This window comes from Oreochromis aureus, linkage group 16, assembly GCF_013358895.1.
Source record: "Oreochromis aureus strain Israel breed Guangdong linkage group 16, ZZ_aureus, whole genome shotgun sequence".
NCBI lineage: Eukaryota > Metazoa > Chordata > Actinopteri > Cichliformes > Cichlidae > Oreochromis > Oreochromis aureus.
The window spans coordinates 1,176,535-1,319,616 of NC_052957.1; the positions used below are offsets into that span (position 1 = coordinate 1,176,535).

General features: G+C 45.0%; 5 protein-coding genes and 1 long non-coding RNA gene across 14 annotated transcripts; 3 read left to right on the forward strand and 3 right to left on the reverse strand.

Annotated features, from left to right (window-relative positions):
- Positions 1-25,397: 25,397 nt before the first annotated feature.
- Positions 25,398-39,577, reverse strand: LOC116314951. The gene is made up of 9 exons (XM_039600319.1): positions 39,429-39,577; positions 38,578-38,699; positions 38,303-38,426; positions 35,644-35,834; positions 35,180-35,346; positions 27,392-27,551; positions 26,990-27,117; positions 26,247-26,411; positions 25,398-26,200 (listed from the first exon to the last, which is right to left on the reverse strand). Exons 2-9 carry the CDS (start codon positions 38,624-38,626, stop codon positions 25,688-25,690), a joined length of 1,497 nt encoding a protein of 498 aa, XP_039456253.1. The 5' UTR covers positions 38,627-38,699; positions 39,429-39,577; the 3' UTR covers positions 25,398-25,687.
- Positions 39,578-40,037: 460 nt separating this feature from the next.
- LOC120433660 lies at positions 40,038-41,721 on the forward strand. Its single transcript, XR_005608691.1, has 2 exons — positions 40,038-40,873; positions 41,133-41,721. It is a non-coding gene; the product is annotated as an uncharacterized LOC120433660 (long non-coding RNA).
- Positions 41,722-42,804: 1,083 nt separating this feature from the next.
- LOC120433646 (uncharacterized protein C21orf62 homolog) lies at positions 42,805-48,036 on the reverse strand. Of its 2 annotated transcripts, XR_005608687.1 has the most exons (2): positions 47,167-48,036; positions 42,805-43,754 (listed from the first exon to the last, which is right to left on the reverse strand). XR_005608687.1 is itself a non-coding variant. In XM_039600277.1 (1 exon), exon 1 carries the CDS (start codon positions 48,009-48,011, stop codon positions 47,268-47,270), a length of 744 nt encoding a protein of 247 aa, XP_039456211.1. In that variant the 5' UTR covers positions 48,012-48,036; the 3' UTR covers positions 42,805-47,267. The 2 variants fall into 2 exon arrangements, 1 of the variants encoding a protein (XP_039456211.1); XM_039600277.1 differs by having other exon boundaries at positions 42,805-48,036.
- Positions 47,966-76,796, forward strand: LOC116314952 (butyrophilin subfamily 2 member A2-like). 3 transcript variants are annotated; one of them, XM_031733103.2, is made up of 12 exons: positions 47,966-48,082; positions 60,607-60,771; positions 61,939-61,989; positions 62,202-62,244; positions 63,301-63,636; positions 63,801-64,094; positions 72,506-72,622; positions 74,073-74,114; positions 74,219-74,269; positions 74,628-74,684; positions 74,771-74,827; positions 75,132-76,796. In XM_031733103.2, exons 4-12 carry the CDS (start codon positions 62,208-62,210, stop codon positions 75,200-75,202), a joined length of 1,062 nt encoding a protein of 353 aa, XP_031588963.2. In that variant the 5' UTR covers positions 47,966-48,082; positions 60,607-60,771; positions 61,939-61,989; positions 62,202-62,207; the 3' UTR covers positions 75,203-76,796. The 3 variants fall into 3 exon arrangements, with proteins under 3 accessions (XP_031588963.2, XP_039456209.1, XP_039456210.1); XM_039600275.1 differs by lacking the exon at positions 47,966-48,082 and adding an exon at positions 60,212-60,344; XM_039600276.1 differs by lacking the exon at positions 47,966-48,082 and adding an exon at positions 60,244-60,344 and having other exon boundaries at positions 60,611-60,771.
- A 37,462-nt stretch (positions 76,797-114,258) lies between these two features.
- On the forward strand, positions 114,259-119,524 carry LOC116314943 (ICOS ligand-like). Of its 5 annotated transcripts, none has more exons than XM_039599562.1 (7): positions 114,259-114,397; positions 116,337-116,699; positions 116,780-117,070; positions 117,165-117,206; positions 117,691-117,783; positions 118,011-118,097; positions 118,240-119,524. In XM_039599562.1, exons 2-7 carry the CDS (start codon positions 116,480-116,482, stop codon positions 118,281-118,283), a joined length of 777 nt encoding a protein of 258 aa, XP_039455496.1. In that variant the 5' UTR covers positions 114,259-114,397; positions 116,337-116,479; the 3' UTR covers positions 118,284-119,524. The 5 variants fall into 5 exon arrangements, 3 of the variants coding, with proteins under 3 accessions (XP_039455496.1, XP_031588955.2, XP_039455495.1); XR_005608532.1 differs by lacking the exon at positions 114,259-114,397 and adding an exon at positions 114,937-115,069 and having other exon boundaries at positions 117,691-117,787; XM_031733095.2 differs by lacking the exon at positions 114,259-114,397 and adding an exon at positions 114,937-115,069.
- A 4,954-nt stretch (positions 119,525-124,478) lies between these two features.
- On the reverse strand, positions 124,479-140,888 carry LOC120433479 (CD276 antigen homolog). 2 transcript variants are annotated; one of them, XM_039599746.1, is made up of 6 exons: positions 140,385-140,888; positions 137,724-138,101; positions 136,861-137,157; positions 136,191-136,265; positions 124,715-124,911; positions 124,479-124,626 (listed from the first exon to the last, which is right to left on the reverse strand). In XM_039599746.1, the coding sequence occupies exons 1-5, from the start codon at positions 140,467-140,469 to the stop codon at positions 124,829-124,831; spliced, it is 918 nt and encodes a 305-aa protein (XP_039455680.1). In that variant the 5' UTR covers positions 140,470-140,888; the 3' UTR covers positions 124,479-124,626; positions 124,715-124,828. The 2 variants fall into 2 exon arrangements, with proteins under 2 accessions (XP_039455680.1, XP_039455681.1); XM_039599747.1 differs by lacking the exon at positions 124,715-124,911.
- Between the last annotated feature and the right edge of the window lie 2,194 nt (positions 140,889-143,082).

The following is a 143,082-nucleotide window of genomic DNA, read 5'->3' on the forward strand; positions in this document are numbered from 1 at the left end:
CGTGCAAAGTCCTGCCGTGTAATTAAGGATAGAGGCCAGCGTGTGCTGGGCGTGGACCTGAACTCTGACTCTCTGCTCTGAATCCTCACTGCACGGGTTTAACACACACACACACTCGCGCACACACACACCAGTGATGGGTCGGTCGCGAACGAAATGGCTCTTAGAACCGGATCTTTGAAGTGAACGACGCGAGCCGGATCCTTTTTTTACCCCCTTTCTCTCACCCTCTCTCTCGCACTTTTTTCCGCTTCACTTCACACGTGAGCCTTGTGCTTGTGCTGAACAGAGGGGCGGTAGTTACACTCTCAGTAACACAGGAACAGAGCGGGAGCGAAAGAGAGAGAAAGAGAGCCATCGTCACATTAGAAAGGTGTTGCGGGAACTGCTGGCTTGTGTGTGGCTGGGTGCTGTGTGAGGAGTGTATGCGATGTGTGTGTGAGCATGCGCGTGAGGAAATGCGGTGAGCGAAAAAGAATGTCATGGGTAGGGGCGGCGACCGGGAGCAGCGCTCTAACGGGCTACAGCCTATGCAGTGTGTTTGAAGTGTGCAGTACCGTTATTAAAGCCTCATCTCTTCAGTACTCCCGGGTGTCTCGGCTGATTTCTGCCTTCCTCACCACTCCACAAAAGTGAAGGGAGTTAACCCCGAAGGAGGACAAAACTTCGGCCCTGGAGGAAGCATCTCCCCTTGCGTCTCCCAACCATGGTCAGAGGACCGACGGCGAGGAATGGTTAACACTGGTGATCATGAAGGGACTCTCTCGCGTTGTTAAAGGAGTGGTGAGCACTAAGAAAAGCCGACAGGCTAAAGTGGCTAACGATAAAGCCGAGTGACGGTAATTACAAGTGTATTGGCTCATAGCTAAGCTAACTCCATTTAACGCAATGTTTTTTTTTTTTTAACCTGTCCCGTTTGGTTCTTTTGCCATCAGAATTATTGTCTAAAGGCGAAGAAAGATGTCCAGTGGATTTACTTTACCAAATTGACCATCCCAGCCTTGCCGTAATGGTCCATTTGATTCACCTTTTATTGTTTATTTTATTTTCACTTGCTGAATACGGGACAGACTTGACTGGGGAAAGAAAGGGAGAAAGAAAGAGGGAAAGAAAACAGCTGAGAAGAGGGACGGGGAAAAAGGGCAAAAAACAAAAACCAACAGAATAAGCAGACAAAAAATACATATATCGATCACCTGTTGAGAAAGGAAAAAGAAAGCAAGCAGAAGAAAACGAGAGTAATAAACAACATCACAATGATCTATGGGAATATGACAGTAAATACTAAATATTAAACATTATGGTGCAGCACGTAAGATCGACAGCGCACAGTGTGCTTTGCGGTAGGAGCCAAAAAGGGTGTAGTTTGTGTGTGTGAGCACCCGTGTGTACACCTGTGAGCATGGACGCGCTTGTTTTTTTTTTTTTTAAAGGTTCCTTCATGTAATGATCTGCTAGAGGGTGTGGGGGGCCACTGCCCCGTCCTCCAGGGCATGACGCAGGTATGGAGGAGATCAAAACTCCAGACATCCAGAGGCCCCCAGAACACAAGAGACCAAGGAAGACCAACAGAGGGGCAGCTGCGTCACTATCCCAGAAAGAGCTGAGGAGAGTCCCAGATGAGGGGTCACTCAGCAGCCGCGGAGCAGAAGCCAGGGGGGGTTGCAGTGACGTGCCCGTGAGCTCCGCCGGCAGCCAGCTGTGCCTGAGTGACCGAGCCCCGGGCCGAGAGGCCGAGGGCACCCCGCCTCCGAAGTGCGAGCCCCAGGCTCCAGGCCCCGACAAGCAGCCGCCAAGGAGTGAGCCGGTGTGTACCTGGGCGCCCATCCCCGGACACAGAGAACCACCAACGCACCGATGTCTGAGGGCGTCCGCCATGCATTTAACGCAATGTTAAATGCACCCATGCGATGTATGCCTTCCAGTAGCCTTAATGAAGCCATAAGCTATGGGCAAACCCCTGCACAGCGTCAGCCCCGCTCAAGACCAGGGAAGACCCGCTGTGTGCCCCGTCAGCCCCCATCTGACAGTGAAGAGGACGGTGATCCTAGAGAGGCAGTCCCCACCCTAAGTCCGGGCCAATATGACGGCACCGGACGTAGGGTGGCTGCCTCTTGGCTCTTGACGGAGGCGGTCGCACTTTTCTCCTTCTCCTTCTCCCTTACCTTTCCTGCTTGGCTTCTCATGTCTTTTGTATAGTCTCGCTTATTTTCTAACCCTCAAAGAGTTTCTCAGTCTTGTTCTCTAAAACCTAAAGAATTATGGATTTGATCAACTGGTTCTGTAATGGAATTGACACCTTCCTGGGCTTGGGAGAGCCCGATTGTCCTGCGGAGACGTTTACTGCTGGATACTTGATGGTCGGTTGCGTCATGTGTCTGGTGAAACTGTCGATGGAGGACACTGAATGACATCTACCAGTTCAGAACCATGATAACAGAGTTCTGGCTGATTGGAGCTGGCTCGGACCTGGCTTATCGAAGAACAAGAAGCGGCTACAGCTGTTCAAAATCCCACAAGGCTGGCCAACATGATAGACGATTGGCAGGGCTGTGAGTACTCAGACTGTGTTTTGAACGCAATATAGGTAAGATCTTGGAGAAGCTCATGGCTCTGCTATATGGATAACATCTTGGAGAAGAACAACGGGAATTGAGAGAATTGGTAACCAGTGATGGACATTAGACCAACTGTAAAAATTGGATGCCGTTGTTCGCACTAAACCCAAACATTCACCATCTTCAATCATGCGGCTATCCCACTGACGCCAGCTGAGGGACTGCCAAGGTCGAAGCTGAATGGAACAACAAAAATCTCCATGATAACAGGATTGTTGTCAGAACTCTTTGTTCCTCCTTCAAGGCCATTCACGTTGATCAAAGATTGTTGACTTTTGCTTAATCGGGCAAAGGGACACTTTCTCTCGGTTGAACACGGAACACATATACACACACGCATGTACACTGACACAGACCTACCCCCCACCCCCCACCCCCTCCAAACGCCTTCGAAGCTTATGTCTTTATGTAGTGAGATGTGATGATTCATGTGCTGAGGTGTTTTTTCTGTTCTCAAACTGATCTCCCTGTTGGATCTCAGTCTGGGGGAAGTTCTTTTTTCTCCTCGTCTTTCCTCATGTTGTGCTTTTTCCATTGTTATACCTCTCTGACCTGTCTTCCCCATGTGATGTTTGTGTAATGTATTTATGGTCGGAAGAATAAGATGGCGCTGGCACGGCTGGCATTCTTAACCCAATTTCCCTCGGGATGAATAAAGTATTATCAATCAATCAATCAATCAATCAATCAATCAATCAATCAATCAATCAATCAATCAATCAATCAATCAATCAATCAACCAACCACACCGTGGTAGGAATTTCTGCACAGGTTTGAGAGCTGCGCTGAAGCCAACTATTGGTCAGAAAAGACAATGACAACTCAGCTTAAGTTCTGCCTAGTTGGAGCAGCAGGGGCCATTATCCACAGAAATCCCCGCTCATCCAAATGGGATTACCGCCACCTGGCGGACGAACTGGAAACTGCATACGGCCCTTCTTCTGACCATGCAGCTGCTGTTGCTGTAGAACTGAGGCAGTGAGTGAGTAAACCTGGTGAGGCCCTGCATGTTTTCAGAGATGACATTTATGGGAAAGTGGCTGTTGCATATGGTGATAGAACAGCGATTGAACAAGACTCTATAGCTGTTGAAGTTTGCACAAATGGGCTGGGTGATGCAGAAATAGTACAGAAGTTGTTAGAGAGGCGCCCAGCCACACTTGCCTGTGCATACGAACCGCCACGAAACCACCAAAAAGGCTGCATCTTATATCACCAGTGCCATGCAGGCAGGAGCCCGTAACTCAGCTGAATGCCAGCCCCGAGCTGCTGTGGTCAGAGAAAAAGACAAAGATGAGACTGTTGCTGAGAATGCACCTGCAGCTAGCTTTGTCGCTTTGTCCCACACACACCCTCAACAACACCGAACAATCGCCGAAACTTTAAAAGGGGTGGGGTTCACTGCCATAACTGTCAAGGTTGGGGCCATGTCCAAAAGCAGTGCCCTTCCCCTCACAAAACCACCAAGGCTTTAACATTGAACAGTAGCCCTTGGGACAGCCCAAAACCCACCGTGCTCCACCTTATGTGCCAAAGCCAAGAAATGAGTATCCCCATGCGCCTCTACGAGGTGGAGGTATGTGCTGTTTTGGACAGTGGGGCCTGGAGGAGCGTGCTGCCGCTGCTCTACTACAACTCCATCCACCCAGACGTGAGGCCACCACTACAGCCCTCAGTTGTTGAGACCTTGCTTGGTGTGGGACCTGGGGACGTGCCGGTGCTAGGTGAAGCCCAGATACCTGTCAATATCAGGTATCTGGGCCAATATCAGGTGGATGTTGATTTCCTGGTGGCAGATATAGCAGGAAATGAGGTGATACTTGGGCATCCCTTCCTCATTCAAGCTGAAGCACATCTTGATTTCGGCAAACGCCACATCATCCTGTTCAGTGAAGAGGTGCCCTACTACCAAACTGAAGCCAGTGCAAAGTCACATGCAGTTAGAATAGCTAGAACTGTGGTGGTGGATACGGGGCAAGAGTGTATGGTGAAAGGCAATGTGCATCCAGGTGCAGCAGCTCGAGGTGACATGATGCTTAGTCCCACCAAAGGTTTTGTTGAGAAGCACAATGGTCTCCCCAGCTGCATTCACTGACCAGCCCTCCTTGTGGTTCATCTGCACCTGCAGGAGCTCTATGCCCAGAGCTCCACAGACCTCAATGTCTATGAACAGCTCCAACTGAAACGCTTGCTTTGCACTTATGGACATGTGTTTTCTACAGGGCCTGCCGACCTGGGCCGATGCAGCACGACATCATAACCCATCTTGGTGCCCCAGTCAAACAACATCCACGAAGAATGGTAAATGGCCTGCATTTGTATAGCGCTTTACTATTCCCTAAGGACCCCAAAGCGCTTTACACATCCAGTCATCCACCCATTCACGCACACATTCACACACTGGTGATGGCAAGCTACGTTGTGGCCACAGCCACCCTGGGGCGCACTGACAGAGGCGAGGCTGCCGGACACTGGCGCCACCGGGCCCTCTGACCACCACCAGTAGGCAACGGGTGAAGTCGGGTGAACCAAGGACACAACGACCGAGACTGTCCAAGCCGGGGCTCGAACCGGCAACCTTCCGATTACAAGGCGAGCTCCCAACTCTTGAGCCACGAAGAATGGCAGGGGAAAAGCAGCAACACCCTGATCAGCAGATCTACGACAACCTACAGAGCGGTTTCGCCCAACGCAGCCACTGCAGCTGGGCCTTGCCCATCGTTATGGTGTATAAGAAAGACGGGACATACCTTCTTTGCATTGACTACAGGGCTCTCAACGACCGCACCATAACAGACGCCTACCTGCTACCCCGCATCCAGAACACGTTGGACATACTCTCGACTGCCAGATGGTTCAGCACATTAGACCTCGCATCAGGGCACTGGCAGGTTGAGCTGACGCCTAGAGCACGCAGGGCTGCCGCTTTCTGCACTAGGACAGGCCTCTTTGAATGGAACGTCATGCCATTTGGACTATGCAATGCCCTGGCGACGTTCCAGCGGCTTATGGACCGCGTCCTGGCTGGCATGCGGTGGGAGACCTGCCTGGTCTACTTGGACGACATCATCGAGCTGGCTAAGGACGTGTCGGGGATGCTGCAACGGCTTGGCCAGGTATTTTATAGACTTCAACAAGCTAGCTTGAAAGTGAAACCTGCCAAATACTGCCTCTTTCGCCGCGAAGTTGCTTATCTTGGCCATGTGGTATCCGAGCATGGTGTGGCTACCGACCCCAGCAAAGTTCAAAAAGTTCAGATGTGGCCTACACCCACCTCCATCCAGGAGGTCAGACGCTTCATCGGCCTGGCCTCATACTGTCGCTGGTTCGTGAAAGACTTTGCCTCTATAGCCGAACCCCTGCACACCCTGACCAAGAAGAATGCACATTTTCAGTGGCACGCTGAGCACCAAGCAGCTTTCGACAAGCTAAAGTGTCGGCTCACCTCTGCCCCTGTTCTTGGCTATCCAATTGACCATGGTGAAATGATACTAGACAATGATGACAGCGACACGGGCATCGGTGCAGTGCTGTCACAGATGCAACAGGGCGTGGAACGTGTGTTAGCATATGGGAGTCGTAAGCTATCAAGAACTGAACAAAACTACTGCACCACACGACGTGAACTACTAGCCGTCGTGGATTTCACATCCCATTTTCGCCAGTACCTCCTCGGACGGCCTTTCAAAGCATGCACAGACCACAGCAGCCTGCAATGACTAACAAAATGAAAGAGCCAGAGGGACAGTTAGCTCGATGGCTCGAGAAGCTTGCCAAGATCATCCACTGTCCAGGTCGAGTGCACACCAATGCTGATCGCCTCTCCAGAACACCCAGTCGCCAGTCCTGTCCATGCAAAGTGCTGGACCCCTCCACGCATCTCGGGGGGACCAGTCATTGGGCAGTCCAATGCGAGTTGGACTCTGACACCAGCTCCCTGTTGCCGAGTCCCGTGAGGGTGGAGGGACAACCGGCTACTATAGCGGTGTGTCCAGTGGGGTAGGTCATAACACCCCTACACTAGACACAAAGACTTTAGACCAAACTGCTCTTACCATGTCAAAACACTCCTACCAACACAGACATCTCAGCACAGATAATTCACACTAACACAGACATATCACACCAGAACATTCCCACTAATACACACACTGTAAAGCTGACTGAGAAAATATATGTGGCTAAAACCCTTGATACTGCTTCTTTGTTTCATGGCTGGACCATGGGGGAGCTGAGCCAAGCCCAGGACGCTGATGCAGACATTGCACCCATACGCACCTGGATGGAGGCCAGCAGTGAGCGCCCCCAATGGACTACTGTTTCGCCATGCAGCCCGGCCACTAAGACATACTGGGCTCAATGGAAACGGCTCTACTTCAGAGATGGAGTTCTGGTCCGTCGCTTCTATTGCCTTGATGAGACCCACTTCTCCCAAATTGTACTGCCACGCAAGCTACAACCAGAAGTAATGAGCCAGATGCACAAAGGGCCAGTGGGCGGACATTTTGGTGTCGAGAGGACTGTGGCCAGACTACGAACCCGATTCTATTGGTATCACATGAGGGAAGACGTCGCTCTTTGGTGCTGTACTTGTACCAGCTGTGCATCCAGAGCCTGACCCCAGAAGACACCACAAGCTCAGATGGGAACTGTCGGGGTAGGAGCCTGAAGCGCGATCGATCAACTGCAGACCAGACAACAAACGACGGAGGCTTCAGAAAAGTGCAATCAAACGATGAGTTTATTAACACAGGAGAACAACCATCAGCATATGGCCTGTTTTGCTCTGACAGAAATACACTGGGTTCTGGTTTTATAGCATAGAGGATCACGCCCCCACGTACACGTCAAATACAGGTCAAAAATACATTGTTTACAGACAAGGGTACATCATGTACATCTTAATAACTATAAACAGACATCTAACTTCTCTTTTCTATATCACCTGCCTTTTACGGTAATAAACTTCAAGCTTCAGGGTCTCTAAGAGCTAATAATGGACACTTGTCATTAATCACTAAGTAGACTAAATTGCAGCAAGTCTCAAGAAGGAGCAGAAGACACTTGGGCCTTCGCTCAGGCCTGTTGCTAGATTTATGTGTATTGTAAGCATCCATGCAATTAACCTGCTATGTTCTCATCTTCCCTCAACATGTATCACCTGGACACTCTCACCAGTGAAGCTTAAAACCCTCTTGGATGGAACATCAACTCTAAACAAGCACAGATATGCAATGTGTATAAAATGAACTCTACCTGTGAATAGAATGAATGTGATGACAAACATATGCAATATGAACCCTGTAAGAAATATTACTGATAAAATAATACTGTAAAACATGTTATTAATGCATTTATCATAAGGCAGGTTATATGGTAGCAATAAAAGAATCTCTGAATCCCAACAAGCCCCAATGGAGCGCATTGTGCTGGACATTATGGGACCACTGAATGAGACGGAGCGCAGAAACCGATATGTGCTTGTGATACAAAACTACTTTACAAAGTGGACTGAAGCCTTTCCTATCCCAGATGAACGGGCTGCAACTGTCGCTGAGGTCATTGCATCTGAGTGGGTGTGCCGCTATGGGATACCTCAAGCAGTGCACAGTGACCAGGGATGCGATTTTGAATCTGAGGTGTTCCAGGGGGTGTGCAGTTTGTTTGGCATAGACAAGACTCACAAAACACCATTCCAACCCCAGTCAGATGGCCAGGTTGAACGTTTCAATGCCACTCTCCAAAAGATCCTGGCTTCCACAGCAGAACATTGCCATTGGGACTGGGACCTGATGATCCCGTACGCTGTTATGGCCTACAGGGCGACCAAGCACAGTGCTACAGGTTTCACCCCAAACTTCATGATGTTTGGCCGAGAACTGAGTGAGCCAGTGGACCTTGTCGCAGGTTTACCTCCTGATCCAGACAACCAACCCTCAGCTCCAGAGTATGTGCAGCAAATGCTTGAGCGGCTGGAGCTGGCCCACCTCATCACCAGGGAAGCCCTGCGTGAGTCAGTCATGCGCACAAAGAGACAATATGACAAGAACTGTTGCCACACACAGTACAAGACTGGAGATCCTGTGTGGTATCTCATCAAAGGAACACGTCACATCAAGAACAAGGTCAAAAAGTTCCTCCCATCGTATGAAGGACCATTCTTTGTCCTGGGGCAATTGGATGACCTAGTTTGTCGGATCCAGAAGAACCCAAGGTCTAAAGTGAAAGTTGTCCACCATGACCAGCTAAAGCATTATTGCTGCCGCGAGCCCCTGGACAATACCTGGGTTCTGGATAAAGCTCATCACTGGTCACCTACAGAGGTCCCACCACCAGCTTTAGAGAATGACCCAGCAGACTGTGATCTGGGTCTGCACAGTCTGTTCTCTACTGACACTGGCAATGGCCCCAGCTTCTCTCAGCCATCTGTTTCAGTTGCAGCTGATCCCACTCCGGTTGTGCTTGTCCCATCGTCTCCTTCCCATGTAGACCATGTGAATGGTGGGGGTGTGGTGGGTGAGCCAGACTATCTCGGCCAGCATTTTCAGCCACCAACTCGTCATCGCAGAGCACCAGACCGGTATGGGGTGTGGGTCACTTAGCTTGGTTTATCTACCATTAACAGTTCCAAGTAGGACTGAAGATTCAGTTCAAGTTTAAATCGTTTCAGCCTCCTCCACTGTTAGCTACAATGGTTTAAGAGAGCTATATTTTTCATCGTTCCAGTGTTTACATTAAAAAAAGGGGGAGTAAAGTATCTGAAGAACCTACGGGGTTATCTACATGCACTTATCCATTTGTATTTGTGCCTTCCTAGATGCTAGGATAAGTTAGTTATTACCGGTCGCCATGTAATAGCTACAATTGTGTAATTTCTTTTCTACTTTACAGCACTTGAAATGCTTTATTTTGCACATGTATGTACACCTTAATTGAGCCAACGTCTTTGTCACTGAGGTGCACTAGTGGATACTATACCTCACCTTATATGCAGTAAGTAACACTTTTATCTCTTCTTGATGGATTCTCAATCATCCAGGAAAGTAAATCTCCAAAAGTTGAATCTGTTCATCTGGACGTAGCGTTTTGTGGGAGAAACGTTTCGTCACTCATCCAAGTGACTTCTTCAGTCTCAGCTGACTGCAGGTTTCCCCAAACCTTATAAACAGTACATTTGCATAATGACTGAAACCAGCCCACTGAAGGAACAATGGGCTGTGAGGTCAGTTCCTTAATCATAATTATGCAAATTCTCATGACCATTGATCAACAATCACTGACCAAAACCCACTGATCAAAGAACACTGATCAATGGCCATGAGTCCCATTCACAGAGAGTTGGGGAATGGCTGCAATCACAGCATTGTAAGATGGTGACAGATGTACCCTTAGGCCCCCTCCTCCATTCAGAGATGGTCTTTCCCTTTTCACGTAAATGGCCTCTTTGACTCTGCGCTCAAACCAGCGTTCTTTCCTGTCCAGGATGTGTACATCCTCATCGTTGAAAGAGTGTCCACTGGCCTGTAGGTGTAAATAGACTGCAGAGTCCTGGCCTGACAAGGTGGCTCTTCTGTGTTGTGCCATCCTCTTCGCTAGAGGTTGTTTGGTTTCCCCGATGTATAAATCCTGGCAATCCTCCTGGCACTTAACAGCATACACTATGTTACTCTGTGTCGGGGGACCCGATCCTTGGGGTGGACCAATTTTTGCCGCAGCGTGTTTTGGGGTTTAAAAGCCACAGAGACGTGGTGTTTAGAAAAAATGCGTCTCAGCTGTTCCGATACTGTTTATAAGATTTGGGGAAACCTGCAGTCAGCTGAGACTGAAGAAGTCACTTGGATGAGTGACGAAATGTTTCTCCCACAAAACGCTACGTCCAGATGAACAGAATCAACTTTTGGAGACTTTTATCTCTTGTGGGCTCTAAGCGGTAAAGGGATTGTGTACCAGTTCTATGCATTACATTGCTGGAGTGGAGCTATTGTTTAATTGCCATCCAGAGTGGGGGGTAGTGTTGCAGGAACTGCCGGCTTGTGTGTGGCTGGGTGCTGTGTGAGGAGTGTATGCGATGTGCATGCGTGTGAGGAAATGCGGTGAGTGAAAAAGAATGTCACGGGTAGAGGCGGCGACCGAGAGCAGTGTTCTAACGGGCTACAGCCTATGCAGTGTGTTTTGAAATGTGCAGTACCGTTATTAAAGCCTCATCTCTTCAGTACTCCCGGGTGTCTCGGCTGATTTCTGCCTGCCTCACTACTCCACAAAAGTGAAGGGAGTTAACCCCGAAGGAGGACAAAACTTCGGCCCTGGTGGAAGCATCTCCCCTTGCGTCTCCCGACCATGGTCAGGGGACCGACGGCAAGGAATGGTTAACAAAGGTATAGTAATCATCCACAATTATTTTCAGCTGCGGATGATAAAGGATTCAGAAAGTTAATTCATGCAGGAAATCCTATGCATGCAATTCCAAGCAGGAAAACACTCTCCCGAAAAAATCATCCCAGGCCTATATGACAGAGAATGTGCATTTTCTTTTTGTTTTGCATATTTTAATTTAGATTTTATTGTTTTGTGGTTTGCAGTGTTTTGTGTTGTTTCACTTTAAATTTGTTGAAAAGAAAAAATAAATTAATTAATCGTTAAAATCTTCATTTCTGCAGATTTTGAAGGAAAAAGGAATAGAAGGGCAGAGACTGAAAAACAGCACATTAGACAAAAATGCAGTTTTTACAAATCCAACCAGCTCAGCTGTGAATATTCGCTATGACCGACTTTACTCTTCAGTCTGAAGCAGCATCTCCTGTCCTCCTCCAGACCTCCTCCTGAACTCCTCCACTCCTCCTCCTATCATCTTTCTTACCTCCTCATATCCTCCTCCTGTCCTCCTCCTGACCCAGACCTCCTCCTGAACTCCTCCTGACCTCCTCCTGTCTTCCTCCTGTCCTCCCCCTGTCCTCCCCCGTCCTCCTCCTGTCTCCCTTCAGTAAAAACGTCTTCCTGACCGTTGCTGATGAGGCTTCAGTCGACGATCAGCTGGTCACCGTCAGGTCTTTGCTCCCCGTTTCTTAAAGACGTGACTGTCAGATGCCTGATCTCAGTGTGGTGTGCAGTGTGTAAGTTTCCAGCTATCAGCGCCTTGTTGGTGCCACTATTTCAGGTCAAACTGTATTTTGTCATTTTTTTTTTGTGGATTTAACAAAAGAAGCAAATGACGTGTTTTTGTGAGAGAGCAAACACAACAAGCCTGAAGATGTGTTTTAAAATGAAAATTGAAATGTTGTGTGTTCATCTAGTTCATCCCTGGAGTTAGAGGCCTTTTAATTCATTGGTCAGAGTTAAATGTCAAATATATTTTAAAAACATTCCTTTAAACACGATCAGGTGCAAAGATCCGACTGTGCGAAGGAGACCCTCAGAAATATTCCCATAGGTCACTGCTGTGAAGGGTGGCTCAAGACTTTTGCACATTACTTTATTATGTAAAAGTATGAATAAATGAAATTGTGACATAACAAGTTTAGATTGTAGCTGAAATTATGAGCGAGGTGAAACGAGACGGTAGCTTTACGAGCAAACTGAGCTCGGTGTTACGGTCGAAGCGGTGAACAGACCTTTGTGGGCTGTGAGCGCGCTTCATCTGCTCACAGGTGGCCTTGGCGTGTTTCCTAGCAGTGGAAACGTAGCTGAATCACATTAAAAGAAGTGCGGTGTGACAGAGAGCTGGGCACGGCGCCGTGTTTTGGAAAGAAACTGTTGGTGAGCACCCAAACCCTCCAAATTTCATGTTTGGTTTGTTGGTCACACAGCAGGGGAAAGCCCCCTCTGCATCTTGGTTAACTAAAGGCAGTTAATAATGGAACATGAAACTGCATCTATTTCATGAAAAGCGTATTCTGATCCCCCCGTTCGCATGAGACACTACAAATATTAAAAAGGTTAACTGTAATGATATCTGCTCTGAATGAAGTAATCAGAATTTGTAGTTTGGAAAATGCCTCCAAGGTTTTAAGATGGTGTGCATATGATTCAGATTTTTCCCCGAATCAGTACGATAATAGATTCAAGAACTGGATTTCAAAAAGTATCACTAATTATTATTCATTTGTCCACAAGGGGGCATTTCAAAGCTTTGAATTCTTAACTTGAAAGTGAACCTAAACGAATTACAATTTATAGAAACATTTTTATCATTAACCAAATCTGGAGCACAAAGCAAAATTATTTCCAAACTATATAACAGCATCCTGCGGTGTAAAAACGACAGCACTGTGTATATTAAAGCAATGTGGGGAAAAGAAGGTAATCTGTTGATTACAGAGGAGTGTTGGGGCCACGCATGCATGACACAGTGGGCTACCACCGGGTCCAATGTTTGGCGTCAATTTTGCTGTAAAATCATTACGAGATTTTTCATCAGCCCTCCTCAACAAAGACTTCGGGGAACTGGTGACACTTGTTGGAGATGTGGGGGAGATGGAGCTAACCGTTTCCATATCTTTTGGGATTGCAAAGTTATTCGCCAGCACTGGTCTCTAATCCATGAACATCTGCAAAATGTTTTTTCACTTGTTTTTCCTTTAACCTTTGAGACCACATTTTTGTGTAACACACCAGTGGATAAATTGAATTCTAATGATAGAAGACTTTTGTATATCCTACTGGCCGCGAGTAAAAAGCCTCTTACGAGGAGATGGCTTAAGCCTGAACCACCAATGATGGAAGATTGGATACATTCTGTACAAGAGATCTATACCATGGAAAAATTGTCATATTCTCTTAAACTTCAGAGGGATACTTTCTACAGAATATGGTGTAAATGCGCAGAAAATGTTAAGCCTGTGAGGTGTGATTTTTTATGAACCATGCTTTCTTATTTTTTTTTTTACGTTGGAGCCCTGAGTTAAATTCCCATTAAAATCATATGATGCTAACTTGCCTGCCCTGCTACTCCCTTACCCATGTCATTTTTTTCTCTTTTTTATTTTCAATTACAATTACAAGTTTAAAAATGTGAAAACAAAGACAGTGTAAAAAGCCATACTACTAATTGCTTTCTCTCAATAAAAGAGACAATGTAAAAAAAAAAATAAGCCCGGGGTTAACTCATGCTCATAAACCACACGACCTTTAGATCCCAGCAAACAGGTGGTTATGAACGTTTTTACAGATAAATAATCACGTGAGAAGACGTGATTATTGTTCTTCTGATAAACTCAGAAGAACAATGAGCCGAGAACACTGCCCTGGGGTACACCGGAGTCCCGGATAGACGGCGAAGACGTTAAACTTTCAGATAAACAACACTCACTCACAAAACCACAGAAACGCTGCTCTGGTTTCACCTCAGAGGGCTGGCCAACGTTTGAGTGCAGGCTCGAAGTAAAAGCAGAAAATAAAAGCCAAACTTAAAAGCAGCTTTTGAACACTGCACGGAGAGCGGGCCGGGGTCGGGTTCTTCCTGCGTTCCAGCTCTGAGCTCTCAGCCCTGATATGAAAACATTACTTTTATCATGAAGCGTCTGAAATGTGACCAGAGGGACGTGAGACACTGTGAAACAGAATCACTGTGAGATCTCTGTGGACAAACATGACAGTTTAGTCTCGTGAGCGCTTTAAACATGGACGGCTTGTGCCCATCCAGGAATATTAAAAGTTGTTTGCTGCCATCTGCACAATAACACGGCACGTTATAAATGGAGTGATTAGCGGCTCGGTGAGCGAGCAGCCGAGGGGGTCTCAGCGCTGCTGTGACTGAAATGGGAGCAAATGGGATTTCACTGCAGTACGAGCTGTAAAAACATGGCTGTGTTTCACCGAACTCTCCAAGCAGATCCTGCCTGCACGCTCTGACTGTGAGCTCTTTAGCAACGCCCTGAGTCTGTGCAGCTGCCTCTCTTTGTTTGTACACCACCGTTAACCGCAGCTCTGGCAGAGTTTCCGCCTGCTGCTGTTTCTTCCTGTGTCTTTACTCAGAAAACGCTGAGCGCTCACCGCTCGACCACAAACAGCAAACAGCACGTTAACTGTTTGGCCTGCGACTCCAGCTGTAGCAGAGAGCCCGACCCTGGGTGATTCCACCACATTAGAGTCCAGTTAAAGCCTCTGATGGTGTAATCTGCACTCAGATTTCTGCTTCACACGTATCAAAGGATGTGAGATGACAGAGATGTGAAACCACAGAAAGAAAGAACACTTCACACGTTCCCACTCGTGTTCTCTGCAGATCAACGGGAATATTTCTTTTTTTTCTTTCTTTCTTTCTTTCTTTTTTTTGTCCGTCCCATTTGGTTCTTTAGCCGTCAGAATTGTTGTCTGAAGACCAACAAGGATACCAAATGGATTTATTTTGCCAAATGGATCATCATGGCATTGCCGTATTGGTCCATTTGATCAAACTTTGTTGTTATTATTTACTTTATTTTCAGTTGTTACAGATGGGACAGACATGACTGGGGGATAGGAAAGGGAGAAAGAAAGAGAGGAAGGAAAAGAAAAACAGAAGGGAAGAGGGACAGTGAGAAAGGGCACTTACAACGACAAAGAGAAAAAAAAATCTCCTGGATCACCTGTTGAGAGAAAAAGAAGAGAAAACAAGCAAAAAAACCAAAAAAACAAAGCAACATGCTAAACACAACACCATCACGTTAATCTAGCTAAGTGTGAACAGCAGTAAATACTAAATATTGAATGTTGTTGTGCAGCACGCAGGACAGACAGCGCACAATGTGCTTTGAAGTAGCAGCTAAGAAAGGTGTAGTTTATGTCTCACGAACAGTGAACACCCGTGTGCACACCTGTGTGGATCAGCGCTTGTATACAAAAGGTTTCCCATGTAACGGTCTGCTAGAGGGTGTGGAGGGCCATAGCCCCGTCCCCAGGGCATGAAGCAGGCATGGAGGAGATCCAGGCTCCAGACATCCAGAGGCCCCAGAGTGCGAGAGCCCAAGGAGTACCACCGAGGGGCATCCGTGCCACCCTCCTGGGAAGGGCTGAGGAGATCCCCAGACGAGGGGTCACCCAGTAGCCACGGAGCAGAAGCCAGAGGGGCTGCACCGGCGTGCCCGCCGGCTCTGCCGGCAGCCATCTGTGCCAGAGTGAACCGAGTTGCAGGCCCGAGGCCGGGCCCGAGGGCCCCTTTGCCCGGAAGAGGCCTGACCGAGCGACAGGCACCAGGCCCCGCCAAGTAGCCACCGGGAGTGAGCTGGTGCATACCTGAGCGCCCAGCCCGGACACCAAGAACCACCAATGCACCAACCCCTGAGGGCATCAGTTACCGGCAGGGAGTGTGGTGAGGGGAGATAGGCCTCCACACTTTGGAGGGCCTGGGAGTTCCCAGGGAGGTGGAGTCTAAGACCCGACCTGACATATAGACACAGACAAACAGGCACACACAGACACAAACATGCTTTCCCACCCTCATGCACACATATACAAACACTCAGCACTCACCCAACGTAGGGATAGACATACATGGGCATGTACACACAATCATACTCCCCAAACATACTCTATGCCCCGGGTCCAGGTACCCTCGCCCCAGAGGGGAAACGGCACCCAGACCCAAGAGATGTGACCCTTTCCCCGGGTGGAGGCAAGCAGACCGCCCCAGGCTCCGCAGCAGCAGGGAGGCCAATCGGACAGCCAACACCTCCTCCCAGCCCCCCGTCCCGATGGCTAGTAGAGAACGGGGGTGTGTGAAGACCCCATACCTCCCTCCTCCCACTCATGTGTAGTGTTGCTGCGTGTTGTTCTAAAGTGCATTTAAAACAAGGGAGGGCATGGTGCTGCTGCCAGAGAGCAGCAGGTGTTAGCACGGCCCCTCCCGAGAACCCTCAATGTCTACATGGATTTAAAATTGACAGGTGGGCACCGGCGCCAGAGGTAGGGTTGAAAACACAGACCGTCCACTGGACGCCGTTAACGTGGTCACCCTCAAGGCCCTATATGTATGTGTGTGTTATGAGAGTGTGAATAATGTGGATGTCTCAGTTGTGGAATAAAATTGAGGCACAGGTGGCCAGAAGGGGACAGAGGGGGGAATGCCTCCTGCACCCTGGTGACACACCCGCACCCCAAGGCCCTACCTGTGTGGGTGGGTGTGGTGGAGCGGGAAGAGGGAGGCAGCCGGGATGGGAGGAAAAAGGAGGCAAGATGCCCTCCCTTCTCACCCCGTCCTCTAGTACCCACCAAGGCAAGGGAGCCCAGGCCCATCCAGACCGGGCCACGGCAGCAGCACCGCCAGGCCCCACAGGACCTGGGGAAGCCCACCCTACCCCACCGCAGAGGAAACTGTACCCACCCCAACATTCAATCATCTCCAGACTACACAAGACAACAGACACCCAGGTTAGGTTTATTCTCCACCTCTCCTGTGTCTCTCCCCACCTGCAGAGTGGACTTCTGCAAGGATGGAACAACCTCCTGCCAGTTGAAGAGCCCCCCAGTTAGGCCGATGCACCAGAGGCCCCCTGCGCCAGGGCTGAGCCCCCGTGCACCCACCCGCCCACAACCTCGGCGACACACCGACGAGGACCGAAGCCCCCAAAGCCCAGCCAGAGCCCCATCACGGAGACGGCACCCCAACCCCAAGCCCCCCCACGCCTGCCCCGGATCCACTCAGGGCAGCCAGGCTACCAGGCCAGTAACCTACATCCGCCAGTACAGACCATCCCCCAGCCCCGCTGCACGCAGCCACGAGGAGAACACCCTCTAAGAGCGACCAGAGCCACTAACCAGGTTATGACCACAACCCCCCGGGTTGAGCCCTCCAGGGATAACGTCTCTAGGGGTTCTCCTGGCGCCCCTAAGCCCGTCCCAACCTCCACATCAACCACAATAGCGAAGGCAGGACCAAACCATGACCCCCACCCCACTAGGTGATGAAGCCGATCAAAGGAGCCCAAAGGGATTGATCAAATGTGGTGGCAGAGGCTGTATCAAGACTAATGTGATCTATTAGATGGTTTTTATATTGATTAGAATTAAGATTCTTTTTATTTTTCCAGTTAAGGAGGACCGTTTTCTTGGCAATGCATAGGGCTGTAAAAACAATGTGGGCTGTGTTTATTTCTGCAGTGACCTCATCCAAGTTGCTCAGCGGAAATATTTCTGATGAGATCGTTCTCGTGTTTTAGACACGCGGATCTGTTCGAGTGGAAAACACTTTGCTGTGATGAAGCAATGAGAAGTGACAGGAGTGAGACTAAAACCACGTGACTATCACAGCACGATCGTGTCACGTTTTAATAAACCAGCGTCCTCGAGTTCGCTTCAAAGACTCAAACTCAGGACCTCTGACCCGTTTGCTGCTGGATGGTGAAGTGAAAGGTCAGGTCCAGTTAGCGGTGCGGGTACAGGATGGAAACTTTATTTTATAACTGAAAACAGCTGAACTTTCAAAATAAGAGCCACTCGTCACACGGATCGAGATGGCGTTCTTTGAAACTGTGAAACAACAACAAAGGTCGAACATCAGCCAGACATATGAGCGCTGACGACTGAAACCTGAAGGAATCAGATGCTAGAATAAATCGTCTTCCTTTGGTGACGTGTTCAGTGTGTGATGCTCTGACTGCAGAACTTACCAGAACCGACGGCAGCAGCCTCCGTCTCAGACAGATGAACCCGGTCACGATCAGCAGGAAGATGCAGAACACGATGATGATCACGAACGAGCACAAGATGCCCGAGATCAGCGGGTCTGCACGCAGGAACACAGCGAGTTTAGAGATGAACATTAGTCTCATCAGCCTGAAAACAGCAACGTTTAAAAGTTCACATCATGTTACAGTCGTCAGCTCCAACAACGCCGCCGGAACTGAAGGCTGCACATCTCTCAGCCAATCACCTGCTGCATAAATGACCTCCACTCTCTCTGAGGCCACGAGGCTGGACCGTTAGCAAGTCAGGCTGACCTACCTAACCCTGGAAAACCATGTGACCTCTGACCTTCTGTCTGTGCAGGTCTGTGAGGAGCCACAGGTTAAAGGAATCAAACTTTTCCAGGTTATACACCTTGACACTGTTGGGTATGTTTGTTTTCCTCACCACACAAGTGTGATGACCCAGGTAGTACTAGTACATGTAGTACTACTACAGGTAGTACTAGCACTGCTGTTTCCAGCCGTGACTTGCTTATCAGTCAGATTCCCTGAGGTTAGCGTGGGAAGTGTGTTTCACGGGGAATTCCCTCCATTTACAATCACAACAGAAGCAGAAGCTCAGCATGAATGTTGTGGACTAAAAGCTTTTTATTATCACCTGCATGTGTCAACTTGATTTTTCCAGTGAGTAAAACTAAATAAGTGAACACACAAACGCTGTATCTCACAGTTCAACCCGAGGGGGCTGAAACTTGGCACAGCTTTGAAAAACGACGTAAAGGAAGCAGGTGGAGCTCCACAGAGTCCTGACGTAAAGTTATTAACACGCCCTGAATGACATTTTTCACTGCAGGCTAACAGCAGTGTTTATGATGCTGCTCCTTTAGCTTCACCCATCTTCCACCTGACAGCAAGATAACTGAAATCACTGTGTGTGTGTGTGTGTATGTGTGTGTGTGTGTGTGTCTGTATGTGTGTGTATGTATGTGTGTGTGTGTGTGTGTGTCTGTATGTGTGTGTGTGTGTATGTATGTATGTGTGTGTATGTGTATGTATGTGTGTACCTGTCTAGCTATCTTTGTGAGGACCGAAATCTGCATTCTACTATACTTGTGAAAACCAGCAGTCACTTGTGAGGACACACAACCCGGTCCTCACATTTTTGTGGCTCAAAATGTGGTTTTAGTGTCAGGGTTACAATTAGGTTATGGTTAGGTTTAGGGTCAGGGTTAGGCATTCATTTTTAATGGTTAGGGTTAGGGGCTAGGGAAACCATTATGTCAATGAGGGTCCTCACTAAGATAGCTGCTCGGGGGTTGTGTGTGTGTGTGTGTGTGTGTGTGTGTGTACCTGGAGAGAAGATGGCTGGTATTGTAGCACATTGAGGCAGGCTGAAGTTGGATTGCATATGCTCAAGGTCGTCGTAGAATCGCACGGTGACACAGTACCGCCTGCCGGGCTCCAAACGATCCCACTTATAGCTCTTCAGAGAGCGCATCTTGATGACCTGCACACACAGCACAGATTATCAGCACAGGAGGCGTCCTGCTCACACAGACTCCAACTGACACAGAAGCAGGTCTCTCATGTGACGCCTGCTCTCAGCCTACAGACTTTTTACATTTAGGAAAATATTTAAACATTTATAACAAATCAGAGTGGACTCATGACTGACTTCAAACTGTTGAAAGCCTTAGGCCACACTTTCTGTCCCAGAGGTTCAGGAGTACGTCACTGCCCATAAAGATCCACTCACAGCTAACAGATGAAAGCAGGAAGTAAACTTGTTTCTAACGCGCTTCGAGCCGACCCTCAGGACGCTCAGGTATCACCACGGTTACCGTGTGAGGTATGCCTTTATGCTCATTGGCAGCTGGTGAGGACGCACGGCGAGCCACATTTCAGAGAAATGTAATAACAGTGAGACAGAATTCCACAGCTGGATCACCATGGAAACATTAATGGAAGCAGCGGACACGGAGAGTGAGCGGAAAAATAACCACAGCGACGCAAAGTGGGCGGGTCCAAAGTGGAGTTAGTGTTGTGTGATTTGAAAGGTAACACGCCGTCCCGTGTCAGGCCTGTAGGCCAGGCTCCTCCCTCCTTATACTTTGCTTGAGGTGACATTTGACCCTCAACGTCTCTGCCGTTTATTTGTGGAGGTGAAACTCAGACCTGCCCATACACGCCCTACCAGCGCAAATTCGACAGCTCATCAAGACGGGAACACAGATAAGCCACTGTTTAGGACACACAGTTTCATAAGGTTTTCATGAAGAAGTCTATAAGTCAGACCAATGTCTTTGGTCTGAAAAGTGACACAAGAGTTGGAAACTAAAAGGGACTGTCTGTAGCTTGGCAGCCACGGTGTTTCACGTATATGAATGTGCATTTACGTAAGAGATGTAAATTCATGTTCAGCTGAATAATTATAGTTGGCTCTGAAAGGGCAGAAGTAAACTTTGTACATTTTGATAGAAATTCACAGTTTGTATTTATGGTTCAGTGTCTTTTACAAGTTCAGTGTGTGACAAGGTTATAATAAGAACTCTGTTAAGTGTACTTACTCTGTAATATTCTACATGTATGAGCTAATTTGAAGGAGAGTGACTTCATTTAGTTAAGCCCCCTTTATTCAGTATTGGCAAATGTCGTTGCTGCTTACTTTTGTATGCTGTCTGTGTACATATGTCTAAATAATCAAAATGTCACATACAAGTAAAGAAGCTCAGGGTGCAGCAGCTGCTCTGGAAGAAGAGACCGAGTTAGAGCAGACAGATGAATCAAATATTGGGCAAAATATAGCACCACCTGAAGAGCCTCGTAGAAGTGAAAGAACCTGGACATTAACAGAAAAAGGAAAGGAGTTTCAGAAAGAGCAAATCAAAGGGCTATTGCTTCACTTTGACAGCAAATATGAACGATGGAAAGCTCTGATTAAGGTAGCTAAAAGATCTGTGTTAAAACAGGATCCTAGTGACATCCTACAAGAACACATCACCAGTATTCAAAGGGAATTATCTGAGTTGAACATTGCTTATGATGATTACCAAAGAATTGATCAACCAGCCCATGACATGCGTCGCAAGATGGATAACTGCATCTCGATCACCAAGACTGTAGTGCAAAACGCTCAATCTGAAATGCAGGGAACAGCTGAGTTGATTTGGTCAGATCATAGTTCTGTATTCTCATCCTCAGCTTCCAGTGTTTCACTTCCTGCCTCTAATGGTTCTAAAGCTTCTTCTATTCACTCAAATGTATCTTCACTTAGAAGACAAGAAGCTGCTGCCGAGTATGCAGCTACACAGGCTGTACTGCAGATTATGGCTGAACAAGAGTGCCACCAAGAGAAACTGCAAAACCTTGAAGCTGAAGAGAGGTTGATCATTGCAGACCAAGAAGCAGCCGCATTAGCTCGTCGTCTTGAAGGAGAAAGAGAAGAAACTGAACGTAGGCTAGAAAGAGAGAAAGAAGAGGCTGCTCTCTTAAAGAAACAGCAAGAAGAGAATTCTGCAAGAAGAAGGTCTGTAGAAAACCTAAAGAGAGAACTTGAGCGTTTGGAGAATTTGAAAAGGCTGAATGCAGCCAAAGCAAGGCTTCAAGTGTATGATGAGAATGAGCTCAGTCCAGCCCAAGGGAATGCTCCACAGAGCCTGGATCTACATAAGGTTATGCAGCCACTCAATCAGGTGAAGCCTGAGGACCAGCACTCACAACCACCAAAGGATGCAGTGCCAACACATGTGCATCAAGATAGCACAGGAGAGCTTGTGAAGGTCTTAGCTGAGGCTATATCAGCAAATAGGCTACCCATTCCAGAGCCCACAGTTTTTAGTGGTGATCCACTCAAGTTTAATCATTGGAAGTCATCCTTCCAAACTCTTATTGAAAAGAAAAACATTCCAAGCTCAGAGAAAATATTCTTCCTCCAGAAATATGTTGGAGGAGCAGCTAGAGAGGCATTAGAAGATTATTTTCTGATTGGCTCAGATACTGCATATGTTGCTGCATGGGAACTCCTCAATGAGAGATACGGCCAGCCTTTTATGATTGCCAAAGCCTGCCGAGACAAATTACATGCTTGGCCAAAAATAGCGTCAAGAGAGAGTGCTGACTTAAGGAAATTTGTGGACTTTCTACGCAGTTGTGAATGTGCCATGGCTCACAATGAGAGTCTGCATATTCTTGATGATGGCATTGAAAATCAAAAACTGACAGCCAAGTTGCCTGATTGGTTAAGCAGCAGATCGAACTGAAAAGCCACACAGTATCAGCTAGAGCATGGAAGGTTCCCAGATTTCAAGTATTTTGTAACCTTCCTCACATTGGAGGCTAGTATTGCTTGCAACCCTGTTACATCTTACTATGCTTTGCGGCAAGGGGAGCCGGAAAACACAAGATCTAAACCTCAGAATGTAGTGACCTCTAAGAACCAAGCAGCAAGTGCAAGGATTTTTACAACTAACACCACTGAGAAGAACATAAGCACATGTATGTTTTGTAAGAAAACAGGACATGTCTTGCACAAGTGCCGTAGACTAACTGCAAGGCCAGTCGCTGACCGAGTGAAGTTCATTCAAGGTGAGAAACTGTGCTTCGGCTGTTTGAGTCCTGGCCATCAATCCAAGAATTGCGGCAACCGGATGGTCTGCAACACCTGCTCAAAGCGCCACCCCACATGCTTACATGAGGATCCCTCAAAACAACAAGAAAATGATGAGACAAGTTGCAGTAAGGAAAGAAAGCCACAATCACCGCAAGACACCACTCAAGAAACCACATCCAATAGAGTTGTGCATGATGGTAACAGTGCTCAGACTTCAGCAATAGTTCCTGTTTATGCATCAATGCCAAGTGATTCAAACAAAGAAGTCCTTGTCTATGCTCTGTTAGATTCACAAAGTGACTCTTCATTCATTCTTGAAGAAGTGGCAGATGCTCTTGATGTTAATGCAGAGCCAGTCAAGTTGAAGCTGTCCACAATGTCGTCCAAGGAGACAATTGTACCATGCAAAAGACTCAAAGGCCTACAAGTAAGAGGGTTATCTTCTTCTAAGAAGATCACAGTGCCAACGGTCTACACTCGTGAGTTCATACCTGCCAATCGTACACACATTCCAACGCCAGAGACTGCAAGGGCATGGCCTCATTTAGAGCATCTTGCAGAACACATTGCCCCGCCGAAGAAATGTGAAATCGGTCTTCTTATTGGGTATAACTGTGTATAGCAAGTGACCCCTGAACCCAAAGTAACAAGTAAGTTGAAGAGCAAAGTTCATTATGTTTGCAAAACAAGAACTAAGGAGATGACTGCTCCAGAAGACGTACTTAAGGTGCTGGAATCTGACTTCAGTGAAAGGCTTGGAGAAGAGGCAAATCTCTCGCAAGAAGATCTCCGGTTTTTGACAAAAATGAAAGAAGAAATTAAGCACAAAGGAGACGGAAATCTTGATATGCCTCTGCCTTTTAAACAGAGCAGGCCAGAGCTACCAAATAACAAGCCATGTGCTGTTCAACGCCTCATGTGCTTGGAAAAGAAGCTCAAGAGAGACCAGAAATATCGGACAGATTACATGAACTTCATGAAAGACATTATCAGTCGTGGCGAAGCAGAAAAGGTCCCAGAAGAAGAGGTTGATAAACAATCAACTTGGTATATTCCCCACCATGGCGTATACCACCCTCAAAAGCCAGAGAAACTGCGAGTGGTCTTTGATTGCTCGGCAAGATTTCAAGACATGTCATTGAATGACCACCTTCTTACAGGGCCAGAGCTCACAAACACCTTGGTGGGAGTTCTTTGTAGATTTAGGGCCCAGTCGCTATTATGTGTGATGTGGAACGAATGTTTCATCAATTCCATGTAAAGCCAGAAGACCAAGATTACTTGAGGTACTTATGGTGGGAGAATGGTAATCTCGAGTCTCCGCCATCAGTTTTTCAGATGAAAGTCCATTTGTTTGGAGCAGCTTCCTCATCTGGCTGTGCCAATTTTGGACTTAAACACCTAGCCACAGAAGGTCAGGATCGATTTAACCAAAGCACTGTCAAGTTCATCTGAAGAAATTTTTATGTTGATGATGGACTGGTGAGTGTAAGGTCTGATGCTGAGGCAATCGAGCTGATCAAGGAAGCGAGAGAGCTCTGCAGTGCAGGCAAGCTTATACTACACAAGTTCATTTCCAACAGCAAGAAGGTATTGGAGTCAATACCAAAGGAAGAGTGTGCTGACAGTGTCAAAGAGCTGGACAGAGATTTAGGGGAGCCACTCCTAGAAAGAGCACTGGGCGTGCAATGGTGCGTATCCTCTGATGACTTTCAGTTCAGAGTAACTGTCAAGACACACCCAATGACAAGAAGAGGAGTGCTATCCACAGTAGCTTCCATCTACGATCCTTTGGAAAGAATAAAGAAAGAGAAGGAAACGAAAAAAGAGAAGAAAAAACGGAAGGAGGAAATAGTTCTACTTGTTGAAGCAGAATAAGCATGTGTTAAACTGTTGTAAATGCTTATAACTCAAGTCTGTGAAGAAATCTCAAGGTGAGATTTGGTGGGAGTTTAACTGCCATAAATGTAAATTTTGTCAATTTGTTTAATTTATTGTGTTCCCTCACGGTTACATGCAGCCAGCGAGTGACAGTTTGACGGTGGATTTTATGGTGTTTTGGAGGAGAAGTGTGACGGAAGAATAAATCCATCAGTGAATGAAGAACCGTGGTGTCGTGTATCAACTGGAGGGAGTAATAGTCAAACTCGGACCTGCCCAGACTCGCCCTACCAGCGCAAATTCAACAGCTCATCAAGATGGGAACACAGATGAGCCACTGTTTAGGACACACAGTTTCTTAAGGTTTTCATGAAGAAGTCTATAAGTGTTTTTGGTCTGATTTATAGACTTGAGAGTGATAATATACATTCTTTTTAATTTTCTTTACAGTTTATAACGCCGTCTCTTCACGAGATCTCATTAGACCGGCGGTCATGAATGCAGCACCGCGGAAAGTTGGTGATAGGAAATCACGTGATGTTGTGGAAGCACGGACGCTTACCTGACAGGCTCCCAGTACGCTTTGAGAAGTCATGTGATATAGTTTGTGTTTTTCTTTGTCCTGAGACTCAGCGTGAGATGACCAAAACTTAATTTTGAAGTACAGAGAATGGAAACCAGGAGAAAAGCAAACATTAAAATCTATATTTAATGAAGAACATTACAAAGAGAAATGTCACAGTTTCATTTGATTTTCTTAAAATGCTTATGTTTAATTTTCAAACAACATTAAAAGTGTCTGGACCCCATTTGGCAGCATCAGTTTTATGTTCACAGTCAAACAAGTCAAAAAGTCGGACACAGAAAATCCGGCTGGTTCATTTGCAGATCTTCTGACCTGCAGCACCAAATAATAAGCTGGTCTCCAAACACGAGGAGAACCTGCGAGTCATCGACGCTCAGAGCAGCACACATCAGTATCATCTGTTTCTCAAATACGGCGAGAACTCCTCCTCTTCCTCTTCAGTTAGCGTGTCCGTGCTGTCGCCTTCACGTCTGCTCGCGGTGCGGTCTCTGTGTGTCGGGAATACTTGAGGTGTCAGGTGATCACCTGGTTCAGTTTGTGAGTCTGTGGCAGGTAAACCCTCCAGGCTGGACTCCTTCAAAAAGCCTGTGACGTCCTCCTCATCTTCATCGCGTGCAGCCATTGAGGCGAGGGTGACTGAGAACAGGTTGACATTGCCGGAGATGTCCCGCACCTCCTCGTCCTCTTTGGACTTCACCACCTCCTCGTCCTGACTTTGTCCCCAGACTCCACTTCGACTCCTCTCTTTCACCAAACAGAGCTGCGCCCCTCCACCTCCGTCTCCACCTGGCCTTCGTCCAGACTCTGCAGGCAGCGCCGTTACCTTCACCTTAGCAAATAACCTTGAACTTCCAGCGTCCAGTGCTGCCGTTGGCTCGCTGTTCGTTGACATGTTGCCAGAAAGCTCCTGACAGCAGCAGCTTTCCCCGAGAGAGATCCACTGCCCTGTTCACATAGTGCAAGTTGCCATCATCATCGTCATCGTCCCTCTGAGTTATCGTCAATGTTGGCAGAAGGTGATGTTGTGTGATTGTTATGCTCCCGGTCTCCGAGGTAACTGAGATGGGATCTGGGACGGTAGGCTGCGGGGTCAGGACGTAGCCTTTGGTTAGAGCCGTCTACAAAGAGAAGAGAAAGAAGCTCTGAGAAGGTGGAACAGAGGCAAACTCTGCTGAAGACGTCTGAGTATCATCGAGTCACAGCTGTGTCTAAGTATGCAGGACAAACACATCAGCGAAAGCTGTTTTCTGGGGACAGTCACTGTGATCTGTTAGCTGTCTGACAACTACTCTTTCAAGGACCTAGAGATGGTCTAGAGATGCTTTTGAAGTAAAGGTTTAACTACAGCCAGCTTGAAGGCCTGTGGTACATAGTCGATTATTAGATAGGTTGATCATATTTAAGATTGAAGCAAGATCTACATGGAGCAGCAGGGTAAAACAGAAGTAGTTTTCAGCTCAGCTGACTCATTTGCTTAACCTTTGAAGGAGTTTGGTCCTTCTGTGGAAATGCAAATCACAACATGCTGGAGGAGCTTTACGACTGTGGAGCTTCAAAGTATTTGAACTTTGCCCTCTGAGAGACGCTCATGGATGGAAATGAAGGCGATGTTCAACTTTACAGCAGAAATAAAGACATCATTATAAAATCTCTCAAACCACAGGTGTTAGAGTGTATATGAAACTGGATTTCTTACAATTAGAGCTCTGGGCACAGTTTCCTTCAGTTTACAAATGACTCCCGTGTAGAAGAGGAGGAGCAGGCAGCTCGTGACGATGAAGATGGCAACCATCGGGACGCCGATGACCAAACCTAAAGTGAGGCCTGCAGACACACAGACACATTATTCCATGCAGACGACCATCTGAACCAGCCGAAGTACAGCGGAGGGGTGTGGTTTGTGGCTCTGCTGTGGGAGGGATGGGTGGAGCGGGTGGCTAGGGGAGGAGTCCCACTGGCGAGAGTGGCAGACCTGGCATGTGTTAGTAATTATTCCCTCTGTATATTTACACAGATAAGGAGGCAGATGAATTGTGGCAGCTCATTATTGCTCTGACTCGGCAACAACGCCCGCCTTACCGGCTGCACATCAGCTCACCTCTCTGCTGGTCCACCGCCGTGGTGAAGGTGCACTTCCAGGCAGACGGCTCAGGTTCATGGTTGTTTCGGTTTCCGATGTTGAGCTTCACCTGTATGCAGTACTCCGCCCCTCTCTTTAAGTTTTCAAGGGTCAAACTTTTTTTTTCTGTTTCCAGCGTCTGCAGGTCAAAGAAGGAGGAAACGTGTCATTAAAATCACATCTGGCGTTTGTCCACGACCCACTGGTGTCATCCTCAGCATCGTTTTCTCCGCTGACCTCTACGCGGCCATGAAGACACCTTTGGAGGCCTGACCAGGTGTATAACACCTGCTCTGACAGGTGACTCTCAAAGTCAAAGTGTCCTCATGCCAATCAACCCTACACCTGCTTTTAGGCAGAAACCTGCTGTGATTGCAAGGGCGTAGATTTGGTTTTGGCATTGGTGGGGACGGATGATTCAACCACCGAACCCTGCCCTGTTTCTGTTTTTCCCCTTTTTGTCTTTGCTTCTTGATAAAAGGAGAAATATACTTGCCTACATGTGCTATTCTACATGCTTTTAAACTATTTAAAATTACAATTCATAGTTTTATATGTGAATTATATAATGTTAAATTACTATTAAACTAAGTATTTTAGACTTTAGTTTACTTCAGCCATATTCCATATAAATCAGGTATCATACAAAAATAAAAACAGCTTCAAATACAGTCATGACAATAAAAGAATATGACTTTAAGGACTTAACAACATTATTTCAGTTATAGTACACCAACATCTCTTACACATTAGCACTAAGGGAACACTGAATGACCTGCTGGTTTTTGTCTATAAAACTACTCATCTAAGATTAGCACAAAGTAAAAGATCTCTCAGCAACATTTTACGCACACGATTGCTCCGATCAAATCAGTGAGCTGGGATTTTTTATTCTAAACATGAACTACTGTTACCAGTTGGTGTTGGCACAAAACCTTCGGCCTTCTGTTAGAAAGCGGATGATAAATCTGAACTTCATCTTTCAGCACAACAATGACCCAAAGCACACATCCAGAACAACAACAGAATGGATTCACCGGAATAAGACTGAGGCTTTGGAAGAGACCAGACAGAGTCCAGACCTGAATTCCATCCAACCAGGGTTCACACGCCTTTTTCAGGTTCAAATTCAAGCACTTTTTAAGCACTTTCAAGGTCCCTTTTCAAGCTTTTCCAGCACATCAGCCCCCCGCCCAAAAAAGAAAAAAGAAAAAAAAGAATGCATGTTTCAGTGAGACCATGTGAAAATTAAAACAAATCATCCTAGGTGAACTTAAACACCTTTGTTCACCTTTTGTTAAGAAATAGAAAAACGCACCACACAAAAATACAGTGGAACCCCGACTTACGAATACCCCATTTCACGAAAAATGCCTTCCGAATCATGTGACAACCCCTTGGCTTCCGTACTTGCGCTTCGCTGTTCCACTTGAACGACGTATTGTTGTTCTAGTCAGCAATTAGCCTATAGCCTATTGTTCAGCATCGTCTCACTCAAAACGCGCAATGGGTGCTTCGACTTACGAAAATTTTTGACTTACGAAAGACCCTCAGGAACGAATTAACTTCGTAAGTCGGGGTTCCACTGTACTGCAAAAGGAAACGGTCGCCTTATATACATAGTGTATAAACTCAAAATGCAGATTTCAGTTAAAAATTAAGATGTGAAAATGTGAACAAATCAACTTGTTAGAGATGTTCTCCTCCTGTTGAACCCCCCCAAAAGAGAAATAAATAAGTCTTCTCATCAGATATTGATGCTTCTTTCCTGTGTGACAAGAAGTAGGAGACAGATGTTTGTTTGTTTTTTAAGTTAATTCCCAATAAAACTGTTTTATTGCTAACTACATTGCTGTCTGTATTATTGCTGGAGTCCTAAACGATCACCTTTAAAGTGTTTGTGCTAATAACATCATGTACAGTCAGACAGGCATGGAGAACAGCACTGACTGGGAGAGGCTTTGAACAGATGATATGCTCAGTTCAATTCAACATATAAGACTTTAAGAATGCACAAGCATCTACTTAAAATCTATTGAATTTATCATCCGTGATATTACTATGTGCAATTCCACTGTAATTTGTATCTCCCTTAAATAAACAGGCAGCCTTAAAGTATGAAACATTCATATACAAATACATATAAATGTGTGTAGTGTCTGAGTGGCTGATAGTGCCCCACAGGCCTCAGTGTGAGCTTGAAGACATTTATAATGTTTAAGTAGTTTAATGTGTCGGTGCTGACGATAAACACATTTTGAATGAAAGCCGGGGAACTTTGGTAGCACAGAAACAAGTGGCTATTCTTTGTGACCATATGGATCACTCATATCACCATTATTTCAAATACTCAAAAAGCTGGTCCAGGGTATAACTGGCCGTTTTTGACTACTTTTGATTTGGCCTCTATATTTCACCTTTAAAAACTGTTTATCTTGCCAATCTGTTATTTTCTCATTTTGACATAATGTGTCAGCACAATTTATCTAAATTCAGACAAAATTTAAAATACAAGTAGAAAGTGATATTTTTGACTGTAAAACCCACAAGCATGTTTAAGGAATCATTTTCATAACTTGAAATGCAAATAGAAATTGTACATTTTTAAAAAATATGAACAAGTTTTGCAAACTAAGTTATCTGGTACTATTCACCTAAAAATGGAGCCAAGGCTCAGACGTTTTTCATATAACCATTCAAAACTATTTACAGGTACCGGTGTCCGGTGCCATGATGGCACCGGTTCTGACATAAACGGTAGTAACCAGACCGAAAAGCAGCGCACATTTCGGTGCTTTATTTCGGTGCTTTTTTTTTCCTGAGCCAATTCTAGCCAATCATTTTACGTTTCCGAGGATAGTAGGCGGGGCCAGGTACGTACGTTCTTTTAGAGCAGAGCTACAGATTAAAAATGCCCAAGGCGAAGCGGTCAAAGTCTGGCTGTACTTCGCAGCAAAAGATGCAAACTCAGCAGCCTGCAACAAGTGCTTTAAGCTGATACTGTGATACTGTCAAAGGAGGTAACACCTCAAATCTGATGAAACACCTGGCGACGCATAGCGTTTTTTTAAAGCCGAAAAAAGCGCCGTGTTTGATAGCTTGCTGCGAGACCTCACACCGTGCACATCTACTGCGGGTGTGGTGCCTGTTATCGGACCCGGAGTTAGCAACATCCCCCAAAAACCCGAAGAGGAGAGTCCTGGCCCCTAGCCCTGTCAGCGTAGCAGAAATGATGATGATGATGATGGCAGCAGCAGCCGTTCTCCTCTGCGTGAGTAGCTTAATGTTGTTCGTGTGTAACGTTGAGTAGGCTAACCACATTATTACATTAATGCATGTAAGGTGAACTAGCAAACAGCGTCGTAGTTACATGCAGCTGTCTTCTTGTTTGATGGCAGATACTCCCTTCACCCTGGCCAAAAAGGCTAAAATGACCAAAGAAAAAGTGGAAAACAGCTAAACATGAGAGGTTTTTGGACAAAGTTTGTGTTTTTTCCATTGTTTAAGCACTGCTTCCAGCCAAGAGTGATGCCATATATGCCCTATAGCTGCAGAAAAGGCTAACATTGTTATCTTTTTACAAAAAAAACAGCTGAACATGAGAGGTTTTTGGACCAAGTTTGTGTTCTCCATTCTTTAAGCACCGGTTCCAGCACCGTTTAAGCACCGGCACCGTTTCAAAAGTACCGGTTTGGCACCGGTATCGGATAAAACCTAAACGATACCCATCCCTAGTCAAATGTGAATAATTCTAATATTATAATAGCTGGGGATATGAATCTGGTACTGGACACCTGTTTGGATAAAAGTGCATCGGCTCATACCCAACAGTCTAAATCCAGTCATGTTGTGAGGAGTGCGTTGAAAAATATGAACATGGTGGATACTTGGAGATTACTTTATCCCACAGGCAGGGCTTACTGCTTTTTCTCTTCCGTTCATGGGTCGTACTCCCGTATTGATTATAGCTTTCTGGACTCTAAACTTATTCCAATTATGAGGGATGTTACCTACCATCCTATTTTAATTTCTGACCATAGCCCTGTGTCCATTGATCTGGATTTTGCAGATTTAGCCAACTTACAGAGAAGAAACTGGCGCTTTGATCCAACTCTGCTTAAAGATGAGACCTTTCATAAGACATTGGAGAAGCACATCTTGGATTATATTAATGACAATGATAAAGGTGATGTTAAGGATGCAATACTCTGGGAGAGTATGAAGGCGGTAATTCGAGGCCACATTATTTCGTTCTCTGCAGCTAAACGTAAATCCCAGGAAATGACTTTGAAGGATCTGGAGTCAAATATACAGCAGCTAGAACAAACTTATCAGTCCTCTCCCAAAATAGAATTACTGGGCAAAATTACTAAAATTACTAAATTGAAGTGTGAGTATAATTCTCTGCTCAGCAAACAAGTTTGCCTTCAAATCACTAAGTGTAAGCAAACATTTTTTGAATTGGGTGATAAGCTTCGTAGGTTACTTGCAAGATTACTTAGAAAAACACAAGCATCACAAACGATACTATCGATCAATAACGAACATGGGCGGACCACTAGAAACCCCCAACAAATAAACAAGTGTTTTGAAGATTTTTATCGTAATCTTTATAGCTGTAAAAGTTCTGCGAGTCAGTCATTGATTGAGGACTTTCTGGAAGTGTAATCTCCCAAAATTAGATGATGACGCAGTTGCAGATTTGGAGGCGGACTTCACATTAGATGAGATTAGGACAGCTATTCAACAGATGTCAAATAATAAGGCCCCTGGGCCAGATGGTTTTGGAGCAGAGTTTTATAAAGCTTACACCTCATTGCTAGCCCCTCTGATTTTGCGTATGTTTAACTATTCAAAAGTGTCTGGCTCTTTGCCAAGTTCATTGTATCATGGTGTAATCTCATTGATTCTTAAAAAAGATCGCGATCCTATGTCTGTCTCGTCCTATCGGCCTATATCTCTCCTTTCTGTTGAGACCAAGATATTAACAAAAGTTTTATCAAATCGCCTTAAAGATCATATTGCTAAACTTATACATCCAGATCAAACCGCTACATTTATTTTAATTTGCGTAGATTATTTAATCTCATATATAGTCCTGCTAGGTGTTCAGATGACTCTGTGGTAATAGCTTTGGATGCTGAAAAAGCTTTTGATCAGGTCGAGTGGCCGTATATGTTTACTGTATTATCCAAATTTGGATTTGGTGATTCTTTTATCAATTGGATTAGAATTTTGTACAAAGGACCTATGGCCTCAGTAAGGACCAATAATGATGTATCAAACCCTTTTCGATTGCACAGGGGCACGTGACAGGGAGATCCCTGAACTTATGCCTCTGTCGGATGGGGTGGACATGGCTTATCTGCATAATACTCCATTTAGAATAGCGCTAGATAAGTTTGAATGTCTCGGTATCACAGTCACACGTAAGGTGTCACAACTTTTAAAGCAAAATTGGGATAGAAAAGTTAATCAGAGAATATTGAGTTTTGGATCACATTGCCAATTTCCATGGTGGGGTGGATTAATGCCATCAAAATGGTAGTTTTGCCCAGATTTTTGTACATCTTTCAGTCAATCCCAGTGTGCATTCCCCAGTCATATTTTAAAAAGCTGGATTCTATTGTATCCTCCTTTGTGTGGTTGGGTAAGGTTCCTAGAATTTCCAAAAAACATCTTGTTAAACATAAGACTTGTGGTGGCCTTGAACTCCCAAATTTTAGATTATATTATATGGCTGCACACTTAAATATTTTTTCATTTTGGCGAAGGTGTACTCCAGGTGCTGATTTGGAAGGACAGCCTTCATGGTTGATGATGGAACACCTGTCTTGTAGACAAACTTGTCTTCCAGCCCTGCTTAATAGCCCGATAAAAGTGAAGAATACACTATATGGCAGAAATCCTGTAATTCAAAATTCAATTAAGGTCTGGAACCAACTATTGGGCACAGTAAAGGCTCCTAAAATGTATCTGGATGCTCCCATTTGTAACAATCATGCCTTCAGACCTGGGCTGGAGGACATCACGTTTGTGACATGGCAAGGAAGAGGGATTTGTTCCCTCAAAGATATTTACATTGATGGACTTTTTCCATCTTTTCAGCAATTGAGGGTGAAATTTAATCTTCCTAATTCACATTTTTTCAGATTTTTACAGTTGAGACATTTCATCAAAGCATCTGTTCCACAATATGATTTGATTCCTCGAAACTCAGTGCTTGACAGCTTCGTGTCAGTTGAGCCCTACACTGGAGGTGCTGTGTCTCGCTTTTACAGGGCCTTACTAGATATATACAGTCCTTCATCTGATACTTTTAGGGAGCAGTGGCAGGAAGAACTGGGGGTGGATGTTACTGATGATGTTTGGCAAGAGTGCATTAAGAACATATATTGTAGTTCTATAAATGCTAGACATAATCTGATCCAATTTAAGGTTGTGTATAGGTTGCATTTTTCTCCCACTAAAGTGGAAAAAATATATAAGAACGTTTCAGCCCTCTGTGTTAAGTGTTCAAGTGATCGAGGAACTTTATCTCACCTTTTCTTTCAATGCCGAAAACTGCAGCTTTTTTGGAATCATCTGTTTGATTTTCTGACCAAAGCCATTGGCAGGGAGGTCCCATGTACCCCCTTTGCAGCATTGTTCGGGGTGTCTGAACCGGGATGGGCAAGGGACAAGACAGAGACGCAGGTTGTGTCATTGACTACACTTGTGGCTAGAAAGCTGATACTTCTCTGCTGGAAGTCTGATAAACCTTCTACCTTCGAAATGTGGTAGAGGGAATTTGGAAATGTACTCCATCTGGACAAAATCAGGTTTACCTTGTCTAACCGAGAGAGAGCGTGTTTTATAAGATTTGGCAACCAGTCATTAGCCTGATGGATAAACTTGAGTGAAGTGTACTCTGTTTTAACATTTATATATGCTGTATCACCACCTTGTTGACTTGCTGTCCACCTTCTATTGTGTTCTCTTGAAGGTGGTTGTTGTATACTGTCCAATTATAAAATCAATAAAAATATATTGTTTCAACGGGGTCACACGTTGAAACAGACAGCGGCGCAAGGCAGCCCAGGCGGGAAATTTTGCTTTTACATTTTGCGTCTCATTTTATTTTTCTATCTGATAAGAAAACTATTCAATCAGATAGTTATTTGTTCTGAATGAAATACAGTTACACTTTCAAGCACTTTTAAGCACCACACCTGAAATTCAAGCACTTTTCAAACCTTGAAAAGACAACATTAAAATTCAAGCATTTTCAAGGATTTCAAGCACCCGTACGAACCCTGTCCAACATCTGTCGGCTGATCTGAAGAGGGCTGTGCACAGGAGATGTCCTCGCAATCTGTCCGATTTGGAGGGTTTTTTGCAAAGAAGAGTGAGCAAATATTTCTACATCAAGATGTGCCATGCTGATAGGTTCCTACCCAAAAAGACTGATTAGAGTGATAAAAGGCAAAGGTGCTGCAACAAAGTATTAGTTTAAGGGTGTGCATATTTGTGCAACCAGGTTATTTTATGCCAAATCTGCGCCTTTGTGTGATTGGCTGCATTTCCATTTTTATATCGTATATGTACTGTATGTATTTTACAGCCGCGCCTGGACACCAGTCAGCGACCCCTGGCTCAGGGACAGGATGGTCTGTAGGCCCGTGTGACTGAAGCCTCAAACAGGTTTAAAGGAACTCTGGAACAAAGACTTTCACCAGCTGAGGTCTAAATCTGCACATTGATGTTGGGATGAAATGGATGTCTTACCCCGATTTCTCCATCGGTTCCGATCCGAAATGAGACTCTGAAACTGGCTCTGTATTCTTCCTGGATACCGGGAAAGTTAGGCACGTCATCAACCCGAGGCAGTGAAATGTTGATCTGGATGTAGTTTTCATATCCGACCAGTGAGAACTCTGGAGGACCTAATTTAGCTTGTAAACAGAAGAAAACACGCGGTCACCTTTTGGTAAAGATTCAACCTGTCCAGAGATTTTAGTTCAATCAAAGCCTGATGCATCTGGATTATTAGAGAGTAACTGAGTCTGTAAAGTTACTGTGTGTACCTGCAAAGTACCAGGTGAGTCACAGACACACTGAACCAAACACAGCTGACATCTTTGAATACAAATGATGAATTCTGACACTGCAGTAACCTCACTAACACTGTGGGACACACTTAAATCCAAATGCACCAGTGTGAAACCCAGAAGACGCTCATGCTGACGTACTTTGTGCGTAAGGGGCAAACTCAATTATTCCGGACCTTGGAGACCAGGTTTGGTTGAAGAACGCTTTGACGTGCAGGTAATAATGAAACCTCCACTGTGGTAGCATCAGCGGCATCGATGTTCCAGATGTTAGGTTGCATTGGGGCTGCGTTGGTATGTTGCATTGCTGTTTCCACTTCTTTCTATTATCACTGAACAAAGACAAACAGAACATTTTAGATCAGAAGGACAAAAACAGTCAAAGAAACATTTGCTTTGTGTTACGACTGTTTGCTCAAACAGCGACGATGAGCTGTTCATGTCTCGAATCCAGCTGGTCCTGGATTCAAAGGAAAGCTGATTTCTGATTGGACGTTTAGTGTCATGAATAAGAGAGGAGTTTAGATGTTAATTAAAAAGCTCAGAAGTCTGCTGCTTTGCTCAGACGCCGTGCTGTCGAGGCTGTGACCTTTAACCTGCTGAGGCCTGTAGACGTGTTTCCAGATAAAAGATGATGCATTCAGGCTGCTCAAGACGGGAATATGACGCAACGCCAATATTTCAGAGCTAAAACAGGACAAGTGAACGCACCACGTGTCTGTGGGTTAGCTTGTTTGCAGCAATGATAAAAACCCTGACACAGGTTTTATCCCCTCTGACAGCTCATTCAGATCCTGATGGAAACCCTCTGAGGCCTGAAGCTGGCTCACCTGAGGCCAGCATGCCTGAAAATCATTTCTAAAACATGCAGGAAGGCGGCCGGATGCTGCTGCGTTTTAGCTGTAAGACAATAAAGACTCGTTGGACCCACAGGCTGTGGTTTGGTGACGAGGACGCTGTATGAGGAAGAACACAGTTTCTGAACAAGCTGAAAAACACGAAGCCACGAGCAGTTTCAGTGTTTTCATGTTAAACCTTGCAAACGTAAAGCGAACCCTCACGATGAGTGCTGAAACTGAAACGGCGTCAGAGCCATCCCAGCTGCTCTCTGTGATCAGCCTGCGGTCGCAGCTGCTTCACCGATGGAAACAAACCACCCAGGAGAGAGAAAGCACCCCGCCCAGGCAGAAATTCCACCAACGAAGAAGAAGGAGCCAGTGAAGCTGCCCTGACTGAAAACGTGAGCAGATTAAAGGTCGCGGTTCACCAGCAGGAGATCATCACCACAGCAACGCGGCCCAAACAATCAAAGTCAAACATTGTACAAAAACGTGAAAAATGACTTAAAGAGATGGAAATGCAACAGATTTGGTGATCGGTACAAATGTTAGAAGATTCATTTAAATATGAAGTACGTGTACAAACGTGGGGCAGTCTCCATGGTTACATATCAGCTGATGATTTCCTACAAACATGTTCACAGAAATATCAGCTGTGAGAACTCCCACTGTCAGTGTGTGAGTCGTCCCTGCACACACACTAATATTTGTTATTGATAATATTAGAATATTGAAGGTGAGCTTTGTGTCCGACACGTCGCCCCTCGGATTACTCAGTACCCTTAAAGTAGCTCTCAGGGGCAAAAAGGTTGGTGACCTGAAGAGGTCCCCACAAACCTCAGCACGCCGCTCTGCTTTCACTTCCTGTTTCATCTCCACGCACTCCAAAATAACCACGATCTGTGTGCTTTGTGGGTGTGTGTGTGTGTGTGTGTGTGTGTGTGCGCGTAAATGGAAAACAGCTGTAAGCTGTGTTCAAGCTCACGAGGCTGTGTGCGTCTGTTATCAGGGGGTTTCCTCCATGCCTGACAGGAGCGCTCCTGAAGCCTGGACCTGCTGATCTCTGTGCAGCAGTTACTCAGAGACGGCGGCTCATCGTCCCACAGAGCACGCCGTGCACGCCATCACAGGCAGCAGGGAGGGCTGCTTCATGTTTACTGCACATCGCAAACCTGCATGAAGGTCACGCCCCCACTCACACACCTGATCCTCCATCGTCTCACAATTGCAGCACACTTTGTTTTTTTATTTATGTGTACGAACGAGCTGCTTATGTTTCCCATGTCACGACGAGTTTGGCTCTAAGGACCAGAACGTCTGTCTCCATGAAATCTGTTCTCCTGGATAAACTGCAAAAATGAAGCTGTTTTCTTTTCTTTTATAAAATATGAACAAAAAAACTTACAGCTTGTAACTAACTTACTTGTTATAACTGCATAATTACAATATAATTAAAAATGAAATAATTCTATTGTTTCATTTCTTTCTTTTATCTGAAGAAAAGTGCAGACAAACTTGTGTGAGTTACAAAATAAAACAGGAAATTTATTTTTGAATCGTTCTTTTGGTAAAAAAGTAGAAGCAACAGTGGAATTTCCCAGCAGGCAACGGGGGGACTTTTACCCTCTTTTAGAAAAAATATCGTGTTCTGAACTTCGACAGGAAGCATCTGACAAAAACACGCAGCTGATGCAACACTTTTATTTACAGGTGTTTAATTCTGTCCTTTATCTCAGGTGTGTGTGAGTGAGTGTGAGTGTGTGTGAGTGTGAGTGAGTGTGTGTGTGTGTGAGTGTGTGTGTGAGTGTGAGTGTGTTAATAAAAGCCTGGAGTCACAGCTGAGAGCTTTAACTTCAAGCTTCTGAACTTTGGGGTTTTTTGGGGTTTGATGTGAGCACCATCATCTTCGTGTTACCAGGCTGAGAGTGACAGGAAGTGAGGACAGACAGCGGACAAATTACCTCACAAAGACCCCGTACTCTGTCCCAGGGGGCGTGTTGTCGCCGGGCTTCCACCAGAGGACGTGGCGGAAGTTCAGAGAGTCGACACTAAGGTTAACAGGTGCGGGAGGCGGGTGAGCGAGCTCTGCGTGAGAAAGAAAAGGGAAAATATGTGAGGCAGTGTGATGAGTCACGAGGATCCAAAGTACACCTGACAGGTATCAGCCTGTGTGTGGGTGGGGCAGGATGGAGCTACGTGAGGTATTTGGACACCTGACTGCTTTTACATAACTCACCTGAGCGCAGCAGCAAGCTGAGGCAGAGCAGCAGAGGCAGACAGGCCATCGTCACAGGTGGGCAGGATTCATCGTCACGTCTGCAAACGGCGCTGAGAGCCAGGAAACACCACGCGGTCCAGCTGCAGCCAAACATCATCTACGTTTACATCTCATCGACTAGACGATTGTAATGTTTCAGATTGTTTCAGGTCGAGAAAAGATTTTCAGTGAAGTAAACATCACGATGAGGACGGTTCATGAGCGTGAAACACCACGACATCAAAGGTTTAAAGGTTTACTGTATGGTGTTTGAAAAACCACACGTGAAAAACACACAACACAGTCAACAACAACAACAATAATAATAATAATGATAACTGGACAGCCTCGTGCACTTACACTACGTCACATTACAGAAGTTTTAGTCAGCGTGGTGTTTGTCAGAGTGACAGATCGTGATATAATAATATCTGAGCCCACGGTGAAACCTGTCCACTTTCCCACGTTTAAAACCATAAAAGGCAAAATCAGATTAGTTTAATGAGCGCTTTGTTCAGAGGAACACAACACAGTCTCAGTGACCACGGACACCCACGTCCACTCTGACTGACTTTCTGATCAGTCAGTTATCCCTATTATTATTATTGTTATCATTATTATTATTATTTTATTATTACTTCACGCGGCTGGTCGGTGTCAGCTTCACACTCTGGCCCCTGCTGGTGTGTACTAGTCGGTAGTCAAACACCATAAACTGGCCCCGGAGTGCCCGCAGGTCACTGCTCCCTGCGGAACCGACACAGCCACACAGACAGCGGTGTCGTGGACATGCTCGGCCGGCCTCGGTGGCCCTCTGCCCGGTCACTCACCTCCTCTCTGCCCGGAGCGAAGCTTCCACAGCCTCGGAGAAAGAGGAGCAGCTCCCACAAACTCTCCTTACACTGTGACGCAGACGAGCTCCTCTCAGCTCTCCACATCAAACCTACCAGCGCTTCCTGCCACGCCCTTCAAAGTAAAAGCCTCCCGCACCAACACAGTTCTACACTGGTCTCGGTGGACTTTTTTTTTTCTTAAGCTGGATCTAGTTTTCTGTATCTTAATAATATGTTATTAAATTATTGTAATGTGATCCGGATGAACTGTGGACCTGTCACAGTAAGAATTGACTGGCTAACATCATGCGTGGGCGTGTCGGAGTGCCAGGGGAGAATTTTTCCCTTGCGTCGGGAGCGCGCACTGATGAGTGTTTGTGGGTTACAGGAGAAAACGATGCATTAAATGTTCTCACGCGGCGCATCATTTCCACACTGTGGCTCATATTTATTTGTATCCTGTAACTTTATTGTTTAAAGAGCTAACACCGCCAATATTTCAGGAGTAATAAGTCTTTAGAAGAAGTGTTTGTGAACTAAATCCAAGAATGACAAATAGTGTTCGTCCGTGATTTGGACAGCACAGTGCGCGCTCCCGACGCAGGGGAACAAATTCTCTGGGGCATACCGACCCTGGCACGACACCGGCGATCCAGCTGGATGGAAAGGGTGTTATGTTCGGGGGTGAGGAGGGGAGGATGGGTGCCGTGTTTAGGTCGGGAATAGGACTGCAGACCCCGCCGGCTCAGCTGCTGTCTCTGAGATCCCGTCGCTTATCAAGGACGCTTTTTCAGGGGAAGGGTGGGGGGCGTTCTGTTGCATTTTAATGTCGGGGGAGCTGGGAGGAGGTGGCTGGGAGGTGTAGTCGCAGTTAGTTTGGGGTTGTCCGTGTGCACTGTCATTAATTTGCAGTGGATGGATCCTGTGCTTGCTCGGGTAAAAAAAAGAAGAAGTCGTAGATCTTTTACGGAAGTTCACGAAACTTTCCGGTAAAACGGAAGAGTCCGTAGATTTTCTCTACTATTTACGGACATTCCTTCAACTCTAAAACGGAAAATTCCGTTTTTCCACAATACAATTTCTATGAATAGAAAAACTGAAAGTCGTGTTTATCATTTACAGACACTGGTTTTCACTGTAACTCATTAAATGTATTTCTTTATATCCTTATTATTCTGCCCCTCAGGTTAATTCTGAGGTATGTTTTATATAAGTTTGTTATATGATGGGTCACAATCGTTCTGTAATTAATTGTAGCAACGTGTCAGTAAATGTGTTTATTCCTGATCTTCTCTGGGCGAAGCCTGCCATCTAGTGGGCTGACAGGGTAGCGCCATGTAAGAGCTCAAGCAGTGGTTTTCTCCCAGCGCTCGACAGGGAAGGTCCATTTCTCCGTGTCTCTGTAAATTCCTGCATCTGTTGCTCTTGAAAAGGCATAATCTGTAAGTGTGGCGAAACGATTGATTGTTCTCACTTATTTAAACCTTGTTCAGTAAAGTAATGAGTTTCTTGTGTGTTTAGCGAGTTTGTTACATTACTAGCATAAGCTAAGCATAAGGTGTTAGCTGTATTTCTTGTCATGCGGTGTATTGTCGATGCTGAGATTGTAGTGACTGTTTTCATAAGGCAACAATATTGAATGTAATCTTTGTGTATTTGTATGGAGAGTGAATACACTGTATTCTGTTTCTGTTATTACAGTTTTACAAAAGAAAAATAAGGATCAGTAAAGCTCTGAAGAATGCGACACGGTCTCCTGAGTGTTTACTGAAGCCATTAATGTTTAGCTCTCTGCATAAGCTGGATAGAGACATTCAGCTGAGGGCAGAAGACCTATCCTTACACTTTGATACAGTTACAACCTATTACACCATCTGCTCAAAAATGTGTAAATTAAAACTTCATGAACAAAATAACTGACAGACATTAAAATGTGAAGATTTGTTTTTCCCTTGAAGTCAGTTTGTCCTCATGTAAACGTGTTCATGCACATTCAAGTGTTTTCTTCAAACAGGACACCTGACCAACAAACATGTAATAGTATTTGTACAGTAACAGTATCCAGAGTACTTTAGGTTCGAATCACCGCTGTGGTTGTTTGGGCTCAGCCAAACAGGTGTGGTTCACATCCATGTGTGTCCACTCATGATAAGGACACACATGTAGTCCTGCATTCACTTCATCAATGAATCCGAGTGAACGTTTGTCCTGCATTAACTCTGTGGGGTCTTCACCTCACAGTAACACGTGTGTTTGTTAACTGATGCTATATGAATAAAAGTGAACTACAGGTGTTAGGTGAAACGTGTCTTTATTAGAACAGGACGGATGGATGAGCACAGCCCTCTCAGCACAGGGCTGACACCACTTTGCCCTTTATAATAAATACAACACAAATATATTAGGACAGGTTACTAAACCAAGCTTACAGGTAAAAGGACATTTACTGAACTGATCGTGTCAGCTCTTGCTTTTCAAGGACAACGAGCAGCAAAGTACAGTTAGCAGAGTTTGTTCTGATGAAGACTTTAAACTGTAAACAGCAGCGCAGTGAACAAGGATCTGTGTCCACGAATGTGTCCTCTACTCATTTAAGCCAGACGGTGACTGCTGTCCTCCTCTGTGCTCTGAAACATGTTAAACATGGATCCGAGTGAAATGAAGGAAATGAATGTGTTTATCAGATATTAATAAGAACAGCGTCTCCCTGTTTGTTTTCTCTCGGTTTGTTGGTGATAATAATGTTTTTTTAGTAGAAATCATTAAGAATCTGTTTTCCTGTGAAAGAACTCGATGGGCTTTTAGAAAACAAAGTTTTATTGGATTTTATTTTTTCATTAAATAAATAGATAATAAAACGAAAAAGAAAACAGGTTTTGGCCACAGTAAAATGTGTCATGTATTTATAATTGTATAAATACTTGAATTCAGACTTTGTGATTTTTCGTGTTGGAGCATCTTTTCTTCCTTTCACCCGCCTGTGTGAAAACAAAGCCCTGGGCTCCCTCTGATGGTTCGTTAGTTGAGGACAGGAGGCAGAAAGCGCAGGAGGACTCAATGCTCTTACGTTGAAGTTCTTCCGCTTCCTGTCTCGCTGCTATTGCGCTTCCCAAACGTCACTCGGTGGTTTCCAGGCTGCTGTTCGGGGGGCCGCCGCTGGAGGGCGCTGTGGGAGTTTATTAGTTAGGAGTTTTTTTAAATGCTTTTATTTCTGTGAACTCTGATGAAAAGCTGCAGAGCTGTGAGGAAATGTCTCAGCGACTCGCTTTAATAAAGTTTTTAGAATCAAAGACTGCTGGTCTGACTGCGACTGTTGTTTATCACTGTTGGTGTGAAGTGCAGGCACGCAGCTGTAACAAAGTCAACATCACAACACTTTTTCAAACTTTATTGTCAGACTACACAAAGCTTCCACATGATGACGTGTTTATGACATTCACTCCAAATTATATACAAATCAAAGGTGCCGAGCCGTTTCCAAATACACAACCTGCTCCTTAAACACACGAGTCATCACGAAGCCTGTAACAAGCGTGCAAATCATCCGAAAGCGAAACACGTTCCCTGATGCAGAGTTAAGGTGCTGGAACAGAGACCAGGAGAGGAAACGGAGACAGGACGAGGGAGTGACGTCAAACCCAAAAAACCCGCTGAGCTCATTTTCACCCATTTTGTGGTGGAAAGTTCCAGACTCTTTGACTTTCAGTGCCAGTCCTCTGTGAACTGCCTGAGAACCATTATGGAGGCGTGTTACAGCCCAGTTTAGCAGATGGGGAGAGCTGTGGAAAAATCCCAGTGTGTCAGAGCGCTGCACGCTGGAAATGTGAGCGCGCTCTGTTTGTGTTTACCAGAGCAGATGGCATTCACAGACAGACTTCTGCCTGTTGCATAACTACAAGTGTTTGTGCTCAGGAAGGAAGAGCAGGAGGAGCCTGACAGTCACCGAGGAGGGCAAACTCACCCAGCGGTTCTCCTTATTCCTGACTGGGTAAACTTGAAAACACAGACTGTATATAAAGATGGACAGCATGGCAATCGCCCTCTGGTGGCAGGTTGTGGTAAAAGTTATAAACCCCTCCCCCTCCAAATCAAAGTGATCTTAAACATTTTCTTCTCATGAGCAGTGCTTCTTATACTCAGGCTTTCACCACTAACCAGGTGACGTCAGCTGTTGGACAGGCCTAGAGACCAATCACAGACCATCTACGAGCCTCAGGTCGGTCCGGAAAAATGAGGATTCTCCAGCTGGCTGGTGAAGCACTAAACCTCCCTGTGACCCCGTCTCCACTTTCAACTGAAGTTCCACCTACAACCACTAGAGGGCTGCAAACAGCCAGAAAATAAAGAAGAACGTTTGTTTTGGTCATTTAGGGGCTGCTTCAAACAGCAACAGCCCATCAAAGGTTTATATGGACTGTTACAGTATAAGAAATGATAAATGTATCTTTATAGCTTATGGTTTAACTCAGGAGCAGCTTTCAGTTCTGTCTTTGACCACCAGAGTGTGAGGAACTACCAGGACATTAGCAAACATGCACTGATTTGCCTGACAGCCTCGGCCGTGTGGCTGCAGCACAGGGACACCTGCAGAGCCGAAACTGAACTGTTTCAGAACAGAGAAACTCCAGGAAACTGAACCCTCTGTTCACATCAGACTTTTGTGCATGAGATCAAACCCAGTGTAAGAAAAAGGGCTAATCCCTCCACCTGGCCTTGATTAAGTCGAACGTGCTAGCTTGGACTCTGGCCATGTGTGTGCACTTTGTAGCTGTCCTGCTGTGAATGAGAATTAGAACCTGGAAGCGAATCAAAGCATTTCTGACGCACATCGTTTTGGACTCTAAGGTTGGTGTTTGTAAAAGTGAGCTGTGCTCTGTGCACGTTTCAAATATTTCTGTTCGCGGGAACATTTCCTCACACAGAGGCGCTGAGCAGCGTGCAAAGTCCTGCCGTGTAATTAAGGATAGAGGCCAGCGTGTGCTGGGCGTGGACCTGAACTCTGACTCTCTGCTCTGAATCCTCACTGGACGGGTTTAACACACACACAGACACACACGCACACAGATACGCACACACACACACGTTTATGTGCACACAGAGGTGTTTGTGCAAGGAGGTCTCACAGAGCCTCTCAGGACTCGAGCAGGAGGACAGCGAGAGCATGAAAGCTCCTCGGCCTTAAAGCAAGTGTGAAACAAACACGTTCCGTTTGCGCTGTGCTGACCGACAGCTGCGCAGCCCCGCCCACATGCTCATCCAGCTCATCAGAGCCCGAGTCATGGTCGCTGTCCAAACGAGTGAGCGGTGTTGGCTGCTGACGGAGGATCCTAATGCTGGCACTCGTGTTCTTCGGCGTCCATTTTAACCTGTTTCAAAACAACTTGTTTTATGAGGCCATCTGCTCTCAATCAGAGCAGCTGGGAAAACGCGGCAGAGCGCCTGCCGAGCTCTCCGACCTCAGCAGACCCTGCTGCTGTCGGACATGTTTACATTCAGAGGCGTCGTCCTTAAACCGACACAGCGGTGTGTATGAGTAATGTTTCAAAGACAGAGCGGCAGACGCGCTCGTCCCGCTCTGGACAGCGTTCACTGTGGCCAGCTGCCACAGTACGTCTTGTTTTCATCTTAATAATCTGCACCGACAGGATTTCATCATGTGGCACACAAATGTTCTTCCACAAGGCCGTTATGTAACGCAGATCTGCAGGAAGCCAACGCGCCCTCGTTCTAACTGCAGCAGACAGAGTCACCACATTCATACTCTTTAGTGTCTGTGAGCGATTCTCCTGCTCGATGTGCATCAGGCGCATCTGTGCAACACCTCTGACAGACCTCCTGCACAGCTCAGCTGCTGGCTCGCTGCTGAACGCTGGTTTGAGTTTGAAACCACTCAGAGCACTCATCATTTGATGCTCTGAAAATGAGACTGGAGGAGTTCTCAACTTAAAGTAAAGACGTGAATCTGAAAGTGGCTTCAGCGCTTTGTCGTGCAAATTCATTCTCAGAATTGTCTTAATGTTGATTTATTATCTCGCCAAATGAAACTGAGTGCTGAGCTGCATGCCCAGGATGCACCTGAAGAGGTTTTGTATGGGGTTTATTTTTGGCTCTTTTGAAGCATGAACTCTGGAGGTGTGAGCCTCTGTGAGATTCTGCACGTCTCTAGAGATTAGGGTTGGGCGACTGGATGAATATATCGTCTATCAACGATAGGCTGAGCCCAACGGTTACATCCTTAGGTTTACCGCTTTCATCCCAAATTGGCGACGTTATATTTTTTTAGTGCTGTCAGTGTTAACGCGCCATCATCACGACTAACGCGATTAACAATGAACCCATCTGGAGCGCAAACTGAGTCAAAATCCCTGAAATGTCTCTGTCAACGCATTTCGGGCAGTTTGTCCAAAGTTTGTTCAATCTGCGCTCCAGATGGGTTGAGTGCATTAAAAAAGTTTAATCGCATTAATCGTGATGACCGTGTTAACGCCGACAGCCCTATTAGTTCGTCCATGTTTGTACTTCTGCGGAAATCAGTCTGTGCATGATTACATTGCTCCGCCCATCAAAAAGTCTGTGCATGCGCGAATATATCGCCCATCGTTGATTATTGGACTGATGATTGTTGGTTGGAAAACTTTTACATATCGCCCAACCCTACTAGAGATCTGTTATGAAATCTGTTTCCTAAAGATATTCCTGCAGTTGTGGCTGTGATGATGAGGATGGCGTGGTTCATCAGTAAAAGTGTTCAGTGAGCCCTGTTGTGTCTCTGATTTGTGTTTTTGCTGTAAGTTGTCGCCCATGTAAGTCTAAGAACTGAGAAAGAGACAGAGCACCTGGACAGGACGGAGCGCTAACACCCAGCGAAGTGGAGGCAGAGCCTGGATCTCTTCTGTTTCTGGGAACAATCGTGTTGTTTGTCTCATAGATTCAGGAAGCCTGCAGACCGCAGGCTGTCTGCCCAGTAATGACTTCACAGTTACAGTTGTTTAATGGCACCTGAATGAACCACAGCTTTTGGTAACAGTTACGCTGCAGTCCATAAAGTCTGAGCGAGGTCTAAAGGCTGTGAAACGGCTTGTGGTTGATGGCCGCTGACGTGAACCTTCAGTTCATGAAACGCTGACAGATGTAAACTTGAGGATAAAAGTGAGCGCAGAGACAGCGGAGATCACCGCTCGGCTCACAGGAGCAGCCTGAGTCATGTTAGCACCTCGTCCCCTTCCAGCTGTTTCACACTCGGGCCATTTTTCCATGGAGTCATCCTCGCCCACTAGTACTAAGGATTTACAAATCACTTACATGCCACTCACACACCAAACCATTAAAATCCCCCAGCTTCAGTTTCCTGATGAGACACTCTTTATAAACTGTGGGTGAAAGGCTTTATGAACCACTAACACCAACCAATTGGTAAAATGCTAAAAAGGCTAATTTTCACTATCTGTGACAGGTCAGAGTATCTTGACGGACACTGAGAGGTTAGCTGTAAAGCATCTGCAGATGTTTAGACTCAATGAGACTCCAACAGGTCCTGGTAGTGGGAATTCCTGTTAACCTGACATGAAGCTTAAACCTAACCTATGAAGGATGATGATTAATAAAGCTATGAGTTTCTACTGCGGTGCGTTACACGGTACCACAGTGGACGGTCAGAGTGTGTACATGCATGTGAAACCCCTGTGGCTTCACGCGGCTGTCCTCTTATCCAATCAGAGTGCAAACATTCCCAAACCTCGTTACAGGATCAGAGCATCAGAGGCACTTCGTCTCCAGGACAGGAGCAGCAGCAGGAAGGGAACTCGTCCCACAAACAAGTGCCATCCGTTTCCAGGTTCAGTACACGAAGGTCACCAGCAGGTCCTGCAGGCGGTCTGCAGCCATCTCAGCCGGGTCATCAGAGGGGGGCAGGGAAACGCGCAGCAGGGGGAAGTGCTGGGAGAGGGTGGGGGCAGGCGGTCCTGCCACGCTGTATGCCTTCAGGGCAGAGAGCCCGTTCAGCACGGCCACGTCCACGAAGGTCACGTGCAGGAAGGAGGAGGAGCCAAAGGAAAGGGTGTCCAGCTCCGCTGTGACCCCCGCTGGGGGGGAGAGGGTCATTTCCTGGTCAGGGTATGGAGCCTGCGGCACGGCGCTGTGAATCCCGAGGGTCTGCAGACCCCGCAGAGCCAGGTACCGGCTGTCCACAGGTTTGATCCCGCAGAACGAAAGGCGCAGGTGGCCCACCACGCTGCCGTTCAGCAGCTCCTCCAGGACCCAGAGCTCCTTCACCCACACCGCCAGCAGCCCCGCCTCCCGCAGCCTAGCGGGGGGCAGGGCGGAGCGTGGCACGCTGTGGCAGCGGCACAGAGAGTTCGCCAGCACTTCGTCGCAGTCCCTGATGGGGGCAGAGCAACTGCAGTTACGCAGGCTGTGGCTAGTCGCGGCGCCGCTCTCGTAGAGTAGCGTCGTATTGGCCCTCAGGGAAGCTGCATGTGTGGGGGCGGAGCTTGTCGTCTGGGGGCGGGCGGCAGTCAGGAAGAACAGCAAGCACAGTGACCATGGCAACAGGGCAAAGACTGAGACTGGAGACATCTCCATGGAGACCAAACGGACTACATCTTCACCAGGTGGAGAGAGAGGACCAACCTGAGAACACATGGGGGGGAGAGGTTAGCATGCACAGCACTAGAGAAAAGCTCGACACACACACACACACACACATACACACACACACACACACACACACAAAACACATACACACACACACAGACACTTGTTTGCATATCTTAGTAAGGACATCTAAATGATGTTGCTATCATCATGACATCATTTCCCACTTACCCTAACCCTCAGCCTAACTCTAACCATAACTGTAACCCTGACACTAAAACCACATTTAGAGCCTCAGAAATGTCTTCAAACTCGTGGGGACGGCGTTTTGTCCGCACAAGGACTGTTGGTCCTCACAAGTATAGCAGCATGCCAGTTTTTGGTCCCCACAAAGATGTCTGAACATGGTACACACACACAGAGTCAGAGACACACATACACACAGCTTTATGGGCTGGTTTCCTTCCAGGCCTCGGGCTGGCGCTGGGTTGATGGAAGTTTCCTGTGCCACGCTGCGCTGCGGTCAGTGCGGCTGCGTCCCACCATGTTAAACGCTCAGGAATGATGAAACACTGCTCTCTTTATTCTCCGGCTCAGCAGCTGTGGAAAAGTGGACTGAATAAGCAGTCTAGACCTCCAGAGTCAAACTTTCCCTGCTTTTTCTCCGAAGGAAACTTTCCAGAGTTTATGTCAGACAAAGTCGAATCAGTTTTCCAAAAAACACAAAGAAGTGATGCATTCAGTAAGGTCACAGCCATTTCTTATACTTCACTAATAACTTTAAACGCAAAGTTTCTGCAGACATCACTCGACCTGTGACACGTCTGAAACCTGAAATCATTACGTTGTTGTGGAAAGGTCAGGGGTCACTTTAGACCCTGCTGCTGTTGTAAACACTTGACAATCAGACAAACACAATGATGTGCTCACTTCTCCTGTCGGCACTCGGAGTAATTTTCCTGCAGTTTCAGCAGAGGCTGAGACACTGGGATCATTGTTCCCACATTGAGCGCTGTGAGGACAACCCGAGGAGGAAGGAGGAATTCTTCACATGTGAACTCTCGCTCTGCTGCCACGCCGAAGTCACCAGCATCACCTCACAGCCTCTGACATCGATCGGCCCTCCGATTGGCCACACTGACAGAGCATTATCCTGTGCAGATGCAGGGATTTTTCAGCGACAGGACCGAGAACATCTGGCTGTGTTTGCTTCACATGTTCTAGGGCTTTAAAGTAAAGTCTGTGAGAGCTCCATCCATCATCCATCAAACCTCTGTGAGATTCTGCAAGTCTCTAGAGATTAGGGTTGGGCGACTGGATGAATATATCGTCTATCAACGATAGGCTGAGCCCAACGGTTACATCCTTAGGTTTACCGCTTTCATCCCAAATTGGCGACGTTATATTTTTTTAGTGCTGTCAGTGTTAACGCGCCATCATCACGACTAACGCGATTAACAATGAACCCATCTGGAGCGCAAACTGAGTCAAAATCCCTGAAATGTCTCTGTCAACGCATTTCGGGCAGTTTGTCCAAAGTTTGTTCAATCTGCGCTCCAGATGGGTTGAGTGCATTAAAAAAGTTTAATCGCATTAATCGTGATGACCGTGTTAACGCCGACAGCCCTATTAGTTCGTCCATGTTTGTACTTCTGCGGAAATCAGTCCATGCATGATTACATTGCTCCGCCCATCAAAAAGTCTGTGCATGCGCGAATATATTGCCCATCGTTGATTATTGGACTGATGATTGTCGGTTGGAAAACTTTTACATATCGCCCAACCCTACTAGAGATCTGTTATGAAATCTGTTTCCTAAAGATATTCCTGCAGTTGTGGCTGTGATGATGAGGATGGCGTGGTTCATCAGTAAAAGTGTTCAGTGAGCCCTGTTGTGTCTCTGATTTGTGTTTTTGCTGTAAGTTGTCGCCCATGTAAGTCTAAGAACTGAGAAAGAGACGGAGCACCTGGACAGGACGGAGCGCTAACACCCAGCGAAGTGGAGGCAGAGCCTGGATCTCTTCTGTTTCTGGGAACCAATCCATCCATCATCCATCAAACCATCCATCCATCATCCATCCATCAAACCATCCATCCATCATCCATCCATCAAACCATCCATCCATCATCCATCCATCCAGCCGTGACAGGATCAAGAAAACCTTGCTGTGTTTGCTTCAGATGTTCTGGGGCTTGAAATCAAAGTCTGTGAGAGCTGAGCTGTGGCGAGATGTTCAACTTCCTGTTTACATTCATTAAAATCATTTCATTTACTCGCTTTACGCCCCAAATGAAACGGTGAACACATCCAGACTCACAGGCAGGTGTTTCACAAGTTTGTGTTTGCTTTTCGTTTGGTTTGTGTCCACACAGACGTACAAACAGATTCAAGGATCAGGATTACTGAATATTTAAGTGAACTTGGAACCAATAAAACAGTTTACCTGGAACAATTTGACTTTTTTTTTGAAAGAACAGTTTTCATGTTCCCACCAGCCTCCAATGAGCCACAACCACCAACAAATGACAGTGCTCTGAGAACATGATTGGACTGTGAGGGCACACGAGGAGGAGGTACGAACCACTGGCAATGACCCCGACGTAAACACATCGATGAAACGCTCGCTAACTGCGCTCCACGTGACAGGAAGAGCTTGTGGTAGATGGAAAGTGCTGATGTGGGCACACGGTGGTAAAGGTAAGCTTTAAGTGGCCCGAGACAACATCACAGGAAGTTTCAGTTTCATCCTGTGACAGAGTGTGGTTAGTTAGTCTAGTTAAAGTAAACGGTTAAACCACTGTTCTTCTTATTAAAGTTCCACTGAAATCATCACTGAGGCGATGCCTGTGCTAACATCTGACTTTGAGTCATGAGGTCTGCCATCACTCAGTATGTCCCTACCATCATAAATATCATTATCTCAGCTCTCTGTGAACTATTGAGGCACGATTTTAAGGTGATATTGTGCTGCTCTGCTAACCTGCTCATGTTTCTAATAAAGCTCTGCTGTTCTTCGCTCTGTTTTCGTCGGTTTTGTTGTGTTTCAGATTGTCGTTTTACTGAGCACTGTTTCTCTGGGACCTTTGGAAAACCAGAGATTATGGAGATGTCATAAATGTCAACAACAAACATGACATTGGCTCTGAAAGCATCAGTGAGGCAGACCTTTCAGAGGTTTTCACATATTTGTGTTGTGGTGTTTTCTGTGTTGTAAGTCTGAAGCTGCACTGATCCCAGGTCAGTTTGTAGTTGAGAACACGCCTGTGCTGAGCTTGTGCTCCAAGTGCTGATGCAGTTTAAATGCTTCACTCAGTCTGTATTTATATGCTGAGTGGGATCCGTCGCTCTTTGGGATCGCGCTCGGTTTTATCGTGTTTTGCTCCCTCGTCTGAAGCCGACTGCAGACTGTTGGGATATAAAACGATCAGTGGCTTTACGAGGCCGACCCAGCTCTGCTCGAGGTGCTTCTGCACTCACGGCTTCGGCAAACACTTCTCAGCTCTGCACGTGGCTTTAGCAGCCACAGGGGACGCTATTTATAGAAATGTTCCCACTCTTTGTTTCTGGGAAGATCTTTTTTCAGAACACAAACCGGTAACCTGTCAGCCTTTTATGGATTTCAGTGCAGTGTAAACAAGTGTGAGTGTGTGTGTGTGTGTGTGTGTGTGTGTGTAGTAAAGTCAACCTTTTACTCGTTTATAAAGGCTGGATAGGCTCGCCATGACATCACACACTACTTTAGACACTTCACGGTCAGCACCATCTTTTATTTGGAGCTGAACAGATAGGAACATTGCACACACACACACACACACACACACACACACACACACACACACACACACACACACAGGGATACCTGTTCAATTCAATTCAATTCAATTCAATTTTATTTATATAGCGCCAAATCACAACAAAAGTCGCCTCAAGGCGCTTTATATTGTACAGTGTTCACAACACTTCATAATCACTCAGGCTTCCTGAGCAGTCTGTTGGTACAGTGACCTCACAACAGCCATATTATTGATATTGACATGATGCCATTAAAAATGCTCCAACAGCACGAACACGGTGCAGAGGTCCAGTTCATGTGAAGCTAGCAGACAGCTAGCAGCTACAGCCACCTGTGTCACCAGCCACCTGTCAGAGGCCACGCCCCTGATTAAGGCCTTGTGCTTATGTTTGTTTCTGCTGTAAAGTTGGATCTTCTAACATGGGAGTCTGTGGGACTGCCTCCCTGCTGGAGCCTCTGCTGGACGTTAGAGGAACTGCAGCGTTGGCTGGCGTCTGCTCTTTTTTCCAGTTGAATGCACTAATTAAACTCAAGTGTTTAATTTGGATGTTAATTAGCAGGTAACAAGGTGGCAGGTGTTGATTTGTCAAACTTTGGATTCTACAAGTCAGAGTGGCCAGCTCCATCTTTTATATACAGTCTGTAGAGTAAAGCGGTTAAATTGAGCCGTCGACCATGAAAGTTTCTGGTGAGATGACTGTGCGGCTATAAATAAACGTGACTTCAGCGTGGCTGGTTTACAGTAGCAGCTGCCCTCCGTCCCCTCCATCCTCCACCGTCTTACCTCACTGCTAATATTAGTCATAGTCTTTCCAGCTGTTCCCAGCATCCAGCCCTCCCACTCATGATACCAGTCACTTTCTGTGTGTGTTCCCTCGCTCTCTCCACTACTCCCTTTCCTCCATCTCCATCTGTAATCCTGCAACGAGCTGCAGCTGCAGGGCCGGATGCTGGAAATCGACCACTGAAAACACATTCCACACTCTGACACGACACTCTTCTTCCTCTCATGTGATTGTATGTCATATTTGTGCTCTTTTAAAGCATCTTCGTTCAGTAAATATCTGTCACATGTGTGCGACAAAGACAAACATGTTGCTCGGACCACAATAGGCGAGCGGCGGCTGACCCGAGGACAGAAAAGCGACAGCGAAACGAGCTGGACGGGGTTAAAGCGTATGAGTGCGAGGTGGCCGCCACTCGTTAAAGGAGAGGCTCAGCACATTCCTCTGACATCATGCTCTGCCACAGGCACCCACCCTAATCCGCCCTTCCTTTCTCCTTCTTCCAGCTACAGCTCGTTTCTTCCTCCATCTCCCTCTGAGCAGCTGCAGCTTCACAGGCAGAGCTGAAAGTCTCACAGCTCTGAACACTGAACGTAAAACCGATTATCTAACATGATTTATTGACTTATTCCTGAGCGGTTCACCGTGTTCCTGTGACCCAGTGGGCTGCATCATGTGCTCTTTTAACCACCAAGCTCAGGCCTTTATTGTGGCGTCTTCATGGTAACCGTCGCCAAAACAGCTCACAGTCACACCATCATCCATCAGACATTTAAATTTGGTTAAAAACTGTGTTCCCCACAGGACAACAAGACGAGCCCAGACATGTCTGACAGCGAGAGCCACGTTTTGGCTTTGATGATGATTGAACACCTTAAAACAAAGTTTACCTGCTGCAAACATCGATTATATGAGCCCAGCACTTTTATTCTATCTTCCTACCATCACAGTTATGGAGGCTGTGCTGTGATGATTACATATGTTATGGTAACAAATCCCAAAGCGCAGGAAGAGAAAGTCATTCATTATTATTATCCATTATTACGAAGGTCCAAGTAAAGTTTACAAGGTCGATCGATGTAGGTGAGGATGAAGAGAATGAGAACAATAAAAGATGATCAGCCTTCAAAGGAACGCAGGAAGCTAATGATCAGGCTTTTTGTCTGCTGTGGTCTGAATCAGTTGGAGCTTTGGTGTCTGTTCACACAGAGTGAAACACAATGCGTCACTATGAACCAGGTGGGAACGTTCAGTCTGGTTATTGGCCAGGTGTGTTTGAGGCAGGAGCGACAAAGGTAAACACAGGAAGGAGGCGCTGTGTTCTGCCCTCTGTGTACGCCACACACCACGATTGTTTGGAACTGAGCCGAGACCTCGTCCAACCTGAGTAACCAGCTCAGGTGTGAAAAACCCACACTAAAGAAGACATCAGACAATAAGATGAAAAAACACTAAAAACAATTATGGGCTAAAATATTCAAATCAAAAAAGTCCAAAACTCAGAATCTGTAATCTCAGTGTGCGGGGAGGCGAACGAGGAGAGGCCAAAGAAAAGCCCGGGTAATCATCCATGAATAATAATCTGCTGGTGTCCAGCGTTCTCAGCTGGTCAGCCTCTCATATGTAACAGGCAGAGCGGTGCAGGCACATGCTAACATGTCTTTAGCCTCGTCTCTCTCCTGTCAGTGAGACCAAATTAAACCACAATGTTTGTAACAACAAACCTAATGAGACACTGACATCCCGTCACCCAACCGAACAGGGATATTTTAGATTAGATAACAAAGGAAACAAGGCTACAGATATCCAGAGCTCAGAGCCTCGGTATGAGCAATGAAAGGATGAAGGCAGTCAGCTGTTGAAAGCAGATCCAGGAACTGACTGGAGTTTGGCGGAAATCATAAAGTTTAAGCATTTCTTTCATTATGAAAATACAGTTCTTGTTAAGAATATCGGTGTCAGCAGGTCATTGTTAGAGAAAAATCTGAATGCATCTCTAGTTTGGAAGCGCTGGGGCTGCATGTGTTTAGAAAGGCTCAGAGATCCAGACGTAGACCCAGAGAGCTTACATCCAGCAGCAGAATGATATTTCTCTCATACCAATATGAGCAGATGTTTGAGTAAAACACTGATTTGGGGGAAATTGTTGAGCAGCCTGCACTGAAAAAAAGGGATTGGCCAACTCTTGGATTTACGTAAACATCTTGCGTGTATTTAACATAAGTGCCTCATGCTTTAAAGTTAAGTGTAACTATATAGTGTAGAAACTACATGATATGCAGAGAGGCTAGATTAAATTGTTCATATCATGTTCGAGTGAAGTAACTCAATAACTTTCAGTCCCGTACGCTTTTGGATCGTGGTTTCAGGAAGGCATCCATCTCAGTCAAATCGAGCAAATTGGGTGGTTGTTACATTAAAAAAGTCTAACTTGTAATTTAAACACAATAATATCATGTTTCTATAAACGTAATTAAATCATGAAGGATCTGTATGAAATTCAACAACTCAATTTGTTCTTGTTGAGATGACCTGATACAATCTAGTCAGAGTGGTTAGTTGCTGAACTCATGAAATTCACAAGATCGCACGAGATGTCAAACTGCAGGAAAATCACTGGAGTTATAAGAGGCAGACAACTACACACACAGCACGTGTATGCTATTGCTATTTATTGTGGTTTAACCTGTCAAGGACAAAAACGTACAAAAAAATTCTGCATCAAGCCTTGAAATCATAGCTTTCCTGCTTTTGTTAAGTCTGGATTGGTGGCATGGTGGTTAGTGCTGTTGCTTCACAGTAAGAAGATCCTGGGTTCAAATCCACAGTCTGGCTAGTTTGCACTGGTTTCTCTCTGGGTATTCTGGTTTCTTCCCACAGTTAAAAGTCATGCAGTTGTTAGAGTTAGGTGGTGATTCTAAATTACCTGTCAATGTAAGTGCAAATGGTTGTTTGTGATAGACTTATGAGTTGTCCAGGGTGTACCCTGCCTTGTAACCTATCACTTCAGGGTTATTTCCCAGCCCCCCTGCAACCAGGATAAAGACAGGAGGTTGGTTGTTCTTGTACATCCATTCAATTTTTATGGTAACCAGGATCTAGACTTTGTTGAACATTATATAATATGAAGAGAACATGTAGTATTTAAGTGACCAAGTAGTATTGGGGTAAAAGTTATTGAATAGTGTTGAAATAAAATGACAAAATTGTGAAGGATTAAAATATTCCAAGAGCTCAACTTACTTCATCTAAACATGTTTCAATCGCGTTTTATGAACACAAAATGCACAGGTTTATTGAATATGAAAAAGTTGTGTTGATTGAACTCAATTGTTTAAGTTTCTGCCAAAGCAAAACATTTGTGTGCAACCGATGTCCACTATTGAATCAAGTAAATCCAACAGGGCCTTTTTTTCAGTGTGAGGCGTACCGGGTTAATCTGCAGTTCCATCTCTAAGACCAGCTGAGTAAAGAGAGATGACTGAAGACGCTGTGAGGCTCTCAGTGACGGCGTCTCCCTTCTTCGTGGTTACGAGTGTTGTTTCAGTGCTGATGAAGAGCTTCCTGTGTGTGGAGCGTGTTTACGCGTCACTGACCTCCATCCGCCTTTCACTGGAGGTTTAAATCTGTGCCGCTGCAGATGCCCCCCCCCCAATACTTTTCCCTGCATTGAAACTGTGGCCTCTTTATTTTTAACCCTCTCGAGGCAGGCGTTGCTGATTTGCAACAGTTAAAAACTAACAACCTGATTACCCCACATACACATTTTATGAGTTTTTTTACTCAGAAGTACCACTGCAGGACTTGGTTGTGCATTAGCAACAAAAACTTAATTTGAGCCTGAGAGGGTTAAGTAGACGCCAGGCTGTGAAACTAAACTCCAGACTCTTACACCTGGGCATCATCCATCTATCCATTCATGCATCGATCCATCACCCATCCAGACTTAAAGACGACCTCTCACAGGGTCAAACATACGATCTGACAGTAAGATTAATTTAAAAGAGTACATATATGTACTTTGCCTCAAAGACACCTCTACAATCTTGCCATCTTTAAGTTTCCTTTAAATGACTAATAGATTTTTATCATTACGAGTTCTTGTACTTGTATCCACTTGTGAGAGATTTCCTTGGAATATCAAAATATCCGCTGCATCTGTGTGAAGAAGTGTTTCTCTGTGTCTGTGGAACCTGAAGGTCTCAGATCCTGGAGCTCTTCAAAGTGTGCTCAAGCTTTAAAATGATCACATATAGAGGCTGGGACATTCACAGCAGTGAATCTCTCTGAGCCGTTCTCCTGGCCAGGCTCTAACAGCGCACACGTAAAAAGTCAGTAAAATGTGGGCTGTCCACCGACTCAAACGTGAAGTGTGAAACTGCGCTGGCTTCAGATCACGTTACCGTCAGAGGAACAGCCCTCTGGCTGCTGCAGGAGCTCCTGATTGTTAAAAGATGGAAGAAATGAATTCCGAGTTCAAATGAAGCCAGTGAGCTCAGGGTTTACTTTGATGCTGAAGCTCCTGGACGTGATGACTCGACCCGAAGAGGTCAGAACATGCGGTGAGTCCGTGGGTTTAGCTGTGAGCGGCCATCAGGACAGACGGGTGATGACTCAGCTTTCTGCTGGTTTCTCTGTGATCTCAGCAGCGTCTGCTTCTCACTACTGACCTGACCGATCCTCTGGACCCACCATCGCAGCTCCAGTCACACACACTCAGTCACAGACATCAGTGTGTGTGTGAGTGTGTGCGTGTGTGTGTGTGTGTGTGCACTCACATGTGCGGCTCACAGCGGGTTCAGGTGGCACGGAGCTGCCGTGTGGCTCCGGGCTGATCGTCCTGCTTCCTGTGGCGGTGAGAGCAGCAGCAGCGTCCACATCTGTCTGCAGGCTGGCAGGAAACACTCATCCCTCTGCCTGCGAGCAGGGAGGGAGGGAGAGGAGGTCGGGATGGAGGCAGAGCCGGGGCTGAGAGGAGGAAGGAGGCGAAGGAGCCCTACTCTCTGCACACTGTGTGGAAACTTTCCTCATCAGATGGAAGAGCGTGGCCAGCTCCCTGTCAGTGTTCTCTGCCCGCTTCTGCATCTGCGCCTCCTCCTCAGCCTCACTCTCCTCCTCCTATGGACCCGCCTCCTGTCCATCAGGACGCAGAGCGTCTTCTCCATCAAACGTTTAAGAATGCAGCCATCTCGTGGCTCCTCAGGTCATTACAGGGGGAACAGGGCAGAAGCATTAAAAGAATCCTCGCTTCAGACTGCAGGACATGAAATGTCCCAAACCTGGCACATGTAGGACGGCCCTGTAATGACTCAGATATCAGCTGAGCATCTGAAGGTGGAACAATACTAAGTTTAACTTCCACCAGCTGCTTTTTAAAATTCTCCTCCAGATGTGTCGCTGACAGTAAGAATGAGAGGCTCGTTGACTCGCTGCGCCATCTTGTGGAATAAAGTGGTATTACACACAAGTGCCCGATTTGTTTTTGGACATGAAGTCATCGTTTTTATGTCGTTTAGCAGCTTTATATCATTTGGTTTTGAAACATATGTTATGAGTTTAGCAATTCTTGCTTCTGGTCTCATATCTGCTGAGTCCAGATTTACCACTCGAACTCACATGACCGATTAAAGATGCCACAGCAACTAAATGCTGCCACAGTGAGTCTCCATGTCAGCATGTGTTGAAGTGCAGACTAACTAACCCTAACCCCCCAAAACCAGAATTATGATAAAGAAAAAATATGCATTGCCTGCATTTTTAGGTAAAGAGTTGTAACTTTGCTGTTTGCAAAATTTGTGCTGTTAAAATGTTGTTTTGTTTTCAATTTTCTTAATAGAGTTAAAATGAAAAAATAACAGTAAATTCTGACCTGTGAGGTTGTGCTGAAAGAATGACACCAAACAAGGCGAGGTAACAGCTTTTAAAGGTGAAATGCAAAATCAGAAGTAGTCAAAACCAGCCGATTATACCCGGGACCTCAGAGGGTTTTAAGGTTGTTATTCTGCACCCACTCCAGCAGCACTTCAACTGCTCTTCAAGCTAAAAGTGACCTTAGTTAACTTCACCTTCATTCCCTTATGGGACAAACCCACGGTGGCTATTAGAGAGTAACATGTTGTGGTTACTTTTTGCGGTTTAAATATGTTTTTTTTTTTAAATTGACAATAACAGTACACCTCGGCGTATCGTGCGTACAATACGCCGAGGTGTACGGCAGCTTTACGTCACTGCAGTACTTTTACAGCAGCACACTGTTTAGCAGCAGGATCATAAGGTTGTTGTGTTATGAGTGATGGACGCCTCAGTGCACACTCAGTAAAGCAATGTTTTAACCAGAATCAGCACTTGATCGTTTTATACCTGCGATGTGTTTGTCTCCTGATGTCAGCTGTGAGTCCGTGGGCCTGCTGACACACCGGCGCCATCAGGGCAATCAGCTGATCTCTGGAGTAAACAAAGCGTGCAGTGTGTAGCTGCTGCGCCGCGGTCACGTTCCTCAATGAAAGTAACAGTTCCTCAGCATCAAGGAGAACCAAAACTGTCTCACCCACTCGTTTGAGAGGAACAAACCAACACTCTAATACTGAGTAAAACACTAAGAAAAGAGCAGGAGCAGCTGGCACTGGCTGCATGCCGGTGACTGGAAAATGTAACCAAGATATTGGATTTATACTTTTTAACATTTGATATCAACTATATGTTTTCCTAATATTAATTGTAAATGAAAGCTCTGAAGCTGTGTCATTCAGCCCTCTCACAGCTTCCCCAAAAACTCCCGCCTGCTGGGAAATTCTTTCCTATTTAGTTTTATATTTTTCAATAGTTTAAATAAATAGTTTAAAAAATACAAGAGGGTTAGAATTACAGGCTGGACTACAAGCTTTGTAAAATGGGAATTACACAGGTTTTTTTTCTCCTGAAACATTATCATCATTCAAAACTTTCAAGAGGTGTTAGTAAAAGTCTCACCTGTCAGTGACTGCTGTTAGGACGAGCACGGCACCGTGCTGTCAGTTCTCATTTATTCTGTGATGATGAGTCTGAGCAGGTGTCATGTCCAGCTTCTTGTTTAACTGATTGTATTTGACTGATTTGGCTGATAGTCCCCTTAAGTGATGATACCGTTGTTGTAGGGAAGGAACAGGATAAGTGAGTTCAGCCAGGCTGAGCGTATTAGCTGCGAAAGCTTGGGGATCCTGTATCGCTATCAAAGGACACTGAAGATCCCGCAAGCTGCTGATATTCTACTATCTGTAGGGACTATCTGGTGAGCCAGTGAGTTTCAAGTGTTGCACCACAGCCTGAGAGGCAGATGTTGTCCAAGATAAGGACAATCATGGATAACACCTCCCACCCACTCCATGACATGCTGGCTAGAAGCACGTTCAGTGAGAGACTGAGATTACCCACATCTCCCGTTTTTAAGGATATGTCCACTGCATGGCGGTAAGCCTCAGAATCTCCAGCTGAACCAGCTGCTGTAGCTGAAAGGGCAATCAGCCATATGACGGTGATTAAACGCTTCGCCACAAGGTGTCACTGCTAGGCTTCCCAACACACTGAATGGACCGACAACACCTGAAGAGCTTCCTGAGTATGCCCAGTTCTTCTTTTCTTCAGAATGCAGCACGACAGTTTATTATCACGATTATTTTTGCTTTGAGGTAAAATCACGAGCACCAAAGTGTCCCCTCTGATGTTTGCTGTAACTGTTCAGGTCACAGCGAGGTGTGGACACACAGGTTTGTGGACACGGCAACTCGTTCTGGAAGTTATAGCGCAGGAGCAGACAGGAAGCAGCCTTTTTATTTCTGTCAATAATAATAATAATAATGATAATGATAATAATAATAATAATAGCAGCTATAAACTGCAGCGTAGAGCTGAGCTGAGTGTTTTGTCCTGCTCAGCACCTGAAACACTCCGGTTAAACTGATGATCAGATTTTATGAATGTATGACACCGAGGTTATGACGTCAGCAAAGTAAAGGTTTTTATCACCAGAAAGGAAGCAATGCAGAAGGAGAAAACGTGCACGTGCGCGTGGCTGAGAGTGAGAAGAGGGAAGTCGAGGTTGTCTGTAAGAGAGGACGTGCGCAGAATGGGAAGCACTCTTCACCGCGGCCCTGAGAGGAGCAGCCCGGGCTCCTGTGACAGACTCTGATTCAGGTGAGTCTGTAAGTCTGTGAGGACGCAGCGCTCACAGAGGCTTCCTGGGATCAGATACGCATTTATTAGCGATGAAAGAAATATCTGGCTCTTACTTAGGTGGGAGAACAGCTCCGGCTGTCACGCGTGTCCTAAGCTTTTATGACTGTGCAGCGTCCTGCGCGCTGCTGGAAACCTTTGAGTCTTCAAACTCAGTTTGCTTTGAATCATCTTTATCGTGCTGACCTGAGCCGGTCCTGCAGCACAGTCTGGAGATTTACAGCTTTGCTTCTTTTTCATTCATTTCATGTTTGACTTCCTGTTTATTTATATTAATATTAACAGGGTTTCCGTGGTGTGCGCGCTTGCTCGTCTGTGTGACTTTGTTTTATGTCGGATCAGCACTAAAAGGCTTTCAGCAGAATCACAGAGCGAGCCGTTACAGATCCGGACACTTTCTTCAGAATCTGCTTAGACACCACAAAAAGAGACTTTTTCCCCTTTTTCTTTTCAAGTAAATATATAATTGTCAAAACTGACCTGTAACACCACAGATGTTGCTGTAGTTCATAATATTAAAATGAAAAATAAATAAAACAAATGTATTTTAGAGACACATTGTAATACATCTCAGTAATATTGAGGTAACATAACATTTTATTTTTTACAGAATTGTCTTGACGTTCAGTTTGCCTTTTTTTTTTTTTTAATGAACTGAGAGGTTGGCTGTAAAAAGAAAAATAGTAAACCAGTACAACCAGTATAAACCAGCTATATAAATACAACTAAACTGAACTGAATTATTGTTGAGTGTATGTAGCTCAGATTTAATTTGCTGCAGTGAGAAACCAGAAGTTTTTCAATGAAACACATCACTGCGCAAAGAAGAAAGAACAGCTTCATGATGGTTTATTTCAAGCCAAGTTTGACTCGCTACTTCAGCAGTAAAAAAGTTGTTTGCATTTATGACATGATACCTGTAATACACCTGGGGTATGGCTGCTAAATCTATTTGTATAACTGGTTAGCAGCTGCATGCATAGAGCACACACTTGCAGTTACCACAGACTTTCACTCTGTGATGCTCTATGATGCTCTGTGGATTTCCTGTTGGGGGGACAGAAAGCTGCTCTTCAGGATGTTTGACTCTGTAGCTGTTATTGTATCTGCTGTGTTATTTGCTTACAGCATGCAGAGGTGGAACAGCTGCTGTCTGTGAGCCTGACACCATCTAATCCGGTGAGTGTGTGCTAAACACTATTTAAACACAAAGTACTGAGATTATATCACTTTATTACTGTGACCTTGTCACTAATCTGAATACAATGTGGGCTCATTACATTTCCAGTAACACCTGCTGGAGCCCAGCCAGACTATGGGGAAGATGAAACAGTGTGTTTACACACAATAATAGATATGTGACCACAGCATGTTTTACCTTTGTTTTACAGGCAGACATGTTAACTGCAGGCCTCGTGGTCGGACTGCTCGGTGGTAAGTTATGTTTGGGCTTTACTCCTTGTGGAGGATGTGCTGCTAATTTGTACTTTTTATATTTATTTAAGGACAAACAAACCTAAAGTAATTAAAGACCATCTACTCCATTTGTCTTTCTTTCATGAGCATGTGTCCATATTTTAATCATACAGCTAGTACAGCTCTATGATTTACCATGTCCTGGCTTTAAGTGTACTGCATCCATACTAAATCCAAGTAAATGCATTCCAGCCTCATCGGCTTCAAGTGAAAGCTAAATGGAGTTTACAGTACACAGCTGAGGCTCTGTCTGCGTGTTAAGTGCTGATGTATCGACTGAGTGTCCTGACCAAGTGTCTCCTGCATTGTGTGAGGCTCTTATTTATTGAACAGACAAAGCCCCTAAAGCTCTTCATTCATCATTCTTGGCCTCTGCAGCTCGAGGTGCCCCAGACAACAAATATTTAAACCCTCTGGTAAACAATCAATCTCGAGCCGACTAAACTCTCAATAGAAACCAGCTAACTACCTGCTAACTCTGCCTAACCTTGTAAATCCTCTTGTTTATGACACTCTGCTGTTTTTAACCTTCAGTTTGTTTCTTTGATTTTAGGGCTGAAGGAGCATTTAGAGCTAATAATACCACAATAACCCAACAGATCCATCTCATCTCACTGGAGATTTTTAATATTAAATTACGTTTCACTTAGTTTAATTCAATTTATTTATTTAGCAACAAAAACAGCCTCGGGCTGCTTTATATTATAAGGTAAAGACTGGACAACAACACAAAGAATACAGAGAACCCAAAACAACTGATAGTAATTTGGGAAAGTTAATGACCCAAATTAGCCACTAGTGTGAGAGACTGCACACTAGTGCCAGAAGGAAAAAGGTTTATGAGGCACAAAGAACCAATCAGATTTCTGTTTTTAAAATAAAAAAAACCCTTGAATTTAACCAGAAGTCGTCCTGTCAGTGCCTGTCTGTTTACAGTTTGGCTGGTTTTCTCAAACTGTGCGTTACATCACTGATGTCATGATTACATCATTATTGACGTGTTTGTGTTTCCAGCCCTCATCTCGGGTCAGCGAGCGGAGCTCCTCGGTGCCACTGTTGGAGGCTCTGTGCTGGTTCCCTGTAAACTCCCAGCTCCACTAAGCCTGAAGTGGTTTTACTGGCAGGAGGACGAGACTGAAAACATTTTGATTCATTGTGATCAAACTTGTGATACAACAACTGAAGTCTACAGGAACAGAGTTACAGTCTTTGCTTCTGAGTTTGGATCGGGGAACATCTCCATTAAACTTCACAGTGTTACAGCTGCAGATGACCAGAAGTCGTTCTGGGTCATGGCTTCCTTCAAAGACAGATGTGAGCGCTGCTGCAACTCAACACTGCAGGTTTCAGGTAAGGAAGATATCTTCTTACTTCCAGATCGAATACGTCTCCACGGGCTCTCTGAGACTTTTCACACAGCTCTGACTATCATGTTCTTGTTTCTGGCATGAAGTGTTTGTGCTGATGTGCTCTGACTGTCTGTGGTGTGTAAACAGTGTTCACCTCTGTCAAAGCTCCTTACAGAGGTATAAACCTGACCATTGACACAGCAGACACTGCGACCTGCACAGCGCGTGGAGGATACCCTGAATCCAGCGTGTCATGGTCGGGTCAAAACACGACCAGTGGTGAATATGTGGACCTGCATGAATACAAACCGACCCACGAGAGGGACGCAAAGGATGGAACCTTCACTGTAAGGAGCTCCGTCAGTGTGAAGGAGCTGGTGTCTGTGACCTGCCGCATCACCAACCCTCGCTCCAACCAAAGCATCAACAGCACCACAGAGATGGACAGAGATGGTGCTGGTGAGTGCAGCACATCAGCAAACCCCAGTATCTGCCAGAGTGGGAGTGCTGGTGGAGGTGGTATTAGACAGGCGGGGCTGTAAAATGTTGTGACATTAGCACTTTCTTAGATATTTTGTTAAACTCAGTGCTTGTTTGAGCCTAATCAGAAGTATGATTGTTGTACATCTGTCCCCCGATGGATGTTCACACTGTTCCAGTTAGTTCTGGAACATTTTTAAAATTAAGCCATTAAAAATCATTAAAAATCATTAAAAGCCAATAAAAATCAGGCACTTTCTGATTCAGCAAACACTTCACTGAGTCGAAATCCTGTAAAGGCACAGACGCCTCCAAGACCTTACTGGATCATCCTGCAGTGAATGTTTGATGAACGTTATGACAGAGATGACCACTGATACTGCCATCACTGTCCTGACTAGGGATGGGTATTGATAAGATTTTCACGATTCCGATTCCATTTTCGATTCTTATTTTTAAAAAGGAGAACACTAAGGTCGATTAGCTTAGAACTTTGTTTTATAACTTCTCTTTGAACAAGATAGAAATTTAGGAGTAACATGGCCTTATAAACCCAACAGTGAGATCTTAAGAGATCCACAGCCTACGGCTCTTCAATGGGGTGTCACAGGGTCCCCGGGAAAAAAACATTGTAAATGTAAAACAATAAAATAAATATTCTTCTGTAGCAATAACAAAGTATAACAAATTATTCTGTAGCAATTACACAAGAATATCCAGTAATGTCCCTGCCTACAATTAAACACATTCACTTACCGAAAATCGGGGCAAATGGGTGCAAGGTTTTGACCACAAACTTAGTCACTGCTCGGTGACATTCGTCTATCCTGGCCTGAAAGGAGACGCTACCGGTAGACTGCAGCGAGAAATGCCAGCGAGCGCCAGTCAGACTCTGTCTGTATCATCATGGTCACCTAAATCAGCGGTCCCCAACCCCCGGGCCTCGGACCGGTACCGGTCCGTGAGTCGTTTGGTACCGGGCCGCGAGAGTTGAGGCTCGGGTGTGAAATGCATTGTTTTCAGGGTTTTTATCGGTTTTCAGCGTTATTTTGTTATCGTTTTTATCGTTAACTCGGTTTTCCTGGGTCTTTTCACGTGTGTTGTGAATAAATCTTCTTTTTTTCGGTACCGGTACTGGTTTTATTTTGTTGTATTTATCCGCGACACCTTAAAAGCCGGTCCGTGAAAATATTGTCGGGCATAAACCGGTCCGTGGCGCAAAAAAGGTTGGGGACCGCTGACCTAAATGCATAGTAATGGCAGGTTTTGTAATAAAGCAGATCGCGCTAACATAATATGCACTGTTAGTTGATTATTTACCTGCCGCATTAATGGGAGAGGACGTGCAAACGTTACCGCTGCTGCTGGGTTGAGATTCACGAGTCCGGAGCGGAATTAAAAACACGACATTCATTTAAGGTCATCGTGTGTTTTGTGAGCAAATGCTTTTGCATATTCGTAGTGTTTCCTCCTTTAAATGAAATATCTACTTTGCAAGTATTGCAAGTTGCCCTGTTGTCATCTGTTCTTGTAAAGTATAACCAAACTTTTGAGCGTTTGAGCTGCCATGTTTCCTGCCAGGTAAATGACGCTCCGCAACGTGGTGACGTCATTCGGGGCGACTGGAATCGATAAGGGAATCGTTTGCAAAAATGGCAAACAATTCCAAGGAATTGAAACAGTGGGAACCGGTTCTCAACAAGAACCGGGTTTCGATACCCATTCCTAGTCCTGACAGTGTTACATGGCCGTCCTTCAGATTTCAACTTCAATTTTATTTACACAGCGCCAAATCACAACAACAGTCGCCTCAAGGCGCTTTATATTGTAAGGCAGACCCTACAATAATACATACAGAGAAAAACCCAACAATCATATGACCCCCTATGAGCAAGCACTTTGGCGACAGTGGGAAGGAAAAACTCCCTTTTAACAGGAAGAAACCTCCAGCAGAACCAGGCTCAGGGAGGGGCGGGGCCATCTGCTGTGATTGGTTGGGGTGAGAGAAGGAAGACAGGATAAAGACATGCTGTGGAAGAGAGACAGAAATTAATAACAGATATGATTCGATGCAGAGAGGTCTATTAACACATAGTGAGTGAAGAAGAAACACCCAATGCATCATGGGAATCCCCGGCAGCCTACGTCTATTGCAGCATAACTAAGGGAGGATTCAGGGTCACCTGGTCCAGCCCTAACTATATGCTTTAGCAAAAAGGAAAGTTTGAAGCCTAATCTTGAAAGTAGAGATAGTGTCTGTCTCCCGAATCCAAACTGGAAGCTGGTTCCACAGAAGAGGGGCCTGAAAACTGAAGGCTCTGCCTCCCATTCTACTTTTAAATACTCTAGGAACAACAAGTAGGCCTGCAGAGCGAGAGCGAAGTGCTCTAATAGGGTGATATGGTACTACAAGGTCATTAAGATAAGATGGGGCCTGATTATTTAAGACCTTGTATGTGAGGAGCAGGATTTTGAATTCAATTCTGGATTTAACAGGAAGCCAATGAAGGGAAGCCAAAACAGGAGAAATTGTTAGGATGCCTGGGTCGTTGACCCAGGGCTTTTGAGTTTATTATATTATTTATCATTTCTAGTCTTTGGGTTTCTTAGAGTTCTGTCTTATGGTTTGTCTCTGTGTTCTATAGTTGCTCTGTCTCCCCTGTCAGCTGTATCCCCTTGTTAAGTTTGCGTCTCTGTGTTATGTTTCCTGTTTTACTTTGAAAGTCCGTGTTTCATGTTAGTGTATCTGGTTTTGCTTTCCTTGTCTCGTTAGTCCTGATTTGCCCCAGCTGTGTTTCCCTCCTGTTGCCCATTCCCTGATTGCTCCCTCTATGTATTTAAGCCCTGTGTTTCAGTTTGTCATTGTCGCGATCTACTCTTATCTACCCTCACTCATGCTGTGTGTTTTGTTTTCCGGCCTGTGTTAATGTTTGTACTTTGGAAGTTTCGTTACCGTTTTTTGAGTTCAGCATTAAAGCTGTTTAAGTTCACGTTTGTCTCCGGAGTCTGCACTTTGGGTCCTTTTCCTGCCTGCACACAGCCTACACCTAACAGAAGATCGCGACCAGAACATGGACCCAGCAGACTCTGTGTGGTATCGGAGACCTGCAGTTTCTGCCTTCCTCAAAGAGAGGGTGAGGCAGGAGGCTAAGCATGCCCGGGAGCTCGAGTCACCCTTCTATGGGTCATGTTTGGCTTGGGGAGGGCCCCACAGCCTCCAAACTGCCATGACTACGGCTGAGCCGGCACCTATGCCTCGGTCTATCAGATTGAGCACATGCTCATTATCTCCAATCACTACACCTTCGTCTCCACCCCAGGTTTTCCAGTCCGACAAGAGGGTTAAGCAGCGGAGGAAGAAGCATTACATGACGCCGGACATTAGACTCACTCCGCTGCAGTCCTTCGCTCTGTTTATGGGTCTGCCACGTTCTGAACTTCACAAACTCTCTGCTTCCTCATCGCAGCCTGGTCCTTTTGAGGATTCGCAGCCCAGTTTGCCACCTCCCACTTCCCGGAGAAAGCGACACTCACACCGTCGCCACTCTGTCTCTGCTGGGCCTGCTCCTCTGCCTTCCTGTGCTCCTGCTCCCAAGGCAGCTGCGGTCCAGCCATCCCCTTCACCTGTATCAGTTCCTCGGGTGAGGGGGGCCAGGGGCCAGTTGATCCCTGCTCCAGTTTCCAGGCCAGCTGAGGCTCTGCTAGTCCCTGCACCCGTACCTGTTCCTTGGGTGGGGACAGCAGCTGCCCAGCCGTCGCCTGTTCCGGTTTCCAGCGTGAGGCTTGCCAGGACACAGCCTACCTCTGCACCCATACCTACTCCTCAGATGGGAGCGGCTAGTGCCCAGCAGGCTCGTGCACCCATTCCTGACCTTGCTGGAGGCTCTGGTGAGCCCGTCCAGCCGTTTTTCTCGTTTTCTGGAGGCTCAGGAGAATTAGCTCAGCTACCTGCTAATCCACCACCTAACCCACCATTGCTACCATCGTTACAACAGTCAATAGAACTTCAACTTCTATCCATAGCTCAAACATTAGCTCGCCTCTCACCTCAGCCTTCTGTTCCCGCTGGGGATTCTGGAGAACCGCACCAGCCTTTGTTCGTCTCCACTGGAGGGTCCGAGGGGCCCGTCCAGCCTTCTGTTCCCACTGGGGGTTCTGGAGAACCGCGCCAGCCTTTGTTCGTCTCCGCTGGAGGGTCCGAGGGGCCCGTCCAGCCTTCTGTTCCCGCTGGGGGTTCTGGAGAACCGCACCAGCCTTTGTTTGTCTCCGCTGGAGGGTCCGAGGGGCCCGTCCAGCCTTCTGTTCCCGCTGGGGGTTCTGGAGAACCACACCAGCCTTTGTTCGTCTCCGCTGGAGGGTCTGAGGGGCCCGTCCAGCCTTCTGCCTCCGCTGGAGGGTCCGAGGGGCCCGTCCAGCCTTCTGTTCCCGCTGGGGGTTCTGGAGACCCGCACCAGCCTTTGTTCGTCTCAACTGGAGGGTCTGAGGGGCCCGTCCAGCCTTCTGCCTCCGCTGGAGGGTCCGAGGGGCCCGTCCAGCCTTCTGTTCCCGCTGGGGGTTCTGGAGACCCGCACCAGCCTTTGTTCGTCTCCACTGGAGGGTCCGAGGGGCCCGTCCAGCCTTCTGCCTCCGCTGGAGGGTCCGAGGGGCCCGTCCAGCCTTCATCGCCACCACCTGCGGCTCCCACGCCGTCGCCTGCAGTGCCACCACCTGCGGCTCCCATGCCGTCGCCTGCAGTGCCACCACCTGCGGCTCCCACGCCGTCACCTGCAGCTTCGTCCTCGCCTGGTCCAGCTACGGCTACGGCTTCGTCCTCGCCTGGTCCAGCTACGGCTACGGCTTCGTCCTCGCCTGGTCCAGCTACGGCTACGGCTTCGTCCTCGCCTGGTCCAGCTACGGCTTCAGCTCCGCCTTCGTCTGGTCCAGCTTCAGCGTCACCTGCAGCGTCACCCTCGTCTGGTCCAGCCTCCGAGTCTTCACCCTCGTCTGGTCCAGCCTCCGTGTCTTCAGCTTCGCCTGGTCCGGCTTCAGCCTCTGTTTCGCCTGGTCTGGCCTCCGTGTCTTCGCCTTCAGTGTCGCCTGGTCCTGCCTCGCTCCGTCTAGCTTCGTCTGCGCCTGAGGTCTCCATGCCGTCTGGTCCTGCTCGGCCTGCTCGTCCTATCCGGCCTGCTCGTCCTGTCCGGCCTCCTTCCAGGCCTCTGATTGGACGTCCTCGCCCTGCTCAGCCTGCACGTCCTCGTCCTGTCCGGCCACTTTCCAGGCTGATGGCGGACTGTCATCACCGTCGTGGACGGCCCCCTGAACTCCGTCGCTGCCGGTGCCTCCCGCCCGGCCGGCCTCCTGACCTGCTCCGTCGCCGCCGGTGCCTCGCGCCCGGCCGGCCCCCTGACCTGTTTTCTGGGCTCTTGGGCCGTCGGCCTCCAGACCTCCTTCGCCTGGCTCACCGCCGCTGCCCTCTGCGTGGCCGGCCTCCGGACCTTCTTCGCTTGCCTCGCCGCCGTTGCTTTTCGCACGGCCGGCCTCCTGAACGACCCAGGTTTGGACTTTGGTGCCGTCAGCCTCCGGGCCGGCCCCCTGAACTTTTTTTTTTTTGGCACTGTCGTGTGCCTGGTTTTGTTTGGTTGTTTTCTGGGCTCCAGTGTTTTCTGTTTTTGGTCTCTGGGTTGTGTTTGGTTTGTTTCGAGCCCTCCGTCCTGGACCCCCACCGCCCGCCCTGGTTGGGTTGTTTTTTGTTTTGGTGTTTTGGTTTGGGCTGTCTGGGAGCCAGCCCTTTAGGGGGGGGTACTGTTAGGATGCCTGGGTCGTTGACCCAGGGCTTTTGAGTTTATTATATTATTTATCATTTCTAGTCTTTGGGTTTCTTAGTTCTGTCTTATGATTTGTCTCTGTGTTCTATAGTTGCTCTGTCTCCCCTGTCAGCTGTATCCCCTTGTTAAGTTTGCGTCTCTGTGTTATGTTTCCTGTTTTACTTTGAAAGTCCGTGTTTCATGTTAGTGTATCTGGTTTTGCTTTCCTTGTCTCGTTAGTCCTGATTTGCCCCAGCTGTGTTTCCCTCCTGTTGCCCATTCCCTGATTGCTCCCTCTATGTATTTAAGCCCTGTGTTTCAGTTTGTCATTGTCGCGATCTACTCTTATCTACCCTCACTCATGCTGTGTGTTTTGTTTTCCGGCCTGTGTTAATGTTTGTACTTTGGAAGTTTCGTTACCCTTTTTTGAGTTCAGCATTAAAGCTGTTTAAGTTCACGTTTGTCTCCGGAGTCTGCACTTTGGGTCCTTTTCCTGCCTGCACACAGCCTACACCTAACAGAAATCTGCTCTCTTTCTAGTCCCTGTCAGGACTCTTGCTGCAGCATTTTGGATTAACTGAAGACTTTTCAGGGAGTTTTTAGGACATCCTGATAATAATGAATTACAGTAGTCCAGCCTGGAAGTAATAAATGCATGAACTAGTTTTTCAGCGTCACTCTGAGACAGGATATTTCTAATTTTAGAGATGTTGCGCAAATGGAAGAAAGCAGTCTTACATATTTGTTTAATATGTGCGTTGAAGGACATGTCCTGGTCAAAAATGACTCCAAGGTTCCTCACAGTGTTACTGGAGGCCAAGGTAATGCCATCCAGAGTAAGAATCTGGCTTTGCGGAGGGCTTTCTTATAAAGCAGCAAACTATTTCTCCAGGCTAAATGATGATCCTCTAAATTTGTGACACGCCATTTCCTCTCCAGCTTACGAGTTATCTGCTTTGGGCTACGTGTTTGAGAATTATACCACGGAGTCAGGTACTTGGATTTGAGGCCTTAGTTTTCACAGGAGCTACAGTATCCAGAGTCGCATGCGTAGTGAGGAGGTAAAATTATTAACAAGATAATCGACCTCTGTTGGAGTAGCGTTCAGATAGCTGCTCTGCTCTATGTTGGTACAGGGCATTGAAGATGATAACAGTGGGTGGATTATATTCTTAAACTTAGTTACAGCACTTTCAGAAAGACATCTACTTTGATAAAGTCTACTCTCCACTGCTGTGTAATCAATTATTGTAAATGTAAATGTTATCAGGAAATGATCAGACAGCAGAGGGTTTTCAGGAAACACTGTTAAATGTTCAGTTTCTATGCCATATGTTAAAACAAGATCTAGAGTGTGATTAAAGTGGTGGGTGGGTTCTTTTACATTCTGAGAGAAGCCAATTGAGTCTAATAACAGATTAAATGCGATGTTGAGGCTGTCATTTTTAGCATCTACATGGATGTTAAAATCACCCACAATAATTATTTTATCTGAGCTGAGCACTAAATCAGATAAAAAGTCTGAGAAATCAGAGAGAAACTCTGTGTAAGGCCCAGGTGGACGATAGATGATAACAAGTAAGACTGGTTTCTGAGTTTTACAGCTGGGGTGGACGAGGCTAAGAATCAGGCTTTCAAATGAACTAAAAGTCTGTCTTGGTCTTTCGTTAATTAATAGGCTGGTGTGAAAAATTGCTGCCACACCGCCCCCTCGGCCTGTGCTTCGAGGTTTCTGGTAGTTAGAATGACTCGGGGGTGTTGATTCATTTAAACTAACATACTCATCCTGCTGCAACCAGGTTTCTGTAAGGTAGAGTAAATCGATTTGTTGATCAATTATTAAGTCATGTACTAACAGAGACTTGGAGGAGAGAGACCTAATATTTAATAATTGATCGACGTAATATTTAATAATTGATCAGTGGTTGTTGATCAATGGTCATGAGAGTTTGCATTCAGGCATTGTGCAAATGTACTTTTTATAAGATTGGGGAAACCTGCAGTCAGCTGAGACTGAAGAAGTCACCTGGATGAGTGACGAAATGTTTCTCCCACTGAAGACGTCCAGATGAGCAGAATATTTAATAGTCCACATTTCACTGTTTTACTCTTTGGTTCAGATGTGGATACTGTATTGTTCTTTCTTTGTGATTTTTTATGTTTAAATTGTTTGTTGCTGGTTTTTAGTTTGTTTTTTGTCTGTTTGGGAGCTGACACAGTCTCAATGGAGATGGGTTTTGGGGGTAGCAGGGAGAGAAGCTGCAGAGAGGCGTGTAAGACTGCAACTCTGCTTCCTGGTCCCAACTCTGGATAGTCATATTTTGGGGGGTTCAATAAATTTGTCCATATTTCTAGAAATGAGAGCTGCTCCATCCAAAGTGGGATGGATGCCGTCTCTCCTAACAAGACCAGGTTTCCTCCAGAAGGTTTGCCAATTATCTATGAAGCCCACATCGTTTCTTGGACACCACTGTCACTGTTAAAATTTCATTAATAAGAGAAATTGTTCATGTAGCCTAACCTGGATTTTAAGGTAACCTGAATAATAATTCAGTTGTTGGTAAAGCAGCCCAGCTCATTTCTGTTGTTCTGTCATATTCTTCACAGGTCCAGACACAAATCCAGGAGTGCACTCATCCATAAGTCTAGTGTCTGTCTTAATAGTACTAGTACTACTAGTAATAGCAGTAATAGCAGTAGGCAAATACATCTGCTACAAGAAATGTAAGTAAAACATTGAGTTATGTTCTTTTAACATTTACAGTAAACATATGATGTAATGTTGAAAATGAATTGTTCAAACACGGATCAAAAAATCAGTGACAGCAATAATCAATCAAAATGATGAAGAGTCATAGACCCTGTTAGGCTTTTGGATTCAGGTCTTCAGAGCTGTGATGGAGTGTCTTTGCACTTCCGTGTTGTCAGCGTCGTGTCTTCATCGATGACCTCTTCGGGTCACATGCAGACATGTTTGAGCGATCAGCAGGAGCATGCTGCTGTGATCGCTTCATGTTTTTGTGATGTTAAAGTAGGCGGGGTCAGAGCCACCGTTTTGACCCCGCCTACGGAGCACTTAGCTGTTTCATAAAGAGAGCGAATGTTCATCCGTCTGTAAAGTCACACAGGCTGTCCACAAACACACGTTTTAAATGAGACGAACAGTTTAACATTAGTGTCACACAGCACAGCCACAGGCAACACAACGTTCCTATTAACCTGTAAACTGAGTCGTCTTTAGTCGTATTGTAGCTATGGCTATATTGTTGTGTGGTCATAGACTCATAGAGGTATCCAGCCATAGCTACATAAGTAACAGTGCTGTCACAGTTACAGTGTATGAAGCAGAAGAAACGTTTTCTCACAGTGCAGAGAGGAGTCATTAAGTCAGATTGTTGCGGCGATCTATCAGAGGGCATTCAGCTACCCCAGTGTGGAAGAGTAACGACTCCTCGGGGAAAGATCATTTCAGCTCAGGGCAAACGTCAGGGTAGGAACGTAGATCGACCACTAAACCAATAGCTTTGATTTCATGCTCAGCTCTCTCTTTACCACAGCAGACCAGTACATGCACCTGCTGCCCATTCATAAAATGTTCATAGTAAAGCATCAGTACACTGAGAGGTAGCTGTTGTTTCTGATTAAACTGATTTTTGTATTCTATCCAGGAAGTTTACAAGGAAGTAAAGCAACCTTCAAACTTTGTTAACTGCCAGAAGTCAAAGCTCAGCAAGTCCCAACAGGTCCTGTTACAGAGGTGAAAGGTCAGCAGTCTGTAGAGCTGCAGAGTGAGTGATTGGAGGAACCTGCACTTAAGTCACTTCAGTTAAATGTTTCTATAGCACCAGCTGTGCTAACGACACTTCAGTTATGTGAGTGCCTGGTCTGTGATGTCTGGGAAAAGACGCTGTTACTAACAAGACTGTTAGTCCAGACACAGAGGTATACCATATCCAGGATTACAAAATAAAACAGGAAGTGACAGTAACAGTAACTGAAATTAGATTAGAGCTTAACCTCTGAATATCTATCAGATCTTTGGTGAACCAGTCAGGATCTGGCTGTTTTTTCCCACATCCATATTTTACTTTCCAAATGAAGCAATATTTGTCTCACAGAACTTCAGTTTTTAGTGTTTCCTGCTCCTAACTTTGTTCCTCTGCTTTTGCTTTAGGCTGCAAATCTGGAGATGAATCCAACGGACAACTGAATGGAGGTAACTCTGCAGTGAGGTCAAAAAGATCTATAATGACACGACTGGAGGGTCACAGCTCCACAGTTGGTTCTTGACTGAAAAGCTTTGGTTTGTTTCTGCTGTAGAACAGCCAGGAGGTGAAAACCATGCAGATCAACAAATGGAGCTCCAAGAAGGTAAGAAGGGGGGGAGGCGGTCCTGGTGCTCTCACAGCAGAGGTTCAACATCTGGAACGCCTGTGAAATAGTGACATATTTGGAAATATATGGTAGAGACCATGACAGTGTTACCAACACTGTGCAGACGGCTATATTTCAAATTTAAACCTGTGAGGTCGAAGTCGTCATCATGGAAGATGGAACGTTAACCAGAAATGTGATGTGAAATCAGCTCAAAGGGACTCTAGTAGTCATGCAAAGAGTGATCCTGCAGCATGAGGGTCTCGGAGCTCTCACATCCAAAGACAGCCTGTCACAGTGTCACATGTCACAGTTCTTTAAGGTTTGTCAACGATTGTTTCTTTGATTTTGTTAGAACCTCAAGAGGCAGCAAATGAAGGGAACAGAGACCACGAGGCTCCACAGGATGAAGGTTTGGACTTTGGCTCACTCACAAACACAATGAGATAAGATGACTGACACACTCAGCAGCTACACTCTGATGTGCTGTTTCCACAGATGAGCAGGGAGATGCACATCGAGACAACGAGGACCAAAACCTTCTACGTGGAGCAGGTAGTGTTCGTGTCTGCTCTGTGGTGCACTGAGTTAGCAGACATTGATAATCTGTAGAAATATGAATAAAAATGTCATTTTAAAGTAGCACTTTGGTCACACCTTAACTGTTTGAGTCCACTGTGATGGTGAACAGACACTGAATAGAAAAATGAGAAGTATTTGATGTCCAGATACTTACAGCTCTAACTGTGCTGCACACACTCTGGTGAAGAGGATTAAAACCTGCATTCATCTGTTTCACAGTCGAGAAATCGCTGTTGGATCGTTTCTGAGAAAAATGTTTTGTCTGCTTTTCTTTTAGAAAACCAGGAGCACCGCCCTGCAGGTGGTGCAGAGAAAGGCGGAGGCAGCGTGCAGGCAAACACAGGCTAAACTGAGGATGGGTTCATTGTTCGACTGCACTCACACACGCTGTAATCAAGACGACGGCTGTGCGGCCGACACACCAGAGGCATCGCCAGAGTCGTTTCCTGAAGAGTTTAAACCTTTTTATTTGCACAGTTCAGTTTAAAATGACCTGTTATTGGCTCTTTCTTAGTGCCAACGAGTTCTTCTCCAGGCTTGGCTGACTCAGTGAAACCTACTGTAAAATCAGTGAAAGATGCAGAGAGCGGGCGGTGCTGTCTGCACTGTGTGAACATCAGAATGACCCAAAACGTTCTGTTTGAGCTCTGCTTTTGCTTCAAGATGCCAAGAAGGACAAAACGATCAAATGAACTGTGAGCCGGTGAAGCTGCTGTGACTGACTGAGCTCAGCTCTCCTCGAGCAATAAAACGGATTTCGTGTTTTTATTGTTTTCCAGCTGAACTGGGTCCGATCAGCTGCACTGTTTTCTTGTTTGTCACTTTATTTAAAGAAAAGATTCTGAACTTTAAGAGTCTTCAATCCAGAATTTCATAACTTAATGCTGTTTTAGATGTTAGCTGACATCTGCTGTACGCTGTAAATACAGATTATAGGAGGCTGAATCCATCTTTGCTGTGTGAGAATGAGGAGCAGTGAATTGGTGCTAGAAGACTAATAATGATGACGATGATTCGGCAGCATGTAAATGTAGTGTTGCTATGAACATGTTCACAACAGTTTTTTACTTCATCTTTTATATATTTATTTATACATTTTAATTTGTGTGCCTTCGATACACAGCTGGTACAGTAACACACTGACAAACACGAAACACTGGAAATTTAGGGACAGAGGGGCGAAAGAGGCAAAAGGACAATTTATGCATGATCCATGTGGTCAGATGTTCATATGCTGTGCTCACTGACACTGTGTAGCTGGTAATACTGACCAGGGAGCAGAAAGGAAGCAACGTTTTGCAGGTAATTTCAGATGCATCAGCTAAACAAACACAAACTGTTTCTATGCAGTCAGTGTGTCTGACAGCTAAAGGTCCAACTCACAGAGAAACGAAACTAACTCCACTCAGAGATGGAGAAAGATGAGAAAGGAAGAAGAGAGCTTCGATTTAAAGGGAAGGAGTGCTCATTTAAAGCTTACATGTCAGTCCTCATGTTTTTGAATCAGTCCAACAGATCAGAACTGTCAGAGTTATTTTCCCAACTGGACCATTACTGCATTTGTTATAATGGTCCACTTGAGTCCACGAGTCGGAATTTATTAAACTTTTTTATTTATTTATTTTTTTAATTTTGAGTTTGTACAACCACAACGTAGGAGACCGGGGGACGGAAAAGAGAAAGGAGGCGAGGAGATGAGGCACTCCCCCAGCAGCTGGCTAGGTCAAAGCACTTTCCCCACGCTCCCCCCACCCCCCAGTGCCCCGACTGTACTCATTTTTCTGTTTAGTTGTATTATTTTATTTTTACATTAATATGGGCACAAGGTTCAGTTCCCTTTGCATCAAACCAGTGGAGCTATTTTTTTATTTTATTTTACATTTCAGAGCTGGTACTTTTTTACTTTGACTTGAATAAAGAGGTTGAATCAGTACTTCGGCTTTTACTGGAGTATTCTTTAACACAAATATCTGTACTTCTACTCCAGAGTGTCTGTACTTTTGCCACCTCTGGTTATTCCATGTTTGTTGGAACTTCACAGGATTTTGGATAACTGGTGCTACAACATGCGTTGGTTCACTTTGGAGCCTCATTTCATCCTAAAACTAAAGGAGAGTTTAACAGGATATTTAAAGAGCGTGCTCAGTTTGTGTTAGCTGCAGACACACAGCCAGCAGGACCTCCTTTAATGATGCTTCCAGCTGCAAACATCACATTTCAGACTTCACTGTAAACACAAAGGTCTCTTACTGTCACACCTGCTCTCCGGCGTGTCGACTCTCTCTGCTCTGCACGTGTCCATGAGCTGACCACACTTACAGTCATCACCACAACAGCAACACAACGGGCAGCTAATGGTCACAGAAGCACCGAGCACTCACGGCGTTTCCACTGAGCCTCGTCTGGAGCCCGAGAGCGTCTCCTCACTCAGAGAACCTGGTTATGGATTACAGATTACATCATGACCTCGGTTCTTCTGAAGAGTCCGTGTGACTGTTGTAAAGAAATGTACAGTAATAAATGTGCATGTGTCCTCTGTATGTATATTTATATTAACTGTGTTAACACAAAGTGACAAATGTCGATCAGATTACTGTAAAGAATCAATGAATCTGCTGTTCAGCACTTGCACAGACTGGGATTAAAAGTTATTTTAAATAAATATTACTTTCATTTACTTCTAAAATATATTTCATTTGTGCCATGGTGACACACCTGACCAACACGTATGTCCTTCCTGTGGTGATGTCAGTACGATAGAGTCGGGAATCCCTAACACGTGAGGATGATCAGCTCAGGAGGGGGAATTTAAACCTGGACATTTGTGGGACTGGGTGACCCTCGAGGTGACCCTTTTTTTAACCTTTGTTTTTTTAAATTGAGAAACTTTTATTTTTTTAAATTTAGTTTTATTTTAATCGGTAAACAGATAATTTGTCTACCATTACAGAGGTGAGGGAGGAGACGCGCAGCTTCAGCTTTCATTCTAAACTGTTTCTTAGATCGTGGCTCAAGAGTTGGGAGTTCGCCTTGTAATCGGAAGGTTGCAGGTTCGAGCCCCGGCTCGGACAGTCTCGGTCGTTGTGTCCTTGGGCAAGACACTTCACCCGTTGCCTACTGGTGGTGGTCAGAGGGCCCGGTGGCGCCAGTGTCCGGCAGCCTCGCCTCTGTCAGTGCGCCCCAGGGCGGCTGTGACTACAACGTAGCTTGCCATCACCAGTGCGTGAATGGGTGAATGACTGGATATGTAAAGCTCTTTGGGGTCCTTAGGGACCAGAAAAGCGCTATATAAATACAGGCCATTTACCATTTCTGAACTGCCACTCGACTGATTACAGACAGTTATTGAACACTGAAATATCATTTTCAAACGGCTCTGAAATATGATTAAAGCTTTTATCTGTTCGGACAAACTGTAGCCTCAAACATCAGATTCAATACTGAGTGCAGAAGTGGTTTATTTAGTGTTCTGAAAGTTAGAATGAAATAACTGGTATATTAACCATCGGGAACATCACTACTGCACAGGCGGCATTAAACATTCCCATTGCTGTGCTGTGAATGTGAACGCTCGTGTTATTATTAGAAACCATGGATGCAGTCAGAAACACCTGAAAGCAAACACACAGGAAGTGAGAGCTCAGCTGCTTCCTGTTTGCTGTCAGGCTGCAGCATCTCACACTGCAGCAGATCACCTGAGAACAGCTGTGTCCTCTGACTCAGGTACAGCTGGCACATACAGATGTTTCTGTTCCATCATTATGAAACTAAGGCTCCATCAATAACACACCAGCGAAACATTAAAACTATCTCAGCATGAAGGACCAACTGGAGTTTCTGCACTGTAATACTGTCACATGACTTCAGTCCTTTCAGCTTAGGACGCGTCTCAGATGCGTAAAACCTGTGTCAATATCTCATGCTTTAAAAATATTTTTCAGACTCACCTGTTCTTAATGGAGCTGCTCACACCAGCCGAGTAATTTCGCTGGATGAATTTGCAGCACTCATTTTCTCGAACCAAGCTCGATTTTCCTCCTCTGGTCCCAAATCTGCCAACGACAGTTCAAACCGCCCTTCCTTTTCACCTTCAGGACCAGCTCATCATCACGCCATGTCAGCTTCACTTCTTTTTCCCCATGTGTAGCTTACACGTTTGAATCCATAAAATTCTGAATTTGATGTCGTTTTTACGCAGCACGTTCAGTCTGTAGCAGCCTTAAATGTCAGGTTTGGTTTGGGTTTCAAGCTTTTTCATTGTTGTTCTGGCTGCCTTTGTGTCTGCGTCATGTTTGTAGCTCCTGCTGTCTCATCTTCAGAAACTGGCAATTGCTTTTCTTTGCGTGCCTCCCTCTGATTGCTTCCTCCTGTGTTGTGCTCATCAGTCAGTGCTCTGTAGGCTGTACAGTATATATAATGTCTTTGCTTTGTCTGTTTTTGCACTCTTTTCTTGTGGTGTTAGCTGCAGCTGCTGCTTTCACACAGACACAATGCTTCATGCACTTTATACAGAACTTCATATGCAGAGGTCATTTTCTTGAGATCTGAAGATGAACCTATGTGATGACATCACAGAGCATAACATTACCTAAAATATGAACTAGGAACCTTTTTTTTAACATTCCTGTTTTGTGCTAATGTAGTCGTTCCTCATGTCGAAATCATTGTGATGACTCGGGGGTTGTTCCCATGAAATCAGGGACTTTGGCTCACTGCTAACATCCATATAGTGATAAAATATATGTGATTTACTTTGCACTTTGATTCGTGCCTTTTTAGACATGTATGTGCTGACACGCCCACCGAACAAGAGAAAGCCTACCACAGCGTGTGGCACTGATTCATCCTCAAACTGAATCAGGTGAACAGACATCAAAGGAAAGGAACTAATGAGGGCAAAGCATCATAAACCACTGAAAAATTAACAAAGAAGTAAAACCAAGACGAAAAAAGTCTGACGACAGCTCACAGCATGCATTGCCTTTTAATTATTACAATAACAGTGGTCCAAAAAAACTGTTTGCACTCTAAACCAAATAACTGGTTGGGTCGTGTTTAGCTGCAACAACTTCAATCAAGCATTTAAAATAACTGTCAATGAGTCTTTTACAGCTGTGGAGGAATTTTGGTCCACTCATTGTTGCTTAATTTTTGTAATTTAGCAGCATTGGAGGGTTTTCCAGTGTGAGATGCTGTGGCATGACCTCTACCAGGTCATGCCACAGCATCTGAGTCGGATTCAGGTCAGGACTCGAGCCCTGACAGAAACCGAGATGCAGGGAGACTCAGGGAAACGACGCAGGGAAATACACAGAATGACGGATGGAGATTACGCATGAGCAGACCAGCAACGCACCCAACAAAACCCAGGGCTTAAATACACACAGGGCAATCAGGGAATGGGAGACAGGAGGTAGACACGGCTGGGATTAATTGGACATGACGAGACAAGGGGAAGCGAAACACTGACAAGAGACACGGACCTTCAAAATAAAACAGGAAACACACCGACTGAACTCTACACAAGCAAACTTAACACAGACTGGGGAGACAGAACATAGGAACATGAAACGTGGAACAGGAGAGTGCAAAGGACACAAAACACTAGGGATAATCATAAACAACCCAAAATAAACAAAACCACAGAATAATAAACATAAACACGCAGTCCGCAGACTCCGGACCATGACAAATGTTGTGACCTTAGAAGTGGCTGTGCTGCTTCCTCTTCTTCACTGTGAGAGTCAGGATTTGCGTCATAAGGTTACAGAAAGCGGGTACTTCATAACAGAAAAATGAGAACTGTTGCCCTGATTTCTGTTTTTTGACCAGGATATGTCCTTCAATGCACACACTAAACAAAAGTGTAGGATTGCTTTCTTACATTTGTGCAACATCCCTAAAATTAGAAATATCCTGTCTCAGAGTGACGCTGAAAATTTCTCCTGTATTGGCTTCCCTTCATTGGCTTCCTGGGAGGCAGAGCCTTCAGTTTTCAGGCCCCTCTTCTGTGGAACCAGCTTCCAGTTTGGATTCAGGAGACAGACACTATCTCTAATCTTTCAAGATTAGGCTTCAAACTTCTACCAACGTCTACCAACAACTGCTCACACTGCCAAACCAACTCACCGGACAATTATATCCACGCTCTTTGGTTCTGTCCACCAGTTCAGAAGTTTTGGCGCGAGATATGTGAAGACTTATCAAAGTGTCTGAAATGTAACATTCCAACTTCCCCTTTAGTGTGTTTGTTGGGCAGCTTAGATAATGTCACTACGGAAAAGAATATAGCCCATATGGTTTTCACTGCCCTATGCATAGCCAAGAAAACAGTCCTCATGAACTGGAAAAATAAAAATAATCTTAATTCTAACCAATATAGAAATTATCTATTAGATTACATTAGTCTTGATACAGCCTCTGCCAACACATCAGATCAATTGCTCTGGGCTCCTTTGATCAGCTCCATCACCTAGTGGGGGTGGGGGGTCATAGTTTGGTCCCACCTTCACTGTTGTGATTGGTGTGGGGGTAGGGACAGGCTTAGGACATCGGGGGGTTCCCCAGGAGCATCTTCCTTGGGGGGCTAAACCCGGGGTAGCGGTCATGGCCAATTAAGGGCTCTGTTGGCTCTTAGGTGATGGTTTCCTCGTGGCTGCGTGCAGCAGGGCTAGGGGAGGGTCTGTGCTGACGGACGTGGGTTACTGACCTGGTAGCCTGGCTGCCCCTGGGTGGGTCCGGGACGGGCGTGAGGTTCTAGGGGCGCTCCGTCTCTGGACTGGGGCCCTGGCCGGGCCTCAGGGGCTTGGGTCCTGGTTGGTGTGTTGCCGGGGTTGTGGGTGGGTGGGTGTATGGGGGCCCGGTCCTGGCGCAGGGTGCCGCCGGTGCATCGAGCCACCTGGGGGGCTCTTCAACTGGTGGGGGAGGTTGTCACATCTTGCAGGAGCTTTCCTCTCTTCAGGAACTCTCTCTGCAGGAGGGGGAGATACAGGAGAGGTGGAGGAACATCTCAGCCTGGGCGTCTATTGTCTTGTGTAGTCTGGAAGATGAGTGGATGATGGGGTGGGTGCAGTTTTCTCTGTGGTGGGGTCGGGTGGACTGTCCCGGGCTCTGTGGGGCCGGGCAGCGCTGCTGCGCTGGGCCCCGGTCTGGATGGGCCTGGGCCCCCCTTTCCCTGGCGGGTTGCAGAGTATGGGGGTGCCTACTGGGGTCAGCGGGGAGCTGGCCCCAGGGAGGGTCAGTGCCCCTCCCTTCCTTCCCTCCCATCTCCAGCTGCCTCCCTCTTCCCGCTCCACCACAATCACCCACACATGCAGGGCCTTGGGGTAGGGGTGTGTCACCAGGGTGCAGAGGAGACATCCCCCTCTGTCCCCTTCTGGCTGCCTCTGCCTCAATTTTATCCCACAACTTAGACATTCACATTATTCACACTCTCATTACACATACATATAGGATCTTGGGGGTGGGCACGCCACACAGAATCCAAATTACCATCAGGGTGTACACCTCACCCCTGGCGTCGTGCCCACCTCCCAATTTTAAATACACGTAGACATTGAGGGCTAGCAGGAGGGGCTATGCGCTTACCTGCTGCTCTGGCAGGTAGCTCCATGCCCTCCTGGGTTTTAAATGCACCTTAGAACACACATGCATCAACACTACATATGAGCGGGTGGAGGGAGGTTTGGAGTCTTCACACACCCCCGTTCTCTGCGGCCTGCTGGAGCGGGGGGGCTGGGAGGAGGAGTTGGCCGTCCGACTGGGGTCTGGAATGTGGGGCCTCCTGCTGCTGCGCGGAGTCGGGGGTCTGCTTCTCCCCACCGCAGGGAAAAGGGGTAACACCACCTGGGTCTGGGTGCAGTTTCCCCCTCCAGGGGCAAGGGTACCCAGACCCGGTTCTTAGAGTACGCTTGGGGAGTGTGATTGTGTGTACAGTGTCTCTTTATGTCTGTCTCCACGTTGGTTGAGTGTGGAATAATTGCATATGAGAGCATGAGGGTGGGAATGGATGTTTGTATCTGTGTGTGCCTGTATGTCTGTGTCTATATGTCAGGTTGGGTATCAGACGCCACCTCTCTGGGGACATCTCAGGCCCTCCAAGTTTTGGAGGCCTATCTCCCCCCACCACTTCCCCTGCCAGTGGCAGACGCCCTCAGACATTGGTGCGTTGGTGGTTCTCTGTGTCCGGGGATGGGCGTCCAGGTACCCACCGGCTCACTCCTTGGCGGCTGCTTATCGGGGCCTGGAGCCTGGGGCTCGCTCGGGCCACTTCGGAGGCGGGGTGCCCTCGGCCTCTCGGCCTGGGGCTCGGTCACTCTGGCACAGCTGGCTGCCGTGGAGCTCACGGGCACGTCACTGCAACCCCCCCTGGCTTCTGCTCCGCGGCTGCTGAGTGACCCCTCATCTGGGACTCTCCTCAGCTCTTTCTGGGATAGTGGCGCGGCTGCCCCTCTGTTGGTCTCTTGTGTTCTGGGGGCCTCTGGACGTCTGGAGTTTTGATCTCCTCCATACCTGCTTCATGCCCTGGAGGACGGGGCAGTGGCCCCCCCACACCCTCTAGCAGATCATTACATGAAGGAACCTTTTAAAAAAAAAACAAGCGCGTTCATGCTCACAGGTGTACACACGGGTGCTCACACACACAAACTACACCCTTTTTGGCTCCTACCTCAAAGCACACTGTGCGCTGTCGATCTTACGTGCTGCACAATAATGTCTAACATTTAGTATTTACTGTCATATTCCCATAGATCATTGTGATGTTGTTTATTACTCTCGTTTTCTTCTGCTTGCTTTCTTCTTTCTTTCTCAACAGGTGATCCAGGTGATCGATATATGTATTTTTGTCTGCTTATTCTGTTGGTTTTGGTTTTTGCCCTTTTCCCGTCCCTCTTCCCGCTGTTTTTCTTTCCCTCTTTCTTTCTCCCTTTCCTTCCCCAGTCAAGTCTGTCCCGTATTCAGCAAGTGAAAATAAAATAAACAATAAAGGTGAATCAAATGGACCATTACGGCAAGGCTGGGATGGTCCATTTGGTAAAGTAAATCCGTTGGGCATCTTTCTTCGCCTTTAGACAATAATTCTGATGGCAAAAGAACCAAACGGGACAGGTTAAAAAAATAAATAAATTAAAAAAAATAAATAAATAACAGTGGTCCAAAAAAACTGTTTGCACTCTAAACCAAATAACTGGTTGGGCCGTGTTTAGCTGCAACAACTTCAATCAAGCATTTAAAATAACTGTCAATGAGTCTTTTACAGCTGTGGAGGAATTTTGGTCCACTCATTGTTGCTTAATTTTTGTAATTTAGCAGCATTGGAGGGTTTTCCAGTGTGAGATGCTGTGGCATGACCTCTACCAGGTCATGCCACAGCATCTGAGTCGGATTCAGGTCAGGACTCGAGCCCTGACAGAAACCGAGATGCAGGGAGACTCAGGGAAACGACGCAGGGAAATACACAGAATGACGGATGGAGATTACACAGACGAACCAGCAACGCACACAACAAAACCCAGGGCTTAAATACACACAGGGCAATCAGGGAATGGGAGACAGGAGGTAGACACGGCTGGGATTAATTGGACATGACGAGACAAGGGGAAGCGAAACACTGACAAGAGACACGGACCTTCAAAATAAAACAGGAAACACACCGACTGAACTCTACACAAGCAAACTTAACACAGACTGGGGAGACAGAACATAGGAACATGAAACGTGGAACAGGAGAGTGCAAAGGACACAAAACACTAGGGATAATCATAAACAACCCAAAATAAACAAAACCACAGAATAATAAACATAAACACGCAGTCCGCAGACTCCGGACCATGACAAATGTTGTGACCTTAGAAGTGGCTGTGCTGCTTCCTCTTCTTCACTGTGAGAGTCAGGATTTGCGTCATAAGGTTACAGAAAGCGGGTACTTCATAACAGAAAAATGAGAACTGTTGCCCTGATTTCTGTTTTTTGACCAGGATATGTCCTTCAATGCACACACTAAACAAAAGTGTAGGATTGCTTTCTTACATTTGTGCAACATCCCTAAAATTAGAAATATCCTGTCTCAGAGTGACGCTGAAAATTTCTCCTGTATTGGCTTCCCTTCATTGGCTTCCTGGGAGGCAGAGCCTTCAGTTTTCAGGCCCCTCTTCTGTGGAACCAGCTTCCAGTTTGGATTCAGGAGACAGACACTATCTCTACTTTCAAGATTAGGCTTCAAACTTTCCTTTTTGCTAAAGCATATAGTTAGGGCTGGACCAGGTGACCCTGAATCCTCCCTTAGTTATGCTGCAATAGGTGTAGGCTGCCGGGGATTCCCATGATGCACTGGGTGTTTCTTCTTCACTCACCTCTCTGCATTTAAACATTAGTTATTTTTAACTTCTGTCTCTCTTCCACAGGGTGTCTTTGTCGTGTCCTGTTTCTTCCTGTTAAAAGGGAGTTTTTCCTTCCCACTGTTGCCAGATCAGTCCGTCTCTCTGGGCTGGGCACGTAGTGATGATTATGGAGAATGTAGATAATTTACATAAACAGGAAAATCAGCAGCTGGCGGAGGACCAACAACACTCTTGATTGGTTTGTAGTTTATTTGGAAAGTGTATGTTCTCATTTTAGATATGTTGTCATGGTTTCGCTGAGTTCCACCTCAGTGGAGCCCACATCAGGCTGATCCGAAGGGCCAGCTCTGTTCTAGGATGCCCTCTGGACCCAGTGGAGGTGGTGAGTGACAGGAGAATGGTGGCTAAGTTGTCATCCCTGTTGGACAACATCTCCCACCCCATGCAGGAGACTGTGACAGCACTGAGCAGCTCCTTCAGTGGCTGCGGCACCCACGGTGTGGGACGGAGAGATTTCGCAGGTCTTTCCTCCCCACTGCTGTCAGACTCCACAAGAAAGACTCCAACTGATCAAACACACATGTGCAATAACACTAAGTGCAATACTCTTTTTCCGACAAAGTTGTAATTTTACTCAGTTGTATAAAGTATCTGTATTCTATTTTTATCCTATTGTATATTTTATTCTATTTATTCTACTGTATATAGTATTTTATTTTGTCTATTCTGTACAGTTGTGTACTGTATTTTATTCTTATTGTATTCTAACTTTTGCACTGTCCACTTCCTGCTGTGAGAAAACAAATTTCCCACGTGTGGGACTAATAAAGGTTATCTTATCTTATCTTATCAACACACCTGTCATGCTCACCTGTCTGTGATCCTGGATAATCACTCAGCAGTATTGAAGACCACAACTATTCTTCACCACTTTGTCTGCTAACCTGTGTTAGTAATACGCCTCCTTTGCTTCTTGTGGTTTATCTTGTTCGTGTTCACTTAATCCAGTCTGTCACATGTCCTCAGGTCTCCCCTCCTGACCTCTCTCGTGCTGTTTCAGAGACCACGCCCCACGCACATTTCCCCGTGCACTGTGTTTCTTTTGGGTTTTGTACATAAAGCCTAGTTAAGATTGATTCCTGCTGTCCGCGTCTGAATCTGCGTTTGGGTTCACATTTACGTACTGGCCCCCAGGCCCGTTCCATCCATATACTCTATGATGGCCAAAGAAGGGGGCACGAGGAGGCACAATTCCCCCTGAAATATGAATGCCTGTGCATAGAACCTGTGCACTATTAAGCTATTTAAGCAGGATTATCATTTTTAGTTACGTAAAAAGACTCAAAACGTTTCACATAATAAAGTAAATCAGTTATTTTCTACACAGAAACGTCCTTCTTGTTTGATGATGAACCTCACTGAAGCTGGGGCTAAAACAGTCTTAAACTAAACTGCTGTGATCTTTTCCACCAGTGGGAGAATATCTGCACTTTATCAGCCACAAACAGTAAGCTACAGAATGAACCAGGGGGGCATCCAGCAGAGGTCAAAGGTTAAAGTGCTTGGAATATAACAGGAAGGAAAGATGAACTCTTGACCTTTGCAGGATTATTTATATTATATATTATTTATATCAGGCTCTAGTTTCAGATGTGAGTAACATGCTCTTGCTCGCTTCAGCTATCAAACTTTCCTGTGATGAGCACTCGCCACAAAGAGCACCGACGTCTGTCTCACACTCACTTTACTTGTCTTTTACAATAAAACAACAATCAGTGGAAACTATGGACCAATATAATAGCAGGATATCGCCCTCCCTCTCTTTCTTCCTGAGTTAATGCACTCCTTAAAACATTGTTTATTCCAGCTCTGTTTTCCAGAATGAGCTCAGTTTTTTTTTCCAGCATTGCAGACACACGTGTTTACTGCTGCTGCACGGGGGCCTCGTACCTGCATCAACCAGGTTCTGTAAGGAAGGAGCTGCAGGTGTTTCTGAAAAGTTGTGACAGTTGGCTCACATGCTTTAGAGCCCACAGGGAGCGCCGACACACTCAGAGTGATGCAAACATCAAGAGAAGCATCAGAGCGAACGTTACAAAGATCCAGCAGTCATTATGTCTTTGTTCTGGTGTCTGCAGCAGCAGACGGAGAAAATTAAACCCGATGGTATGATCACAGACTCGTCTCTCTCCGTAATAAAATATCAGGCGGAAGCTGTGATCTTGTCAGCTGTTGCTGGTGCCAACACCGCCTGACTGTTCTCACTCTCATTTGCAGCTCTGTTCCACAAACAAGTGGCAGGGGTGTGGTCTCTGGCTCAGGGGTGTGGTCTCTGGCTCAGGGGTGTGGTCTCTGGCTCAGGGGTGTGGTCTCTGGCTCGCTGCAGTGGCTGAGGGTGGAAGGGATTGCATTAAAAAAACTTTTATATTTCCCCAAAGATCCATCCTCTAGTGTTATTTTGGTTTGTCAGTGTTGTTTATGTTCACGTGTATGCAGACGAGTCCATAATAATGCATACCTGGCAAATTTTGACTTAACCCTCTACTGCATAGCGTTGCCCTGAGGCAACAAACACCAGTCTCATCAATGCTACCAGGCACATCTCTGTCCAATAAAATGATGAGTTGAAGGTGGGGACTGGGGACAAGGGACGATGCAGGGTGCCAGGGTACAATGGTACATCAAAAGCGATGTGCCGCAAATGCAATGTGCACCTCTGCTTCACCCCCGACTGCAACTGCTTCCTGAGGTTCCACACTGAATGAACAAGACAGATCCCTGAGAGATCCCTGATCCAATGTTGGATGTATTTTGGTGTTTTATTGTTCTGTAAAATGTTTGCATTGTTTATTTGTTGTTTGTTTATTTGTTCATCCTTGTTGTACTAATACAACTTATTATAGAATAACTTGGTGTTGGACTACCCTTGTCGCACAACGTTGCCTTGATGCAACAAACCAATATCTGTTTGGGGTGAAATTTTATGATTGATATATCATTAGGGACCCCAAAATAGGGTGAAATATTTTTTTAGAGGGTTTTAAATTACTGAGAAGTTTACTTAAAGCTAAGAAATATTTTCTTCCACAATGATGCCTGTCGTACATCGTCTTATTATCTTTGGAGATGCCCGTGTCATTTCCAGTCAAAACAAAAGACTTACTGGTTGAATAAAAGTACCAGAGGTACGAATAATTATGGGCTTGACTGTATATTTATTTTCTGTATTTAAATTTTGGGAGCTTTTATTTTGTTTGTGTGACCTTTGACTTCCCACTAGGTCACTTCCTGTAGTTTCACACTATTCTCTAGCTGTGTCCCAGAACGTCGGCTGCATCCTTCGGAGGACCCGGCCTTCGCGGTCTACGTGGGCCGGGTCCTTCAAAGACCGAGAAGGCCGGAAGTGCGAGGCTGTGAAATGGGACGGTCTAGCCTTCAGATTAGCGTCACCGCTGTGTCGGTGGAGTTTAATAAACTCGGCCGTCTGCTCCTTGCTAGCTAAAATATAACAGCACACTGGCGTAAACTCTCGACCGTCTCACACTTCTGTTTAATCAGTTTTCTGTTTGACGTTTATTCAGCTGTGTGAAAATCCCGGAGGAACCCACCCGATGGATTTATAAAGTTTTATTTAATCTAATAATCTAATAACTTTGATCTCAGCCAACCCGATTTGCTCAAGTTATCCGAGTGACTTATATATCATGTTTAACCTGAGTAGCGACAGACAGCGGGGGTCTGAAAACGATGAAGCCGGGAGTCCGCTGCTCTCGCCGGCTGGAGTGACCATTGAACCCCCGGCTAGCTATCGAGCTGGTGGGTAACAGACGTCTCCGAAAACGTCGGCGCACTTTTGCAAATATGCGATGTCTTGATAAACCGAGCAGATATTTGAAGTTTACACAGCTACTTTCTCGCCTGAAAATATGTTAAAAGTTTATTTTGTGACCCACAAAGATTGATAAGAGTAATATTAAAACTTAGCCATTGTTGGAAACTGGAATTGGCTGGGCCACGCTATGAATTCTGGGATATGGTGGGCCACGAAGGACACACCCGACCAATCCTTGAAATTCGGGGAAATGAAGGACGTGTTTGTCGGCCGCATTTGAAGGAGTCGACGAATTGGGACAGCCTTCGTTGCCTGGCTGTGACGTAATCGGCCTTCAAATGCGACCTCCGGAGGATGCAGCCAACGTTTTGGAATAAAGCTCATTGATAAAAATTGTGAACAGTGAAATTTGAAGACCTGAAACTGTAGAGGACGGACGAGGGATTAAACTTCAGTCACATGGCACCTCCAACCTTTGTCTTCTCAGTCATTTCTCTGGAAGGTTCAAATATAAGCTAATGTTGTGACCTTAGAAGTGGCGGTGCTGCTTCCTCTTCTTCACTGTGAGAGTCAGGATCTGCGTCATAAGGTTACAGAAAGCGGGTACTTCATAACAGAAAAAGGAGAACTGACACGGATGTAGAGCTGGATGTTCATCATTGCTGTTTCATCAGATTTGATGAAGCTGCATCTGAGAAGCTGAGGTTCATTGTTTTCAAATCTGTGGCTGACTGATTTCTGTTTTCAGGTAAAAATGTTAAAGAAAAGTGAAGAGCACAAAATTCAAATCATACCTACACACCTGAAAAACTACTTTTTTATAATTATAACTAGAGATGGCACGATACCACTTTTTTATGTCCGATACCGATACCGATATGAATCTGATATAGTGTGTTTTTTAATCAATAAAACTGTTTTTTTAATATCTTGCTGCATTTTGTATAAGTTCAAACTCAAGTTTAAATAAACAACAACACTAAAGCTATTCTGTTATACCTGTGTGTAAAAAATACACTGCACCCAAAATATTTCATAGTTCAGCAACACTGATCAATCTAATAAACTTAAACCTGCTCCATCCTCCCTATTCTGGTATTTTAAAGAGTACTTAGCAGAAATATTAAGCAACCTAACTAATAGGGTTGCAAACTCCCAGCAAAAAAAATAGGAACCACCCCCACCCTCCACCTCATGATGCTTAATCGACGTAATCAACTTTAATTTGATGCAGGGTGAAAAAAAATGCACAGAAATAAATTATTTTTCAAGAATAATTAAATAGATTCAACATCTTTCTTCAACAGAACTGCAGACTGCACAGACGGTACCTTCCCAAAGGAAAAAGTACTATAGCTTACTAGGGTATATTAGACTTAACAGTTACTATATACAGTAATGGACTTCTATACATTTTACATCAGATTAAAACTTTGGGTGTAAGATTCAGATAATTATTTATTAAAAGCTAGACATTTTAAATGAGAATAAGAAAGAAAAGTATGTCTTTGTGCCCCCTTTTCCCTGTTCATGCCCTATCGGCCCCCCTGGCTAAACTTTGCTAGATCCGCCCCTGCACAGTTACCAGCCGTCAGCTGCGTAGAAAAGGATCCTGGTGTAGAAAGTAATATTAAATACATTCTAACAATAGCTTATCAAGGTTAAACGTGCTGCTGTTGTTCAGCCGCTGGTTTCCTCTTTCTGGTGCAAAGTGGGCCAAAAACAAAGAAGAGAGACGGACTCGCGACAGAAAAGCCGATCAGCTGATCATTGATCAGTTTCATGATTGAAGTAGCAGCAGGAGAGAGAGAGAGAGGCAGTCGCTCCATATATCGGTTGTTAAGCTTATCATGGGAACGCTTTACAAACATTCAGAGATGAACTTACACACTTGCTTTACTTCTCTCTGGGATGAAATGCTGGTTTGGTAGCGAGGCTACAAATACACACAGCCGCTCTATCACGTGAGCACACTGCTCCAACGTGCTACGGTTATGAGCCGAGTTACGCCGTGTTGCAAGTTTCGTGATATTTAATGGATCGGATTATATTTTTTATTTTTCGCCGATATCCGATCCAGTAATTTAGGTCAGTATCGGACCGATACCGATACTAATATCGGATCGGTCCATCTCTAATTATAACACCGCTGATGTGTGGTTAATCCACATGAGTTCCCTCTTTCATGTCAGACCTGATGTGCCCAAATACAGATCTCACATGATTACCTCAGATACAGCTGATGGTTTGGTTTGTTCTTATAAAAACTTTAATCATGTTTACTTTCTAATAGGTCCTCTCACTTGACCACTGACAGCCTGCTGTCTCTGTTTAATTCAACCTTCTTGGAAATACTCTATTCCATTGCTCTGCTCACAACCAGGTGTCTAAAACCTAAAACCCAGCCTTGGTTGAATAATGATACCAGAGAACTCAGACAGATGTATTTCTTTAAGATTGTGTCTAATAACTGTCACAGACTTCACATTTATTATTAACTCAGTTCTTAATCCGCCTACTGCTGCTCCCCATCTAGCATCGAAAGCAACGTATGAAAACTTACTGAAATTCTTCATTAATAGGATCGCAGATATCAGGTCTCATATTATCCTTCCTGCTACCGACCCATCTGTTCCAACACCAGCTTCGGTTGCTTTTGTCCTTTTCATTACTGAGTGAAGTCAACAACTTGAAACTCACCAGATGTACTCTGGATGTTGTTCAATCTCGTTTACTGAAAGATGTTTTTGATACTGTGGGTATGAGTTTGCTTTCTGTTGTCATTAGGGCGTGTCTCTTCAGTCTGGTTTTAAAACGCACCACAGCACTGAAACTGCTCTTTTAAAAGGTTTTAATGACATTTTAACATTTACTGACTCGGGAGATTCTGCCATTTTCATACTATTAGACCTCAGTGCTGCCTTTGATACCGTAGATCACAGGATTCTTATCTCTCGGCTTGTACACTGTGTCGGAGTCAAAGGGACTGCTTTGGAGTGGTTTAAATCTGACCTGTCCAACTGAAGTTTTTCTGTTAGATTGGGGGATACATCATCCTCAAAGACCTCACTGTCTTGCGGGGTCTCCCAGGGGTCCATTCTTGGCCCAGTTCTTTTTTCAGTTTACGTGCTCCCTGTGGGTTCAGTTTTTAAAAAAACATGGCATCTCATTCCATTGTTATGCAGACGACTCACAGATTTACCTGCGACTGAAACGCAAATCTGTGAGTCCTCTGAACGTTCTTAACTTTAATGAACAGAAAACAGAGGTGTTTGTGTTTGGTCCCTGTGACCCCTGCGACTTCAGCCCCATAGAAATGTATAAAATACCCTTTGTGAGGAACTTAGAGTCAAAAAACGTTTGATAAACAGATTAACACTGTAATCAAGTCCAGTTTCTTTCATCTTCGGCTGCTTGCTAAAGTGAAGACATTTCTCTGTTTCAGAGACTTTGAGAGAGCTATCCGTGCCTTCATATCATCTCGCCTCGACGACTGTAATAGTCTTTACTCTGGTGTTAGTCTGTCATCAGTTAGCCGTCTGCAGCTGGTCCAAAACACTGCGGCACAGTTACTAACTGGCACACGCAAGCGAGAACACATATCTCCCATACTGGCATCCTTACACTGGCTGTCAGTTAGTTTTAGAATTAATTTTAAGATTCTTTTATTTGTTTTTAAGGCATTGCGCGGGTTAGCACCCTCATACCTCATACAATCCTGAAGGATCACTGAGGTGATCCTTGTCCAGTGCTTGTTTTAAATGTGCTAAATAAATACATTTGACTAATATAAATTACTGTATTATTACTGTTCTTTAAATTTTCAGGCTGATCAAAGAAAAGTTTAAATAAGAAAATAAAGAATTTTATATTAAAATACTCATTTTTTGATGAAATTTGGCCACAAATATCATCATATCATCAAATTACAATCAATCGACCATCAGCTTGGCAGTTTGACTCCAGCCTCACAGCTTTTATTCTTTGCTTGTTTGCTTACAGGTGGAAGGTAGAAATTTCAGGATATTCTTGTGATAAATGTCATAGCCCATGTTTAATGCAGTTAATGTAGCTAATTAGGGCAAACCCCATAAACAGTATTTGCCTCTCATGCCTCGCTATTACACCTTTTTGCACTATGATGTTCTTGCTTAGTTTAGTTTAGGCTTCAGTGTGTTCTGTTTGAGTTCTCCATGTTTCCCTGTTTAGGTTTCTCCCATGTCGGTGTCTGTTGTTACGAAATCAGTTTTACCCCAGTTCTTTTATTCGTCGAGGGATCCAGAAAATGGCACCGGAACTCAGTAGTCATTTTTACAAAATCTTCATTCATCTTCATTTAAGCATGCACTTCTAGAAGGGAAGACGAGGCCGGTGTCCCTCTGAAACAATCTTCACCCCTTTGTTAGTTCCAGGCAGCTTTATAGAGGCGACCCCATCATAAACCCCCCACAATGTGCTGCAAACTCTGTGTCTGTGTCTATGTGCACGAGCACGTGAGTGCCTGTGTGTGCGCGTACCCGCGTGTCTATGTGAGTGCACGTGAGTGAGTGTGCATGTGGATGTGTGAGTATATCAGTTAAAACACTGTGGGTGTGTGTCTCTTCCTAGGGGCCATAAATACCATCTCCCCTCCAGACCACAGTTATCAAGTTAAATGTTGAGACCCCCACACAGGTATCCTCTGGGGAATTTCCACTCAGCATTAACTCCTCTTTGTCTTACATTCACAGTTCAACTGGGGAGGGTCTCCTAAGATCTACTCCTAAGTTCATGACACAGTCAGGCCTTTATTTATATCCAGGGCAGTGTCAGTGTCTCTACCATAATTCTACATTCTATCTTAACACATTTCTAAACTCTAAAATAAGCTAAACATTTCTACAAATCCCCCTTTTTATCTGCCCTATGGCAGATAAAACTACTTTAAATCTTTCACCATAATGTTTTCATACTGTGACTCCCCATTTCCCAAAAGTGGTCTCCTGGTGTTGGACTTTGTATCAGATTCTCCCACAGCACGATTGATGAGTCTTACGAACAAAGCTCTGATACAAGGCACACAACAACACCCACACGTCGCTAATATTGCAGTAAAAACAGACAAAGAAACCATAATTGACATAATGAAACCTTTCCATTGCCCAAAGACAGAAATCATCCACGCTTCCAGCAGGTTATCCACTCCCGAATGCTCATACATCGTGGTGGACAACGTCCTTAGGCCTTCCAGAACTCGGGTCACAGAGCTGTCTGGAGCTGTGTTATTTGGAATAAAAGTACAATACATATCCCCAAACATCGCGCAAACGCCCCCTTTTTCTCCCAACAACATATCTAACGCCATCCGATTTTGTACTGCCATTAAAGATGTTGGACCCAACTGTTCAGCAGGCCCTTCAACTGCGTCCCTGGTAAGGTTCGCCAATCTCAGGACATTATAGTGCACATAATTAATACGATCCACATTCTTGCCAGGAGTTACTGGAAAGAATGCAGAAATCATTGGACAATTTTCAAATCCTCCAGCAATTTGGTCCGTTACCTTAAATTCGTTTAGGCACACCCCTAGGAACCCCAATAGCATCTATATATGTTGGTGATCCTATTGTAAGGTCAAACGATCCTGGTGACCGTCTGGCCAACACATGACGTCTGCGCCTGGCTGTCAGTTGAGCGGTGCCGGGCTTAGCCAGCCGCACCCCCTTTTCTCCTACTATAACGAGAGGTGCACCTATACGTACCATGGCACAGAGACCAAAAGTCCCACTAGGAATTCTAACATACAATCTGTACCCACCATAATAATAATACAAACCAGCCCGTGCCCACAGGCCTATTTCAGTGCCGGTGTCTCGTGATAGCTTTCCTCTGGCCAGGTACGTCACAGTGCACCAATCGGCATTAATCTCCCCGGCCTCATACTCATGTCTGTCAGGGAGAAACACAGTAAAGTTAAAACATGTGTAGTTGGCTCTTCTTGGCGTGAAGGGACCAAGTACAGTATCATTACCTATTGGTGGAAACAAACTTGCTAACATAGTACAATTACCTTCAGAAGCCGCTTCTCTGGTGAGTCTGAGCATGCACTCAAATCCCCACTGGTCTTCGGGATATAAAGGAGCTGGTTCTGTGAAAAGATGTTGGCGGGCCGCTGCGCACGCCACACAATCTGAAACATTCTGTTCCCTAGCATTTTGGATGAGCCAATCTAGCCATAAATTGCTCTCACGATAGCCAGTGGCCATTGAAATGAGCTGTTTAGGTTCGAGTCTCATATAATCTACCTCAAGTATTTGTGGCCCCGATTCTGAAAGTGACAATGGTGGGGGAGGTGTTAATACAGTTATTTCAGCCACATCAGGTGCAAAATCTCTAAAATTAATTTTAGCCAAACCGTATGGATCCTTCCCTGAGACGTCTACTCCTATGACTAAGTACACCACGGATCGAGCGGGCCACACAGTGTCACGCCAACTATTCAGTGAGAGGGTCAACGGGTTCTGCCCAGCTGAGAAGTCCCGCTGAAACCCAAGCTTCTGCCACGTGGTGTCCTTGTACGGGCGCCACGTGCCAGAATACTCCACTATGGTAGACCAGTACTCACACGGGCCCTTCCAATAAGTGTGATAGGGGTAGCCAAGCTTCTGATTATTACACTCTATATCTACCATTGGATTGTAACCTACCCAGACATCATATCCCCGCCATGAACTGTTTTAAACCTTTACATTTAATGACAGCACAAAGGTCGAATGTATACGAGGCTGTGGACCCTTTAACGTGGTCCAACTCTATACCGCCATAATAATCAAAACACTCATCTGATTTACCTGTTTCCCTACGTTTGGTTTGGTTCGCTTCGCCGTGGCCTGTGATGGTGGAGTCGCCGGAATGGATTCGGGTCTGTCTCTGGGCAATTCACTTATAAGAAAAATCACAGTTACAATAGCAACAGTTATCACACCTAACACTACCGTTTCTCTCCAATTCCCCTTAACCAGCCTAGAGAAGTTGACATGATATAAATGTAGATGAAAGGCTTGTCTGTTTACATCTTTTCCCATGCAGAAGGCTTCTCTGCAGAGCATCAAATCATTTGTGCTGTTCACAGAATCACAATTCCATCGCTGGACTTCCTCTGCGCTGTCACTTTTGGAGCTTGGCACGCTCTCTCCATCCCTCGATTCTCACGTTCCAACGCTGCTGCAGATTTTAAGGCAGAGCACGTCGTACACCTTAGTTGTCTTCCTCAACGTCAACGTCGACACTCTTTCATTTTATTTAAAATTTTGCTGTGCAGATTCTCCTCATGACGATCTCCTGCACGATGTCTGCTGTGCTGAAGGTGATCTCTGATCCTCCTGAAGACTCTCTCCTGGCCTCAGCTCCCATCTTGTAGACGATCTCCTCAGTCACTCCTTCTCGTCATGGCACGTCACGACATCTACAGATTTAAAAATAACACTCCTCTCCCCACATGGCTTTCACCATGTGTCAACTTCCCAATGAGACATAGAATGTTGCACAGTCTCCCTAAAACAATCTCCAGGGTTTCCCACTTGGAGCAGCCATACTCCAACCTGTAACCCTGTGTAAAAACATCAGTCAGCAATTAAATGTTTAGCTTGTCCAACTCCCAGCTCCACCTGGAGCCTATATCCTGGAAGACAAATCTGTTAAATCAAACTTCACATTTTCAACCAACTGTAGATCATAAGAATAATATAGTATTCAGCATAAAAGACAAGTATCATGTGCAGATTTTCTCAAATCATTAAATCACTATTATTGCCATAATTTGTCCCAAATCATGAATCATCCCAATTTATTCCACAATTTAATCGGTGACCTTCCTTAAGCAATGTCACTCCACTCATTTTATTACTCAGTAGTGGCCAGCTAATGAGCCCATATTCAACTATTCCATAAACACTGCATCTCTTATTTGTTTTCTCATGTCACTTGTCTGTTTTCTGCTGAATCCTCTACATGCACTCTTAGAAAAACAAACATTAACAACACAGATGGACAATCCTGGTGGTCAGACGCAGGTCGACAGGTTCCAGAGGTGCTGTAAGAGGTCATAAAGTTAAGCCTGCTGTAAAAGGAATAACACTGATTTCAACACAGGATGTGTTTCACACTATTTTCACTTCTCCCCTGTAATATTCAACATTTTTCCAAGAACACAGTGTAATAGCATAATCAACATATAGCCTGTAAACACAGTTCCCTTCACTCATGAACCCAGTAATCCTGTAGTAGAAAGAACATTAACCATTAGTGTGTCCTGCTGTAACTCACATAATCAAACACATGATTAACTCTCTGCTGTAGAAAAGAAATGTAAATGTTAACGCTGCGCACAAGCCCATGAATAACACACCCCTGATAGATTCAGAAACACAGAAAGTGGCATTTAAAAGGTTAAATCGTCACACAGCCTAGGATGCTGCTGTCATCTTCCTGCTCCTGTAAAAAGAAACACATAAATTCATCCACCCTTTTGTCCTGTCTAGGTGGAGGTTAACCTTGAGTAGTGGTCAAGTCTTGTCAGCTTTTACCAGTCAGTCAGTTTTTTCTCTTTCACTCAGTCATTCATTCATTCATTCATCCATTCTTTCTTTGCTGATAGTGGAAATCATCGTCGCATTTTCATTTCCACCCACAGCAAAATGACGTCATTTCAAAAAAGAAAAGAAGAAGTTTGGATTGGATTACCTCGCTGAATCCTTTTTGGGCAGGGACTCATTTTCTAATTGTCCCAAATAAGCAGCTTTCTCCAGAGCCCATTGTAATTTTTGGAGAAACTCACTTGCAACGGTTTTCTCGACATGTTGTATAACACTTTTAATTCCCGTCGTGCAGATCTGCTTAAAGAAAAGAAATTCACTTGCCCCTCCCTTCCTTCCCTCCCCATCTCCAGCTGCCTCCCTCTTCCCGCTCCACCACAATCACCCACACATGCAGGGCCTTGGGGTAGGGGTGTGTCACCAGGGTGCAGAGGAGACATCCCCCCCCTCTGTCCCCTTCTGGCTGCCTCTGCCTCAATTTTATCCCACAACTTAGACATTCACATTATTCACACTCTCATTACACATACATATAGGATCTTGGGGGTGGGCACGCTACACGGATTCCAAATTACCATCAGGGTGTACACCTCACCCCTGGCGTCGTTGCCCACCTCTCAATTTTAAATACACGTAGACATTGAGGGCTAGCAGGAGGGGCTATACGCCTACCTGCTGCTCTGGCAGGTAGCTCCATGCCCTCCTGGGTTTTAAATGCACCTTAGAACACACATACATCAACACTACATATGAGCGGGTGGAGGAGGTTTGGAGTCTTCCTACACCCCGTTCTCTGCGGCCTGCTGGAGCGGGGGCTAGGAGGAGGAGTTGGCCGTCCGACTGGGGTCTGGAATGTGGGGCCTCCCTGCTGCTGCGGAGTCGGGGCAGTCTGCTTCTCCCCACCGCAGGGAAAAGGGTAACATCACCTGGGTCTGGGCGCAGTTTCCCCTCCAGGGGCAAGGGTACCTAGACCCGGGGCTTAGAGTACGCTTGGGGGTGTGATTGTGTGTACAGCGTCTCTTTATGTCCGTCTCCACGTTGGGTGAGTGTTGAGTAATTGTATATGAGAGCATGAGGGTGGGAATAGATGTTTGTATCTGTGTGTGCCTGTATGTCTGTGTCTATATGTCAGGTTGGGTATCAGACGCCACCTCTCTGGGGACATCTCAGGCCCTCCAAGGTTTGGAGGCCCATCTCCCCCCACCACTTCCCCTGCCGGTGGCAGACGCCCTCAGACATCGGTGCGTTGGTGGTTCTTTGTGTCCGGGGTGGGCGCCCAGGTACCCACCGGCTCACTCCTTGGCGGCTGCTTATCGGGGCCTGGAGCCTGGGGCTCGCTCGGGCCACTGGGGGATGGGGTGCCCTCGGCCTCGGCCCGGGCTCGGTCACTCAGGCACAGCTGGCTGCCGGCGGAGCTCACGGGCACGTCACTGCAACCCCCGGCTTCTGCTCGCGGCTGCTGAGTGACCCCTCATCTGGGACTCTCCTCAGCTCTTTCTGGGATAGTGGCGGCTGGCTGCCCTCTGTTGGTCTTCCTTGGTCTCTTGTGTTCTGGGGGCCTCTGGATGTCTGGAGTTTTGATCTCCTCCATACCTGCTTCATGCCCTGGAGGACGGGGCAGTGGCCCCCACACCTCTAGCAGATCATTACATGAAGGAACCTTTTAAAAACAAGCGCGTTCATGCTCACAGGTGCACACACGGGTGATCACACACACAAACTACACCCTTTTGGCTCCTACCTCAAAGCACACTGTGCGCTGTCGATCTCACGTGCTGCACAATAATGTTTAATATTTAGTATTTACTGTCATATTCCCATATATCATTGTGATGTTGTTTATTACTCTCGTTTTCTTCTGCTTGCTTTCTTTTTTTCTTTCTCAACAGGTGATCCAGGTGATCGATATATGTATTTTTGTCTGCTTATTCTGTTGGTTTTGGTTTTGCCCTTCTCCCCCGTCCCTCTTCTCTCAGCTGTTTTTCTTTCCCTCTTTCTTTCTCCCTTTCTTTCCACCAGTCAAGTCTGTCCCGTATTCAGCAAGTGAAAATAAAATAAACAATAAAAGGTGAATCAAATGGACCATTACGGCAAGGCTGGGATGGTCCATTTGGTAAAGTAAATCCGTTGGGCATCTTTCTCCGCCTTTAGACAATAATTCTGATGGCAAAAGAACCAAACGGGACAGGTTAAAAAAAAAAAGAAAAAAAAGAAAAAAAAAAAAAAAAGAAAAGAAATTCACAAACACAAGTCAGTGCACTTGTTCAAAACAAAAAATAAAATAAAAATAACAAACAAAACTATCAAACAAAACTCCCAGTGCACTGTCCAAAAAAACAAAATTAAATAAAAATACAGAAGCCTGGTCTTAGGACTCATCCCAGAATATTATTTTTCTAATGGGTGAAAACACACCAAATCTAAAACTTGGTGCCATGGTACAACCTTCCCCATACATTAGAAACAAAAACAAAACAAAACAAAAAACAAAAATCTGCCAGTTTTATTCATTTAAACTCTGGATTCTGGTATCATTCAATCATATTCCCCAAAATAATACTAATTCAGTCGTCTATGTATCACTTCTCAACCCACTCAATAAACCAGACAGGATGATGGTAACAGTATTTCCTACTTAAAATTGTGTTTGATTCTAATGAGCTTCATTGCGTGTGTGTGTGTGTGTGTGTTAGTCGGGTTAATACATTTTCTATTTCTGTGGGTTGTTTATGTACCTTCCCCCTTTTTTCTGAAACAAAACTCTGTTCACTCCAAATTTTGTTTCAGAAACATCTAAATGAAAATCTCTGTCTCAGTCAGGCACAGCTAAACCCCAAATGCTTGCAGGTTGCCATCGGCAACCACGCTGTGTGTTATTAACCCCTTCTACAAATACCCTCTTTGGATGTGTAACTCTTTATGTATGATTTTGTATTCTCTGTGGTGCATATCATGTGCATGTGTGGTGTTGTCTTTCCTTTTCTCTAACAGTACTCTTGCATACCTCAGTGCTTGTCTTCCTCCCCCTTTTGTGGTGGTCTGGACACTTTGTCAATCCTCCACTTCAAGGCAGTCGTTTGTCTCCCCAGATTCCTTAACCCAGTTTAATTCCCCACACTAAAACAGCATTCCTCTGTCCTCACCTGCTCCTCTCTCTCCTTTCTTCTCTCCCACTTTGCAGTCCAATGGCAGTCAGTTCTCTTCAGCTTTGTCCCGTGTATGCTCCCACTGTCTCTTTCATTGCCATCATGCTCCAAACACGGCAAGTGTCAAACTCCAACAATCTTCTCAAAAGTCCTTCACACACAGTGAAGTTGCAGCTTGCTGGAAACGCATCTCCATTCATCCAATCAAGATGATGGATCTTCTCTTTCTGATGCCGTCTGCCCAAAGTGCTGCTGGACCTCTCTGCTCAGGTCTCTGGTATTGTCTCTTGGACTGCTGTTCACTGTTGATGTTCATGCTTGTGCTTCTGGAACTGCACTCTGTGTCTTCAGGGAGAGATTAGCTTCCTTGGAGCTTGCTTTTTCAGAATGAGGACGGGAAGCTGCAAAACAATTCAGCCAAAAATTCTGGCTGGGTGTTTCTTTTTTTTGTTTTTTGTTTTTGTGAAAAGATTTTGTTTATTATTCAAATATGCTTTGCTTGTAACTGTGTAAACTCTGAATGATGATTCACCCTGATAAAACATGAAACCTTGCCTATGCTTATCAAATGCCTGTGAAGACAAGTTCCTGTGCAAAAAGCAAAGAAAATGCCACTTAAGCAGACGTTTAGTATAGTACAGACAGAATGTTTAGTAAGATATGCATTTGTCAGTTAAGCAATATATTCTGAGAACAGGCGGAGACTGCCTCCGTCTGCTGTGTAACCTACGTGCCTATATAACCTGCATAAAGAAGAGTACTGGGGGACTCTCTCTCTCTTTAGAGAGTTCACCCATGTACATATGATTTTTTATATTGTCTCACTGTGTCTCTGTTTTACTTTGGCAGCTTTCTATTTGGGAAATTTTCCCCTGACAGTTTTTAATTTCTAATGATCTTAACCTACAATTTTCTTCCGACTGCCGCCCGTGGAGAATTGATCCAGGTCCGTTCCCCACCTGTAATCGACAGACTGAGAGACTTTCATTATTCACTGTGACTGCATATATTTTAATCACTCCTAAAGCAACACATCTCCACTTATTTTGTGTTGAACTCTGACTTTAAACCCCGAAAATAAAATTTTTATTTGGTCTTAACCACAAACACAAAAAAAACCTTCTTGATGTTGTTGTTAATTATTTTCACCCACAACACTCCAAATTATGTTTTCTTTTGTGTCCAGCAGGGGAAGAAGATGACCTGTAGTGTCACTGCTTTCTCCAGTTGGAGACAATTTCCCATTCACACTTCCACACTTTTTATCTTCTTTGTTGTCATTATTTTCTTTCTCTCTTTTTTTTTTTTACACCCACACATTAACCTGTTAACTCACTCCTCCAAGCTCATTTTCCTTTCACCCCAACAGCTCTCATACAGTCAGCAATCAAATTCTCCATTCCTCCTTGAGTACTTGGTCACCTTTAAATGTCACTATTAATTTTATCAATTTATTTATCATTACTTTAACGCTAATCCACTGTTTAGGTTTCTTTCTTTATTTTAGTTCACTTTCTCCTATTTGATCACTTTGATTTCTTAACTATTATTATTTCACAGTCAATCAACTAATCTGCTTTGTCTCCCTCTTTTGTCATCAAGGAATTCACACACACACACAGGCTGGTCACTCGCCCCCACCTTTCTTTCTCTCTCACTCACACACACACATTTTACTCCTCCTTTGTTCCACCTGTGAACCCGCCCCTCGAGGCTGGCTCACACACACCTCATGCTTCTCACAGTCCCATTCAAACTTTCTGCAAGACACCTTCTCTGCTGTGATTCAGGACAACGCCCTGATCAGCACAAAGAGCGGGTGCCGTCCGCTCTTATACACCTCAAGCTAACTAGGACAGTTAGGCTCACGATCTTCAGATCGCGCCACATTTGCCTCACGAATTATTCAAACTGCGCCATGGACTGGATACCGCAGTTTCTCTTCCCCATAAAAAATAAAACCAAATTAAACCCCCCAATTGACTTCACAGTTTGCAACAATTTGCGACACGTCCTCCTGCCGCGATTTCTGCACACCACAAACACACACTTTTAGACCCAAATTCTTTTTGTTACTATAATTGACTCCCGTACTTCAAACGAGACGCAGACTCTAACGGCGCTTTCCACACACACAACGCAATTTACTAACGCTGCAGTCAGTGGGGTGAGCCAAGCCGTCGTGTTTTCACTAACGAAGCAACTTGCCCCCACTCTCATGCAGGTTATCAACCGTGACTAGGATCCAACACCTAGCTTTAGTTATTTAAGGCGCCCTCAGTGCCCAGGTCACCACCCCGGCTATCCTGTCCCACAGGTCCCAACGACGCGTCCGAAGGAGGGCGTAGTTGCCAAACTCTGAGCACACAGCCGTCAGCTGCGACGAGGCCTTTCAGCCCCGCTTTCTAACTAATAGTAACACGTTTCCTGCTTTAACGCACGGAGGACGGATCACACACCGCCACTTTTTTCCTAATAACTAAGACGGATCACACACCGCCACTAAAACGGATCAAACACCGTTTCTTTAACATACTGAGCGAATTTACACTGAGATACGCTCAACTTAGCGAACAGATAATTTAGGCTTTAAACAATATGCACGGTTCGAAAATAAACAGGTGGTGCTTACCTTTTAATCATGTGAGCTAGCTCTCTGTTCGCCTCGTTTCACGATCTCAGCTCTGCCAATTCATCCTCTCTGGGCCTCGAGCGAATCCCAGGGTTTCGGCACCAAAACTGTTACGAAATCAGTTTTACCCCGGTTCTTTTATTCGTCGAGGGATCCAGAAAATGGCACCGGAACTCAGTAGTCATTTTTACAAAATCTTTATTCATCTCTTATTCATCTTCATTTAAGCATGCACTTCTAGAAGGGAAGACGAGGCCGGTGTCCCTCTGAAACAATCTTCACCCCTTTGTTAGTTCCAGGCAGCTTTATAGAGGCGACCCCATCATAAACCCCCCACAATGTGCTGCAAACTCTGTGTCTGTGTCTATGTGCACGAGCACGTGAGTGCCTGTGTGTGCGTGTACCCGCGTGTCTATGTGAGTGCACGTGAGTGAGTGTGCATGTGGATGTGTGAGTATATCAGTTAAAACACTGTGGGTGTGTGTCTCTATAGGGGCCATAAATACCATCTCCCCTCCAGACCACAGTTATCAAGTCAAATGTTGAGACCCCCACACAGGTATCCTCTGGGGAATTTCCACTCAGCATTAACTCCTCTTTGTCTTACTTTCACAGTTCAACTGGGGAGGGTCTCCTAAGATCTACTCCTAAGTTCATGACACAGTCAGGCCTTTATTTATATCCAGGGCAGTGTCAGTGTCTCTACCATAATTCTACTTTCTATCTTAACACATTTCTAAACTCTAAAACAAACTAAACATTTCTACACTGTCCACTATGTTGGTCGGTGTTCAAGGTTCAAGGTTCTTTATTCGTCACACGCATAGTTATACAAGTATAACACACAGTGAAATGTAACCTGACACGCTCCTCGACTTGTGCAAAAAGGGGGCGGGGGGGTGGCGGGTGGGGGGAGAACATTATATATTATATACATTAGGTAAATGTGCAGTAGTAGCATGTATGCAGAAAGCAGGTGAATTCTGTACACTAAGTGAATAAATAAGAATAGACAATCTGACTATTTTACAAAATAGACAATATGAACATATTTAAAATTAAAGGAATTTGAAATGTACATTGTGCTGGTGGGTTTAGAGTGTCTGGAAGAGAGTCCTGTCTCAGTCACTTAAGGTTGACTGAGTCGTGTCTTCAGTGTGCGAGTTTACATGTCTCCTGTGTTTAAGTCTCCCTCGCCCTTTGTGTATCTCAGTGATGTCTTGGTCTTCCTTCGTGTCCCTCTCACTCGCTCTGTCTCATCTACTCCTCTTGTTTCAAATCCCATCTGCAGGCGTGTTCTCCCTATCCATCACTTTCTCTGTATTTGTTGCTTAGTTTTGTCCATGTCTCATCTGCAGTGTCTATTTCCCTATTGCCATGTCAGGTCCGTGTGTCTTAGTCTGCATGTTTCCTGTCCTACTCTCCCTGGAGTTGAGCCCCAGTTGGAAACCTTTTTGGAGAAAATCAGGAGGATCAAAAGCCTCCGATTCGGACTGTAAAGGAAGGAAACTTTGATAATGGACCTTTCCAAGCTTTCAACATGTTGTGCTCTGATTTGTTAGTTATGTCATTTTTTTGTGATTTTTGTGAGTCATGTTCAGGGCAGAGTTTGTCAGGCGTTCCTTGAAAGATTCAGCAGGAAAGACTGCTGCTTTTGTTCTGGACTGTGGAACGACGGGTCAGATTTATCCACCGGGCTATCAGGACTGGACTGATAAACGATAAAGGTGCTACACTGAGTAAATGCCTTTGAGCCATGCAGAGTTGGGTCACGTCTATAAGCTTGTAAATGCGTCGCCCTGTCCTTTGATCTGTGGAGTGCGTCAGCCGGGGGGCGCACCGAGACGGCTGCATGTGAAGTCCAACTTTACTGAACTCTCAGCGCCAAAGTTTTACAAGAGGCATACAGTTTTGTTTTTGTTTTTATTTTTGAAGAACATTGGTAGAAAATCAAATGTTGATTTATTTGAGTTTTACTCATTTTGAAGGAAACATGTTAATAAAAGGGGAAACAATATGTGTCCTACTTCTCGAGGAGTTATCAGCCTGCTTAGCTTGAAACAGTCAGAGCAGAGTAATGATTTTCTGTCACCAGTCATTCTGGTTTTATTATGGCAGGTACAGGGAGGGTTTGTGAGACAGTTTAAAGTATTTACATTTGGTTTGGTTGCCATTTTTCATTTGTATATGATTTTGATAAGCAGTGCCGAGGCAGAATGCTTTAGTGTAGGTTCCACACCTTTACACACTGTTGTCAAAGAAATCTGTTTTTACATTCAGCAAACATTTCTGTTTAATTACATGAATACTACTACTACTACTAATAATAATAATAATAGTAGTTTTTTTGTTAAAAATTGTGTTCAAATATAAATTTTGTTGTGAAAGTCCAAAGCCATAAACCAGATTAGTGGCCTGTTAAATGGTTAAAGTCTAGCTTGGCTTTATAGTTAAAAATAAACTCATTTAGCTTGTTCTTCTAAAGAATTAAGTTAAATCCCACAGTTGAATCTTCAGAAACATTTTTGGGTTCCCCATGTTACATATAAACCCTGCCGTATGTTTTGTCTGGTCATTGTGCTTATTAGAAACTTTATATATTGGAGATTAGCTTTTAACAAGCGTGTAATGATTACATTTAAATTAGGTCTAGCAGGACAAGCACAGAGATGAGTCCACTGTCAGAGGCCATAAGAAGATCATTTGTAACCTTCACTAAAGCTGTTTCTGTGCTGTGATGAGCTCTGAAACCTGACTGAAACTCTTCAAATAAGCCATTCCTCTGCAGATGATCTGTTAGCTGTTTGACAACTACTCTTTCAAGGATGTTTGATATGAAAGGAAGGTTGGAGATTGGCCTATAATTAGCTAAGACAGCTGGGTCTAGAGATGCTTTTTAAGTAAAGGTTTAACTACAGCCACCTTGAAGGCCTGTGGTACATAGCTGATTATTAGAGATAGGTTGATCATATTTAAGATCGAAGAATTAATTAATGGCAGGACTTCTTTGAGCAGTTTTGTAGGAATGGGGTCTAAAAGACACGTTGATGGTTTGGAGGAAGTAATTATTGAAGTTAACTCAGAAAGATCAATTGGAGAAAAAGAGTCTAACTTAACATCGATGGTACTAAAAGTAGCTGTAGATAATATTACATCTGTGGGATGATTATTGGTAATTTTTCTCTAATGATTAAAATTTTATTTGTGAAGAAGTTCATGAGTCATTACTAGTTAACGTTAAAGGGATTGTTGGCTCAGTAGAGCTCTGACTGTTTGTCAGCCTGGCTACAGTGCTGAAGAGAAACCTGGGGTTGTTCTTATTTTCTTCCATCAGTGACGAATAGTAAGATGTTCTGGCTTTGCGGAGGGCTTTCTTATAAAGCAGCAAACTATTTCTCCAGGCTAAATGATGATCCTCTGAATTTGTGACACACCATTTCCTCTCCAGCTTACGAGTTATCTGCTTTAGGCTACGTGTTTGAGAATTATACCACGGAGTCAGGTACTTCGGATTTGAGGCCTTACTTTTCACAGGAGCTACAGTATCCAGAGTCGTACGTAGTGAGGAGGTAAAATTATTAACAAGATGATCGACCTCTGTTGGAGTAGCGTTCAGGTAGCTGCTCTGCTCTATGTTGGTACAGGGCATTGAAGATGATAACAGTGGGTGGATTATATTCTTAAACTTAGTTACAGCACTTTCAGAAAGACATCTACTGTGATAAAGTCTACTCTCCACTGCTGTGTAATCAATTATTGTAAATGTAAATGTTATCAGGAAATGATCAGACAGCAGAGGGTTTTCAGGAAACACTGTTAAATGTTCAGTTTCTATGCCATATGTTAAAACAAGATCTAGAGTGTGATTAAAGTGGTGGGTGGGTTCTTTTACATTTTGAGAGAAGCCAATTGAGTCTAATAACAGATTAAATGCCATGTTGAGGCTGTCATTTTTAGCATCTACATGGATGTCTTGTTGCATACTCAGGAACTGACCTCCCAGCCCATTGTTCATTCAGTGGTGCTACTCTCAATCATTGTGCAAATGTGCTGTTTATAAGGTTGCAAACCTGCAGTCAGCTGAGACTGACATCACTTGATGATGAAACGTTTCTCCCGCTGAAAACGTCCAGATGAACAGAATCAACCTTTTGGCATCTACACAATTAGAATGACTCGGGGGTGTTGATTCATTTAAACTAACATTATCATCCTGCTGCAACCAGGTTTCTGTAAGGCAGAGTAAATCGATTTGTTGATCAATTATTACATCATGTACTAACAGAGACTTGGAGGAGAGAGACCTAATATTTAATAATCCACATTTCACAGTTTTACTCTTTGGTGCAGATGTGGATACTGTATTGTTCTTTCTTTGTGATTTTTTATGTTTAAGTCGTTTTTTGCTGGTTTTTAGTTTGTTTTTTCTGTGTTTGGGAGCTGACACAGTGTCAATGGAGATGGGGGTTTGGGGGGATAATTTAAAAATTATGGCTAAGTTGAAAGTTTTTAATTAAATTGGCTATGTAGATAAGCTACATAAAAGCACCTCTGTGTGTTGTAACAGGAACAGGAAGTGAAACTGCAAAGACAGCCAACACCCTCCAGTTCCTCCTGCATGAGAGTGGTCATGGTTGATATTACAATCTGTTCAGTGAAAGCTCAAACAGCCTGGTACCCTTTGAATCCAGTCTCATTCTTTCTCCTCTTTTCTACTTTGGTTTTCTTCTGTGGGACGCAGACAGACTGACAGTGGTCCAACTGAAGAAGGTCAACAAATTGGAGCTGGGCTTGTCTGACTGAAGAAAGCAAGCTGGTGCTTTTTCTCCAGTTGCTCAGTTTGAATATTTTACCACCAAAGTTTTTTGTTAACAATGGCTCCAAACATCTTCAGGTTTTCCTCAGCACCGTTCATCTTTAGCATGCACGTGTGGCTAAAGTTTGGTCTGTTATTAATGTCTTGCACGAGCCCAGTGATAAAGTAGTTGCTGCATGTCACCGATTACACCAACGATTCATCGAATAAATTGAATAATTCTAAAAAATTCTAAATAAATTCTCAACACAAATTCTTTACTTTGATGCTTCATTTAATGTCCGGCTCTGTAGCACGCCGTCATCACCGTGTAAATACGGGCATTTCACCCACATTTGTGACAGAAAACAGACCTGCAATAAATATCTAGGAGCGTGCTTCTGAATAAAAAGTATGACAACATAAAGCCCACACAGCCGTCAGCAGCAGTGAGGATGATGCTGTCATAGTTTAACGTGGAACCAGTCTGCATAATAAACACACGGTGAAGAGCAAAGAGGCGAGCCGGTGAGTTCAGGTTGGTGAAAGAAAACGTGCTTCATCCAAAACAGCAGCGCTGTTCCTGTGATCACCACTCAAATGTTACTGGTAAAAAGCTGGCGCGAGTCCTTCATCAAAGCACCCGATCAGTAAAGTTAGGTCGAGGCCTGTTTTGGAGGAAGGAAGGCTCAGGGTTTAAGTAGTCATCATCATGGGCTCATCCGATTAGAATGAGAATAAGCAGTCATCAATCATTTGCAGGTTTTGTCGTTTTATTGAATAATGGGTAAAGGAAAGACACACATGGACTGCTATCTCTAAAAGGGACAGAAAGTATGATTTAAGTAACTCAAAATAATACATGAACTCAGGAGACTCAAACAGAAACTCACCTCAGCTGCCGCCCCGTGTGGGAGTGAAGAAAGAGTGAGCTGTAGGTGAGTGCAGTCCTTATATAACGAGTGACAGGTGAGTGCAATTAAGGCCAAGCACCACACCCAATCAAAGGTGAGGAAAAGAAACAAGGTGCATCTGGTGAAGTGAGTGTGATTTTACAACAAGGCCTTTGTGAGTGGAGGTCGTGTGTTCCCCCCGTGCCTGCGTGGGTTCTCTCCGGGCACTTCCTCCCACAGTCCAAAGACATGCAGTTAGTGGGGTTAGGTTAACTGGTAATTACCAGAGGGTGGTGGTGAGGGCGTGTCAGTATCAGCGTACATGTTTGCATGCGTGTTAGTATATGTGTCCTGTGTTCAGCCTGAGAAAGTGTCCTTTCGCCTGTTAGGCGAAGATCAACAGTCTGCAGCCTACAAAGGTGGCCTTGAGGAATCGCGCAGGAGAGTCAGTTCGTTCTCGTTCTTTGGAAAGAATTGTTGTTATTCTCGTCGGCGTAATTACCAGTAACTGGTAAATTACCCCTAGGTGTGACTGGTTGTCTGTGTCTCTGTGTCACCCTTGTGACAGAATGGCAGCCCTCTCGCCCTGTGGTAGCTGGGATAGGCTCCAGCTTTAGACAATAAAAAAACAATGAACAGGACCTTCTGTCACTTCAGTTTTTCTTTATTACTCAACCACTCTAGTGTAGTGTGCTGTGGGCAGGTCGGTATTAGCAAGAAGTATCCTCTGATTCCTCTGATTACTTTTATTTACTTCTTTTATTCTCCTCCAATTTTTAATCCTCTGTATTACATTGACACTATTGGTGACCTGGTGAAATTCCCAAGCACCGGAGTATCTGGGTTTAGCTCGTCTGTTTTGGCTACGGTCTCCCACGGACTCGTTCACCTGGCTGTTTGGCTTACCGATTGCGATGTGGACTGGCAGGATCTGCGTACTCTTCGTGTGGATTTGGATTTTCCTGTCATTGGTCTACCTGGCGCTGGGCTTTACCACTATACAGCTGCCGAGCTTCTCCGACTCTGTTTCCATCTGGCTGCTCCACCGCCGCCGGTGCTTCATCTCCACCCAGATATCGCATTCCTCCCTCGACGCAAGTATACCCGTCGGGGCTCTCGCCGAAACTTTCATCGTGACCTCCAAAAGTTGATTCTGTTCATCTGGACGTAGCGTTTTGTGGGAGAAACGTTTCCTCACTCATCCAAGTGACTTCTTCAGTCTCAGCTGACTGCAGGTTTCCCCAATCTTATAAACAGGACATTTGCATAATGACTGAAAACAGCCCACTGAAGGAACAATGGGCTGGGAGGTCAGTTCCTTAATCTTAAAGTCTGTATGGTTTACCGAAGATACATAAACAGGGTGCACCTTTAACCTCCTAGGACCTAGGATCACATTTTGGGTTATTTAGACCAAAATACTCAATTTTGCTCTACAAGGGCCTGATATCCACTTACGAGGACATTATACTGCTACTGTTCTATCAAAATTTTAAATGAATATCCTCATATGTGGCTCTTATTTTCCTTAAAAACAAAAATAAGGTAAAAAAAAAATCTGGTAATTCTTTGTTTTTACATTCATTGGGCCCCAATGTGCCCAAATATCAAAGAGAAATTAAAAATGGATGTTGTGGAAGAGTTCGGGTCTTAGGAGGTTAAGACCGATTTTCTGTATGATCAACTCGGTCACCTATAACATCTCCAAGTTTCTGGCTTCGATCCTCAACCCGCTGGCAGGCAGCTCTGAACACCACATCCAGAACACGTTGGATGTTGTTGAGAATGTGAAAGATGTCATTATGGAGGCAGATGAAACCATGATCTCGTAGGATGTTACATCTCTATCACTTGCATCCCAGTCACGGAAGCATTGGAGGTAGTCCATAAGAGATTACAGGATGACACCAACCTCAGCAACAGGACCACTCTCAGCATCGACCAAGTATGTTTGCTTTTGGAACTGTGTCTTCATTCCACCTGTTTCACATACAAGGGTCAGTTCTACAGGCAGAAACATGGGTGTGCCATGGGCTCCCCAGTTTCACCCATCGTGGCCAATTTGTACATGGAAAAAGTGGAAAAGAGGGCGTTGCTATCCTACCCTGGAACACCACCAAGCCATTGGTTCAGGTATGTGGATGACACCTGGTTGAAAATCAAATCTCAGGACGTACCACATTTCACGGATCACATTAACTCGGTGGACCAACACATCAAATTCACCAGGGAGGATATGAAAAGTGGCAGGTGAGCCTTCTTAGACTGTGAGATTTCCATCAGTAATGGGGGACATCTAAAAGCTAATGTGTAACGTAAACCTACGCATACGGATCAGTATCTAAGGTTTGACTCTCATCATCCACTGGAGCACAAACTGGGTGTCATCAGGACGCTACAACACAGAGCGAACACCATCCCCACAGGCACAGCGGCCAGGGAGGCAGAAGAACAGCACATCAAGAAGGCCCTGAGTAAATGTGGTTATCCCAGCTGGACTTTAGTCAAAGCTGTTAGCGTTCATTCTCCAGGTTCACTATGTTATGCTTTGGTATGCTAACATAGCGGTGTCGCTAGCGATCACTAGTACAGCATTATATACCATCTAGCCCAACTTCAGTAATCCTACAAACGTCACTATTGTGTAGTTTTCTCTCTACATTCATGTTGGAAGTGATAGCAGAGCTGTACGTTTTATTTTTGCCCAGAAATCTCTCAGTCAGAACATGCTATATCATGTTTAGGTAACTAGCGAAACCAGCGAGCTAACTTCCTGCTATCTTTCTGCTAACTTCCTGCTAACTTCTAACTCCGTTTAATTTAATAAATTCTGTTTTCATGGATGCCTGGATGTTAAACTTAATTGTTACACCTGGTAAAGCAGCAACACTGATCATTTTATTAAAGATGAAAGAATTTACACAGTGTTCGTTTGGGATCTGACGCAGACGCAGTTTTGGACCCAGATTACTATGAGCCGCGAGGCTCCTGACTGCGGTAGCCATAACGCTCGGCTTCGTAGCTTAGCAAAGTCCTACTAAAACATTTTTTGACAGATTTTTGAGCGCCGTGTACCACATAAAATCAGTTCGAGGTCAGTAAACACAGCCAGAATTCATAGATAAGGCGCACCAGATTATAAGGCGCACTGCTGATTTTTGAGAAAATTAAAGGATTTTATGTGCGCCTTATAGTGCGGAAAATACGGTAGTCAAAAATCTATCCATAAGCTTCAGTGTGTCCAGAACTCTGCTGCTCGTATTATCACCAGGACCCCTTCTATGCACCACATCACCCCTGATCTGCAGCAGCTTCACTGGCTTCCGGTTAAATACTGCATCAATTTCAAGATACTGTTGTACACATTCAAGGCTATCCATCATCTTTCGCCTTTATACCTCTCTGACCTGGTTCAGATCACCATCCCTTCCCCCCGGCCAGCCACCGTGAGGCACAGGGCTTTCTGATGACGTGCCCCCCCGTCTTTGGAACTCCTTCCTCCTGAGATAAGAAACATCACTTCCCTCCCTCTTTTTAAGTCCAGACTCAAAGCTCACCTGTTCACATTAGCCTATTCCACATACATTTTTCCATCCTGCTACTTTAATTTATTTTATTTATTTGCTCAACATTTTATCCTTATTATTTTGTAAATTGTTATGTTTGTTGTTGTTATTGCTTGTGTACAGTGTCCTTGAGTGTTTTGAAAGGCGCTTTCTTAAATAAAATGTATTATCATTATTATTATTATTATTATTATTATTATTATTAGAAGAGATGTAAGATTTGTTTGATATGTAAGTACAAAACTCTTTGTCCAGCATCATATTTCCCAAATCCGTCGGGACAGATCGGAGTCTTTGTCGGACCAGTTCTGGCCCTGGACCTAATGTTTGACATCCCTGATCATAACGTCTGTTTTCAGCAGCATCAAAGCACAGGGCAAACTTCATAACGCTGATACGTTTTTCTTCATTTTAAATGCTTACAGACACAAACTCACTCACAGCACACTTTAACACACAGACACACACACATGCACAAACACACACACAGCGAAACGACCTGATCCAGAAGAAAAGACTGTAAGAACTCTTTTTGCCTCCTATTATTGTCAGAAAGCTCTCAGGAAGGCTGTACAGAAGCATGACGGACCCAACCACAGCTGCCCTCCTCTGGGGAACAGCAACCTGCCGGCCACTAGCTGCTCCCACTTGAGGAGTGGGTATGGGTGCACAGGTAATAGTTAATATAAAGCGCCTTGAGGCGACTTTTGTTGTGATTTGGTGCTATATAAATAAAATTGAATTGAATTGAATTGAACAGGTAGGCGGTGTCGAGGCAGGCCTCACCGTAGAGACCGGCACGGGTGCCAGAGTAGACTGGACACCAGCCACTCCCATGGGGAGCTGACAGACTTTCTATTAGCTGCATCCGGTGCTTAGACCGGTCCTGCAGCTGGTCCCACTGGCTGGCCCCGTGGTGGTTCCGCCACGCCACACTCCTGGCTATCAGCACCACTGTAGATGCATGTTGGACCCAACCACATTGTCACACATTCAGCATACATGTCTTTATTTCCAGTTGCTGTACACTCCAACGCACTTGGCTGCAGCTTTGCAGCTGCCAGCCACACATCAACAAAAACAACTACAACAGGACCCAGTACAGTCCCACGGGAAAGACCAAAGAGCTGTCATGTTATTTTGTCTCATTTAAATAAAACCAACTCTAAAGTTAGAGACTGTTCGTTTCTTTGGAAGTGAACAAACTTATAAATTTAGCAGGAGGAAGTGAATTTTTCCCTCACTGTAATATCTGAATTCCCCCTCGCTCTGAGTTCATGAACTTCTTAAAGCATCGTTTTCCACACTGAGCTCAGTTTTAATTTCTCTGCTCCATCACCAAGCAACACTGACCAACCACACTCCAGTTAAACAGTTAGACCCTGGCTTTGGTTCAGTCTGATTACACGGTGCCCCGCCGTGCTGAACCCGTCTTCTCATTCTAGTCAGAGACAGAAGCCTTCAAACTGCTGCAAGGCAAACGGTTCACCTCAGACTGAATTAAACATGCAGAGAATAAAGCACCTTTTCTTTTTTAAATTAAAATGAGAGGACACAAAGTTGACGTGCCAGTCTGTTCACATTGTTTGCATGAAGGAGTGGCTCCAACACTTCCTCTTATAGGGAGCGACTGAAACAGAAGCAGAGCAGTTTCTACAGTGTGTGATTAACTCGTGCAGTTCATGTAAACTTGAATTTAAGAACAACAGAAAATATTAGAGCTACGTCAGCTTTACCCATCAAAGAGGACAGACTTACTCCAGCAGGTAGGCAGAGTCCTTCTTGTTCTTGCTTGTACTACAGACGGTTGGAGGAACAGCAAACTTTTATTAATCCAGAGTTTTGTCTCTCAGATTTACAAAAGAAAGAATTTAAAGTCAGGCAGCAATAGAGCAACAAAAATGTTGACAGGAAACCCACGGAGGGAGCATTACCACCAACCTGGCATCCCAACACACACACACACACACACACACACACACACACACACACACACACACACACACACACACACACATATCTAAGCTGCTTTTTCAGTGATTTAGTTATTGAACCTTAAAGATCTAAAGTATTCTTTGGCATTTTCAACTGAAAAACATAATCTGTTGGTGAAATCTGAAAAATGTAATTAAGGGTTAATAACAGCCTTATAACAGCACCTACACCTGTTTCAGAGCGCTGACAGATTTAATGCAAGACAAATGAAGCAGATCAGAGTCGACATCTGTCTCGTAGCTGGAGATGGTGTCTGACCACAAAATCCCAGCAGTCGAAGTTTTGCATCAGGCCCGCCCTGAGAGGGCGGAGCTAGCGTAACGTAATGGCGACCATGCCCAGTGACAGAAGTCATACGCGTCAGGTGTGGCCAGGCAGGCAGCTGTGTTGAGACAGTGAGCTTTCGTTCATGATGGCAAAGAAAAGGTTTTATTTCTTCTTTGGTAGGTGTGATTTTGACTTTATTGCACTTTTACTTTCATAAATCCGTCAGCGTGAAGCAGTGAGATGATGATTCAGCCATTCTGCTTGCGACCTTTCAGTGGCCTCGAGCTAGCTGCTGCTAAGAGGCTATAGCTTAAAAAACGTGGTTATTGATAATTATTTATTTATTATTAAATAATCAAATTATAACTTTGTTTGGTTGGTTGTTCTGTGTGTCAGTATGAGAGAAAGCTGTGACGTTTCCACAGCACTATGCTGTGTGTGATAGTGGGAAGTACAGATGTATTAAAGCTTGGTGCCGTGTCTCTGCTTCTTAATGATACAGTTAACCACTCAAACACACATTCATTATTATTTTTTAACTTCTCATTTATTTTTTGTTCAATGAAATTGATTTAATGTGACAAACTGCTCACACTGTTCTATTATGTTTGTTAGAGTTAATAAAATCGTGAAAATGAAATAATCATAAAACACGTTACTGATACTGATATACTGCAGTTCTCTGTGTACTTCTGTACTTTATACTATGTTTGATTTCTGAACGTTTCCACCACACTGTTAAATGAAAACTATAATTCATGGATGTTACCATGTTATTAACAGGTTTGTCATGTTGTACGTGGGCGTAACTTTGTGCTGAACATTGAGAGGGGGGTTAAGATCTCTGTCTATATAAATAAATAAATCTGGGTAAATTCCCAGATGATTAAACATGCAACTATTTTGATTATTATTATCTCTGATAATAACTGAAATGGGTAAAGAAAATCAACAACCTACTTATGCAAGATAATTCATAATTTTATTGGGGGGCTTATATTGGCTGGGGGTGGGGGGGGGGTCATAACCCCCTAACCCCCCTAGAAATTACGCCCCTGTGTTGTTACACATACATTACTGCACCATTGCTAACTGGTGTTGCCTCATAAACATTTGTGCGCACATTATTACCTTCAGTTTCTGGTTTTTATGCAGTTACAAAAATGTCAACAGAACATGCTCATCTGAAATCGCTGTTCATACAGTGTCTTACTGGGTTTTTGCTTTAAAAATTAACGTATTATTTCCACATCATTAGCGCCTTGTTTCCTCTGTATTGTCCCACTATTACCACGTTTGGTTTTAAAACTTTCTTATAATTTTCATTAATAGTTGGATTGCTGATAGTTTGCATGATTTCAGACTTCCAAAGGAGCGACTATGATGAATGGAGCTTATCGTTTCCCGTTCGTTCTAACTGAACCTTTGTCTGTTTCCTTGCAGCTCTCTGTGGGTTCCCACTGGTGGCAGCTTCCTCTGAAACTAATGGAACCAGAGGAGAGCCGTTACTCTGGCAGTGCACACTCAGTGAACAGTTTGATCCAGAGAAAGTCGGCATTTACTGGCAGAACCAAAATAATAATGAAATGCTCCACTATTACAGAAATGGAAAGGAGGATTTGGAACATCAAAGCGTGTCATTTAAAAACAGAACCAAAATCTTTCCTGATCAGTTACGATCTGGAAACTTGTCCCTTATCATCGATCCGCTGATGCCTGAAGACAACCTGAAGTCCCTTAAAGTCGTTTTCAACCATGCAGGAGATATCAAGGACAAACTCTGCCAAACCATGGTTCATGTAGCAGGTTGGTATCTGCGTCATTTTACGGCACATCAAACTTGTTATCTTATATATGTCATTGATACATATTTACAATATTTACAGCTAATTTTAAGGAGCCAAACATCGAGATCAACCAAAAGAAGATGACAGCAACTTGCACAACACAGGGGGGCTTTCCTGAACCTGAACTGGCATGGATTTCCACCGACCATGAAGGACATGAACGTGCACTGGAACCACCTGATGTTCTGACCCTGCAGATCCACAAGGAGGAAGACGGCACCTACAGCATCATCAGCACAGCCAACTTCACGGGGTCAAAGACGGTGACCTGCACGGTTTACAACCCAACTTCTAACAAGACTGTGGGAGCAACTGCAGACCTGCCTGCAGGTACACAGAGGATTACATCACCATTAATCAACATCCAGTCTCCCATCAAAGTGTGTCAATATCTCAAAACGCTGTGATTTCTGTCGCCTCACAGCTCCAAACCCTGAGTCCAAACAGGAGACAGATGAGGTCCCCAGTGAGCGCAGCACATTTACACTTTAAAACGACTTACACACCATGTGTGTTTAAAACGTGCTCTGCAGGAAAAGCAGCACATGTTACCATATATCACAAATACTACAGACTAATATGATTTCCATTATGATTTATGAATGATTGTTATTTATGGGCTAAACTGCAGTCAGTGACATGGAAACAATGAAACGACTTACAGATCAGATACAAGACAGTGAAACTCTAAGAGCCCAAAGCTTACATGAGCAGAGCTGCTGATCAGCTGCTGTTTTATTTGTTGTCCATTACTGTCACATCACAGCTAACTTACTTATACACACCAAATAAACTGAAGCTACTATTTTATGACTTTACATTTATACTACATGGACGATTTCTGTGTTTAATGCAGTCGTTAACATAAACTTCCACTGCATTCATGATCCATGCAGTCACAATAACTTCATGTCGCATTTGTGGGTGATGCACAGTCTGCTTATTTACAGGTGAAGGCCTGCCTGTGGCTGCAACGGCTGTGATTGGAGTATTTATAGTACTCGTAGTACTCGTAGTACTCACAGCCTTTGGCTACAAGAAATGTAAGTAAGTTGTTCTTTTACTGTTTTAGCAGATACAATTATCTGATTTTGTGTCAAACAATAATTATGGACAGCTGATATTAATATGTAAACATAAAAATTTTAATTTATTACAAAAAATGAGTGCTCTTAGTGTCACAGCAGCATCATTAACACTGAACAAAATCAGCTTGTAGAGCGCCCCCTGCTGTCCTGTTTGTGACTGACACATTTTGATTTTGTTCTAGATCACCAACAGAGACAACAGAGGTCTAACGGTCCTGAGCCGTCAGCTGCTTATCTTTCCAACGGTGCTTTGCTAGCAGAGAATGGAGGTGTGTGCTAGTGTTGTACAGGAGGGTGGTGCTGCACACGGGCTGACCAGTACTGGCAGGACTTTGTTGGGGATACGTGTGTTAAACCAAACACTGCTGCTCTGCTGTATCTCAATGCAGGAACCTTTTCCTTCCATTTCAGGGGCAGACAGCCGAAGAGAAAGCCCAAGAGAAGCACAGCTCTGAGGTCAGCTCTCCTACCACTGAGGCAGAATGACCACAAATGAAGCCTGCATTAAGATTCAGAGTGAGACCAAGACCAGAGACCAGACTTGCAACAAGACTCTAACGACCAGCTTCATCTCTCTGGCATTATTTAATTTAGAGCTTCACATGATGGGCTGTACCTCGTTATGCTCAGTATTTGTAATTCCTGCTTGAAATTGAGAGATTTCTGAGCTTTAACATTTCTCCCTCTGTGAAGATAAGCTAAAGGATCTTGTTACTGTACTTAAGCAGAAGGCATCTGGACTTCAGCATTTATTTTTCTGACAACTTTTTACTGCCTACATGTTAACACTACTTTCTACTTCTTAACTTTTCAAAATAGACTCATTACTTTTGGTTCAACAGTATCATTTATAGTGTTTATACTCTGGGTTAAAGCAGGCGTACGTATGTCGTCGGCTTCTAGCTTCTACAGAAGAGGAAAGAGCATCAAAGATGTTTCTCCAACATTTCTATCGGCTCAACAAACATCAGCAAACACACAAACTGTGTGTGCAGTTTGTCTCACAGTGTGTGCTAAAGCTAAAGGTCCAGCTGCTTTTTTCACAGGGAGAGAAAAGACAGAGAGCTAAGTTCAGTCAGAGATGGAGAAGGATAAGAAAGACGGACAGGAGAGGAAGAGCTTAGACTTAATGTTTATATCCTTAACCATACGTTTCTATGCAGTTACAACCTATAGTTATCTGAGCTTAGTCCACAACAACATCGGTACATTTAATGTGAAATATTCTTTTATTCTCTTCACCTTAAAAACTATCCTAAAATATGATGACAGCATCCATCTCATCCTAAAATGACCAAACAGCTGATTCGTGAACAAAATAACTGACAGACATTAAAATGTGAAGATTTGTTTTTCCCTTGAAGTCAGTTTGTCCTCATGTAAACGTGTTCATGCACATTCAAGTGTTTTCTTCAAACAGGACACCTGACCAACAAACATGTAATAGTATTTGTACAGTAACAGTATCCAGAGTACTTTAGGTTCGAATCACCGCTGTGGTTGTTTGGGCTCAGCCAAACAGGTGTGGTTCACATCCATGTGTGTCCACTCATGATAAGGACACACATGTAGTCCTGCATTCACTTCATCAATGAATCCGAGTGAACGTTTGTCCTGCATTAACTCTGTGGGGTCTTCACCTCACAGTAACACGTGTGTTTGTTAACTGATGCTATATGAATAAAAGTGAACTACAGGTGTTCGTGAAACGTGTCTTTATTAGAACAGGACGGATGGATGAGCACAGCCCTCTCAGCACAGGGCTGACACCACTTTGCCCTTTATAATAAATACAACACAAATATATTAGGACAGGTTACTAAACCAAGCTTACAGGTAAAAGGACATTTACTGAACTGATCGTGTCAGCTCTTGCTTTTCAAGGACAACGAGCAGCAAAGTACAGTTAGCAGAGTTTGTTCTGATGAAGACTTTAAACTGTAAACAGCAGCGCAGTGAACAAGGATCTGTGTCCACGAATCCTCAGCAGTCACAGCACTTAAACATCATAGTTCAAAATGGTGCCACTCTTCATGAACCAGATAAAGTCCTGAATGCAGCCTTCAGTCTGCATCACATTCCATCTGCGCTTTAAAGAAAAGACGCTCAGCGTTTTCTTGGATTTTCAAGTAGTTCAGTTCATGCAGGAACCACAGCAGTCGGGAGTTTTGCTCTTTCATCTCAGCCAATAAGACTAGTCAAAATTTATTCTCAGGAAAAAAAGAGGAACTAAAAGAAATTGAAAGTTTGTTTTTTGTTGCTGCTGTTTATATTTAAGCTAAAAAAGAAATCGAATAAATAAAAAAATATATCATTTATAATTTTCTAATAATACATGTAGAGTTGCATATCCATAACAGCATTCAGTGCAGGTTTAGAGTGTTTCATTTAGTGAAAGCTGTTGATCCACTTCCCAAATAATCTCTAAGGATCTGAAGGAAGACATGCAAATATCTCTGCTCATTATTAGGCTAAAAGCGTGATATAGACAATTTATATTTTAGCAGCATCCCCATAAGGCATATAACATCCCTGCACACCAGCTCAGTGCTTATATTATACTTCAATCAAGATATAGTTATTATTTAACCACATTAGCTCAACAAGGTCACAAAAATATCCCACATACCAGAAATGACATGCTCAGCACTACATAAATAACATTTTCAACAAAAGTTGGACCACCAAACCACCAAATTAGTCTATCCTTTTCACCTAGCTAAAAGTCTTTAGCAGCCTAAATCAGAGGCTAACATTAGCATTTGCTAGCATCAGCCAGGCTGGTCTGAGGCTAAAACTAGAGTTTCTGTAACTTTGCCTGAAACCCTTTAAAGTGTACAGTAAAGGCAACTGTGGAGCATGAGTATTATTGTGGAACTTATATAGTCCTAAAATTATTTCTTCCTCGCTATACATCAGTAGAACCATGACGTTTTCACTTTTCCCAGTTATCTACATCGCTGACTTTAGCTAGTTAGCTAGCTAGCAGTCAGAGCTGTGTAAAGCCCAGAGAGAAGCAGACAACTAACTATCCGGCAGTGTTGCCAACTCCTCTGAAAGGAAAATCGCTATTCGCTGTCCTAAAAGTCGCTAGAACTCGCTTTCAGAAATGGTGACAGAGATCAGCTGAAACTGGTGCAGAAGGAGCTGAAAGCCAAGATTGCAGAGGGTAAAGAGTCCTACAGACAGACAGTGTTGCCAACTCCTCAGTAAGGAAAATCGCTATTGGCTGTCCTAAAAGTCGCTAGAAGTCGCTAAATGACGTCATCGCCTAATTGGAGAGAGAAATAACATCGTGGAAGAGACATAAAGTGAGTAAAAAACGTCCTAAATGCAGTTAGAATTTATTTAGAACTACAAATTAAATTTCTTTTAGTAATTATTGTTTTTTAATGTCACAATTCCAACCCTGCTCCTTTATCCGGGTTTGGACCGGCAAAAGTGACCCGAAATTGGCACTCTGGTGGAGTTACTGTGTGTGTGTGTGTGTGTGTGTGTGTGTTTATAAGTAGTTTTAAACCTTGTGATCCACAAAACAGCATAACAGTAAAAGAAGAACTGACTGCGTTACAGTCAGTGCGGGAGCAGCGGCTTCGCTCATGCGCGATTCATTTGCCGTTTGGACGCATAGGTGTGAACATCTCCTGCCCTGATCGCAGCTGGGGGAGGACTATCCTCCGCCTGTGAGTGCTTTGGCACGGGTGAGGTGCCCGCTGCTTGTTGAGAGTAAGAGCAATACGCGTTTTCACGTCAAAAAGTCGTCATAAATAAGTCTCCAATAATACCAGAAAAAGTCGCCAGATTTGTCGCTAGTCGCTTTTTAGAAAAAAAAAGTCGCTAAGGGGTCTGAAAACTCGCTAAATATAGCGACAAAGTCGCTAAGTTGACAACACTGCAGACAGAGGCTGGAAAACAGACTGCAGGAAAACAACACCAGGGAGGTGTGGAATGGAATGCGGGCCATCACTGGCCTGAGACAAAAGAGAGGTGTTGGGATGGATGGGGACGTCAAAAGTGCTAACAACCTAAATCTACACTTCAATAGGTTCGACTGCCCTGCGTCTCCTGTCTCCACACCCAGCTCTTCCCATCTTCTCCTTTCGCCTCCCCCCTCTCCTGCCCCCTCAGACTGTCTCACCCTGTCCCTCTCAGAAGATGACATCAAAAAAGAATTGGGCAGACCCCACTCCGGCAAAGCTGCTGGCCCTGATGGTGTCAGTCCCAGGGCCCTCAGGTGCTGTGCTTCCCAGCTGTCTGGAGTTCTACAACGGATCTTCAACATGAGCCTGGAAATGCAGAGAGTCCCATCACTCTGGAAGACATCCTGCCTGGTTCCTGTCCCTAAAAAGATCAACCCGTCGACCCCCAGTGACTACAGGTCAGTGGCTCTGACCTCACATGTCATGAAGACGCTGGAGAGACTTAAACCTGAAACATCTGCGTCTGCTGGTGGAGCCTTGGCTGGACCCCCTGCAGTTTGTTTATCAACCTCGTTTCGGCGTGGACTCGGAGGATGCCATCATCTACCTGCTGGACCAGGCTTATTCTCATCTGGACATTGTTGGGAGCACTGTGAGGGTCATGTTCTTTGACTTCTCCAGTGCTTTTAACACGATCAGACCATCACTGCTGGGGAATAAGCTCACGGAAATGCAGGTGGACGCCCCACTGGTAGGTTGGATTACGGACTATTTAACAAGTCGACCACAGCATGTCCGACTGAAGAGCTGCCGCTCAGATAACATCCTGAGCAGCACAGGGGCGCCGCAGGGGACGGTCCTATCACCCTTCCTCTTCACCCTCTACACATCTGACTTCAGGTACAAGTCTCAGTCAAGCCATCTGCAGAAATTCTCAGATGACTCTGCCATTGTGGGCTGTATCAGGGATGGACAGGAGGAGGAGTACAGGAGTGTGGTGGACAGCTTTGTCGAGTGGTGTGAGCTAAACCACCTACAACTTAACATCACAAAGACAAAAGAACTGATCGCGGACTTTAGGAAGCAGGCTCCTCCTCCTACCCCTGTCACCATCAGAGGGGCTGATGTGGAGATCGTTGAGGACTACCGGTACTTGGGGGTACACTTGGACTGTAAACTGGACTGGACCAAGAACACCAATGCTATCTTCAAAAAAGGGCAGAGTCTGCTTTTCCTACTGAGGCGGCTCAGGTCCTTCAATGTTGGTAGGAAAATGCTGACCATGTTCTATCACTCGGTGTTGGAGAGCGTCATGTTCTTTGCAGCTGTGTGCTGGGGAAGTGGGGTGAAGACAGCTGATGCCAACAGGCTGAACAAACCGATTAGAAAGGCTGGTTCTGTCCTGGGTGTCAGACATGAGAACCCGGAGGAGGTGTCTGAGAGGAGAATGCTAAAAAAGCTTCTTTCTATCATGGACAATCCCTCCCACCCCATGCACGCCCCCATGATGGACCATCGGAGCAAACGCAGCAAAAGACTCATTGCCCCGAAATGCAGAACTGACCGCCACAGGAAATCCTTTGTACCGGTGGAAATAAGACTGTATAACTCTTCCTCACTCTGTAGGTGATTCTCCTGAGACTATTACCAATGTTATTCTGTTCCCTCCCAGACCGTGCAATATTACCCAAGAGTACTTATTGAATATTTGTTTCATCCCCCCATCATATGCTGCTACTCCCTTTATTCTATTGCACAATACTTTGTCACTTTCTAGAACCACCTGCACTGATAGTTAAGTTATTTATTCACCAGGATATAGTTATGTATATTACTTCGTTAGAGTTATTTGATACCATGTCTTGCACTATCCTACTACTGTATATTACTGTACACTATTCTTATTGTATATATTGTATATCTTATATCTTATTCATCTGTTCCTCTGTCTCTCCTGCTGCTTTGAGCATGTACAGGACAAAAGAATTTCCCTCGGGATAAATAAAGTTGTTCTTATTCTTATTCTTAAATGACATCATCGCCTAATTTGCATAATTTGTCATGCCCACATAATTGTAACAGATGCTGTAGGAGTGAGAAATAACATTGTGGAAGAGTCCTAAAGTGAGTAAAAAACACCCAAAAGTATTTAGAATATGTTTAGAACTACAAATTAAATTTCTTTTAGCAATTATTGCTTTTTAAATGTCACAATTCCAACCCTGCTCCTTTATCTGGACTTGGGACCGGCAAAAGTGACCCGCAATATAAGCACTCTGGCGGAGTTACTTTGTGTGTGTTTGTGTCTTTTTAAGTAGTTTTAAACCTTGTGATCCATAAAAAGTAACAGTAAAAGAAGAACATTTTTAACCATTAACAAACAAAATGGACATAGCAAGCCTCACCAGACAGCTTCAGTCGAAATCGGATGTACAAGATGGACTTAAGGCCCTGCAAGGATATCTGATTTCTAAGTTTTCAATGATGGGAATGATGTATTTTAGTGCATTGATTTATTTTAGACAAAGAAAATGTACATTTACTGCTGCAATACATTTGCACTTTGTAGGTGTAAGGGTGACTATCTCCTGCTCTGACATCAGCTAGGGGGCGACTGCTCCGTGAGGACTACCCGCTGCCTGTGAGCGCTTTGGCACGGTCTGCAGACCGTGGGGATGTGAGGAATGAGGACCCAAAATGCAGGACTTGATGATGAAGGCAGTGCGTTTATTTACAGTGGTGTAAATCCAAACAACAATAAATCCCCAGAGCGATCCCGACTCCTGTTCCGTGTCTTCTCCCTTATCCCGTGCTCCGTGCTCTGTCTTCGTTCCCTGTGTACTGTCCGTGTGCTGCCTCCTGGTCGCCACAATTCCTCCTGGGGAAACACACATACAAAAGGCAGCTGTGAGTACAAAACCTAACGGCAGACTTGCACTAACCCTGCACATTAAACTAAGACTGACGGGAAGTCACTCAATGATCCAGCGTTGAGGAGCTCTCAGCCACACTGTTTTGAAGCTCCTCTGACAAGGCTTGATCGGCGCCAGGTGTGTGTGGAGATTCCCAGGTGTGACCGGTCAGCTGGCAGGGCCACACCCACCAGGCCTGATAGTGCCTGCCACGACCGCACCCTCACACACACGCACACACCCATACACACCTGACAGTACACAAACACGGAACATAGGACAGCAGCAGTGCAGAAGACACAACCATCATCATCATCATCGTAATAATAATAATAACAATAACAATAATAATAATAATAGTAGTAGTCCACACTGCTCACGGACCCCGAGTCCCTGGAACCAGGTCCGTGACAGCTTTGGCACAGGCGAGGTGCCCACGGCAGCACCTGCTGTTTGTTGAGAGTAAGAGCGATAGGTACTTTCAAGTCATCATAAGTCTCCAATAACAACAGAAAAAGTCGCCAGATCTTTCACCAGGCGCTTTTTAGAAAAAAAGTTGCTAAGGGGGTCTGAAAACTCGCTAAATATAGCGACAAAGTCGCTAAGTTGGCAACACCGCTATCTGGTCTTTAAGTGATGATGAGCCTGCTTCCAGGTCCAAACTACTGTGTGTTTATTAAGGCTGTTGTGTTTTTAACATGTTTTGTATCTTGTTCTATTTTATCTGAACAAGCCCCTAAAAACAGTCAGTGATCACTGTCGGCTTCTCTCGGTTTTTATCACCACTGTTCATTTTAAAGCTCAGTTTTAAACCCTTACATGTAACTACAGCCCAGCCCATGCAGCAGTATATTAATGACTAACCTGGTATTGTGGATGGATTATCTCAGTTGTTCTCCTGACTGAAGTTTGGTCCGTTTACAGCATCCTGCCATGCGATTGCATTTGTCCCTAACCATCGGGAACCCTCACGTTAACTTTTATCAGTGGAAAAAAGTTAGCGTTCATCCTCCAGCTTTACTGTGTTTATGTTATGCTAACATAGCTAACATAGCTAGCGTACCTAGCGATCACGTAGCACATCATTATATAGCAGCTAGCCCAACTTCAGTAACCCTACAAACGTCACTGCTGTTTAGTTTTCTGTCTTCATTTATGTTGGAAGTGATAGCAGAGCTGTACGTTTGAACTGTTTCAGAAATCTCTCAGTCAGAACATGCTATATCATGTTTAGGTGGAAGCTAGCGAGCTAACTTCCTGCTGACTTCTAACTCTGTTAAACTTTATAAATCCTGTTTTCATGGATGTTAAACTTAATTGTTACACTGATCATTTTATTAAAGATGAAAGAATTTAGACAGTTTTTAACTCTCAGTGATCGTTTGACTTTGGGACCAGAAGCGGATGCGGAAACAGAAATTTACGTCAGACTTATAGACCGGATTGTTAGGTTTATATTGTTGGATTGTCATTTATGCTTAGAAATATATACTCATATATGCTTAGAGTTTTATAATCGATTGTATAATCATAGAGGTCTGATCCTTAGCAGTCTGCAAAGACTCTGTGTGCCTCCCAGAGCACTCTGGCATACACACACATCTTAAGGTCATGAGAGAGGTCGTACCTTCTCTTACTGATTTATACTAAGGGAGGACACCTACTCTGTATCTTCTTAAGTATAAGTGCCTTTTGTTTAGGTGGACCGCTGCACTCCTGGTACCAGCAGGTCTGGGGAGTCTTCACAGGGTCATACTTTGACCCCACACACACACACACACACACACACACACACACGCCTATACGTACACACAGACAAGGTATTCTTTGTTCACATGTATGTCTGTGTAAGACGTCATATGTTAATGAACTTATGCATATTCATGTAACCTCAATAAAGGACAGTGCTACGGGGGAAGCGGGCTGAGAGCGACTAGGGTTCGAGTGGAAGGAATGGCGCTCGTCACAGTTCTCTCCCTCGTGCACAAGCAACACAAAGAACTTTGGTGACTTGCGTCTTGCTTTTGCTGTTGTAGTAGAATTGTCTTGGCGTTCCAGCAGTGGGTCTGTGCCAGACAAACCCATCACGGATAGTATTTATGAAAACTCGTCCAGCCACTGGAAGCCAAACCTAGTATCATAGCGAAAGATAATTGTAATATTAACTAAAATGGAAAGTTTAAATAACGATTATTTTCAAAGTAAGTCAGCAAAATATTCCTGACTTATCTGGATACAGTGGACACCAGTTAACAAATAAATTAACAATTCTTTCTAAACAAAATCATTGACTGTTTTGAAAAACATTATGTTAATAAAAAATATTAAAGTTTAATATTTACCACAGTAATGTGAAGGCAGCCTAATGGTCTAATGGCTGCTCTTGCTCTTACTTTGCCCTCCTCCTGGGGTTCTTGCTCCCACAATGCATTGCAGTAGTTAAGAAGTACAGAAAAATACCTGTAAATGACCAGTTATGGGAATAAACGGCGTTACAGGTAACAGCGTTACTAAAGTTTTTCAGTAACGAGTAATCTAACTAATTACTATTTCTATCGTTACAACGCCGTTACCGTTACTAACAAGAAAATGCAGTCGCGTTACTATTTTTCAACAAACAGACGGTTGAAGCTGTCTTCAGCTTACTGCATCTTATATCAGCTGCACGGAAGTAGCTGTAAGTAATCTGGACGCTACAGCTTTAAGCAGCTGCGCGCTCCCGCGGACGGAAATCACTTTCTGGCACAACACCTGGAGCTCAGGGGGCAAAACAATGGCATGAGTGCTGCTGTTTGACTGAGGAAGAATAAAGCAGTCGTGGTAAGCCAATCACATGACCACTTTAAGATGCCAAAGCAACAAGGTGATATATACCAGTTTTTAAATTGTGTTGATAGGCCACGTAAAACCAGAGTCATGATAAACAATATATACGCAGCGTTTTTTCCTGAATAGTTTCGTCACGTTTACGTCTAAGGACAGCGCAGCGAGCACTCTCTGCTTATGAGCAGAAAATAAAAAAAACAAAACAAAAAACAGCCCGTTCGTGTTGGTGGAAAAATGCACCATGTCGACCAATCAAAAAATGATATGGAAACATGACATTTGGAGACTCTCTGTCTGTGGGAGTTATAAGCAACATGGCGCCTGTGTTCGGCTTGGCCCCTGTTGCTGCTCTGGGTTTTCGTCGACTGCTTCAGTATATTGTATTTTATCTTGTCATCTCATCTGTGTTATATCATGAAGGTCTATTTGCTACTCGGATCTACAGTTCACATACATTGTTGAGTATCAAAATATGTATGGAAAAAACTTTTGACAGCTGGCAGAGCTACCACCAGGCTTTCCCCCTCCGCCGTTTGTCTGCCCTCCTTCCTCTCCCGACTACCGGTACCTGTTCTTAGCTCCAAACAATAACCCAGGAGCAAAAACAAGGTTAAGGAGATCGTCTAGAAGGGGCTGTAGGTCTGGTGTCCAGGCTAAAAGGAAACGCGCCTGACAGAGGGGATTTCCTCCGCTCCATGGTAGAGAACGTCTCCGGTATTTGGTACCGGTTCCCCTCCAGGACGCGGATAAGGCCGATCGGTTACCGCCTACTCGGCTTTTCATCACGGGCGAACAGAACGATTACCTGGATCGGCGTCTTGTCTGGAGATGCGGGATGTTTTCACCTTGGGGTACCGGGAGACTACATCCTCTTTCCAGGTGTCTGCTGTCAATTCCCCGTCAATCAGCCGTTGATGACGTCAGCCTGTCACCTCCGCTTCGGATTGCTCTCCTAAACGCTCGCTCCATAGCCAACAAATCATTTGTACTGAATGACTTTTTTAGCAGTAATAGTCTGGACTTCATGTTTCTCACGGAATCTTGGCAGCGGGAGAATGAATTTGTCCACCTTAATGAACTCCGCCCGGTCGGCTGTCGCTTCATCGGGACTCCGCGCTTGGACCGTCGTGGTGGTGGTCTGGTCACTGTTCACCGAGACAATCTCGCTTGCAGGACTATGGACTTGGAGGACTTGCAGGACTATGGAGTTTTTCCCTTCCTTTGAGTCTCAACTTCTTAAGGTTGGTTCTTCAGATATATTTTATTGTGTTTTAATTTACCGCCCTCCCGGCCCCGCTGGTGTTTTTATTCAAGATTTTACGGACTTTTTATCTTCCATTATTAAACTGGAGAAAGTCTTAATGATTGGGGATTTCAACCTCCACGTGGATGATCTTAGCTGTAGCATGGCCTCTGACTTTCTATCCATTACAGACTCTTTTAATTTTATTCACCATGTCTCTGGACCCACCCATGTTAAAGGCCACACCTTGGACCTTGTGTTTTCCCTTGGCTTAGACATAACTAATGTCTGTGTTAAGGACATACAAGTGAGTGACCATTCCTGTGTTACTTTTAGTCTTAGTTCCCTCTGTACACACCACCTTCTAATCTCATGTTCCATAAGCGGTTCATAAATCAGGATGTTGCTTTGAAGTTTTCTAATATGTTGGACCCTCATGTGATCAGTGGCTGCACTGATGCTGATGCTGCTACACAGTGTTTTAACAATCACTGCTTGGAGATTTTAAATTCAGTGGCACCTATGAAATCTGTCATTGCTGCCTCAAAAAGAGCTCATCCATGGATAAATGATGACGTCAGGAAGGTCAATAGAATCTGTAGAAAAGTAGAACGCCTTTGGAAATCAACTAAACTCGAAGTTCACAGGCTCCACCTTAGGGAACTTTGGGTTTCCTTACATGAAACCATAAAAACAGCCAGATCAGGATATTTTTCTCAGTTAATCTCATCAAGTAAGAGAAATTCCAAGGTACTGTTTGACTCCATAAACTCTATTGTTTCCCCCGTGGTCCACCCAGTACCCGTGACCTCTATATCTGAGAGTGATGAGTTTCTGAATTTCTTTGTAATGTAATGTAATGTAATGTGTATGTGTTAGTCCCCGTAGGGGACTAACACATACACATTACTTTATCCACATACACATTGTGGATAAAGTTGATCATGTCCGTATGAGCATTGGTTCTTCAATATCATCTGTTTGTGTCTCTGGGCCACCTCCCCCTCATTTACTGTCAGTGTTTAACCCAATGAACATACATGACCTTTCACTCCTGGTGGATAAAATGAAAATTACCACTTGTGCAAATGACATTCTACCTGCTGGGCTTTTCAAAAATGCTCTCTCTGTCATTGGCCCCTCTATTGTAGAGATATGCAATGCCTCTCTTTTAACAGGTGTGGTTCCTAGGTTCTGTAAGCATGCTGTTGTTGAGCCAATATTAAAAAAGAGCAGTTTGGATCCAACTCAGCTTAAGAATTATAGGCCTATCTCTAAGCTTCCATTATTATCAAAAATTCTGGAAAAAGTAGTTGCAGATCAACTTACCACTTTTTTAGAAAAACATGAAATTTATGACAAATTTCAGTCAGGTTTCCGTAAAAGTCACTCAACAGAAACCGAATTACTTAAAGTCTCTAGTGACATTTGCAAAACTTGTGCATAGGATTTTAAAACTGACAATTTATATTTGCATTTAAAGTTATGAAATATGATTCAATAAACATGTTTGTGGTTGTTACAGTAAAAAATTTAACTTTTTCTACTCGGATTTTATGTTTTTTGTCTGATTTTAGATCAATTGTGTTAATACAGTATGTCAAAATGAAAACATAACTGTAAATTCAGACACGTGAGGTTGTGCTGAAAAGGATGATACCAAACAAGGCAAATAAACAGTTTTTAAAGGTGAAATGTGGAGGGGAAATCAAAAGTGGTTAAAAATGGCCAATTATACCCTGGACCCCAGAGGGTTAAACTTTTTTTTTAAGTAATGCAATAGTTGGCCACGTGGCCAGTGGCTGAGCCGAGAAAGTTCTGGTGGGCGGCCACGTGGCCGGCTGTGATACTGGAGGCGATCTGGTGGGCGGCCGCGAGGAAGACGGCGGCGGCCAGTGGCAGCCGCAGGACCAGGCGAGGCTGACGCAGAGGCAGAAGCTGGACCAGGCGAAGCAGAAGCTGGACCAGGTGAAGCAGAAGCTGGACCAGGCGACGGCGCGGGAGCCGGCGGTGACGGAGCAACAGCTGCAGGGCCAGCAGGCATGGAAGCCTCTGGCTGGAGACAGGCAGGGCCAGCGGGCGCGGAAGTCCCTGGCTGGAGACAGGCAGGGCCAGCGGGTGCGGAAGCCCCTGGCTGGGGAGCGGCCGGGCCAGCGGGCGCGGAAGCCCCTGGCTGGGGAGCGGGAGAGCTCACAGCTGGCTCTGGATGCTGTGGCTGCATGTCCGGGGACTGAACAGGATGGTGGATGAGTGACTGGGCCAGAGACTGATTAGGAGATTGGACAACGGGCAACTGAACTACAGGATACTGGATGACAGACTGAACTGACTGGACTACAGAAGACTGGACAACAGACTGGACAGGCTGGAGGGCAGGCGACTGGAGGACAGGAGACTGAGCTATAGGGGCCTGAGGAACAGGACACTGGGCTACAGGGGACTGGAGGACAGGAGGAGACTGAACTACAGGCGACTGGAGGACAGGAGGAAACTGAACTACAGGCGACTGGAGGACAGGAGGAGACTGAACTGGAGCAGGCTGGACTGACTGGACAGGAGCAGGCTGGACTGACTGGACAGGAGCAGACTGGACTGACTGGACAGGAGCAGACTGGAGAGCAGGTGACTGAGCTACAGGAGACTGAACTGTAGGCTGAACAGCAGGCGAGTGAACTGACTGGACTGGGGATGCTAAGGAATGAACAGAGGTTGGCAAGGCTAAGGAGTGAGCTGAGGTTGGTGTGGCTAATGGCTGAGCTAGCGACTGAGCTAGTGAAGGAGACAGAGCTACAGCCTGGGCTAGTAAAGCTGGTGCCTGGGCAGGGGACACCTCAGCTAGCCTAACCAGGGATAGTGCGAGGTCGTGAAAAGCTGGATCAGGAGGTGGATGAAGTGGTGGACTGACAGGTGGAGAGGCTAACTCTTCTGAGCCTCTAGGGAGGTCAGGCTGGGTTCTGGCTGCCCTCAGCCTGGGCGCTTGGACCGGCACGGGAGGTGGCTGGACACCAGTCACCCCCACCCGAGAAACAGGAGCGGGTGTGGAGGTAGACTGGGTCACAGCTGCCCTCGTCCTGGGAGCTGGCACAGGTGTGGGTGTAGGCTGACTGACCGGAGTGGAAATAATGACTGGGTGAGTGATACGCCCAGAGCCAGACGAGTCCCCTCAAAGACGTGCTCCCTCTCTGAGAAGAGCCGCTGTTTCCACCTGAGCTTCTCTGCCCAAATGGAGAGCGCTGCCTCCTGCCGCTCGAAAAGGTCGGAGTCCGCTGGGTCAAAAGCGTGTCTTCTTGGCACGGGTCGTGTCATTCTGTCAGGATTTGTGTCGTGTGGAGGCGAGGAAGTGACCCAAACGCAGGACTCGTGGATAGTGAAGAACTGAAGATGGTTTATTATGAAGCGTGGATGAACAGGGCAGGAACGAAAGGACTGACTGGCTGAAAGACTGAATGGCTGGCTGAACTGAACGCGGGCGGAAACGACAATATAACATCAATGACACGACAGTGAATGAGTGGAAACAGAGGACTTAAATACACAGACTGATGAGGATGATAATGAGAGACCGGTGAGTACACAGCTGAACATAATCTGGCTAATGACACAAGAGACGAGCTGACACAGGAAAAGCAGGAAGTGAGAACATTGATATGGCAACAGAAACAAAACGTGACAAAACTGAAAGCACTGGGTCAACAACCCAGGAACCCTGACAAGTTACTTTTCAAGTAACTAATTACTTTTAGAATCAGTTAACTCAGTTACTAACTCAGTTACTTTTTTGATGAAGTAACTAGTAACTATAATTAATTACATTTTCAAAGTAACTTGCCCAACACTGCTAATGACTAATACTTTCCGTATTGCACAGCATTAGACGGGCTGACCTTCTTCTGGCTGTAATAAGAAGATGTCAGTCATAAACTCTGGGTAAAAGGTGGACTTTAGAAAAGGACACGTCCTGCAGAAACAGTCATAACATGGGATGTTGGTCACTGCGCAGTCCTGTCTTTGTTGCTCTGCACCATCAGTCAGTCCCAGCAGGCTGCTTCCAAAACCCGATCACTTCCTGTTTCAGTCCCAAACAAACAGCCGAGCGCACGGTGGACGGTCCTTCCTCCTGCTGACAATGCTTCCTGCTCCACTCTCCCGACGACTCCTGACAGAAAACAAGTCGGCTGCAGTCTGCCACTTTAAAAATTTATAGCATGAAGTAAAGTGTTGTGTGGCTTCACTTAATCCTCTAAAGTTATGGTAAAAGGAGAGTCAGCTGATTCAGAAGGACCCGGCATCCTGCTCAATGTGGAGCTGGAACTGAGAAACATTTCTCCTGTCAGTGTTCATTAAGATGTCATACTGTCAATAAGAGACGATAAATAAAAGAAATAAGGCTCCAGCATCCGTGTTCACGTTGGTGTCCATGTCCAAAAACATGAGTTCCTCTAACGCCCATCTGCTCAAACACAGCACAGTCAAACAGGAACACCTTCATCCTGTGGAGGTTCTTCTTCCATTTACTTGTTTTTGTTCAATCAGAGAAACAAAAGAAAGTTTTTCATTAACAGGAAAGAAGTGAGTTGAACACCGAAGACTAAAACTTTCCTAAACATCCAACAAACTGTGTTTATGGGTGAATACGATTGTGTCTGTAAGCACAAGGTGGAAAAGTTCTCTCATCCAGTGTCACATTCAGGCTCACAAAGGAGACGCCACACTTTTACTGTTTCCTAACACTTTGTATGACAGACTGTTGGACCTGAACAGGTGCATCTAACTTCCACACCTTCTCTCTCCCAGAATCTCTCAGGTACTCCAGCAGGTGCTCTGAGGCAACTGCTTTTGTGATGCAATACAAATAAAACTGAATTGAACTGGTGTATTCTGCCTGTGTCCCTGCTCCCTACTGTCACATTAGCTTTAGTTGCTGCACCGTGAATAACGAGTACCAGCTAGTAACCAATCTTAACTGTGCTGACTCGTGCTGTGGACACAGAGCTTTGAAAAAGCGCTAAAGTCTTTTTCTTTTCAGGACCTGCAGACCTGTTGAAATGGCTGCTTATGTATTAGCATTTAGGTTCTTCATGTATGAACTCTCAGACTCTTTTCTGGACTTGCCCCTCTGCATACCTAATCCAAGGAAACAACACTGCCTCCAGTCCACCTCTCAGCAGGTCACAGCTAACCTGTTAGGGTTAGGTTTAGTTTTAACCACATGTGACTTGTAGAAACTAGAGGATCTTACTTTTCAACTAAAGCCTCGTCCATTTTGGACATCAGACGTTTTTTCTGTAAAACCTGCTGCACACAGGCAAAAGGAAGCTGGAGATGTGTGTAAACACTCCAGTGTGCGCACCGCGGATGACGTCAGTGCGCACACTGTGTCTGAGGAGGATGTCCGGAAGTACTTCAGGAGAGTGAACCCACGCAAAGCTACTGGTCCGGACGGGATTCCCGGCCGCGTCCTCAAGTCATGCGCGGCTCAGCTGGCTGGAGTGTTTACACATCTTCAACCTTTCCTCTCTCTGTCTGTAGTCCCAGCCTGCTTCAAAATGGCCACCATCGTCCCTGTACCCAAATCCTCCACCATCTCCTCATTGAACGACTGGCGACCTGTAGCCCTGACCCCTATCGTGAGCAAATGCTTCGAGAAGCTGGTCAGGGACTTCATCTGCTCTGCACTACCCGACTCACTGGACCCTCTACAGTTCGCATACCGCCACAACAGGTCCACTGATGATGCCATAGCCCTGACACTCCATGCTGCCCTGTCACACCTGGAGAAGAGAGACACGTATGTGAGAATGCTGTTTGTAGATTACAGCTCAGCATTCAATACCATCGTTCCCTCGAAGCTGGACAGGAAACTGCAGGATCTAGGACTGAGCAGCTCCCTCTGCAGCTGGATCCTTAACTTCCTGTCTGACAGACGCCAAGTGGTCAGACTGGGCAGCACCACTCATCCCCATCACACTGAACACTGGTGCTCCACAGGGGTGTGTACTGAGCCCTCTCCTCTACTCACTCTACCTACGACTGCACGGCCACTAACAGCTCCAACATCATTGTGAAGTTTGCGGACGACACTACAGTGGTGGGTCTTATCACCAACGGTGATGAGGGCGGCCTACAGGGAGGAGGTCAGCGCCCTGACCCACTGGTGTCAAGACAACCATCTCACCCTCAACGTCACAAAGACAAAGGAGCTGATAGTGGACTTCCGGAGGTGCAGAGGAGTACACACCCCATCACCATCAACGGCGCCGCTGTGGAGAGAGTGAGCAGCTTCCGCTTCCTTGGTGTACATCTGGCTGAGGATCTTACGTGGTCAGTACACATAAACAAGACAGTGAAGAAGGCGCAGCAGCGCCTCTTCTTTCTCAGGAGACTGAAAAGATTCGGCATGAGCCCCGCATCCTCAGGACCTTCTATCGCTGTGCCATTGAGAGCATCCTCACTGGATGCATCACCACCTGGTATGGCAACAGCACCGCTTACAACCGCAAAGCTCTCCAGAGAGTAGTGCGGTGTGCTGAACGGATAATTGAGGTGAGCTTCCCTCCTCCAAGACATCTACAGGAAGCGGTGCCTGAGGAAAGCGGGAGGATCATCAAGGACTCCAGTCACCCCAGCCACAAACTGTTCAGACTACTTCCATCAGGAAGGAGGTTCTGCAGCATCCGTCCCGTACCAGCAGACTGAGAGACAGCTTTTTCCACCAGGCCATCAGACTGCTGAACACGTCATAGACACCTCACCTTCACTACTGGAACTTCAACATTATGCACTCCATACTGTACATTAATGCCACTGTTTTGCACATGTCCAACTACCAACCTCTGTATATTTTATATTTTATATATCTTATTTTATTGTTTACTCTATTTCATTTGTAAAACATGTATATACACACTCACACACACACACACACACACACACGTAGAAAAACATATTTAGTACACACATTCAGTAATGTATATACCTTTATATATGGTACATATATTTATTACTTTTTAGATTAACCATTTTTATATTTTGCTTGTTGCACGTTATTGTATTTTGCACAACTCTGTTGCTTGTGAAGCTTGCACACAAGAATTTCACTCGCATGTACTGTACCAGTGTACCTGCACATGTGACGTGACAATAAAGGTGATTTGATTTTGATTTGATTTAAACCCCACCCTAAATGAAGCACCACTACCCTGGTGGATGTTAAAGGGTTAAAATACTGCCTCTGATTCCTGGTGCCTTGCTCTTGGGTGACTGTTACACCGTGAGCGCTGCAGACAGACTGCAAACGTTCACCTAAAACACAGAAGCTAAAAGCTTTTTAAGAACGTAGTGAAACCTGCAGATCTGACTCCTGTTTTCTGTCTTTGTGAAGCAGACGTTACACTCGGCTGTAACTCAAATAATACTGACTCAGCACAGAAGCATTTATATCACATATTAATCATCACTCACATTGACAGATCACACAAAGAGCGATGCTGATAATCCCCACGATGAAGGCAACGATGACGATGACAGCTATTCCACCTTTAAAAAAACACAATAAAAAGAGTGTGGTGTTAGTTTTACTGATCACATGTCTATCAGTGTGGCAGAGGCTTGTTCTGCTCTGAGGACACAGCAGAAGAAACAAAGATGACTGAGCCTTCTAGAAACATTTGATCAGATTATCCTGATGCCCTACAGGAGAATATCACTGTTATTGTTAGTGAGTCTACATCAGGGGTGTCCAACTCCAGGCCTAGAGGGCCGGTGTCCTGCAGGTTTTAGATCTCACCCTGGGTCAACACACCTGAATCACATGAGTAGTTCATTACCAGGCCTCTGGAGAACTTCAAGACATGTTGAGTAGGTCATTTAGCCATTTGAATCAGCTGTGTCGGACACGTCTAAAACCTGCAGGACACTGGGCCTCGAGGCCTGGAGTTGGACACCCCTGGTTTACATCTTTACACAAGCTGGTATTAGAACAGATCTAACATGAATGTAAAGATTATTATATCTAATAAAAATGTACAATAAGAATAAATAACGTTTGGCAGATGGTTACACTCTGTGACCTGAGCTGGTGTTTTGTGGTCCCTGTGACTATAACAGTGAGATATTACTGGCTTTTAAGTACCTGTAAACAAAGTCCCGGCAGGTGAGACGTCTTTGGTTGTTGTCTGACATTCGCCCGAAGTGGGATTGCAAATTCTGCACGTTACAGTTTTTAATCCGCTGATGTTGGCTTTGCTGAAGACGCTGAATGTTCCATTCCTGGTGTTGTTATCAATCTTTACTTCCAGCGGCTCCAGGATGGCTTCATTTCCCTGGTTGTCTGTGGAGAGCCACATCACTTCAGGTTCAGGATAGCCCCCCGCCGTGCTGCAGGTTGCTGAGGCCTGGCTTAGCTCGATGTTTGGTTCCTGGAAGACCGCTGGAAACAAGTCACAGGTAGTTTAGCAGGATTTCTTGGACTGTACAAATGTGTTTGTGCACGTGAGTAATTTATCAGCCTGTGATGACCCACAGGAGTTAACGGCTTCTGTGGGTCATCACAGGCTGAAGACCCACAGACGTCTGTAGTTCACAAAAACATCCAAGCTTCCAAACCCAGTCTGGTCCTTTCACAGGAAACACAGAGTATAAGACACGTCATTCTCTTCATTTCTGGTCAATTTTGTACCTTTTCAATTATTTGTGGGTCAATCTTTGGTTTCAACATAATGTAACATGTAACAGCGTGCACTGTTCACCCCACCTGCCTCCACCTGGAATTTTACACCTGTGTTTGAGTCCAAATTGATGGTGAGGAAGAAGGACATCAATGAGTCTAGAGATCAGATTACACTTTAGTTTTTAGCTCTTAGTTATTATTTTTTTATGTTGTCCAAACCTTCCTGGAACATGAGTATCTAATATTTTACTTTAGCTGGTTTTGCTGAGGAATAAAACAGAAATGTTAATCGGTTTTTGTTTTGCAGAAGAGAGAAGTATGCGGACCTGCCACATGCAGGGTCTTCTGACAGATATTCTCCTTTGAGTCATCTGAAATAAAAACAACTTCAATGAAGGTCCGATCGTGGTCCAGCATCAGGTTTTTAATCAGGAGAGAGAAATTTCCATCCTCTAACTGAGAAAAGAAGATTGCAGTCCTGTTCTGAAAGGATGAGCTTTGATAAAGAAACTCTTCTTCTCCCTTCACATAGACGTGGGCCACTGTGGGATTACTGCTGCCGTCCATCCCCTGCCAGTAGATGTAAGTTTGCTCACGGACAAACTTCTTAGTAAGTTTGTGCATGCACGGCCAAAGGAGCGTCTCTCCAATGCTTCCATTGACGGTTTGGCACGAGGCTGGCAGCAGCAGAGGTGCAAGGAGAACTGTGACGAAAGACAAAAAGATTCATTCAATCCAAACGAGCAAATTCAGCACATTCATCAAAAACAGGCACAGGTCAAAGTTCACCTGACCCCATGAGGCTAAAGCAGAGTCGCAAAGGCCTTTAATGCTCACTGCTAACATGATGGAAACTAACTTTGTACATTTAAGCTTTTCCAGTCTTTTCCTGTTAATTGAAATGTCGCCCAGACCATAAGTGACTGAAAGAATGAGAGAATAGTTTAAAATGTTCACTGACGTGCACAGTCTGCTGCCTTACCTGCTGAGCAGCAGACTGTCAGTCTGAAGTTTGTTTACTGGTATTGCTTGTTGTCCAATTTTGCACCAACCAGGGAATTGTGGGGCGGGGTGTGAAGTTGACCTCGTAGAGAGCAACCAAACGAGATGTGGAGAGAAACCCAACAGATGTACAGCAAACGAGCAGGGTGAGAACTGTAAGAATACTGAAGATGGTATGTACCAGCTCACTTCCGGTGACTACTTGGCGGGGCCTGGTGCCTGTTGCTCAGTCAGCCCTCTTCCGGGGCAAAGGGGGCCCTTGGGCCTCCGGTCTCTGGGCCTGTGGCTCGGTTCACTCTGGCACAGATGGCTGCCGGTAGAGCCGGCGGGCACGCCAGTGCAGCCCCCTCTGGCTTCTGCTCCGTGACTACTGGGTGACCCCTCATCTGGGGCTCTCCTCAGCTCTTCCCAGGAGGGTGGCACAGATGCCCCTCCGGTGGTCCTCCTTGGGCTCTCGCACTCTGGGGCCTCTGGATGTCTGGAGCCTGGATCTCCTCCATGCCCGCTTCATGCCCTGGGGGACGGGGCTATGGCCCTCTACACCCTCTAGCAGACCGTTACATGGGGAAACCTTTTGAGTACAAGCGCGCTGATCCACACAGGTGTGCACACGGGTGTTCACTGTTCATAGACATAAACTACACCTTTATTGGCTGCTATTTCCAAGCACAATGTGCGCTGTCGTCCCTGCTTGCTACACAACAACATTCAATATTTAGTATTTACTGCTGTTTACACTTAGCTAGATTAACGTGATGGTGTTGTGTTTAGTATGTTGCTCTGTTTTGGGGGTTTTTTGCTTGTTTTCTCTTCTTTTTCTCTCAACAGGTGATCCAGGAGATTTTTTTTTCTCTTTTTAAGTGCCCTTTCTCACTGTCCCTCTTCCCTTCTGTTTTTCTTTTCCTTCATCTTTCTTTCTCCCTTTCCTATCCCTCAGTCATGTCTGTCCCGTCTGTAACAACTGAAAATAAAATAAAATAAAATAAATGATAACAACAAATGTTGATCAAATGGACCAATACGGCAAGGCCATGATGATCCATTTGGCAAAATAAATCCATTTGGTATCCTTGTTGGTCTTCAGACAACAATTCTGACGGCTAAAGAACCAAATGGGACAGACAAAAAAAAAAAAAAGAATACTGAAGAATACGTTCCTGTTGGTGAATTCAGAGTTCGGTTTGAAGGTGATAAATACTTTGAGATTAATTATTTAAAATGTATTTGTTTCAAACTGTTTCTGTCAGAGTCAGTGTATTATTGTATTACTAATAACAGCATGTTAGTGGCTAGCAGTGTTAGCACAGGTAGCACCTGTAGCTGTGTGTTACTATGGTAACGTGTGCTGATGTTGTAAGTCATGAAAAGCTGAAATGAGTTTAAAAGCGTCATTGAGTGAATGGACTGAGTGTGCTCGCTGGAGTACAGGACCAGGAGGTTATCCCTGGGAGTTTTTTTCCTGGGTGGAGCACAGACCAGCCCAGATGTTGACTTCCTCTGTGGGAGTTTGGTCGCTGTCGCTGTAGCCTCTCATCCTTTGCTGCTTTGTGGTTGTAGTACAACAGTGTGAGAGTATTCTGCTGTCTGAGATTCTGAGATTTTTTGGTGTTTGAGTGTTGTTGTGTGTGAGTTTGTATTTCACGTCAGGTGTTTGTGAATAGTCTGACTCACTGTTTCAGTGAGGCGTAACCACAAATTTATATTTCAGTACTACAGGTTGGTACAACAAGCCACCAAATTAAAGGGCCCCGCCCAAAGTACTACAACACTTTAATGCTGTCTGTATGCTATCTACACTGAATTATAGATAACGAACTATAACACAAAATGTTAATTTAAAAAAGGCCATTTTAAACAATGATGACTTATATTCTTTCTCTTCAAAGCTCTTTGCAACTGTTATTTGGAAAATAATAATAACTTTAAAAGGTTTATTAAAATACACTGGCACAAACCAAAATGAGAGAAGCGATGATCACACTTACAGAGAAAGATCAGGAGCAGAAACTCCATCGCCCTCCGCAGGGAGAACAAAAAGCTTTGGTGAGACTCGATCGATGTCTGCAGCATGATCAGTCCATCAGTGGATACTCGGGCACCGCATCCTGATAAAGCACCATTTAGCTGTAAGTCACTCCAACTACAAGCTCCAGTAATGTTCTCATAAACAGTGATAGCAGCTCTGATAGCAGGTAGCAGACTGTGGTGCCGTTTCCTCTTTCAGACGTCACTCTGACTCTCGCTGTGGCTTCTGGTCACATGTTATCGATGGTTATGTTCACGTTACCGTTTGAGTGCAGTTTGCTTCGACTCACAGATTTCTTTTTCCCATCACAGGTCGTCCGTGTGACACTTGGCAGCTACAGGATGCGAATAAATCATTTTATCTTGGATGAAACTCTTGGTGAAACTTTTTCTTCCAGAGGAGTGAAAACCAAAGAGCAGAAGTCTGAGTGCCACATGTTTCGACAGATAGCCGTCAGACCTCCTTCTTTGTTGCCACTATCTGATCAGACAGGAAATGAACCTGAAACTGTGGATATTTGTTCTGGAACACAGAAAAAAAGCAAAAAAAAAAAAACAGGAATGTGGTTTGTGACTGTGTGAAAGTTCAAATGTGAACTGAAACATATCTGACGAATTCAAGAAGCCGAAGAGCACAAAGACTTGATCTGATGGTACAACTGTGGCATAGCTGGTTTAAACTCTCAGACTCTGAATGGTCAGCTTAGTTTCAGTCATAAGTACAAATAATTGTGTTAAAAATACTCTGGTAAAAATATAGATTTAAATTCTTTAAGTAAAAGTTTAAAAGTACATGCTATGAAATGTACTCAGAGTAAGAAAGTAACTTGTAGCTCTTTGAAGGATGTTTCTACCAGCTATTTTTTTGCAGAGCTAACTGAACTTTGTGCTATATTAATATAATTTAAAAAAAAAGGTACTTCATGGGAATGTGTGTTATTGTAGGGTCTATTAGGGCTGGGCCATATTATACCGTTCACGGTAATATCGGTATAATTTTAGGCAACGATAAGAAAATAAAATGTCGCGATAGAATATGGGTAAAACGTGCATGCGCAGTGCCTTTGTTTTCATACGCACATGGCCGAAAAAGCATGGCGGCAACGGAGAATGAGAATGGGGAAAGCGGATTGTTGAGTGAAACGGATGAACCAGAATTGCTTTGTAAAAATGGTGCGACTTCAGTGATGTGGAACTGGTTTGGTGTTTGTCCTTCAGATACCCACCAAAGCACATTTTTTTTGTAGAACATGCAAGCAGGCGTCTAAGGTGCTGTAAATCTGGGAGTAATCCAGGTCCTAAACTCCGTCCTCTTCAGGTCCCAAAGTCAAACGAACACTGCGGCATCACTGAGAGTTACAAACTGTCTAAATTCTTTCATCTTTATTAAAATGATCAGCGTTGCTGCTTTACCAGGTGTAACAATTAAGTTTAACATCCAGGCATCCATGAAAACAGGATTTATTACATTTAGCGGAGTAAGAAGTTAGCAGGAAGTTAGCTTGCTAGCTTCCACCTAAACATGATATAGCATGTTCTGACTGAGGGATTTCTGAAACATTCAAACGTACAGCTCTGCTATCACTTCCAACATAAATGAAGACAGAAAACTAAACAGCAGTGACGTTTGTAGGGTTACTGAAGTTGGGCTAGCTGCTATATAATGATGTGCTACGTGATCGCTAGCGACACAGCTATGTTAGCATAATATAAACAGGAGCTGTGTCCCAAAACGTCGGCTGCATCCTCCGGAGGTCGCATTTGAAGGCCGATTACGTCACAGCCAGGCGGCGAAGGCTGTCCCATTTCATCGACTCCTTCAAATGCGGCCAACAAATGCGTCCTTCATTTCCCCGAATTTGAAGGGTGGGTCAGGTGTGTCCTTCGTGGCCCACCATATCCCAGAATTCATAGTGCGGCCCAGCCAAATTTCAGCTGCCAACAATGGCAGCCGCTACTAAGTTTTAAAATTAGTCTTATTAATCTTTCTGGGTCACAAAATAAACTTTTAACATATTTTCAGGCGAGAAAGTAGCTGTGTAAACTTCAAATATCTGCTTGGTTTATCAAGACATCACATATTTGCAAAAGTGTGCCGACGTTTTCGGAGACGTCTGTTACCCACCCGCTCGATAGCAAGCCGGGGGGTTCAGTGGTCACTCGAGCCGGCGAGAGCAGCGGAATCGCGGCTTCATCGTTTTCAGACCCCCGCTCTTTCGCTACTCAGGTTAAACATGAGTAGTCACTCGGATAACTTCAAAATGTAATTGTTTGGCTTTTTTCTGTGTTTTATTTGTTCCGGAGTAAATCGGTTTGGCTGAGATCAAAGTTATTAGATTAAATAAAACTTTATTAATCCATCGGGTGGGTTCCTCCGGGATTTTCACACAGCTGAATAAATGTCAAACAGAAAACTGATTAAACAGAAGTGTGAGACGGTCGAGAATTTACGCCAGTGTCCTGTTATATTTTAGATAGCAAGGAGCAGACGGCCGAGTTTATTAAACTCCACCGACACAGCGGTGACGCAAATCTGAAGGCTAGACCGTCCCATTTCACAGATCTTCTCGGTCTTCAGAGGACCCGGCCTTTGCGGTCTACGTGGGCCGGGTCCTTCGAAGACCGAGAAGGATGCAGCCGACGTTTTGGGACACAGCT

What these genes read in the sequence shown, in the direction of transcription:
- LOC116314943 (XM_031733095.2), top strand. Translation starts at nt 115,036, where the DNA reads ATGATGGCAAAGAAAAGGTTTTATTTCTTCTTTG. An exon ending in AACCATGGTTCATGTAGCAG is followed by an intron (nt 116,700 to 116,779) that starts GTTGGTATCTGC and finishes CAATATTTACAG; the next exon opens with CTAATTTTAAGGAGCCAAAC. An exon ending in AGCCTTTGGCTACAAGAAAT is followed by an intron (nt 117,784 to 118,010) that starts GTAAGTAAGTTG and finishes ATTTTGTTCTAG; the next exon opens with ATCACCAACAGAGACAACAG.
- LOC116314951 (XM_039600319.1), bottom strand. Translation starts at nt 38,626, where the DNA reads ATGGCCTGTCTGCCTCTGCTGCTCTGCCTCAGCTTGCTGCTGCGCTCA. An exon ending in GGCGGTGGACCAGCAGAGAG is followed by an intron (nt 27,118 to 27,391) that starts GTGAGCTGATGT and finishes GTGTGTCTGCAG; the next exon opens with GCCTCACTTTAGGTTTGGTC. An exon ending in CTGTGCCCAGAGCTCTAATT is followed by an intron (nt 26,412 to 26,989) that starts GTAAGAAATCCA and finishes TTCTCTTTGTAG; the next exon opens with ACGGCTCTAACCAAAGGCTA.
- LOC120433479 (XM_039599746.1), bottom strand. Translation starts at nt 140,469, where the DNA reads ATGCTGCAGACATCGATCGAGTCTCACCAAAGCTTTTTGTTCTCCCTG. An exon ending in TCTGCTCCTGATCTTTCTCT is followed by an intron (nt 138,102 to 140,384) that starts GTAAGTGTGATC and finishes CTTTCGTCACAG; the next exon opens with TTCTCCTTGCACCTCTGCTG. An exon ending in TCTTTGTGTGATCTGTCAAT is followed by an intron (nt 124,912 to 136,190) that starts GTGAGTGATGAT and finishes GTGTACTGTCAG; the next exon opens with GTGTGTATGGGTGTGTGCGT.
- LOC120433646 (XM_039600277.1), bottom strand. Translation starts at nt 48,011, where the DNA reads ATGGAGATGTCTCCAGTCTCAGTCTTTGCCCTGTTGCCATGGTCACTG.
- LOC116314952 (XM_031733103.2), top strand. Translation starts at nt 62,208, where the DNA reads ATGTTAACTGCAGGCCTCGTGGTCGGACTGCTCGGTG. An exon ending in GATGGACAGAGATGGTGCTG is followed by an intron (nt 64,095 to 72,505) that starts GTGAGTGCAGCA and finishes TATTCTTCACAG; the next exon opens with GTCCAGACACAAATCCAGGA. An exon ending in CGAGGCTCCACAGGATGAAG is followed by an intron (nt 74,685 to 74,770) that starts GTTTGGACTTTG and finishes CTGTTTCCACAG; the next exon opens with ATGAGCAGGGAGATGCACAT.